Here is a 130,333-nt window from a genome sequence, read left to right as displayed (position 1 = left end):
CTTTACTGTCAATTTGGTGATCTTACATGAACCCTCTCAGAATTTCTTCTTATAAGTGAATTGTTGATTTAGTAATTACACGACAATTTTACTAAGGTGCCATTTTTCGGTTTGCCCTAAAAGGAAAATCTATCACACAAAACCCTTTACTCTAAAAGGAGGCTTGCAATCCAATATGACTCAACAAACGTATATCAAGGCTCAGTTTCCCGGGGCATTGAGTGAGGGGCTAGAGGAAAGAGGAGGTACAAAACCTAGTTCCTGCCCCAAGTAACCCAAAGTCTAGAAGGGAATAAAGGCAACATTACAGCCCGACATGGTAAATGTTTTAATAGAGAGGTCACTTACAACAACACGTAATGCTTTCATTTCTCTCATCATTTCTCTCTAGATGAAATTTTGTGTCCTCAAATCCCCCACTTGGCAGATTGAGAAGGAACTCCTTGGCTGTGTTGTTGCTTCTCAAAGTTCATGTATAAGTTCAAGGTCAGATTCCTCAGATACTCCAGATTAATCAGGAAAGGTGCCAGGGCCTTCATTCATCCTGCCCTGGTCATCCCAGCAGGCTGCTTGACTGAAGTCTGGGGCTTGCCTAAGACTCACAGGCTCTTAAAATTTGGACAGTAAGCTCAGCATCCAGTCCCATCTCTTAGGCATTCAAGGCACCCATCAGAAATCCTGTCTTAGGGCGCCTGGGTGGCTCAGTGGGTTAAGCCGCTGCCTTCGGCTCAGGTCATGATCTCAGGGTCCTGGGATCGAGTCCCGCATTGGGCTCTCTGCTCGGCAGGGAGCCTGCTTCCCTCTATCTCTCTCTCTCTCTGCCTGCCTCTCCGTCTACCTGTGATCTCTCTCTGTCAAATAAATAAATAAAATCTTAAAAAAAAAAAAAAAAAAAAAGCATCTTTAAAAAAAAAAAAAAAAGAAAGAAATCCTGTCTTAGGGGCACCTGGGTGGTTCAGAGGGTTAAGCTTCTGTCTTCAGCTTGAGTCATCATCCCAGGGTCCTGGAATTGAGCCCTGCAATTGGGGCTCTCTGCTCAGCAAGGAGCCTGCTTCTCCCTCTCTTCTTGCCTGCCTCTCTGCCTACTTGTGATCTCTGTCAAATAGATAAATAAAATCTTTTAAAAAAAGAAAGAAAGAACAAACGAACATCCTGTCTTACCTCTAGAGGCCTCTGTATGAAAGAGCTTTCCCAGTCTCAGAGAAAGGTCTCCAAACTTCTCCCCACTTCATTTTCACCCCACCGAAGACCTCAGGGAAAGTCTCTCGAGGATACCTCTGGCCCCAGCCTGCCTTTAGAAACACAAATGAATCATGGCTTTCCTGTAACATAGATGATCCCATGGAACAGTGTGCTTTCAAATTTCGTATGTTGAGCTAACCTCCATATGGCTGTATTTGGAGATAGGTCCTATAAGGAAGTAATTAACATTAACAAGGTTATGATGGTAGGCTCCTGATCTGATGAAATTAGTATCCTTATGAGAAGAGCTCCCCTTCTCTAGCTCTGTCTCTTTCTATTGCTCGCACCCCTCTCAGAGTGAGAGGGTGGCTGTCTACAAACCAGAAAGAGAGTTCTCACCAGAAATCAAATAGACCAACACCTTACTTTTGGACCCTTAGCCTCCAGAACTAAGAACTAATGCTTGAGATAAGAACCAACAGAGGAGAAAAAACAAACAAACAAACAAACAAAACCAACAGAGAAAAGGAGAGGGCGGAGCCTGTTCCAGACAAAAAGGCAAACTCTGTGCTGAAGCATTAGAGAACCTGGTAACAGTTTCCTTCATGGGGAAACAGAAAGGGAATTTTTCAGAACCCCTGGCTCTCTGAAGTTCTATGCGTGGGAGTTAGGTAAGAAAGGTCGACTTATAACAAACTACGCTGAGGAGTTGAATTTCGTCCCGGAACAGGCAAAGAACCTTCTACTCAATCTGTAGAAATGGTTACTAACTACAGTTAAACAATCGTCACTTTTGGTGAGTTAACAAACTCATTAGCTTCATTCGCAACCTGTTTATGTCTTCACACAACTTTCCCTTCATACTTAGGGAATAAAAGTCTTTGAAATGTTTTTCTCTATTCTAAGTGGCCCTACTTTTCAATGATTTCAATTTCATCTGCGTGAGTCCGACCTGTTCATTAATGTCATCCAAATGCCTAAAACCATAAGATAGCTCTCTCTATCTGGTTGTTTCAGCTGTGCTGTGTGTCTGAGGAGATTGCTAAGCCTAGTGACTCTGGAACAATTACTCTGAGCTTCCATTTTTAGCTTCTACAAAATAAAAGGTATAGGAACCTATTCCAGAAATCCTGTAAGAAAGCATATTGGCTTTATATTATGGAATGGAATATTTATATTCCATTTATATTGCAAATCGTCAGTGCAATAAGAATACTGAATAACTGGGTGTAGTTTTAGTCACTGAGTTGTTATGCCCTCTTTTGCTGCAGCATGTGCTTGTCCATCATAAGTAGATTAGACTAAATTCAAATGAGAAATGCATTTTTATAGTTTAGAAGAATCATCATAGGCAGTTAAAATTATAAATGTGACTTGAGGATAAATTAAAATTGCTTTCATTTTTCCTATGTAAATTATAATATGAAATGAGTTTGTTGAAAATCTGTTTAAAATATGAGCCTCAGTTTGAGTATAGTGAGAACTGAATCCTTCTATAAAGTTAACTTTATATCATCATGAGACATTGTAAAGCATAAAGAGTTATTCTGAAATGTCTTTATTTTAATACCCTATTTCCCAAACTGCCGAAGCAGTTGGAAGTCACTCCTAGTAGGATAATGTACAAAAATGGAAAAGAAACATATTGTATTCCCTTGTTATTTCTTAGTTTGAAGGGTAAGAGCAACAATAATAAAGGGTCAAAATGGGAAGTGATTTTAGGTTGAAGTGCAAAACTTCAGCAACCCAAGTAAGTTCTAAAATTTTCAGAAGGGGTGCCTGGGCGGCTCAGTGGGTTAAGCTTCTGCCTTTGGCTCAGGTCATGATCTCAGAGTCCTGGGATAGAGCCCCACATCGGGCTCTCCGCTCAGCGGGAAGCCTGCTTCTCCTCCTTTCTCTCTGCCTGCCTCTCTGCCTGCTTGTGATCTCTGTCTGTCAAATAAATAAATAAAATTTTAAAAAATTCTTAAAAAAATAAAATAATAAAATAAAATTTTCAGAAGAAAGCAAACCTAAGTTTACTAAGAAGAGTTGTCTGTACTTAGGAGGAACCTCTGGCCATAGATGGGGTAATGACCTTAAGAGGCAGGAGCTAACCCCAGACCCACTGAGAAACCTGCTTTGCACAACTCAATGCCAACAGGTGCTGATCTCACACACTTACTTGCCTCTGTGGCTTATGTGGGTGGTGGCATGGCAAGTGTGGGTCTCCCCAAACACGCCTATAAAATACAGCCAGGGCAACTGTATGATGTTTGGAGTAAACCTGCTAATATGGAAAGAGAAATTTGTGAAAAGAACCTTAAACTAAAACCAAGTAAAAGATTCATCTTGAATAATCCTTCTTGAGACATAAAATCAGTTCTGCCATGATATAGTAACTTGAGAATACTGCTTTGAATAAATGGTCATGGTAATATGCAGTACTGGGGCAAATTATTTGTTGGACCAGCAGTGAGGAACACTGTACATGTGTGTGCTCAAATGCCCGGAGAACTTGCAGACTTTATTTTTGGAAATTAGTGCTCCTTAATCTACCCACTTGCTCTTTCAGAAAGACTCCTTCTTCATACTTGGGAACCAAGCAGTAATTTTCCTCCAGGAGTAACCATCTCCGCTTCTGCCACTCAGGTTCCAGGAGAAGATGCTGCTTTTCCTGTATCACCTTTCCAAAGTGTGACTAGAGGTCCTCCGCTAATTTCCCAGAACACCATTGAGAGCAGCCTTGACTTTTTGGTCCTTTGAAAAGACGGCTGGAGACTTGGGGATAAATGGGCAATTGAAGTCGAGAAAAACCTATAATACTGAAGAACAGGTGGAGGAAGAAGGAGGAGGAGGAGGAGGAGGAGGAGGGGGAGGAGAAGACAAAGAAGGAGGAGGAGGAGGAGGAGGAGGAGCAGAAAGAAATAGAAGGAGGAGGAGGATATGGGGGGAGAAGACAAAGAAGGAGGAGGAGGAGGAGGAGGAGGAGGAGGAGGAGGAGGATGGGGAGGAGAAGACAAAGAAGGAGGAGGAGGAGCAGAAAGAAATAGAAGGAGGAGGAGGATATGGGGAGGAGAAGACAAAGAAGGAGGAGGAGGAGGAGGGGGAGGAGGAGGAAGGGGAGGGGAGGAGGAGGAGGGGGAGGGGAGGAGGGGGAGGGGGGAGGAGGAGGGGAGGAGGAGGAGCAGAAAGAAATAGAAGGAGGAGGAGGATATGGGGAGGAGAAGACAAAGAAGGAGGAGGAGGGGGAGGAGGAGGAAGGGGAGGGGAGGAGGAGGAGGGGGAGGGGAGGAGGGGGAGGGGGGGAGGAGGAGGGGAGGAGGAGGAGCAGAAAGAAATAGAAGGAGGAGGAGGATATGGGGGGAGAAGAGGAGAAGAAGAGGAGGAGGAGGAGGAGGAGGAGGAGGGGGAGGGGAGGAGGAGGAGGGGGAGGGGAGGAGGGGGAGGGGGGGAGGAGGAGGGGAGGAGGAGGTGAGGAGGAGGAGGAGGGGAGGAGGAGGAGGAGGGGAGGAGGAGGAAGAGAGGAAGAAGGCAGAGGAGGAGGAGGAGGACGAAGGAAGAGTAGGGGGTGGGAAGCAGAGAGGAGGAGAGCAGAGGTATGGCTTTTTCCTCTACTCTTGGCAACAGTCATACAAAATTCAGACACGTACATTCCTCAAATTCAGAATTATCCAATATAAATAACACCGTGACAATGGTCTAGCCAGTTAGAATGTGCCAGGCTCAGAAAAGCTCCTTTTAGTTTGTCTTTACTACTTAATGTATCAAGAACTATTTTAACAGTTTTATTCCTCTTCCACTAAAATCTTCAGACTCCCTTACAAATATCTTCTACAAACAGATCTTTTTAAGGCAGTAAGCGGTCTCCCAGTGACTTCTCACTGTACCAGAAGGAATGATGATTTCCACACAAAAAACAAACCACCATTGTATGGGTGATAACTTCCACCAGGAAGTGGCCAAAACCCTGACTCAGGGTGAAGTTTTAGTCCCTCTCATTGTGGAATCATCCCGTAATTCTTCACTTCAGTCTTCTTCAGAGTGGAAATCTCCACCCAGTGGGTGAGGTTGTAGTTTCTCCTGAACATTCTCATGTCCCCAGGAGCTCATTGTGTGCCTCTGTCTGTTCAGAGGGCATTGCTCAAGCAGGAAGGTTTACAGGTGTGAGTAGGCTGACTTCCAGATCCCATGTGTCATTCATCTCCACATCATTCTCTGATTCACTGCCCCATGAGCCTTCTTATCTCCCACACGTTTAGGACAGTCTCTCACCACCAGCTTGAGGAAGCAGTGTATCCCCCAGCTGAAATGCTAGCTCAGGAAGAGCCTTTCCCACCAGTTTCCTATGGGCAGTAAATTATTTAATTCAACTATTATTCATTTACATTATTAATTCATTGTATTATCAATTATCTAGTCATTATTTATACTTAAGATTTATTTTTTTTGATTTGTCTTTTCTTTTCAGCCTGCCCAGTTTCCCAAGCCTTTCTGTCATTAGATGAGGTTTTCTACCAATGAGTTATTTAGTGTTTACTAAATTATTTAACTGATGCAACCATAAAAATTGGTTCTTTTCTTGCGCAGTTTTCAAGCGTCATATTTATGTTTGTCTTTCAATGTCATAAGCTACTCACATTCCAAACTGGTAACCTATGCGTACCTATGTAAGTTTATGCCAGATTCTTACTCTTCTAAACAACCCTAAGGCAAGGGTCCTACTCATTACAAAAGCAAAAATGCAAAAACTGAAGGGCTAGTAATATTCCAATAGGCATAAGGGCATGTACCAAGAAACCTATTTCTTTGTCATCTTCAACTTTGTTGTTTTTTTATTATTATTATTATTATTTATTTATTTAAGCAAGTAAGCTCAGCATTGGGCCTCAAATTCCCAACTCCTGAGATCAAGAGTAAAATGATCTTCCGGCTGAGCCAACTAGAACTCCCTCCTCCATTTTTTTACTAACTTCGCAGAGTTCTCAACATGTTCAATAAAATTGGTTATTTCCCCCAGATTCCAAGCTCTGCTCAGACAGTGGTCAGAGGAAGGTCTACTCTTAACTGTAATACTTTACTTTTAAAATGAGAATCTTAGATCTAAATCTCCTTGCCAGGCCCCCAAAGTAATAAACATATTTTTTTATAAATGTCAGAATAAATGATTCTAAACTCAGAGGCATCCATAAGAACTTCTTTATTTCCTCTTCAAGAGAACAGTAAGCAGCAATCAGATATGATCTGGAACAGCTTCTCAACCTTCTAATGATGAGTTATCTGATCTCAACTGCTGTATTGTTCCACAGGTCTAGGCAGAGACGAGATACTGCTGTCTGCCACACTCCTCTCATCCAGGATGGGTAGACAAGAAGAAGCTGGGATGGAACAAGCTGTAGGGATGTGGCCTTGACATCGTTCCTCTTTTATGGTGACCTGCCTTTCTATAATATTTCCAAAATAATTGAGAACAGTTTTGCCCAATCTCAACTTTTCCTTTCTCCCTCGGTACCCTAAGAGTCATGTTTGCTCTCACCGGAGATACTGGGAAGTGATAGGCACACACGAGTTTTTATGACATAATGGAAGACAAAGGAAATCTTATTTTCTGTCATATTCCCTTGTGATAACATATAAATGGTTCCCTGAGAAGAAGGTGGTCTGAGCTTTGCTCTTCTAGGCTTTCCCATGACGGTTTTCCAAATTCATCTATTCACAGAAAGACATACTGTATTATGGCAATTGGCCAGGAGTATGCTAGGTCTTTTTCTCCCAAGTCTGTCCAAAGGCCTCTAGTTCACTTCTCCCCTTAATCCCTCTTTTACTTTTGAACAAAAGGGGGCAATGTTCTTTAGTTCACAAAAATCTTTGTACTTTGCCACTATTGAGACAAAAAAGACTATTTTGGCAATGACATAATATAGTAAAATGAAGAAAATCACTTCAACAATAACAAGAATTCAAGGGGTGCCTGGCGGGCTCAGTCAGAAGAGCATACGACTCTTGATCTCAGGGTCATGAGGTTGAACACTATGTTGGACATAGAGATTATTTAAAAAATAAAGAAAAATAAACCAAAAATACATGTCAGCCTGACCTGGGTACTCTAACCCCAATTTGTTTAGAGAGTCTAAGTAAAGTTTTAAATTGTTTATTAATGTATTTGACATCATTGTCCTGTCATTTTATAATCTCTGGCTTTTCCAACTTGTAAAAATATAAAAATTTTTAAAAGATTTTTTTGTTATCGATTTGCTCCAACCATGTGATTGATCTATACCACCTGAGTAGGTCCTAATTTACCTCCCCCAGCTGGTCAAGCAATGATGTTCCTGGACCCTTTTATTTTTCTCTATTAAGGTGTAGTTTACATAGAATAAAATTCATGGACCTCAAATGGACATTTCAGTAACTTTTGACAAATATATATGTATATATACTGGTGTTAACCATCATTCAAATCAAGATATAGAACTTTTCTTTCACCCAAGTCAATACTCATCCCCACATGGGGGCAATCACTGTTCTGCTTTCAGTCACAGAGTAGTTTTGACTTCCTTGTAATTTCACACAAATGGGATCACACACTGTATTACCATCACACATTGTTATCTATCAATGCACCTCTTTTTATCTGTTGGACGTCACTTCTGCGTTATTCCTCAATTTAGTGTTTTAAAACAAGAACGGGTTATCTCACAGTTTCGGTAGACATAAGTGTGGCTTAGCCATCTCTGGCTCAGGAGCTCTTACAAAAGACTGTATAGTAAGATGTTTAGCTGAGGTTGCATCCATCTCAAGGTTCCACAGGATCTGTGTCTTAATTCACTTCTGCGACTTTTGACAGGCTTTCCTTGATGACAGTAAGCCAGAGATATCAGTTCCTTGCCACATGATCTTCTCCAGGGCAGCCCACAACATGGGTACCTGGCTTCCCTCAAAACCAGCAAGGTATAAGGTGACCAAAGTGGACACCACGGTTGTTTTGTAATCCAGTATCAGAAGTGATATTCTTACACCTCTGCCTCATTTTGTTGGCTAGAAGTCACCAGGGATACTCTTAAGTCAACCAAAGGGTGGCAGATATCTTTGCTTTTGTGTTTGACATCTTTCATTTATCTTACTAGTAATTAGAATAATGACTTGTTTTATTTAAAATATAAAAGCTTTTGGGGCGCCTGGGTGGCTCAGTGGGTTGAAGCCTCTGCCTTTGGCTCGGGTTGTGATCCTGGGGTCCTGGGATCGAGCCCCGCATTGGGCTCTCTGCACAGCAGGGAGCCTGCTTCTTCCTCCCTCTCTGCTTGCCTCTCTGCCTACTTGTGGTCTCTGTCAAATAAATAAAATAAATAAATAAATAAATAAATAAAATATAAAAACTTTCGCACACAGGTCAAAGAATTTTAGTGTTTTCTTCTCTCTTTGCTGGTTTACATTATCAGAATAAAAGAGAGTTGATAAACATTTTGGTTATTTAATTCAGGTTAATCCCACCCACATTTGAAAAAGAAATTTAATCCAATTAAATTAAATAAAGTGGATTTTTAAAAATCTTTATTTAAAAAATTAAATTATATAAAGCAGATTTTTAAAAATCAGGTATCAGTAAAGCAACTGAAGTGGGTCAATTACTACCATTGAGTTTTGGATTTTGCTTATAACTTCCTGGATATTTAGGCAAAGTATCATACTTTTAGTTTTGGAGTTACATAGCTCTCATTGTGCAATAGAAGAAAATATGAAAATTCATCTGTAGTGTTAAATATCATCTTAGCATTGTACTAGCATGTTAAGAGAACCATTAAGTGAACAAAATGAATCTCATTTTCAAATACGCTTTTTCAAAAACTTCAGAGCATTATTTAGATGCTATATTCCAACACTGAACATCCTCGAATGTAAATGGCATTTATATGGAACTCTGTCCTATTTCAAATAGGATGACATTTGAATGTGGGCCACCCTTTTCTCCAGTATCATCCATCAGCACAGGGAACCCTGGATTACATCAGGAGATCTGCTGGGAGGCCATTCACTTCCTCCTTTTTAAGCAGTCAACTTTACAAGTCTTAGACTTCTTTGAACGAAACATGGTAAAAAACCTAAATAACAAATGATAGGATATTGTCATTTTAAATTTCCTATGCAAATGCTAAGACTCAAGAGAAGAACTTTGGCTATATTACAAGAGACTAGAAATCGCCAAAAATATTACAGAAATATTACTGGCCACTTTATTCCTGAAGAATTCAGTTCAGGTGAAGACAAATGAGACGAAGGATCAAAAGTCCCAGATTTAAGACACAGATCTGTGCCTTTGCCCACTAGAGACATGTTCTCAAGCCACTTACCAGATTCAGGTGGGTATGGAGCTAAAAACAAACTAATCCAAGCCCCCTTGCCCTGCCCCTGGCATATAACCCACATATCACAGACATTCGAAATACAGTCTCTTTGGCTTGGAAAAAGTTTGACAATCAAAGTTTTACTGAAGCTAGATTACCATTTCGCTCATTTTCAATTAAAATAGAATCAGTAGGGGCGCCTGGGTGGCTCAGTGAGTTAAAGCTCTGCCTTCAGCTCAGGTCATGATCCCAGGGTCCTGGAATCCAGTCAGGCATCAGTTCTCTGCTCAGCAGGAAGCCAGCTTCCTTTCCCCTCTCTCTCTGCCTGCCTCTCTGCCTACTTGTGTTCTCTGTCTGTCAAATAAATAAATAAAATCTTTAAAAAATTAATTAATTAATTAATTAAAATAGAATCAATAGAAAATTATAACTGAAAGTGATTCTCTGCTGAATCTAGTACAACTCCTGATTTTACTGAGGAAAGATAGATACCCAAAGAAGGAGTTCCGTGACTTACCTGAAAATAAGAAGGTTGAGATAAAACCCCAGAATTTTAAACTCCTATTCCTTTCTTTTCGATAAATTTTACAGAGATAAAAGAACAAGTTAATCAAAATCAAAATGGTTGGAAGTAATACTGCTGTTTTTTTTTTCTTTTCTGCTTAAAACTAAAATGTTTTGGCAGGGTTTAAATTATTATTATTCTTGGAAGAAATGGTATGTTCAACTATAACTGTCAAAAACAAAACTGTATCTGCAAGTTAAACTTTGTTCTGATTTCTAGGAAACTATCCAAATTCTTCTTTTTCCTATAGTTTATTTTCTGAAACCTCATGTGCAAAGAATTATATAGAGCTTTAGAAATATTTTATTATGTAGAAGGCTTTTTAAAATGATCTTTATGTGATTTCTGTATTTGCTATGCAAAAAAGGGATTTAACTGATGTTTATTAAAAACTTTGTAAAAGAAAACATTAAAACATAGTTACAATAATGTAAGATGATTTTTTTTTTTTTTTGCTTCAATTCAGTCATTTGGTATGAGTATAAGATAGATGTTCATTGTAGGCTTGACATAGTAAGGCTTAGATTTATGGTTTTTCTACACAGGTCAGCAAATCTTAATCCTAAAGCTTATGAGCTTTTTTTTTTTTTTTTGCTCTAAATTTCATTCCATTAATTTCCCCTGATTTTATAAATAATAATATTCATTGTAAAAATGGAAACACTGAAATATATAATGAAGAAATATTCCCATCACCCTGAGATTATTGTTCAATATTTTAGTATATTACATACATTCGGATATTTAAATGAATTTGGGATTATACTGAACTGTAGGATTATTCTACTTTTTTGTTAACACTATATTTTATGCCCTTCTTATTTAATTAGCCTTCAAAATAAAATGATTTCATGACATTCTCTTATCATCATTACCATAAAAATATCAGTAGCTACCATTTATTGATAAATTCAGGAGTGAAACACTGAGATAGAACTATATATTGATTTCTTCATTTATTCCTATTTTTTCCTATTTCTTCATTTATCCCCATTTTGTATGTAGGGAATCTGAGGCTTCTGTGACTTTCCAAGTTTACCTAGTTAGTGAGAACAAAACTACAACTTGCATTCATGTCTTCCTGACTACGAGTCGGTACCTATGCTCATTTTATACATTACCCTCAATTGTTGTATACTGCTATCACAATAACACATTATAAATCATTTACTTTCCTGTTATGGAACATTTGATTTAGTTCCAATTATCCACATATTTAATGCCACTGAGACAAACATTCTTGCATGTATATGGGATCTTTGTACCATTATCTTTTTTAAAAAAATATTTTATTTATTTGACAGAGAGAAATCACAACTAGGCAGAAGGGCAGGCAGAGAGAGAGGAGGAAGCAGGCTCCCTGCAGAGCAGAGACCCTGATGCGGGGCTCAATTCCAGGACCCCGGGACCATGACCTGAGCCGAAGGCAGAGGCCCTAACCCACTGAGCCACCCAGGCGCCCCTGTACCATTATCTTACTTCTTTAAGATAAATTCCTTTTATTGGATTTGACTGGTAATTTTTCACTGAAGCTAGTATGTTGACAACCATCCCCTGTCCTCCACCTCCGGCTTACTGAACATCTCATTCCCTATGCGTTCCCCTCATGTTTTTGATTCCTAGAAGTTTTCCAACTGGCCCTCTCTCTATGGAAACACACCTTGAATTGAAAACTCTTGACTCTTCCTGAATATCCTTTTCCTGTTTCATAGGCCCCTCTGAACATCCTGGCCATGATGGTCACCCTATGAACATTACCTGTCACCCTACCTGATACGGCTTCCACACATCAGCAGAGTACAGCCAAACAGCATCTGGACAGAGTCACCAGATGCTCTTATTCTTGGCCTCTCTGCTCCTATTCGTCTCTGGAGATTTGACAATCCCAATTTATTTTTTGAATATACGCCATATAATTTGGATGCATCTTATTGGCTAGCCACATTTATGTAGCAAAATCAGTTAATTTTTATTGATTGTTTACTAACTGTCATGATCCCACAATCATATCTTAAGATTATATCTCTGGTTCACCTCCACGTGGTGAGTAGGAAGGATGGAGTAGAGTACATTCTGAAATCGTTCATTTACTGAAAGTATAGAATTTTACTAAGTGTGTGTTTCAACTCTTTGGTACAATTCTAGCATTTAATGCATCTTATATGAAGAAGAAAACTGAAAATACCATCACATAGACCCAGTCAGTAAGTCCCTATCAATAGTTCTCAACCTTTAGAGGATGGACAAGTGGCCTGGGAAGCTTATTGAAAAGTGAAGGCTGCCATCCTTCCTCCCTGTCGTCCTTATGATTCTGATTCCACGGGAGAGTTTACTTGCACAAACACGACAGGTGATTGGATGCAGATGGTCTGCGAACCACACTCTAAAAAACAGTGCAAATATTTCAGCAAACTTGTTCTAATTTTTGTCAACTGCAATGAAACAATAGTCCTCTCTCCTGCATCCTAATATAACAACAACAACAAAAAGAGGCAGCTAATAGAAACTCTACAGTTCTAAACTCTTAACAATGTCCAGATTTCCTGCTGGGGCATGAGGGTACTGTCACAAAGGAGCTAGAGTGGCACAAAATAGCCCCTGACTTTTCCTTTGCACCGTCACTACCCACAGAGGGCCACCAGTGAGACTCTTCTCCTTAGTCTCATATGTACCTAGAATTTAAAACATACCCAACAGGTTTGAAAGTAAAGAGTATGTCCCAAAGCCATGACACAGCAATACTCCTCTATAAAATAAGATCCGCGTCTTTTTTAATAAAATAAGCTCGCAGTGTTCTACTTAGTATACTAGCTATATGCCAAGCACTAGTTTTCATTTCCTGTCTTGTCAACACTATTTCTTTGGTTTTACATGAGGACTCTATGCTGTGTGTTTAATTTAAAAATGCAGCTGGATGATGCATTTATCTGCTCTATTTTAAAAAAAAGTGAAGCAGAGGTGACTTACGCTGTTCTATAGCTATTGCGATAGTAAGGGACAGGGGAAGGTGAGGACAGAGGACCCACCTGGGAAGGAAAAATAGGATCTCACTTTCTAAGATTTCAGTTTTCAGACTGAAACCCAGACCCGGGTCAGAGAAAATAAAAGAAGGCATATGGACGTTTCCCGAAAGCCCAAAACCCAGAAACAAAGCTGACTGGTTATTTACTAAGCTTTGCCCACCATTCACTGGGTGGGTCTGTTCCTTAAAACAGCAGAACAGGCGTCTCTGTCTTCTGTATTATCTTCAGGCCACATTACCAGCTCACAGTGTGGTAGAGTCACAGTCTCCCAAGGTTCAAAACTACAATTGTCTTTTTCTTTCCACTCTCAACCTCCTCCTGGCCATGCTCTTGAGCACCATGGTGTCCTGTTACAGAGTGATGTCCCACTCTAAGTCAGAGGAAGCTCTGAGATCTGCACTTTTCTTGCTTCTGGTTTCTCAAGATACTTTTTGAGTCAAGGCTTGACTTTCTAAATTTATAAATAATTAACTTGGATTTGGCAAACCCGTAAGAATCATTTCTTGAATTTCTAAGATGTAAGTGTGTCTTAGTTGCTTTTCCTTAGGGACAGGAAGGTAGTTTGCCCTTTAGCAAAATTTATTTTCACTATATTAGAACATGCTGATGATGAGAAGATGGTCACAAAAAAGATTTCAACAAACCTATGGAAAATCTACTGTTCTATATGCTGGGCACACAGTGGTAAAGATGACAAGAACCTTTGAGGACTACGTTTCAGCATGGTGTAGCTAGTTCTGAGAAAGTCAGACAATTGTTGGAGGTAGGAGGTAGGAAGGAATGAGCTAAACTGAACCACAATGTAGACATGGGATCTGCCACTCTCACCACCACAGGGATTCCAAAACCTCATCACCTCACTTTCTAAGTAGTAAATGCGAATGTTTGATGTTCTAGGTATTCAGTGCCCCAGCACTGAAAAAAGAATTCAATGCAGAATCTAAAATATATCACATCTCTAATAGAAAATTTATGTCAAGGGAAAGTTACATAGCTTGCTAGGAATCAAATAACTTAATTTGTAATCTTCCTTTTGTTTTCCCTTTGTGACCTGGGCAATATAATTTGGCTCATCAGAATGCACTGATGGCCAGAGTTCAATGTGCATAGAAATGGGAACACCTTTATCTTCGGTAACTTTTCCATATAATAACACACACACACACACACCCATGCATGTACGAATGCATACACACCTATCTATAACCTCTAAGTGAAAATTTATAGCCATGTGATCTAGACACATAAATGTCATATGGCTAGAGGGAGATGTTTTTTGAACGAAATCTTTTTAAAAAGTTATATTTTTGTAAGAAAGAAATGGATAATGAGTAGAGATACTGCACAAGGAGGCCCAGTTAGGAGCAAGGCACAAGATAAGAGAATGGTGTGTGTGTTGGGGGAGGAGGTGGTTTACAGGAGAACTGGTATTAGAATGTGATATGCATTTCAAATTTATCCTCTAAAATCGCAGGCCCTTAGGCAGGAGTATGCCATGATGCTATTTGTTCTTTGACAGCAGGGAGAAGGATGGAAGAGGGAAGAGATTGGAGGCATAACCACTGTTGGAGCTGAGTGATGCCGAGTTGAGCTGGGATACTGGTGGGAGGAACATATGAAGAGGAATGGAGGACTACAGGTGGGGTCCTCATGCTCACGGACACTTAGCTTGGGAGTAGTGGAAACACAACTTCACTCACTAGAATAATAAAGTTATTTTGCATCATCTGGAATTTTTTTTAACTGTATTGTGTATTTATCACATGCCAGGTATCATGTGATGCATTTTCCAGGTATGGGACCATTCCAGGCATTGGACCATTTCAACGTTGGCTCAAAACTGTATCATATCTTGTCTTGCAGTAGAGTGTGTGGGTGGGGAGAATAGCTAATTCATCATGTACCTTCTCATACCAGCACAGTCTTTATTAGGAAGGCCTTACATGGCTTTACTGGGAAGGCATTAGATGACTGTATGCAATGAACTAACAGTACTTCCCTCATTGAAGTAGCTCCATCCATTTCTTAGGGAAATCTCTCAAGGAGAAAATATCTGGTGACTAGAAATTGTATATGTTTTTCATTTAAGTCTCAAGATTTATCACACTGATTTGTGGTTTATGGATAAGATGGAGCTTCCTGAATACCAAGAAGGAGAGACCTGGAAACACTTATGAGCCATCTAGTTCCCAAAAAGACCATCACAGGTAAAAGGCAATTAGGCTTTTGGGAAAGATGAATGGGAACATCATGGCAAGATGTCAGCTGTAAGGTACAATGAGACTTGAGACCAAAGCTATGATTATCCCAACTAAGGTATTCCCTTTTCTTATGATAATAACAGCAGCTAATGTATATTGAGTGATCCTTCTGTGCCAATTCTTTTAACGAATTAACTCTTTTAACTCTGACAACAAAACTATGAAATGGACTCTTAAAATCCTTGCAAATAAAGGTCATATAGTGGAGGAAACTAGACTCAAAGTTTAAGTGCTTCTCAAATCCCACAGTTAGTAAGGGTGGTGGTGGGATTTGCATCAAGGCACTCTCTGGAGTCTTTGAACTTTCAGGGTTACCCTGAAGAAAGCCAACTGTCTTAAATTCCCCAGGCAAGCAATTGCTTGTCTCTGAGAAAAGCAACCTTTCCAGCTAGGAGAGAAGCCTAGGAAGGGCATGACAGGAAGAATCTTAAGCATATATAACTTTCATAGTGCTTCACAATTAGTGCCCATTTTTCGTAGATGTTCTGCTTTCCATCCAACTGGAACTAAATAGTTTCACAGTATTTCAGATTAGGCAATCCTTTGTAGATACTTCAGAAATCTTTGCAATATTTGTTCTGAACCATTGGATAGACAAGACTCAGTCATCAGGTAATCATTATGAAGAGACATATTCTCAACTGACAGACATTCTAAAGTAAAGAAAAAAAAACAGCTTTCAATTATTCTATTTTCTTAATTGATCATTGTTAGTTTGAATTGGGTTGTACATGTGACGTATTTTAAATCATTTAGTAGGGCACCTGGGTGGCTCAGTCAGTTAAGCATCTGCCTTCAGCTCAGGTCTGGATCCTAGCATCCTGGGATGGAGTCCAGCATCAGGCTCCCTGCTCGGTAGGGGCCTGCTTCTCCCTCTCCCACTCCCCCTGCTTATGTTCCCTCTCCCCCTGGGTCTCTCTCTTTCAAATAAATAAATAAAATCTTTTTTAAAAAATAAAATAAAAAATTAAATCATTTAGTATTATAGGAGAGTGCATTTTAGGTGGACAACTCTATATGAATTTCATGCTTAAAAACTATTTTTTATTCAAATGTCTTATAGTCGCCCTAGGAAAGGAGTTATACTATTATCCCCCATTTTATGATGAAATTTAAAAAAACAAACCAAAACACGGACACAGAGAAACCATGTTACTTAAACAATATCTCATAGCATGACAACCTTTAGAATAGCAAAATTATGTACATGTAGTGATGACAATGGACCAATGATCTCTCCACATCAAACGAAAATTCTGAAAAATATAGAACACAATTCTAAAGAATAGACTCACTGCTCAAAGTAAGACAAATAAAATCTTATGAGGTCATATCGGGCACATGATTAACAAACTTACACTAATATTTTGAAACTACTTGATTTACTTTCTCATAAGTAGCAATACACAACATTGTAGACAGGATTTATTTAAAATAACTTTGAGAAACAGTATTTTTGACTGAACAATAATAAAACTATTAAAATGATAAAATTGACTATGGAATAATTACCTAGTGTTAATCTTTAAAAGTAATTGTTATAAGCCAGACTTGTGAATTTAAGATAGGCACATTATTAACAATTGTTACTATCAAAAATACACTTAAAATGTTCATGTAGTTAGTATACATAGAAAATTCATTGAAATCAGCTGTGAAAACTGGCCTGGAATTTGGTTGGCTGTTCAGTTTAATTTTGTCTTATTGTTTCAAAATATACATAGTTTGGCCCACACTACATTTGTTAAAAACTCTAATTTTAAAATATGAAAACAACAACAACAGCAACTTCTTAAACACATAGATATGACTAGCCATTTCATCTAAAAAGTTATAAAATACTTACTCCTGGAGAGCTTTCACGATCCCAGTACCTCAAAGCTTATTTCAAAAACCATCATTATTTTGCATTTAAAAACTAAATCCTTGCATTGAAGATAGGAACTGTAAACACGCTATTATATACTAATTATCCACATTCTAATTTTAACATGCAACAGGTGTTGCATCTAATAAAAGCATGACTTACTTGTAGTTTCAAGGACAAAGTTAAAGTTCCTTTGTTGAGGAAATAACGAAGCAACGACCAAGATACTTGAAACAGTAACGTCAGCATCACACTGATTTCAAGAAAAACAGAGACTAGTACACTTACATAAAACACAAACAGAATCACTCACTTTAGAAGAAAAGTGGCTTTTAAAAATATGTAGATTCTCCAACCCAAGTAGAAATTTAAAAAATAAAGAGAAAAGAAAGAGAGAGAGTGAGAGGGAGAGAGAGAAAGAAACAGAGAGAGACCAAGGACCAAAACCCTGCAGAAGTAAAAACACATCCTTAAAGCAGTTTTTAAACTTAAACTTTGCTGTCAAGGTAGATTAACAGAGAGAAACGTAGATTCAGCACAGGATTTTATAGAGAGTAAAACAGAAACTAAACTCTACCAAAATGGAGTTGTATTACCAGTCAAGGCCTGGCTGGGACGCTCCCTTTGCATTAGAAAGAAAGGTAATGTTCTAAAAATAAAACATTATCAAGGATGCAATATACACACTTTACAATGTTTAGGAGAATAGCACTTTTCAAGCACTGTACAAACAACTAATTAATGTTAAAGCGAGTTCTCTACAATTTTCTATTAGGTTATCCTTTAAGTAGTGTATGACACACATTTGAACTCATTACATTCGATTGCACAATAAATTGGCTATTGTCATTATACCCAAATGTAAACAATAACACTGACTTCTTTAATTTTTCTATCTGTAGGTCTCCTTGGGTAGAAGACAACTAATTAATAACTATACAAAACTTGGGAGATTTGTATATGTATTTACAGCTTTTTTTCTGTAAATATGCATATGTTTAAAGAGATACCACTGAAATAAAGAGGGGAAAACCTGAAACAGCATATCCAGTTTTTTAAAAAACATGGGCTGTAATGAAAATAGCACGGGTGGGAGGGAGATAAAGCCACTGGCTTTTGCAGACGTATCAGAACACACTCATCTCTTTATGCATGCTTCTGCTAGTGTCCTAAACTTGGGTTCCAAATGATCCAAAAATTCAAGCCCATCCTCTTCTTGTCGTTCACTGCAACAACCTATAGAACCAGCCACCGATCCTTTGCCTTCGTAGTTATACGTAAGGACATAGTCTTGAGCATGTGCATGCTTGTCATCCTGATTACACAGTTGCACCTTCTGCCAAGGGAGAAACACAATATATTTTATTATTATTATTTTAAACACCAAAACTTACTAACATAAAAATAATGGCTTTGATTTACCTTTCATTGTTTAATTTTTAATCAGAGTGTGTCCTCTAATGGATTCCTACATATAAAAAATGCACATGATTGGTCTATATCATAAATCATCTATAAATTCACTCTACAGCATGTCTCTAAAAACTCACATATGTGGCAGCAAGTATACGAGGGTTCAGGTTAGGTGATCATTAGTTTCCCTTTCAAAATCATCTCAAAAGTGAGATGCACCCATTAAACTGAACCCAAATTTAGGTGGGCTCAGATCTTTCCAGATAGGCTTAGGGACCATAAAGCTATAATTGCCTTGTACCACGCTTCTGTTTTCTAAGATAACGATTTGTCACATGGGAAATATTAACACAAAATCATAGAAAAAAATAATTTAAATATCGTACAGATAAGCTGTATATTTTAAAAAAAACACATAAACTGGGATAACAATTCTTTTCTGTTGTTCCTATACCAAATAAATAGGACATTTCATATCTAATAACTAAGTATCATCTAACAGTATTTCTGTAAGAATGAAAAACGAAACAAACTGAGAGGAAAAGTAAATTTCCACTTAATACTGAGCATTACTAAATCAAAATTAGGAAAAACAACTTTACAATTAATAGATTAATAATTAACTGAAAACAAGGGTCAGGCCACTAAATTGAAATAATTTAGAAAGCTGAAAGGAAATTAAAATAAATTTGTAGGACACCGGGGAAACTCACTTCACCAAGACGGGGCTGAGTGTAATTATGCCACTCGGAGTAGGTATATCGGCAGTTGTCCACCTCCACAGGTCCTCCCCGGCAGGAATCCAGGGTGTGATGGTGCCCAGTTCCCCGGCACGAATCCAGGGTCTGGTGTCCGCCTTTCACCATTTCAATGGTCTCCTGCCCTCCATTTTTCACTCCTGATCCCATGGTACCACAAATTCCCTGAGCCGAACTGCCCGCAGTATGCGTTGTGAAACCATTGGTGGAACACTGAAAGGCAAACAATTTGCATACAGAAGCGAACATGCAGATAATGCTCTACATTTTTGTGTTAGAAGGTAAGCTCCCTGAGGGCAAGAACTAAATCTGTCTTGGCAATTCTGAGTACGGCCTCCAGGGCATCTGCAAATTGCAGATGTCAACTGGTCTACACCTTGAGACAAATCAGAAAGCTAACTGTATATTCCTTCTTAAAAACTTCTTAGAATACTGGGGTGCCTGGGTGGCTCAGTGGGTTAAAGCCTCTGCCTTCGGCTCAGGTCATGATCCCAGGGTCCTGGGATAGAGCCCCGCATCAGGCTCTCTGCTCGGCAGGGAGCCTGCTTCTTCCTCTCTCTCTGCCTTCCTCTCTGCCTGCTTGTGATCTCTGTTAAATAAACAAAAAATAAATAAATAAATAACTTCTTAGAATACTGCACAAGCTCATTTCTTCAATCCTTCCAAAATCTCAAAGCTCAAAATCAGGATTCTGGCATCAACATCTCATGTGAATTTACCCTGCTTGGTTTAAATTCACTCCTTCACCTAGAGGGACTAGACTAGACTAGAACAAGAAACAGAAACGGCGATCAGTATTTTTATGGTGTCTAATGTCGTTCCCCTCAACTAAAACAAAAATACAGAAAAAGGAGTTGCCATAAAAATCTTAGTTGCAATAATAAATCCTGTGATCTCAATAAAGGAAAATTAATCAGCAGGGAAAATAAGAACAAAGCAGCTCTGGGCACTAACTTTCTATGCTGTGTTTTTGTGGGAAACTCTTAAGTTTTATTTTTTTCCAATACCTTCCTAGATGTCAACGACTTTTGTTTTCTAAATCTTTCCTGTTCTTATCATCATTATGCTTTCCGTAGAAATTTTACAAGTCCCTCATCTATGTACTAGGCTAGAAATCAAAGTTGGAGCTCTGTACTCGCTTGCTAGCATTGTCATTTCATGTTTGACCTCAGGCTTCTTTCTAACCCATATTAGAACCAGAAAGACTCCATTAAAGTTCTTCCCACACTGATCAAAGCTCGTAGTCATTTTATTGCTGTTGCCAGAAAAAAAAATTAAAATAATTATGCTGATGATCTGTGAATAATTAAATGAAATATTTTTACAACACAAACAGCAGTTTCAATATATAAAAAAGACTGGACCTAAAGTTGAAGTCATGAAACATTTTAAGTAGAAATAATAATGAGATGCTAAAGAATTTTAACTCTTAAGTAATACTATATGCCCACACTGAAAGGCCACGTATCATCAAGAGAATCAACATCATTTATCTAGTCCATAGGACGGATGAAATTTTATATATTGTCAGTTACCTGATTTCAAAAGAACTTTTCTCAGAAAAGATAATTATAGTTGGTTAGGCCAATTTGTCCTTTGTACTTATTTTAAAAAGAACAAACTACTTACTATTTTGTCATCTCCTGGAGCTTCCGTGTTTGACACAATGAGGTTCTGCTGGGCTAAATCATCAGGAAATACTTTGGGCTGCTTAGCTGCCCCAGTACCCCCACAGACTAAGGTAAACAGGATACCTGGAGGATGAGAGAAGTTACTTCAGTTGATCATAAAACAATATGGAGTTATGAATTTAGGATGACTCACACAAAGTCAGCTTTCCAGAAAATATAAATATGGTGGCTTGTGGAGAAAGTCTGCTCTAAGCTGGTATGCCACAAAGACGTGCTCATTGCCATGTTTCTGCACTGAATTTTATGTCTGTGATGCAACAACACGAGAACAGTGCTTTCAATAAATAAATTCAGTATGTTGTGTTAAGTAGAACCAGAACTATATACAAATGAACAGCTACAGGTAGCAGTGCTGATTCTAAGCATGTGTCTTTAAAGTTATCGCAAAGGCTGTTATTCAAGTTGGTAAAGGGACTTACAAAAGAGCAAGGCTATGCCCAACAATATGGCGAGGATGGCCCACTTTCCGAGTCTCACTTCTCCGTGGCCGATCCTCGGGTCTGTGCGAAGCGTGCAGTCCTTTTCAGTAACACAGTCACATAACTTAACAGTTAGTGGAGTAATGAGCGACACACCATGTCTGTCTGTGACTCTGACAGGTACTTGATATGTTCCAAATGGAAGGTCCTCCTGAAAGAAAAGACGAGCGGCCGTATCTGAAAGAAAATAAAACTGAGTGATAGAGAATGTCACTAATTTCTTCTAGCGTTAGGATATTTGCCATATTTCCCGACAAATAGGCCTTCCTGATGGGAAGGCACAAAGGCTACAGGACTGAGAATGTAAATGGACTGATGAGTTCTCATCTACAGCAACGGTAAACATACTGCATATCCAAGTTTCTCTCTGCTGCCTCTTACATAAACGTCCTTTGGCTTTTATAATAATATATTTTTCTGTCCATTAACAAACCCTTCTTATCACAAGTAAGAGGTGTTAAAGCACTCATATCTTTGAAAATTTTTAATATCACCATTCAGTGCAATTTTCTTATATACATGGTTTCTCAGAGAGCAATAATCTGAAATTCTGGATGTTTCCCTTTATTCTGTTCTCATATATTGTGCCAAACAGATATAAAGTTGTGACTCACTGTCAGAGACTGATCCTGACAGCTTGGAACACTGCTGACCTTGTAGTGTCTCACAATCCTATAGGAACCTGGGACCAACTGTACGCTTTATAGTTCTGATGTATTTTTTTGGGGTAGAGAATATCCAGGTCAATATCCAATTCAGTCTTGGGTATAGATCCAAAGATATATATCTATTCTGAATGTGGATGCCACATGCCCATTCTTAAGAAGAAACCTTCTCCATTTAACTGTCCCATTTATTATTAGGGTGTTTGAAGCTCTAAATATAAATTTGGGTGTTTGGGTAAAGGAATCAGTGGATAAGTCCATTTTAGAAGAAAGCATGGTTAACTTGGTGAGTCTATGTGTTAAAAATAAGAAGACTAACAAAACCAAAATTTACAATGTATAACGTGCCATGGTCTGATGCTTTCATTATCTTGTTTACTCCCCCGAAATAATCCCATTTTACGTAGAAGTAAATTAAGGCCCAAAGAGAATAAATAGCATGGTCATACTTACATCACTAATAATCAGTGGAGCCAGCATTTAACCTAGTCTATTTGACTTCAAAGACTCATTGGAATATGTTCCTAACTTGGTGTTTCCCAGACTTTGGGGTTATTTCACAGATGAGTAGAACTTAAAAGCAACAAAATTTTGACCGACATAAGCCTTCCAATGTTTTACTGTACAAAGCAGGAATATTAAACAGAAATACTGGGGTGCCTGGGTGGCTCAGCCCATTAAGTGGCTGCCTTCAGCTCAGGTCATTATCCCAGGGTTCTGGGATTGAGCCCCGCATCAGGCTTTCTGCCTCAGCGGGAGGCCTGCTTCTCCCTCTCCGACTCCCCCTACTTGTGTTCCCTCTCTCATTGGCTGTCTCTCTGTCAATAAATACATAAATAAACATCTTTAAAAAAAATTACTACGTCCTTTCACACGATCTAAAAGGAAATGATGTTATGACATCAAATCAGTAGAATGGAGAAAATCTAAAAGTAAGGTTAGTTCTTCCCGAGAAAGAACAGTTGATAACCTTACACACACACACACACACACACACACACACACACACACAGGAATATTATTAAAAAGACTGAAAATGCTGTCAGTTCACAGAGCAGGATTCAGGGCACAGGGCCTTAACTTGTCACCATAGCTTCTACACATCCTTGTTTTCCTTTTCCCTTCCTGTTCCCCTTCCCTTGGGTTACAACTTTGTGTTCTAATTTGTCATAAAAGAAAATGGAGGAATATTCCTTGGAAGCATGGGTTGGAATTCACATTCAAGGACACTTCAAAGGAAAAGCCCCTCAGGTTATAGCAGATCTCGAGTCGTGAAAGCTGAAGTGCTGGGCGACCAAGACTTCAGGGCCCGTGGGTAGTTCGGTTAGGAGACAAGGAACTCTCTGAGGAGTTAAGAGCTGAGAGAGGGCCTCTTCATTTTTGTCATTCCTGTCACCACAGATCCTCTCATGGCTAAAGTCAGAAGTACAGACTAAGAACTAAACTGGTATTAACGGCATTCACGTACCGTTAATTTTTCTCAGTCTCCACTTTCTTTCTATGTCTGAATCAGCATCGCTGTCCAAACTGAAGTCAAAAGGCGGGCCATTCGCAGGCTCATCGGGATCAACGGCAACGATATCCGCAGATGCCAGGACGGGTTTGCAGATTACTACTGTCCGTTTTGGTATCACGGGGCCATTATCGTTCACATCTTCAAGTATAATTCCCAGTGTTCCAGTACAGGTTCTCCCATCTAGAAAATTGGATACAAAAATATGAATTTTTTAATGTTCTGAGTTTTTATTAGGGAACTTGTACATCGAAAAAAATAGTTTTGTTTTTATTTTTTAAAGATTTTATTTATTTGACAGAAATCACAAGTAGACAGAGAGGCAGGCAGAGAGAGGGGGAAGCAGGTTCCCTGCTGAGCAGAGAGCCTGATGCGGGGCTTGATCCCAGAACCATGGGATCATGACCTGAGCCGAAGGCAGAGGCTTTAACCCACTGAGCCACCCGGGCGCCCCTTGACTGACTTTTTTTTAAAGAAGAAAATATGACTGAGGGCGCTTCTGGTATAGTTACAAGCACAGGGATATTTGAAAAGGTGGGAAAGCACAGTGTGTACAACCATGTTCTAGACAGAATGAGGGGGGAAGGAAGACTGGCTGGAACTGACACCACAGAGAAGAGCTAAGGGTCCCCAAAAGCCAACCTCAGGAGCCCGGAATTTCATATGCATACAGAAAGTGCATAACGTTTTGGAGCAGGGGAGCCAAAAGGGAGAAGATATGCATTTGGAAGATGAGAACAAAACAGTACCTAGAAACATTTGAAGGTAAAAAGACTCCAGAAGTAGAAAATCACTTGTAAACCAAACTAATCCCCATGGCTCTAGCCTAAGGAAAACAACAATCTCTATGTCTAATAAAAATTTACTAAATAACTACTTTGTACAGGGCACCGTACTGGAAAATCTAGGGGATTCAAAGATGAAGGAGATGTGGGTCCAGGCCCCAAATCAGTAACACAGTTGTTTAGCCTGAAGCTGAACACAAATCAGGACATCTGCCTCTAGATCACTTCTTTCTGCTTCATCAGGAGGCCTTGGGACATCAACGATGGACAAGAGGATAAACCCACCTATGCCACCTGCTGTCTGGGGCTGTGTCTTACGTGAAGCTGCCAACCTGGAAAAGCTGGAAGACCAGGCGCAGCCCTGGGGTCATAACCTGGACCAAGGCGACAGGCCCTGTGATACCTGCAGTGTCATCAAGGACAAGGAGACCTGGTTCTGAAAGGCGGGCCCCAGATAAGGCCAGGGGCACCTGGGTGGCTCAGTGGGTTAAAGCCTCTGTCTTCAGCTCAGGTCATGATCTCAGGGTGCTGGGATCAAGCCCCGCATTGGGCTCTCTGCTTAGCGGGGAGCCTGCCCCCCCCCACACACCTACCTCTCTGCCTACTTGTGATCTCTGTCTCTCAAATAAATAAATAAAATCCTAAAAAAAAGAAAAGAGAAGGCAGCAACTACAAGACTGCTATGGGGTAAAGTGGAGAGGAAGAAACCAAAGGGAGAAAGCAAACTGGACACCTCCCATGTAATATAAGCTTGCAAATCGAAATTCCAGAATGCGCAAGAGCGATGCTAAAAGGAAAACCAAAAAAAAACCACTCAACTGAGGATTAATTCACTCTATGCAAGACATCTTTGAAACATGTATATTTAGTATCTTCAAAGACATTTAAAGAAAGGGGGGTAACTGTTTCAAGAGCAATGAAATTATAGCTTAAATTCCAGTAGAACTAAAACAACAACATTCCTTTAATAGGGATTCTAGAAGAGAATAAATAGAATGGCAGGGAAGCACTATTTAAAGAGATAATTGCTGAAAATATCCCAGAATTAAAGAGAAGCAAGGTTTTTTTTTTTTAAATATATTCTGATGGCAGTGCTACATAAATAAAAATAAACTCACACCATAAACACTGTATCAAAACTATAAAATGCAACCCAGTGAGCCAAAAAAGTTGCCTAGACTTATTACCTACAAATGGGCAATAATGAGATTGACAGTAGATAAAATTTGCCTCAGCAACATGAGATGCCAGAAGATAATGGAGTATGACCCCTCACAGTGCTGAGGGAAAGAAGGACCTACCTCAAAACCATACATCAAGTCAAATGATCAAATCAAGCAGGAGAATGACATTGAAATATTTTTCAGAATAAAATCGGTAGGGTTTGTCCCCTAGACAACAACTTTGGAAGAACTAGTAAAGAATGTGCACCAGCAAGAAGAAAAGGGAACCAGGAAAGAAGGAATAAGATACAGGAAATAATGCAACAATCTCTCACTTTGGACAACTTAAAAAAAGAGAACGGAAAGGGAGACAAAGGAAGCAGGGAGATCTGTATTTTATCTACCTGTTATACTTTCCAGAGGGCAGAATAATTTCACCTCTCAAAAATCTCTTCTCTCTCTCTATGTGCTGTGTTCTAGCTCTCTCTGAAAACTAGGACTGAGGAATGTCTTGAACATTTCTTGACATTGGATCCACACACAGAGTTGAAAGCACATGGCTTCCTGGCTGAGCCTGATTGACTGCATTGTCTTTAAAAATTGACCTCTACAATATCTGCTCCTCCACTACTGTGCTAAATGTCTGAACCTCACTTCCATTAAACATTTAGAGTTGTACAATACACTCCATTTTTTGAGGCATTGTGATTTGTATCAGTGTATAATATTTAAACCGAAGATCTTAGACATCTAATTCACAGTGTTTCACAGCTCTGTTTTTCATGTTGACTAAATAAATAATGTTCTAATTCACAATGCTCACCTTCTAATATTAACATGGTTCTATATGAGTAAGTACTAATTCCAAATATGAAGTCATGGAAAGTGAACTACCCTTGGTTTCATGAGTTTTAAGCATGGCACCCTCCTGTTCAATGTTTCAAAAGTTTTGAAAGCACGCTCCTCCCCAAAGCTGGAATAATCCAACAAAGATAAAAACCTAAGGGGCACCAAGGTGGCTCGGTGGGTTAAGCTGCTGACTTCAGCTCATATCATTATCCCAGGGTCTTGGGATTGAGCCCCGCATCGGGCTCTCTGCTCGGCGGAGAGCCTGCTTCTCCCTCTCCCTCTGCCGGCTGCTCTACCTACTTGTGCTCTCTCTCCATCTCTCTAATAAATAAATAACATCTTTTTTTAAAAAAAATCTAAAACTGAGCTATATAGAGGACACACCTGAGTGACACTACCAAGAGAGTTTGATCTGAGAAGACACTGAGAAGAAGAGAGAAATTGAACCCAAAGTTGAAGAAACAGCTGTGTTCAGGACAGCAGAAGGTGGTACCAGAAAGCATATGGACAAGAGAGAAAAGTGTGAAAATATTTATACACAGATGCCTTGCAAGAGGGTTTCAGAAAGAGGAAGCAAGTGCTATAGAGAAGCAGGAGGATGGGAAGTGAGAATGGACGTAACGTCTGTGCTCACGAGACACCATCTTTCATCCGGAAGCAGCTGGTAGGGTCCAAAGGAAAGTAGTCAGCACAGATTTTAGAAAAAGATAAAAACAGAAAAAGCAAAGAAGCAAACAAACAAAAAACCCCTTTGTATGATCTGAGTTCATAAAATAAATGGTAACATTCAGTCCCTACCCTCTTCAATAGAAATGAATGGGAAGGGGCCACATGATGCATTTATTCTATTCCGCAAGGATGATTAGCTCATCTAAGCGCCATACAAATATTTGACCTCTCAATTATTTTATCTCCTCTGCAACAAAGGAGAATGTAGAATAAAATTATATCCCAAATCTCTTAATTCCGGACAATAAATTTATCTGATCTATCAACAAACCATTTGCCAAGCCCTGTTAAAAATGTAAACAGAACAGATTTGATTTTCATATTATTCTTCTTTTCCACCTGCCTTTGACCAAAAAGAATGTCCTGACAAAGGGACAAAGGAACCTGAGGCCTTAAAGGACAGTCTTTAATTAATCAAAGTTAAATTAATAATAACTACAACCTTACTGATTCAATCAATGGATAGGAACCATTTCTCATTCAGTTAGATAGAACCGAAATACCTAAAACATCTTCCAAAATTGCTTCTAAACTCTAATGTTGTAAGCTATAGTGTAATAACATATGTTTGCTGTAGTTAGCATACTTAGTTTATGGAGGCACTGAAGTCAAATGTATGTCATGCACCAAATAGATCTCATACATAACCAATTTGATCATATTCCTCTCCATTTTGTAGGACTCACAGAATATTTTATCTTTCATATGGTTTTATGGATTCACAGTGTTTGTCTTTCTAATTTTATAATATACCATTAATCATGATTATGATTATTTTTAAATAACGTCCTTAGTCAGAATTTAATCCCTAAGTATACTGAGAGTTTCCTGTAAAAAGACAGAACAGTTTTCTAGGAATGCACTATCAGGCAACGAGCATGTTCTCTGTTGCAACGAATTCTCCTGCCAAAGTGAACATTTTAAAAGACACGACTAGATAAACTGAAGCTAATTTTACTAGAGTAACTTTCTCAATTTCAATTGTTTACTTTTAAAAAATTATCTTTTCCAGTATTTCTATTACTAAATTATTTTACAATTACATAAAACTGAGGGTGTTATTAGAAAGCAAACATGAGTTAATAAATTACAGCAAACTTTTCAACTGTTCTATATCTTCTGGGGAGAAATACATTTTGAGAATATATGCAGCTATGTCCACAAGAGCCAGACTGTGGAAGGAGCTGAGATGCCCTTCAACAGACGAATGGATAAAGATATGGTCCATATATATAATGGAATATTATGCAGCCACTAGAAAGGAGGAATACCCAACTTTTGCATCAACATGGATGGGATTGGAGGAGATTATGCTGAGTGAAATAAGTCAAGCAGAGGAAGTCAATTATCATATGGTTTCACTTACTTGTGGAGCATAGAAATAACATGGAGGACATTAGGGGAAGGGAAGGAAAAGTGACTTGGAGAAATCGGAGGGGGAGATGAACTGAGAGACTGTGGACTCTGAGAAACAAACTGGAGATTTTAGAGGGGAGAAAGGTGCGGGGATGGCCGAGCCCAGTGGTGGGTATTAAGGAGGGCATGGATTGCATGGAGCACTGCGTGTGGTGCATAACAGTGAATCCTGGAACACTGCATCAAAAACTAGTGATGTATTTTATGGTAACTAATATAACACAAATAAATAAATATATATATATATACATATATATGTATATATGCAGCTAATTGCAAATCTATGTTTTGGTTTAAAAACTGAGAATGTAAGTAGGGGGAAAGGTAAGTAGCTCTTACCTTTGTCTGATGCAAGAATTGTGATATTATATATGCCACCTCGGACACTTTCCGCCTCTCTGTCCAGGTTTCTGAAAACTGTGATTGATCCTTCGTTTTCATTAATTGTGACCCATCCTTTTGGATCAGTTAATTTCTTATACCTGTTAGTAAAGATGAATTAAAGTAGCAAATTATATCATAGGCAACATTATAATTCTGGCATCAAAACAAGTTATGAATCTTAAAAACATGGTAAATTTGGAGTTCATTAAAGCAGGATACCTTATGCCACTGCTACTTCTTGTTTCGGGGTCATATGCTTTATATCCACGGCTCTTTGTTCCCACTGGCACATTTTCTTTAATTTGAACGGTTTGCACCAAAGGGCTACACTCAGGGCCCTCGTCCTGATTTTTTACATTAACAGTAACTGTCGCCGTGCTCATGATGGATTGTGAACTCGCCTCTTTAGAATACGGAGCTTCATTAACTACCCCAATCTGTAGATTCACCTGTTCTCTTTCTTCATAATTCAGTGGCTGCAAAACACAAATGTGCTAAAAATCAGATCAAGACTTCCTGGTAATATTTGGCCATGCTAACTGGCATACATAACTAGTGTTGAGAACAGTCAGGAAAATATTAAATAGATACCCAGAAACCAGGTGGTGTTTGGAGGAGGGGAATCCAACGATTCAGTATTTGGGTGGAACCCGAAAAGCAAAACAAAAACTGTTCCTCAACTGTGAGTAATACCAGAGGTCCTGATAATGAATTCAAGAAGCATTTAATTAGGGGCGCCTGGGTGGCTCAGTGGGTTCAGCTCAGGTCATGATCCCAGGGTCCTGGGATGGAGTCCTGCATCGGGCTCTCTGCTAGGCAGGGAGCTTGCTTCCCCCTCTCTCTCTCTGCCTACTTGTGATTTTTCTCTTTCAAATAGACAAAATCTTAAAAAAAAAAAAAAAAAGAAGCATTTAATTAAAGTGTTTCAATGTTAACACTTGAGAGATTACTTGAGGAACTCCATACCCTAACCAATGGTTATTTACTACTTCATTCATTTGGGAACACTTTACCCTATTCTTTAGATGAAGAAAATTATTTGTACCTTGTTTGGGGTAGAAAATGTGGGTCAAATTTATAAAAAGTTTTTCAGAGAGGACAGAGAAGAAAATAGAAAGCTCACAGACATTACACTTTCCTTTTTTTAGCTCTTCCATCCCAGTTACTTTTTTAAAGAACTGGTAGTACCAAATTTAATGGAAGGTTTTTATTTTTTTCTTGCCTGATATGTAGCTATAATGAGAATATGTAAAGTCATTTCCTCCAAGACAGAGATTTTGTCAGGTCTTGGACTTCACAGATATAAAATTGCTTCTTAGAATACTACGGATCAGGGCAGGGGTTGGATGAGGAAAGAGATATGGTCCAAAAGACCTTTTTTTTTGCTGTTTTGAAACAGAGAAATTAAACCACAAACTGCGGTTAATTTTCATCATTGTAAGAAAAAGGATTTGTCATTTTTGATTCACGCTTCTTGTGAATATGTACAAAAGAGAAAGTGCATGGACCCAAAATAGAATCATTTTCTAGTTAATGATGCAGCAGAAATAAGACTATGACTATGTCCAAAGCAGGTGGCTTTAGGGGCTAACTGGCTCCTGAATTAGCAGGGAGGTCTTCTGAGATGTTGAAGAATAATAGTATAAGGGGGGGCGCCTGGGTGGCTCAGTGTGTTAAGCCACTGCCTTTGGCTCAGGTCATGATCTCAGGGTCCTGGGATCGAGTCCCACATCGGGCTCTCTGCTCAGCAGGGAGCCTGCTTCCCTTCCTCTCTCTCTGCCTGCCTCTCTGCCTACTTGTGATCTCTCTCTGTCAAATAAATAAATAAAATCTTTAAAAAAAAAAAAGGAGAATAGTAGAAGGATGTTTTGTAAGTATTTGGATCTCTGAATGCTTGAGGATTCCCATTCTCAACAGAGAAGGAAGCTAAGGTTGTAATGTATGCTAGATATAAATGAACAGATCTACAAATTCTGTCCCTATCAGTTTCACCAGGAATAACTCACCATTTGGGAAAATCATTAAGTGGAGGCTCCCTGAACCAGCTACAGAAAGAATGGGCTAGGAAAGTCTGGCACTGTCCCATAGACATCAAAGCTGTGCCAGGTTTTTAATTGTTAAGAGGTGTTGGTTACAAAGTAAATACTATTAAGACACACACACATAATATTATTTTAAATACCAGGACTTTATAAAAGGTGCTCCCAATTTGAATATACTCATCTCATTATAGATACAGAGAACATGGCATTTATATTTACCTATGTATCTATTTTATCCCTATAGTTACCACAATTCTCTTTTCATTAAGCTCTAGTATGCTAATCTATGACATTATAAGCTGCAAATAACTAATTTACTAATTTATTCTTACCTTAACCACACACAGAACTCCTTCATTGGTTTTGGGGTCTGTTACTATTTTAAAATTCCCATTTTCATTGCCCTTTAAAATGGTATAATTCGCTCTCCAATTAGCAGTATTCATTAAGTCCTTATCCTCCACAGTAACACGTAAGATTTCCACATCAACTGTATTTTCTTCCACTGACGTCACATACTAAAACAATAAAAACAACAAAAAAGCGTTAGTTAGTTAGTAACTGTCACAAATAGAGCACTGTGGGAAATAGACTCAGTTCTAATTTCCAAGGACTACGTATACATGATTTTTAAGCCGTAAATCCAAATTACTGTCATGGGATTGGGGATACTGCATTTGAAATCATGGGGCAGGCATGGATGGAGTTAAGCATGTTTAGCAATTAACACTGGGTTGTACATTTTTCTTTTCCTACTATCATGTACTTACAGAAGTACGGGTAAAAGTTGGCAAGTTGTCATTTGCATCTCCAATATTTATGATGCAAGTTGAAGTTGTCTGCAAACCGAAATACTGACCACCCATGTCTTGTACTTTTATTTTCAACTGGTATTTATCAATTAGCTGAAAAGAAAGAATTTAAGCACTAAGAGGAAGCAACGCTGTAAATGAAATCTTACTTTACACTCTGGAATTTTTCTTGCATTAAAAATTTAAGAAATACATTATTAAATTTCATAGTTTTCATGTACTGGCAAAAGAATAGTTTCCTTACACCAGTAATTTTCTATTAATTTATGAAAATAGAGTAGTTTCTCAAATTTAAAGTGCTACTCTATATAGAATGTAGAAAAATTGGTTTTAGTTTACTCACCAGAAAGGGAAGATGTAGCCATAGCACATTTTAAATTGCCAAGCAGTTAATCAAAATCTTTATCTCCTATCCAAAGTACATTCTTAAGTCGAAAAATATACAGTAGTGACTCTTAAACCAGTCTTGAATAATAAAGTAAAATAGCCTTCCATTACAAAGGCAAATTTTAAATATTTACATTTATAAGAAGATCTGGAACTATATATTTTTTTTCCCTCTATGGGAAATGTAATCTGGTTCTTAGGGCTTTACATTCATCGGGGATGGTAGAAGGCTCAGTGCCAGTTTTTTAAAAAAAAAATGTGTTTCTCCTCATAATGATTTCATTTATCTTAAGTATTGGGGCATGAAAGGATTAAAAGCAATTCTAATAATAATGCATTCTGGACAACTTTTAGGAGCCTTGGGTTCTTTTCCTAGCTCTGAAAATAGCAAATGTAATCTCTCTGGCAGTTGGAAAAGTCTTTTTAGCTAGGTTTTCTCTCCTATAAATTTGATACTAATACCTTTCCTATATAACTCACCTCTTTTCATAAGACAAAATAATATGTAAAAAACCATCCTACCCTTCTACCAAGAATGTTTACCCTTCTCTTAATTCCGTCACTTCTTAAGCTTTCTTGTCCTTTATGTCTTACCAAAAATAAAACTAAAATTTCTCTATCTCTATGTTTTTTACACACGATTTTCCTGATGGACTCTTCTCTCATAATCAATCACATATGCAGAGTTAAAAAATACTGGCCATATTTAAAAACTCATACTAGTGTACTTTCAAGGAGAGAATACGTGTTTTGTTGGCAGTGAATTAAGATTTATTCAAAATAATCAACTGGCTGATAAAACAAGAAAGAAATTAAGTTTGGGACCTAAATATTAACTTGCGATATCTTCAGATGGAAGAAAAAATTGTGATGTTTAAAGAGCTTAAGGGGTTGAAAGGAACAGATGAAAGCTAGAATCCTGGCATCAGTAAGCATCTGCAGTGCATTTGTGGGTAAAAACACTCCAAGACTCCTTCATTAGTCCAATGTTCTCAACTGACTTATTAGAAGGAGCTACTTAAGACTTAATAAGAGGATTTGGTCTATAACCTGCTTCTCCTGAGCACACTAATTCCATGAAGAATCTGTGTAATTTCTGGAGCTTTAACAGCAATTTATTCATTCATTTATTCTGCAAATGATACTGTATTCCTCACTGGCCAATACAGTAAAAACAAATGAATTTATAAATAAAATACAATTTTAATAAAATAAAATAAAATAAAACTTCACTTAGAAGTGTCCGTGTAGGGGCTCCTGGGTGCTCAGTTGGTTAAGCAACTGCCTTCGGCTCAGATCATGATCCTGGAGTCCCAGGATCTAGTCCCACATCGGACTCCCTGCTCGGCGGGGAGTCTGCTTTTCCCTCTGACCTCTCCCTCTTATGCTCTCTCTCTCAAATAAATAATATCTTTAAAAAAAAAAAAAGAAATGTCCTTGTAGATGCAGTAAAAATGATTAATTTTACTAAATTTTATTAAATTTCAACCCATAGTCTAGTGAAGATGGGAGATATGCATAAAGCAGTTCTGCTACATCACATAATATGATGTCCTTCTCAAGGGAAGTACTTGTGTGATTATTTATGAACTGAACTAGCTATTGTTCTGGGGAGCTTAATTGCACATCCCATTTTTACATGAAAGACATCTATCATTATTCAGACTAGTGTATTTGGAAGACATTATATCTTAATAAAGTGAATCTGTCACTCAAGGAAAACAACTATTTATTGTCAAATATTAGAGTTTCAAAAAAATGAGACTTCCAGAAAACTTTTGTCAACCACTGTGATATCAATGGAGGTAAGAAGGTGACATTTTTCCTATATTGCTTACTAAAATGTGTCAATCTATGGAAAATCTACATAATTCAGTGAAAAACGCTTTTCCAATTGGTCAACACAGGATGTTAAGAAATTATACATGGATAAATTGTCCAGAATACAAGACAGACCAATGGATTTTAATATAACAAAGTATGAAAGCTCCTTCATAAGGCTTTAGAGTGCACACTGCAAAAAACATATTTATGAAACAAAACTTGTCAAGTTTTGGTGTAGTATCAATTGAGTACCCACAATGATCTAAAATCACTATTTAAATATTCCTCTCTTTTCTAACCTCCTATCATGTAGGATTTTCTTTATATACTTTAGCTAAAACTACATATTACAACAAACTGAATGCAGAAGGAGATATGAGAATCCACCAGTCTTATATTATGTCAGGTATTAAAGAGGCTTGGAAAAATGCATTATAATGTCATTCTCAGTAAATTGTTTACTGTTTTAGAAAATGTAATTGTTTTTTATAAAAATGTTATTTATGATAATATGTAATACACTTATGATTTTTAAATGAGTGAATAAATAAATATTTTAAACTTTTGTCAGCTTTAAATACTAATGAAATAAATATCAATAAATATAACCCATATAAACAAAAAATCTGTGGAATCTTCAATAATACTTAAGAGTGTAAAAGGTCCTGAGTCCAGAAAATTTGAGGAAAAGTTCCACTTTTCGTATTTGACCCTTCCTGTTTTTATTCTGTAAAAATGTTAATATTAGGAAACTTGACTTTGTAAAGTGTACACTTCAAGGGAGAACAAATTAGTGGTTCAAAATTAGCACACTGCAAGGTTAATGACTTCCATCAGCATACTGAATAACTTTTCTAAAATGAGATTCATGGGGCGCCTGGGTGGCTCAGTGGGTTAAGCCTCTGCCTTCAGCTCAGGTCATGATTCCAGGGTCCTGGGATTGAGCCCTGCATCAGACTCTCCGTTCAGCAGGGAGTGTGCTTCCCCCCCCACTCTCTGCCTGCCTCTCTGCCTACTTGTGATATCTCTCTGTGACAAATAAATAAATAAAATATTTTAAAAATAATAAAAATACAATAAAATGAGATTCACAATATGCTTTTCACAAACACATCTATAGGTGCTATACAACATATATACAGGTACAATTCAATGGCGATGTGATAATCAGGCTTTGTCTGTCAATATTTAGGTCACCTCTCTGTCTAGCTGAGATGAGGACGTGGTGATAACGCCTGTAGTTGGATGCATGGAAAAGAGCGTGGGGTATGCTGGCAACTGCTCGATGATGGAGTACTTGAGACGCGTGTGCATCGTGTCAGGTTCATCTTTGTCCGTCGCACATACCTGTCCCACGGTAGAACCTACATATTGAGAAATCCTTTTAATTTCCAAAACTTTTATATTATCAACATCCCCTTTATTTCATTCCTTTCCATCTACCTCAAAAAGCTTTTGGACCATTTACTTATATGGCAGAATAATAGTTTTTATACATTTGCAGACTTCTATATGCAGTATCATTTTAAAAAATATCCCAGCATTCTAACCTTTGGGAATTTGTTGACTACATCTGTATTTACTGCATTTACGGTACAATTTGATAAATGTTGATAACATCCATCCATTGTCTTTGTATTTCTAGACTAAAGAATTCTAACTACTCTTTAGCCTTTTTCCATTTGTAAGTCTGCCCTTAAATTGATCAAATTGTCAAGAATGTGTCCAAAACTCTTGGTTTAGTTAGATCTTTCTGGAAGACTCAAAAACTGCATTCCGACTTCCAGCGGATGGGGTCCATTGACATAAGATTGAGAAAACCTTTGTATTACTCTCAGTGACCTTTATGATAATGCTCAGAGTACTGTCAATCATTTAATCAGTATGGAATATCAGTACATCTCCTTAAGACTAAGACTTCAACTGCTCAAAACCTTTTTCTTTTTAGAGTGTGTTCTCGTAAAATTATTTATTTTATTTCACATAGGAAGTAACTGAGTAATTTGTCTAGTTTTCAGGCACTAGGCTTGGCTTTCCAAGGGTATGATGCATCATTTAATCTTCACAACAATCTCGCATATCAAAAACCCATTTTACAGATAAGGAAACTAAGGTTTGTCAAGACTAGGAAACTTGCCCAGGGTTATAGCACACAGCTAGTGAAAGGCAGAGCAAAATTCCACCCACAGCAACCCTGAGTGGCAAGTTCCTTGTTCTTGTCGGCAGAATATGCTGCCTCCCAATGGCCACAGTGAAATTCAATTTAGGAATTAAAACATTAAGCTGCCATACATTGTTAAGGTAGGTACGCACCAACTCTGCAATTTTCAGAAACTGTAAAAACGTAAGTTGTTTCTGTAAAAATTGGATAGTTATCATTTTCATCCTCAATTCTGATTAACAAGGGCAGGGGAAGCTCTGGAGTATATCCATCTGGAGTTGTGGCAAAGGCAATTAGCTGTGAAGAGTCAAATAAGAAAAAAAGCAAAGTTAAAATATGGTTCCAACTTTCTTTGGCTTTAATTTGGAAACTGTTCAGCACTGCAGTGTGAGTTGCACCATTTGTTATGTTTGAGGATGTCGACATAACCTTAATGTCACAGGAGGTGGTTAATCTCATGGTGTACTACAGGATTTTACATTTATCTAATATAATAACATAGATAATTTTAGAGTTGTCCTGTTGTGGATGAGTGTAACAGCTTTTACTATTATTTTCCCAAAACAGACTTGAAGATTATTTTTTGGGTTGTTTTGTTTTGTTTTATTAAGTTTTTTATTTGAATCCCAATTGTTAACATAGTGTTATATTAGTTTCCAGTGTACTGTAGTGATTCACTACTTCCATACAACAGGGAGCCCCGCCCACGTCAAGCTCCCCACTCAGCGGATAATCCACTTCTCTCTCTCCCTCCCCCCACCAATGCTCTCTGTCTCTCTCTCTCTCAAATAATTATATAAAATAAAACCTTTCATAGAAAAACAGAAAAACAATGCAAGAGGGTTCATTTTCTTCACATCCTCAACAATATTTGTTGTTTCTTGTATTTTGATTCTAGCCATTCTGACAGGTGTAAGGTGATATCTCGTCGTAGTTTTGATTTGCATTTCCCTGGTAATGAGTGACATTATCTTTTCGTGTTTCTGTTGGCCATCTGTATGTCTTCTTTGGAGAAATATCCGTTCATGTCTTTTGCCCATTTTTAAGTGGATTATTTGGTTTTAGGGTATTGAGATTTATAAGTTCTTTATGTATTTCCGATAATAACACTTTATTGGAGGAGTCATTTGCAAATATCTTCTCCCATTCAGTAGGTTGTCTTTTAATTTTATGGCTTTCTTCACTGTGTAGAAGCTATTTACTTTGATGTAGTCCCAATAGTTTATTTTTGCTTTTATTGCCCTTGCCTCAGGAGACATTTAGAAAAAAAGTTGCTATGGCCGGTACCAGAGAAATTATTACCTGTGCTCTCTTCTAGGCTTTTTATGGTTTCAGGTCTTACACTTAATCCATTTCAAGTTTATTTTTGGGTATGGTATAAGAAAGTATTCCAGTTTCATTTTTCTCATTCTTTTGCATATAGCTGACCAGTTTTTCCAACACCGTTTGTTGAAGAGACTGTCTTTTTCCTGATGTATATTCTTTTCTCCTTTGGTGAAGATTAATTGACCATACAATTCTGGGTTTATTTCTGGGTTTTCTATCCTATTCCATTAATATAGGTCTCTATTTTTATGCGAGTACCATTCTGTTTTGATTAGTACAACTTTGTTTATCTTTTTAAAAAAGATTTTATTTATTTATTTATTTATTTATTTGAGAGAGAGGGAGAGGGAGCCCTAGCAGGGGGAGGGGCAGAGGGAAAAGCAGACTCCCTGCTGAGCAGGGAGCTGGATGCAGATGTGAGGCTTATTCCAGGCCCTTGAGATCATGACCTGAGACCAAGGCAGATGCTTAACTGACTGAGCCACCCAGGTGTCCTTTTTTTATTTTTGAAAAAAAAAAAATTTTTTTTTAAGTATCTCTACACCCAATATCAGTTTGAACTTACAACCTTGAGATCAAGAGTCACATTTTTCAGCAAATGAGCCAGCCAAGCACCCTAATTAGTACACCTTTGTAATGTAACTTCATCTGGAAGTTTGTTTTTCAATACTGTTTTGGCTATTTAGGGTCTCTGGTGGTTCTATACAAATTTTGGATTGTTTGTTATAGTTCTGTGAAAAATGCTGCTGGTATTTTGTTCAGGATTGCATTAAATCTATAGATTGTTTCACATAGTAGGGGCATTCTAACAGTTACTTGTTCTTCCAACCCATGAGCCTAGAATATCTTTCCGTTTCTCTACTATTTTGTTTTGTTTGGAAGTTTCCAGAGCATGGATTTTAAATACCATGCTCTGAATTTTCAATAACTTTGAATTCTTAGGACTCCAAACTCCCAGATGCAGTTAACTAGAATATTATCTTATATTCTCCTAATTAGGATTTCATGCATATTGGTAGTTAAAGTTAGATAATTCTCTTCATGAGAATTTTTTACTTTTAAAAAAAAGGTAAGTCAGAAATAGAACAAATGCACAGATGTAAACTGTGCATGGAATGCAATATATTTCTTTTAATTTCATAATGTGAATTTCAATTCCAATTTTTCTCATAACTGCTCTCAGAGAAAGCAAAACATCACAGGCACTTAGAAGGCGTTCTTATAGCAATTCCAAACCTAAATATTCAATCCTAGGGACACCTGGGTAGTTCAACCAGTTAGTGTCAGACTCTTGGTTTTAGCTCGGACCATGATCTCAGTCAGGGTCCTGAGATGAAGCCCTCTAGGGGCTCTGTGCTCAGCACAGAGTCTGCTTGACATTTTTTCTCTCTCCTTCTCTCTCCCCCTCTGCCTCTCTCCCCACTCAGATGTGCTAATATACGAAAGAAAGAAAGAAAGAAAGAAAGGAAATCTTTTTTTAAAAAATTAAACTATCATACTATGACCAATCTAAGAATCTAATGCTCTTTATTCTATAAAACTCTTTTTGCTCCAGGTCTGTGCTATCAGATGTAGCCACAGCACAGACAACAAGCTCAGAGAATAGAAAAAGATAAATGAATTGAGAATGGGAGAGGAAACAGCCAAACGTAACAATGACTAATACAATACATAATCTTCAGACTTTACCTCAAAGGATTCATACTCCTCACGATCTACAGGACGAGTACAATACAGGTTCCCAGTATCTCTCTCCACATAAAACAAATTCATAGGCTCTCGATCCACCCCAGGTCCTCTTATGGAATAGAATATAGTGTAGTTTTGTGCAGTGTCAGATTGAATCTAGAAAGTAGATGTTAAGAGACAAATGTTTATTTTAGTATAACTTTCATCTCTATATATTTATGCAATCACACTGCCATTTTGTTGTAATAAGCAATTACCCCTTTAATTTACTATCATGTATGAATAAAAAAACAGCAATAGAGTAAGGAAGGCTAATGATTAAGAAATTTCAAGAGCAAGGCATGAGGAAAACAATGTAGTAGTGTCTTAGTTTTCCAGAATAACTGAGAAATACTTTAAAGGCTAAATGTTACCTATGTGGACCAAACATTTAAGACTTTAACTGTCTGAGAAAACAAAGTATTCTGAGTATGAAAAACTATGCTTTCATCAATGTTTTTAAGCTTAAATTTTTATTATACATAATATCTGAGTTGCTAGGTTTAAAGTTACTGTCTACAGGGCAAAAACCATGGGAAATGCTTTCTTTAATTAGTTTCTATTATTTGTCAGCATCTTTTTTATTATTGAAGCTGAGCTGAAAGGGGGAGTGGAAATGAGTGAGAATACGAATAACATAATATCCTGGCAAGTGTGATATTCTGGTACTTGAAATTTTTTCCCAAATTGTTTTGATCTTTTTAGTAATATCTTGACTATATGTCAGGATGACACACAATTATTTTCAAATAATGTCTTTCCCAACTTCTATATGCTCTTCTCTCAGCTGTATTAAATTTGTCGGTGGGATATAAAGAAGAGTTCTCTCTCAAATTTCAAGAACTGAGAGAAAAGAAACCCAAGTCAAGGACTGAATAGTCATGGCAATGGCTAGTGGAAGAAGGAAAGATTTGCTGAGGTTGCTACTAAAAGTTAAAAAGAGAGAAAGGATCCAGTATGATTTTAGTAGTGGACTTGGGGATAAACAATAGAAAGGAAGTTTGTGTCTTTTGCCCTTCACGGTGATTTCTTCTATTACAGAAGATGTTTGGGGTTTCTAGGCTATGTCCGAGTGACATGCGTGCTAATATGAAAATTCATTAAGTAACCATGTGTTTGAGAGTGCTAGGTGGGTTTTACAATTTCATATATGGATTTTGCATGACTAAAACTGCAAAAAAAGTATATGCTGGCATAAAGATATGTATTTATACCCATTTATTCAAACATACAATACATATACTCATGCATGTATTTGGACAGAACTGATTTTAATATAACTGCATATTCATTGTCCAAATTTAAAAAAAAAAATGGAAACCATAAAAGTCCACAGTGAAAGGACAATAAACTGTACCTGTTGAAGAAAAAGTGGGAAAGGACCCAAGGAATTCTCCTGCATTGAACAAGGAATAGGAGCCCATCTTCTCTTGGCACGTCTTAGAACTTTTTCTTTAGAATGCCTCTTCTTTAATACCTCAATTTAGAACACAGGAAAAAAATAATAAAGTCAATGATTACTTTACTGACAAACACTGAAATTCTGACCTCCCTCTTATGAGGATTAACTGGAAAGGTTTAAGACCATGGTGGAAAACCAAACTAAATGTCAACACTGCAAAAAGATAACAAAGAAATAGCGGTCCTAACTATTATCACATCAATCTTCTTGAGAAAATAACTTGGTATGAACATGGAAGAAAGAGAGATGGAACTGGAAGCCAAGAAGCAAAATTAAAAAACAAAAACAAAATCAACATTACTGTTGCCATATTGCCATGCAAAACCATGGGAGGCAAGAGATGCAAGGAAGAGAAATTAAGTGAGTGACCCTCTAAATCTAGCATATGCACCTTCCACTCACCAGCAGCTAAGAAGAGCCATGGACCAAGAGAGAGATCTGTGTCAGAATGAGGAGAGAAAAATGGTGACAATTCTCAAGCTACTGCAGGGAATAATGGCCTATGATTGAATAGAAATCATCTGGATCTTTGGTGTCACAGTCCCATAAGTAAGGCATGTGGTCTGAACCTCAACCTAAAATAGTCATCTACTTTTTAAGACTACAAATTGTGCTGTCTAAGATACATATAGACCTCCAGAGGCAGAGTTTCAAAATTTGTTTTAGAAATCTATTCTACAGGAAAGATTAAGAAATCCTTCTTTGTATCCAATCTCAAGTTCCCATGCTGTAGCCGCCCAAGTTCTCTGTTCCTGTCCCATATGAAAAGCAATGACAACCTAGAATAACTGATGAGGTTAGACCTTTTTCCACGATTTGAACACTGTTATGTTGCATGATGGTTTCCATTCTTCATCAAGCTAAACTATCCCACATCCTCTCTGATTTCACATCTTCCCTGGTAATGTTACACCTGCAGAAAACAACTCACTATACATCATCTTTATAGTTTGGTGTACCTTTGTTTGATGCTGTAAAAGAACATGCAGCTTCCTTTCTTCATGGTTCTCAGTGTTGTAAAGTAATATGGTAAAACTTCTCTCCTCAGATGACAAAAGAATGGCATTTGTTGCATAGATGGAACCGTCTTCTAAAATTTGGAAATCAGGATCACTTGAATGAATTAGATTTGCAGATTGAAAGCACTCCTTCAGGTTAACTGTAGGAAATACATATAGCAATCATTTGTAAAGTAAAATGAAACAATATATAGCGCTACCAGCAATCTATGCATTTGTTGGTGTGGGGAGCCAAAAACTTAAAATTACACTGATACTTGTAAATGTCGTATTTTTTGGAAAGTATATATGAAACTACATGGTTAATTAAATTGTGCATAAACACATACGTCACTTCTAATACCTACTTTACTCTTTTTTTAAAAAAGAGACATTTGTCCTAAAATAAAAGCATGTGAGTTCCAGTGTTTGAACAGGTAAACCAATACCAAAAGAAGTTATTCTTTATTAACTGAAATTACCTATAAAGCAACACCTGAGAAAACTTAAACAGAATCTAGAACATTAATCAGCAGTTATTAAATTAAAATATTTCTTAACCTTTTGCATCTATTGTTAGAGTCATTATATTCTGGGTTCTCATTGGTCTGCTCTTTCCTTGCACATTTGAGTTATATGAGAAAAATTAATTGACATGGGGTGTCTGAGTGGCTCAGGTGGTTTAGTGTGCTTTGATTTCAGCTCAGGTCATGATCTCAGGGTTGTAGGATTGAGCCTGGTGTCAGGCCCCATGCTGAGCGGAGTCTGCCTTAGATTCTCTCTCTCCCTCTCCCTCTGCTCCTTTTCCCTACTCTCTCTCCCTCTTTCTTTCTTTCTCTCTCTCAAAAAAAAAAAAATAATAAGTAATAGTTGATAAGAAGCATTTGTGGAATTATATATCAGGAAAATGCCAAAATGTTTTATGATTAAAATCCAAAAACAACTACCTTTAAACTCAAGAAATAGATTCAATACTACTTCTCAATTTCATAGAAGTATGTAATAACATATACCTTCACCCCCATGTAGCAGAAATATTAATAATTATTTATCACTCAAACTAAACCTTTTTATATACTTCATATAATCATGTTTTTCAGTAAAGGACAATATTCTTTTTAATGGAATGACATTACATGTATTACAAATGATAATATATTAGTTATAACTATTAATTCCAATGCAGCTATTCTTTTAAAAATGACACTAATTTTACAAGATCATACCAAATAAGACTTATTTTACATTTTAGCAGTTTCTTACCTCTACCAACAAATTTCTCAGCATCTAGTTGGGAGGGAACATGTAGTATGACTTTTTTGCAGGCGTCACAGGCAAATGTTAAGATCTAAAACATCAAATCAGTAATTATACATTAAAAAAAGATCTTTTTAATGTAGACATAGTTTATATAAATTAGAAATTGGTATAATTATAAATTTGTTTATACAACTAGCAAAATAAAATTTAAAAACATACACTGCAGGGGTGCCTGGGTGGCTCAGTGGGTTAAAGCCTCTGCCTTTGGCTCCAGTCATGATCTCAGAGTCCTGGGATCCAGCCCAGCATCGGGCTCTCTGCTCGGCAGGGGGCCTGCCTCCCTTTCTCTCTCTGCCTGCCTCTCTGCCTACTTATGATCTCTGTCTGTCAAATAAATAAATAAAATCTTAAAAAAAAATACACTGCAGCAGAAATCAGAACAAAATTATCTGATGAGGAAGGATAAAATACAGGCCAAGAGTGAAGGCTCCCTCCTTCACAAAGCATGTAAACTCCAAGAATTCCTTAGCTTTTATTTCCTATTCTGTAAAAAGGAGTTAATAGTAAATTAATTCACTAATGTAATGAGTCTCTGGAGGACTGAATGAGAACCAATGTGAGAGCACTAAAAACTTAGGTAGGCAGCACAGGTATATGACTAGGAAAAACAAAAACAAATTTACAGAGTCAGCAAACAGCTTCAATTAATAGTCAATTGCCTATGAACCATAGTACCAAATCAATAATATATTAAATGAAAACCCAATGCTTTAAAGAGAAGCATCAACTCGTTTCATGGAGCAACTTAGAGATTATTTATCATGATCCACACAAACAAGCACATAACTTTGAAATACGAATTTATGTTGAAGGCGCATCTTCTCATAGGTGACCAGTGAGGTCATTTTACAAAATATTTCACTTAAAATTTTTGAAATGCGTTAGTGATTTGTGGTAACCAATTCCAATATAATATATATTTGAACACAGTGAAATTTAATTCTGTTCTAAAACTGTATAATGCACACTTCTGAAAGATTCACAGTTCTGCAGTTTTGCAAAAGCTTTTGACCAAAAGCAAGATAGCTGACTAGCATTTACACTGTATTTATGAAGTCTATAAACACAAATTTAAAAAATCAAAAATTTGGATTAAAATTTCATTCCTAATACACATGTTTTATTTCTACTACACATTCCAATATACATTTAATTATCCAATTTAAGTTATATACGGAGGATCAGGCAAGGCAGTGATTACATGTCACTTGGAAATTAGGTGTGGACATGGTGAAGAGACTATTGGATTGGATATTAAAAGATGAGAAGAACATTCACTAGCCATATCATCTTAGAACAGGAGTAAAACGAGATGTGTGACAAGTCCAACTCAGGGTGGTTGAAAGCATGCATCTACTTCTTCATCCAACCAACATTTACTGGTTGCATTCTAGGTACAAGGCAGTGCTCAACAGTGAACAAAGCAAAGTCCTTGAACTCATGGGGATTACTTTATAATGAGACAAAAAAAAAAATAAATGCACAAAGATCATATAAAGCCAGGAAATATATGTTTCAAGAAAAATAAAGCAGGGAGAAAAGGTGACAAAGGGAAGACCAGAAGCCTGAATGAAACGAGGAAGCAAACCAGTTCACTAACTGGGAAGTCTTCCAGGTGGAAGAAAAACCAGAACAAAGACCCTGAAAGAGGATTTTACCTGGTGTATTAGAGGAACAAAAAGGGAGTCATGGTAGGAAAGCACAGTGAGGTGAAGTGATACAAGGTGATATTAAAGGGACAGGCATGGGCATATCACATATGGTCTAAAAGGCCATAATAGGAGTGTAGATTTTATTCTGAGTACAAAGAGAAGCAACCATAGGTTTAAAAGCTGTGGAGCAGCATAATGTGGTGAGCATTTACACAGACTCATTCTGGTGGCCACATGAGAACAGACTACAGAGAAGCAAGAGCAGAAGCAAGAAGACCAGTTGGGAGGTTCCAGCAGAAATGTGAAAGGGGGGAGGATGGTGACTTGGACTAAGATGAAAACAGCAGAGAAGTGAAAAATGGCTGGATTAATTCAAGACTTTAGAGAACAGCATCCTGGACATCCATTCATTCATGAATTTAACTAATATTTACTGAATGTGTACTGTGTACCAGACACAGAGCAGTAACAATGATCCTCATGAAACATTCACTTCAAGGATAAGACATAGTCGTAATTTCAATAAAGTAGGATAAATGCTCTGCTGGAGAGGTCTAGAGTGATAGGATAGCAGGGGGAGCTAGCTTCATGGTGTAAGAGCTAGGTGAGGTTACCTCAAGAGCGGCTGTACTGTAGCCACGTCAAGAGGGGCAGAGCTTCTCTGGTCCAGATACAGAAACGGCATATCTGAAGCCCAGAGATGACACAGATCTGAGAACATATTAAAATCCTGATACTCATAGCACAAGAGGGACAAAATTTAAATGGATTCAGGGGTGCCTGGCTGGCTCATTTGGTAAAGCATGCGACTTTTGAACTCGTGTGAGTTCGAGCCCCACTTTGGGTGTAGAGATCACTTAAAAATAAAATCTTAAAAAAGAAATAAAAGAAAATGGATTCAGACAGGCAGGTGTGGGGTAAATTATGAATAGTGTTAACAAAGTATGTGGATCTTTTTTTTCTCTAAAGATAATAAGAAACCAAAGATTTGCTTTAAGCGAATACATGACATAAGCAGCTTCCTATCACAGTAAGGGGGGTCTGAGCAGTGTGGAGAATGGATCAGGAGAATGATTCTCACTTCCAACAATAGCAGCTAGATCATTCGGGGGGAAAAAATGCCAAAACGAAAAATGATGGATTTTTGTTGTTGTTGTTGTTGTTAACCCTCCTAAACCATCTAGCAAAGAATTACTAGGCAGAAATTGGGGATCAAACTCAAACAGGGAGTAGTGATCATGTGCAACTTCTGATCTAAGAAGACTGGACGCTGGTTGTTTGGCCTCAATAAAAGAGAAGGAAATCGAAGCACAGGCCTGCCTAAGATCTAAGAGAAGAGCTGCACACATTAATCTGGGACCCCCAAATGGAAAACCTTTGCTGTAGAGGGAGCCTGAGATAAACCAGTCCTTGAATGGATCTGTCACCTTATTTGCTTGGTCTGGGAACCTCGAGCCACTGATTAGTTTAAAGAAGGCCTGGCATGTGTAATCATTACCACAGATGCTGAAAGACATTTGACCAAATGCAATAACAAACCTTAGATTAAAAAAAAAAAAAAAAGTCCCCCAGGAGTTAATAAGTACTTCTGTAATGTGATTTTTTTATATTATATTTTGTTATAATCACAACATCTATGGGAAAGCATTAGCAGCAGCCCCACTAAACTAAGAAATAACATGGACTTTCCAAGGTCATCATTTATAGTTAACTTTACATTAAAATATATTAGGCAAGAGAGAAATATTAGATGACATATGGACTGGAAAGGAAGAAGTAAAAAAAGAATCTCTATTTGCATTTGATAGGACTAATTGAAAACTCAAACAAATCAACTAGTAAATTACTATAAAACAATAAAGAATTTCAGTAAGGGAGCAGGAACAACTATTAGAATACAGAAATCATTAGTCTTTATACACATAAATACAAGTCAAATAATATAATGAAAGAGAAAGAATCATTTTCAAGAGAAATAAAAAGTTAAAAAGCCAGGAGTAAAAAACAAGAAACATGTGAAGCCTACTTGAGAAAAATCTGAAAACATTTCTGAAGGACAGGAAGGTAGACTCAGACAAGAAAAAAGATGTATCATTATTTTGGATAGAAAAAGAAAATCAACATAAATATATCAATTTCCACTAAGTTAAATTATAAATTTCATGATGTCAATAAAAGTCTTAACAGCATCTTTTCTGGAACTACACAAGCTAATTTAAAAGATCATAAGGCAAAATTAAAAACCTAAGAATATATGGGAAAATTATGAAAAAGAAAAGCTATGAAAGGATATTAGACCTAGCAGGTATTTAAAAAATCCATGAAGTCTCATAATTATACTCATAACTGCAGTATTATATATGAATATGCAGAAAGATATTAGATGCATAAAAACTGAAAAGGAGGGGCGCCTGGGTGGCTCAGTGGGTTAAAGCCTCTGCCTTCGGCTCAGGTCATGATCCCAGGGTCCTGGGATCGAGCCCCACGTCGGGCTCTCTGCTCGGCGGGGAGCCTGCTTCCTCCTCTCTCTCTCTGCCTGCCTCTCTGCCTACTTGTGATCTCCCTCTGTCAAATAAATAAATAAAATCTTAAAAAAAAAAAAAAAACTGAAAAGGAGGGGCACCTGGGTGGCTCAGTGGGTTAAGCTGCTGCCTTCGGCTCAGGTCATGGTCTCAGGGTCCTGGGATCAAGCCTGCCTGGGGCTCTCTGCTCAGCAGGGAGCCTGCTTCCCACCCCCACCCCGCCTGCCTCTCTGCCTACTTGTGATCTCTCTCTGTCAAATAAATAAATAAAATCTTTAAAAAAAAAAAAACTGAAAAGGAAGTAAAACAGTTTCTGTTTGCATTTGTTGTAACTGTATACAGTCCATAAATGTAACTTTGTTACACTCACTAACAATTTATAGGAGTTCCGATTTCACCACATTCTTGCCCATGCTGCCTGTTGTCAAACTTTTGGATGTTTGCCAAAGGAGGAACATGTTGTTGAAGTTTAACTACATCTTTTCTTATTATGAGTGAGGCTGAAATATTTTTATGGGCCATTTTTATAACTTTATGGGACTTTTTCATATCAATGTTCATGTTGGACTATTTGATTTATAAGAGCTCTTTATATACTCATATATTAGCCTTTTAAAAATATGATCCGCGATTTTTTTTTCCAATTGCAATTACCTCTTTGACTTACTTATAATATTTTTGTTTGGTTTGGGTTTTTGCCATGGACAAGTGTGTGTGTGCCTTAATATAATTGATTTATATTGTTTATAATATTTATAATATATTTATATTAATGGTTATAATTTAACATAATTTGTTTTCTCAATATTAATAAACGGCTTTTGAAATCTAAGCCACGTTAACCATAGATACCCCTTCTTGACTCCAAACTTAAATGGGAATTTTCCATGTTTTCTTTTATTAAGTATATGGTATATGTTACACAAACCTTCCATCTGTTTAGATTTCTCTGTGTTCTGCATGAGTTACTGGTTCAACCTTATCTTTTGCTAAATGTCTGCCTAGATCAAGTAGTCTTATACTATATACAAATTATAATACAGTATAATATAACATGCTATATAATACAGTATATTATACATAGTATAGTACTGTACTATAATCCTATAGTATATCAATATAATATAATAACTAGTATAGTATATTAGTATACTATGTATAATATATATTACATATATAATACTCTCTATGTATCCTCAATGATGTGATGTGCCATCCATTATAAAATAGCCTTCCATCTAGTCATGTACAACCTTTATGGAGGGGTGAAGGAGCTAGTAATATCTACCAAAGTAGAGAGTCATTTATACTTGTATCTGGCAATCCTACTTCTGGTAATCTATTCTATTCATTCATACATCTGCCCATACATGAAATCCCATATATACACAAGTTTATTCACTATGACATTCCCTGTAATAGCAAAAAGTAATAGCAGAGGTGACGGATAGAAGCAAAGATATCCATAAGATATTTCTGAATGTAGATTTAATGGGACTTAATGATACTCTCTTAATGAGGGGAGCAGTGAGGAAGGAAAAGCAAGCAGCTTCCAGACATCCTACCTGAGCAACAAGGTGTATAGTAGTGTCAGTCACTGAATTACAGGATATTATGAGAAGAAAAGCAACATTGTTTGAGAAGATAATAACTGCTGTGTCCCACATCATACTAGGTAGATATAAAGACGTATTGTTCAATGAAGACATCCCAACTAACAAAATAAATTTCATTTAAGGAGGCACCTGTAATGATATTTCGTGGACAGGACTTAGAATAGGGAGTCTGATTCTGAGTAGTCAGGGACAGGAAGGTCAAAAGAAAAGAAAGGGGGAGTGAATTTCAATAAAGGCACAAGCTACAAGGTGGAACTGTGCAAGGAATGGTTTCTATTCGGCAGCGGAGATCCCTTATGACCTTAGAGAGTGAGCAGCCTCGTTAGGTGTTTAGGTAGAAACCAGAGTTCAAGTGGTTAAGACCCATGTGAGGTAAGGCTGTATTAGGAAGCAGAGAGAAGCTGATTTGTGGAACGGTGAAGGATTAATTGGGTGCATGGAGAGGAGGAAATGTAAAGGGTGTTCCCCCAGTGAATAGGAATTATTCACTCTTTAATAATACCTTCTACTCAAACGCTCTTTACACATCCATCACACTTGAGGCCTACAAGCATAAGAACCACCGGAGGCTGGCAGGACTTTGCCCTGGTATTCCCACAGACACCAGAACAACTAGAAGGACTCACACCACGCCTTCCAGCCAGAGCAGGATGTGGGGTGTAGCCAGCGCCAGAGCTTTTTTTCTACCCCACTTCTGGCCAATCCAACTCTGAAGCTAAGACAAGTCACCTTTAGTTTGTTCACCTTATCGTCTTTTTTCCAGAAAGGATGTGAGAGCAAACAGAGAAAGTTTTGTAAGCAGAGGCAAAGCAGTCCTATTTATTGCTCATACTTATTGCTGTCCCTGCTTAATTACCCCTTTTCCTTCAAAGAATAATGGCCAGTGCTTTAAAAAGCGGCAACTTTATTAGGGATCTAACCAAAGTCATTTCTTTGTCATCAACTACATACGTTGTGACCGTTACCAATGCCATTCTTGCTTTTCTCAACTGTAAAATATTAATTGTTGTGCCCCTGGCCCTTTCTGTGATACTGATATGCCCTGGGAATTTGTCCATAGAATTCCTAGAGAAAGACATTGGAATGACAGTACTATAATTTCATGACGTAAACATTTAAGGAATTGCCTGTAACCTAAGAGCGGTTGAATAGTGAAATTATCAGAATATTTCATTCCCACCCTCCCCCCTCCCCCCACGCCGGTTCCAGCACTCCCAGAAGGAATCTTCTTGCTGTCTGTTGTCCAGGTTTGTTCCCTTGTCCCTCAGAGAACTTGAGCTCCAACTCAAGGAGAAAGGACACTACCAGGTTGAGAACTTTCTGGCACCTGATCTATTTAATTTTTCTCTTCCTGGGGGACTCAGGAAGTCCATTTGGGGAAACCTCTAATCCCAAACTCTCCCAGGGTCTGTCCATTGGCATCGAATTCCTGTACGTTCTGCCTTTCCCCGCCCCGCCCCCGGCCGTGGGGAACTGTCCCTCCCCAAGTAAGGCCACGCCTTCTCACTCCCAGGTTTGGGGAGTGAACACTTTGCTGCTGTGTTCTTTCTCAGTTTTAGACTGAGAGGGCCTAGGAGAAGGATCCAGATACCTCTGTGCACAAGAGATTCGGAAGAACATTTCCCTTAAAATTAAGGGGGTGGCAACCGCACACGCTGACAAACAAAGGGAACCATACAAAGGGTCACCTAGGGCCCGCCCATCTACCGTTTCCGGGCGTGAGCGTCGAGACCACTCCTCTACGCACACTCACACTCGGACGGAGAGCAACCCCCTGAAGGGCGCGTAGTCCCCTCCCTTTGACCCAAGGGCGAGCACTTTCCGCCGGCTCCGCGCAGGGCTCCCTTCGCGGTGGCCGGAACCCGGCACCGAGGCAGAAGCGGATCGCACCTTCCCGGGGAATGGCAGAGGCTCGGAGGAGCCGCGCTCCCCGCTCGTCCCCAGAGGCCACGGTTTTGGCTGGGCGTTCGCAGCTGGCGTCTGCGTCTCCGTCTGCCTGCGCTGATTACATCTACCGATGACACCCTTCTCCTCCCTTTCGGGAGCGCGGCGCCCAGGTCGCGAACCTCTTCCTGGCAACCTTCCCCCATTCCTCCAACTCCATTCGTTCAACCGGCCGGCGACCCATTACCCTCCACTTTGCCCGCCACCCCTGCCCCCTGAGTTTCCTCTGGAACCCCCATCGGGCAGAGCCCCCCTCCCGGGAGCCGGCAGCCGGGCGGCCACTCACCGAGAGGGTCAGCAGCAGTTGCCAGCACTGGGCTCCGCTCCGGGAGCGTGCTGGGCGGGCGGACGCCATGGGAGCACTCGGGGACAGGTCACCGGAGAAGCGCCCGGAGGTCGGGTGGGAAGGCTCGGCGGGGCCAAAGGCCGCGGCCGGAGTGCAGACTGGGCCGGCCGCGCAGGACGAGTGCGAGGCACAGACGGTGGCGCGCGGGGAGAGGCGCTTTTCCTCTGGCTTTCTCTGGAGCGCTGGCCTCGCACCCAAGGGGCTTTTCCTCCGGCCGAGGGTGGGGCTCCAGGCGCGTCTGAAAGCCACCGATCGGCCCCTCCTTGCTATTTTCTCAAGTCTTCATTTCTTTTAGAGCGCAACAGGTGGGAACTCCCTCTCGTCGCCACCCTTTTACCTGCGCTAGGTGTTTCTCAGCAGCGGACGCCACCTATATGCCCCATCTCGCCACCGCCCCCCCACCCCGGTGTCCGCCTGGAAGATTAGCAGCTGGCCCTGCCCAGCAGAAGCCCTGACTGTACAAAGACTCACTCCCGGGGCGCGGCGGGCCGCGGGAAGGGGGCGCGGGCCTGGGCGCGCTTTCGCGCCGCGGCTCCGCCCCGCGCGCTGCCCTCTCTGCGGGCCGCTCCGAGGTCAGAGTGAGCTAGAGCTGGACGGGTCGCCAGAGGTGGACGGGTCGCCAGGGCTGTCCCAGCTGCGTGAGGCCTACCTGCTGGAAAGGAACTCCAGGAACTCCTTGCTAGAGTAAATTGACTGCAGATCTCCAAGTGCAGTTCCGACAGGGTTTTCATGTGTGGCACCCTTTCTTGCGGGGGAGAGGGGGTCTTGTTTTTGTTTTTAGAAATGCCATGGCCAATACAGCAGTGATGCAGAAAGTTACCATAAATTAAAAACATTAATTAGCTAATTAATGAAGGGGTTCCCGGCTACAAAAAAAAAAAAAAAGTCAAGGATAAGTTACAACAGAAAGCGCATCTATTCAAATCCTTGACGTTAGTTAAATGTGCGCTACCGCCCTTCTTCAAGACCCTGCATTGTCCCAAAGTAAAGCCCTCCACTGACCTTCGTACACCTGTCTCCTAAATTGAAGTCCTGGACATTTCTCTCTTCCTTTCCTACCACCAAAGAAAAGAAAAAGTATGGGACGCAGTTTATGTTTGGTTTGCAACGTACTTGAACTAGATGAATTACCTCCGGCCTTCACTTGGAAGATTAAAATATGAAAGCACTTTGCTTGAGCTCTCCAGAGAACAATGACAGGGCGTTCTGACTCATCCTCCAGCACCTCTTTTCCACTGCTGGCTTAAACCAGGGAAGTCTGACCACAAAGGAGAAATTTGTCTGTTCCATTTCGTTTGGTTTGTCTCCCCTGGGATGTTTGGAGAAACCTGTTTCAAAAGCCAGCCATGTCACTCACCATTTCAGTTCTTAAAAACGTGTACCATCTTATACCATTATACGCAGAACCAAAATTATTATAACATTGACCATATAGTTAAACTCAAAGGTCAAACACTACATGGCTTGCATCCTACATATTAGTCCCATGCTCTGTTTTATTAATGACCCATAATGAGCTGTTAAGTTATTTCCATAGCCAGAAAATTTATCATTGAACATTTGCTCATAAAATAAGCCTGGGTCATCGGCATGAGACTATAGCTGACATGCTTCTGTTTCCATGTTTTTTAACCCCCATGTTTTTCCAGCAATGATTTCATAAACACACCTCATCGTGTACTAATGACATCGTGATCTCTAGCATGAAGCTCTCCAGAGGACAGAGAAACAAACTAGTTTCAGGTTCTAGGAATGTACTCAGGCTATCATCATAGTCCTTGACAATAGGATATTTCCAAACTCTTAGCTACCCTTTAACCCTTATTGCCTTAAGGGTAGCTTACATTTTTCCTCATTCCAGAAATGGGTGGAAGAGCAATCTGAAAAGAATTCATCTTAGATATTATTTTCATCTTTCACACTAAGTATCTAATTGAGGCTATTAAAATGGTGATGGGGGTATTGTGACTTTTTTTCTTTTAAAAAAGAAACGAAATATAAGGGACTTCCTCTAGACAAGTGGCCTAATTTATTTAATATATTTAGATTAGACTAAATGGTCACTGAAATGGATTCCTCTATTATACATTTTTGAAATATCAGGTATAAATTTGAAAAGACAATGAAATGGGTATAGAAGAATTTTTTTGGTAACAATGTCTTGGGAGGGGTGGCGCCTGGGTAGCTGAGTGGGTTAAGGCCTCTGCTTTTTGGCTCAGGTCGTGCTTTCAAGGTCCTGGGATCAAGCCTCAAATTGGGCTTTCTGCTGGGCGGGGAGACTGCTTCCCTCTCTCTCTGCCTGCCTCTCTGCGTTCTTGTGATCTCTGTCTGTCAAATGAATAAATAAATAAATAATCTTTAAAAAATTATATATATAATATAATTATATGTATATAATTATATATATATTTTTAAAAATTATATAGATATATATAATTATATATATATATATATAAAGAATGTCTTTTGGGGGATTCCGGGGTAGCTCAGTTGGTTAAGACTCTGCCTTTGGCTCGTGATCTCAGGGTCCTGGGATGGAGTCCCGGACGAGGCTCCCTGCTCAGAGGGAAGTGTGCTTTTCCCTCTGCCCTACCCCTCACTTAAAGGAAGTCCCACTTAAGTAATGTAATTAAAGTAACACTGGATGCTGTCTATGGTAACTTCTACTTCTAAAATTAAACTACTTTGACTTCATGGGGCTGATTTTTGGAAAAGGTTAGCTGGAAATGGTTGTTTATTTCCACATAGGAAATCAAAATCAGAGTTGTCCTTAAAGAGATGAACAAACAGCCGCCCCAGGTCCAGGAGGGCATAACTATGTTGACTAGTTTCACAGTTTTCGAATTTCAAAAACCAGAAATCAAGCCTGTTAATGGTGACCAAAAAATCCCAGTTACTCACTGAAGTGTACATAGAGACATCTTTTCCCGAACTGTATGATTTCTGCCAGCCTTCCCTCCACTGGAGCCTGGGAAGGAGGGTCAATGTGCACAGGAGACACTCAGGGCAAATCTATCTTGGGATGGGGTAAGGACACAGAATGGAACCCGAACGGAAAGAATACACTTAGGATGTCCTAAGTGCTCCTTAAGTGCTAATTAGTTTGGGTATCCCTCCTGTACTACCATATCCCTATAACCCACCCCCTTCCCCACCCAATCTCATCTCTACCACAGCTCCCTGGTTCTTGTTCTTCCAGTATCCACCTCAGACCCTGATCTAGGGCTGTACCCCAGGGCTAAGTCTCTCAACACCCTTCCCTTCAACATAAACCCCAGACCTGGTCTGACCCAAGTGGATCAAGTACGCAACTCTACAGTGAGAAGCCACAGTCTATGCTAGTGGTGCCCTTTCTAAAAATTTAGACCTTTTTTTCCTTAAAAAGAATCCTTTTATGTAATGGGAGAAAAGTTTTTTTAAATGTTATTGTCCGATAAATAACACTTTTATTTTTTTCATGCTGTCCGTATATCTTTGGTGTTCTCTTTTCAAAATCGGCTCAATAAAGCATAGTGTAATAATCAAACTCAATTTCTATGACATTTCAAAGCATATTTTTGAACTGAATAAGGGATAGAGTGTGAAATAAATTACAAATTAATTCTTACTACAGTACTTTTGACTTAATAAGCCCTTAATAGAAATAAGCCAATGAAAGAATTTTGAGGCAATTGCGTTGAGCATGACCAGAGACCATCTATGACACCTGTTCCGCCTTTAATAGATGCTATTGATATATGGATATCACAAGTGCTATGAACAAATATACAAAAATGTAAAACAACAAATCTTCATTTGTTTGCTTCACAAATTAACTCATTTGACAAGTATTTACTGAGAACCTACTATGTCTCAGGCATTGTTCTCAGCATTGGGAATGCTGTGGTGAACAAGACAGGGAAGTGTGTAGGGAAAAATAAAACAACTGGGTAGGACAAGAAGGACACTCCATTGAGATACACACATCCTGCTGACTCCTTTGTAAAAGAAAAGAGATTAACCTCAAGTTAAGTACAAAATGATGTATAAACAGTACTCTATAAGACTGATATAAACATCCTGTGTTCAATCTCTTCATGGATTCTGAAATGTTACCCACTTCTTAAAAGGACCAAGGGACAAGAAATACACTGTTCTGTGAGATCGCCTAGCCTAGAGCATACTTGCTCTTGGCTTCTCTGCCATCAATGTGTCCTGTTTTCTTCTTCTCTTGCTGGCTGTGCCCATGTGTTCTCCGTGTCTAGCTCCTTCTGCTCTGACTTCTAAAAACTAAAACACAAACACACCTGAATTTTTTTCAGACCTTTGCACTCAGGTCCTTTCTACCATAGGTGTTTTGTACATGCTCTTTCCACAACCTGGAACTTTTTTCCATCTCTCCAGCCTGGTAACCTCCTGTCCACCCTACAAATATTACCTTTGATTTTCTCCTCTCCCAGGTCAAATCTGTCTATGAGGTCAAGCCTTCCTCATTAAACTTGTTCAGAGTACTTGTCACGATTACAACGTTAATTTTTTTGGATAATTATTTGACGAATGTTTGTTTCTCATTGAAGAGTGTAGGGTTTCATGACTTTAGCAACTTGCTTTTTTTGGGCTCAGCCTTGTATCTCCAGCTCTATCCATCATGAATCCCTGCCCATAGACACCAAATAAATATTTGTTGTATGATCAAGTAAATGAGTGAATAAATGAGTAATGCTGGAGCATTCTTTTGATCAGTAATTCTTTGTTTTCCTTTCTCTATTTTTAATATGTATTGGCCTGTTAAAGTGAGGTCTTGGATCAAATTTAGTCGGATGAGAGTTCCTCATCGGAACTCATGCATGATGGACGTGTATGAGCATATTTGTTAAAATGTGAGAACTTCTAGTGTGTTTTTTTTGACACAAAACCAGATAAATATGCTGATGAATTTTAACTTAGAACTCAGAAAGAGACCAGTGCATAAGTGAGAACTTAGTACCTGATAAAATGGGGACAATACACAGCACTGAGAAGAAGAGAAATTATTTAGTGGTGGCATTAGGAAAACTGAATCATTATTGGAGAAAAATAAAACTAAACACCACATACAACACAGCCTCCAGATGGCTTAAAGTTTCCTGTGGTGACAAAGACATAAAGTCCACAGAAGATGATGTAGGAGAATAAGTGACCCAGAGGTAGAGAAAGATATTTGAAATGATGCCCCAAAAGCATATATCAAATAGGAATAATAATAAAATAAGATATAGTTGATTACATTAAAGTCAGGCTCTCTATTCAACAAAGGACACCATGAATAAAGGTAAGACACAGATGACAGATTGCGAAAGACATTAGGTATGATTAACCTAGACAAGGGAATAGTATCTAGAACATGCACAGAACTCCCACATATCAATAGGAACATGACAGAAACCTCAATAGAAAGAAAAATGGGCAGAGCTTGAGCAGGCATTTTACAATAGAGGAATCTCAAAGCCTACAAAGTATATTTTAAAAAATTAGAGAATTGCATGTTAAAACCATAAAACAGGGGCGCCTGGTTGGCTCAGTGGGTTAAAGCCTCTGTCTTTGGCTCAGGTCATGAATCCCAGGATCCTAGGATCGAGCCCTGCATCGGGCTCTCTGCTCCACAGGGAGCCTGCTTCCTCCTCTCTCTCTCTGCCTGCCTCTCTGTCTACTTGTGATCTCTGTCTGTCAAATAAATAAATAAAATCTTTAAAAAATAATAAAATAAAACCATAAAACATCCTTTTACACCAGTTGAACTGGCAAAATCAGAAGCTGATTCCCCCTGGTTAAAGTTACTCCCTAGTTAAACTGAACTCAGCTTCCTAGCTACTGCACACTCTCAGCTGAATGTGACTGAAGATGAACTCATACCCAAGTTCAGGAGTTTCACTTTAAGGTCACAATCACTGTCTTAAGTTGTAGTTAACACTGCTACAGCCTTACCCTGTCTGCCCAGTCCACCCAGCCACCCCTCATTCTCCTTTGCAATTTTTTTTCAAAACCTCCTTTTCTGGGCCACCTGGGTGGTTCTGCCTTCCTGTGGCTCGGGTCAGGATCCCAGAGTCCTGGGATCCAGCCCCATGTCCTTCTGTCAGGATCCCTGCACAGCAGGGAATCGGCTTCCCCTTCTCCCTCCCTTTCCCTCTGCCCCCTCCCCTGCTTGTGCTCTCTCCTTCTCTCTCAAATAAATAAATGAAATATTTAAAAAAAAATTTAAAAAATACGATCTGAGGATAATAAAAAATCTCCTTTTCTCAGCTCAAATCTCTTGTATGTCACCCTTAATTCTCACTTTCCATTCTAACTTAGCTTTCCATTTCACAGAGGAAAAGGAAACAGTCAAGAACTTTGACAAGCCTCCCCACACTTACTACCTGCCTGCATCTGTACCATCCAAGTGGCCTTTTCTTCAGTGCTATGATGAACCACCTTGGTGCGCAGCTAAGGTCAACTTCTCCCTGTGTGCATCCATTCCCATCTCCTCCACCTACTCAAGAGCACTGTGCTACTAGTTCTGCTCCTCGTCTCCTATAGCATCAATTTAATCCATCACTATCCTTGTCAGGACCATCATCAACTAAATCTAAAAAAATAAAAACAAAAACAGCAACAACAACAAAAATACCAGGAAATTCTGCCCAAGTCCTATCTCTCTGTCCTGCTATCATACTCCATTTCTCTGTTCTCATTTATAGAAAAAAAAAAAAATCTAGGAAAAAAAGTTTTATCTTTACTGTCTTCTATTTTATTTCTCAAAATCTTCTGAGCTCTTTCTAATCAGATTTTTCTCACCTACTGCTTCACCAAAAGTGTCTTTACAAAGGTTGGGGGCACTTTCATAATACTGTAATAGTCATTTTTCCGTTTCTCATTATTGTCTTAATTGTAGAGAGTTTGCACACTGTCCTTGAAACACCATCTTCAGTGGGTTTCTCTTTTTCCTTCTGCACTCACTGATTGATTCCCCTTCACCTGCATGACCTCTAATTAATGGAGTGCCCATGACTGGTGATTGGACCTTTGTTCTGGTTCTATCCCTGCTCAATCCCTTGTTGATCTTACCCAGGCTTCTGACTTTAAACACCATCTCCATGCTGATGGTTGGCAAACAGAAAGCTCTATCCCCCATCTTTCCCTTAAACTCCAGGCTTTAGCCGTCCATGTGACATTTTAGCCGAGTTGTCCAGAAGGCCCTGCAAAGTTCATCTTTCCAGTTCTGAGTTCCTGATCTTCCCCATTGACAATGACCACAGTCTCTTCACCTTTTCAGTGAATGACAATTCCATCTTTCCCAATTGCTTCCATCAAAACATCTTGTGGACTTCCTCTTTTTCTCTTATACTCGGAATCCATTCAGTCAATAAATCTTAGGAACGCTACCTTTAAAATATACATGGCGTCTCCCCTTTCCCACCATGTCCATTCTTTTTTTTTTTTTTTTAAGATTTTATTTATTTGACAGAGAGAAACACAGGAAAAGAGGGAACAGAAGCTGAGGGAGTGGGAGAGGGAGAGCAGGCTTCCGCCGAGCAGGGAGCCCGATGCCGGGCTCCATTACAGAACCCTGGGATCATGACCTGAGCCAAAGGCAGACACTTAAAGACTGAGTCACCCAGGCGCCCCTCACCATGTCAATTCTTGTCCAGGCCACTGTTACCTCCCACCTGGGTTATCTGAAAAACCTCCAAAGTGGTCTTTCTGGTTCCAATATGCCTCACTTTGGTCTCTTTTCAATCTAGCAGCCAGACTGTCCTTGGTAATAAATAGGTCAGGTCACGATATTTCTCTATCCAAACTCCTCTAGAAGGATTCCAAAGTTTAAAGACTAAAAACAAAAATCCCTCTGAGGCTTATCATCTCATTTAGATCCAATCCAGAGTTTGTCCAGTGGTCCAGGGGGGCTGACACATCCCACGGTGTGTCTCTTGGACTCCAGCTCTTACTCCCCAATCACATGCTGTGCTGTCAGCCCCAGGGGGGTTGGGGAGTGCGGGGCTCAGCTGTTCCTTGAACACGCTGGGCATACTCCTCCTCAGGCTTTCACTTCTGCACGAACGCTCCTCCCTCTGATGGTTACACTGCGACTCTCTCACCCCCTTCAGCTTTGGATCTTTGTGCCCCTTCTCTTTGGGGCCTCCCCTGTCCACCCTAATTGAAACATCAAACCCCTGATGACTTCCTGTGGTTTTAACTAAGAACCTGGTGGGTTTATTGTGGCTCTTTCCCCCCCGCAGGTCTTTGTCTCCTGCACTAGGAGACCGTGGAAATGGCTTTTGGTCTATCCGATGGTTTTGCTTTTGCTAACGTCCCACCCCATGAAAGTTTAGAACCCAGCAAATGTCTCAAAGGGAAAGCTGGAGGTAAGTGCAGTGCCTCCAGTGTCTTTGTCACACTATGCCTGAGCAATTGCCAGAAGCTCCCATTTCTCTCTCCCAGTGCAGTGGCCTTCTGCTATGGCCAGGCCTGAGTTCTTGGCAGCTAGCTGGTGTCAGTAGCTTCAAATGCTCCATGGGGAAAAAGTGAAGTTATCTTACAGGGGACATACTCCCCTTTCTCTGGTGCTCTCGCCCCTGGAATATCAGCTTCTCTAGCTCTTGTTGATTCTGCAACTTTCTGATATCTCAAAATAGATAAATTTTTGTATTTAATCCAGGTCTCTTGTTGGTCTTGGTGAGAGCTTTGGTCTCCCATAAACACTCCATCCTACCATCTGTCTTTCGTATTTTACTCATTTTGCTTTCTTGATCTATCTCTGCTTATTAGAATGTCATTTTCATGAGGTCTTATATTCTTCTCCACTTTCAGAGGCTACAACTATGCTTGTCACAGTGTGGGCCCTTGCTAAATATTTGTTGAACAAATATATATACATATATATGTATATAATATATACATATATATGTGTATATATGTATATACACACAAACATTTATATATATATGTTATACATGATTATATATATATGATTATACAAAATCAAACTACCTGTAACCCATAGGCTAATTATTAACAAATTATGATGTTGCTTTGAGATAAGCATAGCTAATCCATTGGCTATAAGAAAGCCTGAAATTTACACTAGGGCATCTGAGAAGTCACCCCATATAGAGGCTGTGATCCTTCAAAACAACTGAAAACGAGGCATGAGAGATTTATGTAGTTTCTAGTTGCAGAAAGCATATGAAAAATGTTAATAAACAGTGGTCAGAAACATGAGGCTCAAACCAAAAAAAAAAGAAAAAAAAAAAGTCCCAGGATTCTTAATTATCTTAATTATAAAAATTGATTTGCAACAAAGATGTATTCCATGCAGACAATTCTATGAAACTTGTTCCAGAGAAAGTAATAGCAGGGATTCATGTATTTAACTATGGTTGGGTTTTTCATCTTATCAGTTTTTGGGAAGCCAGCTAGTCAATATTGGATAGATAGAGAGATGGGTAGATAAATAGATAAATAGATAGGGCTATAGATATAGATATATATCCTGATGAAGATCAAAGTGTGATTATCAGGGGCTGAGAGGTAGGGGAGAGATGAAGATGTCAGTCAAAAGGTACAAGCCAGGGGCGCCTGGGAAGCCTCTGCCTTTGGCTCAGGTCATGATTCCAGGGTCCTGGGATCAAGCCCCACATCAGGTTCTCTGCTCAGCAGGGAGCCTGCTTCCCTCTCTCTCTGCCTGCCTCTCTGCCTACTTGTGATCTCTGTCAGTCAAATAAATTTAAAAATCTTAAAAAAAAAAAAAGTACAAGCCATCAGTTATGAAACGAATAAGCTTTGAAGATCTCATGTACAGCCTGGTGACTATAGGTAACAACACTGTACTTTATACTTGCAATTTGCTAAGCAGGTAGACCCCGAAGTGTTCTTACCATACACACAAACCGAACAAGGTAACCATAAGAAATGATGGATTTGCTAATTAACCTGATTCTGATAATCATGTCATAAAATATATGTATAATAAATCATCACATTGTAGGCTTGGTATATATAGTTTTATTTGTCAGTTACAGCTCAATAAAACTGAAGAGCAAAACCAAACACAAATGTTGCCATTCGTCTCACATTTGCCTGCCAGGAACTGTGCCGGTGCTCCGAGCTGCCCCCTGTCAGGCCCAGGAGCCTTCCAGGAAACAGGGTCAAACACCAACCTCTTCAAGTAATTCTAGTCTCTTCTAGCCTTCTCAGCAGGTGTTCTTAATATGCTACAACCATTTTTATAATCTTTTCTTCTTGCCGGATGTCGCATGTTCAGTTTGTTGCTGCTTTCTGAAAATTTGAATTTAACGTTTTCCTTCTATTTCCCAGCAACAACTATCACCACAAAAATTAGGCTACCTCCTCATTCTCTGAGCTCTTCTTTTTTCTCATCTCTTCTTTTTTTCGTAACAAATTTATTGAGCTACGACTCACATCCTTCCTTCTCACATTCATCTTACTTCTCTCGATGGTAATCCTCACATATTGCTGGTTTGCTTGATTTTCACAACAAATCCTAGAGTCTAGAGTAGAGGGGAAAAAAGAGGTGTCAGGGGAAGTACCAAGGCGATCTTTGCTGAGTAGAGGTAAGAGAAGATGTTTTGAATATTCATACAGAAAAAAAAAAAAGGATTTATACCACCAGTTACTTAGATAGAAAGCAATTTAAAATGTGGTCCCTGCCCTAAGTGAACTTCTGGTGTTTAAGGATGGATAACTTAGATGTTAAGGAATAGAGTGGGAAGTGGGGTGAAGAGCATCAGTCATGTTCTTTCTAACTTTGAGAAAGGACATAACTTCCTGGATCTCCCACTTATACTTAAAGTTTAAAATGTCTCAAACCAAAGCCATTGTCTTTCCATAACAAAACTTCTTTGCTTTTTTCTTCCTTGTAGTTAAGGGTATCATGAGCCTCTTCCTTACTCAAGAAAGAAACCAGGGAGTCATCTTAGACATCATCTCTTTCTCACACTCACATCCATCCGTCTCTGGGTTAATTGCTTTATCTGATTCCTTATCTCTCATCTGGACCATCTTCGTGGGTCTTTCAACTCAACAGCCTTCTGATCCATCCTCTGTCACAGTGGTTTTCAAATCGTGTTTTTTGGAACTTCAGTTATTCTCATTGTTGGCTTGTTTTGTTTTGCATTTGTTTTGTTTGTTTTGGGCCCTTTTGGTTTGGGAAAGCTTACTTGCACTTCGTAGAATGCCTCCTTTCCCTTGCTCATAGAGCTTTCCCTAACTTCCCCATGTGAGGAAAAGCACTTCCAAGTCTTTTGTGTTCATACAGGCTTTAACATGTGCCTCTGTTATTTATTACCTGACCCAAGTGCTGTAATTACGTCCTTTATAAATCTGTCTCCTCCGGGAGTGCATTAATTTTCTATTCTTTAAATGCCCAGATAATTGCAGAATCCTGGGTTTGATATATGTTTGGACAAAGAGAGATGATAGTGTTGGTAACAAAGATAAGGGCCTCAGCAAAGTGCTCATTTGACAAGGCATTAAATAATTCGCTTTTGAAGATACTGAGTTTGTTATTTCTGTGAGCCTTGAAGCTAGAAATAAGTAATAAAGAATATGGATGTGGAATTCAAGAGACATCCAATCTGGAAATGCAGACTTGATTGTTATCAATATGCACATAACTAGGGCAACTCCAAATGGAAACAATTCACCTACTTAACCCATAAATTCCAGTGTGGAGAGGATTACTCTGAGGTAAGAAAGTCTGTGTTTTGTCACCCTCCTTCACATGGAGATTTACCAGCTGAGGATTGACATTTACGTTGTAGAAGGTCATGAATAACTAACCTAGAGTCACAGGACCCATAATTTTCTTTTAAGACTAAGAAGTCCTAAATATTTTTTTTCCATTGTATTATGGATACAGAGGGCCGTTAGAAAAGGAATGTTCATTTGGTCAGACTTGGATTTAAATCCTGGCTCTTTGGAAACCTAGCAGTCTGAGCTTGTTTGAGTCAGCTAACCATTCTCCACCTAAGTTTTCTTATTAGTAAATAGGAATACTAATGCCTAAATCGGAATTGTGTTGTTAATATTTTTAATGAGATAATATTCAGGAATAGAGAGTTCTGGAATGCTTGCACATAGTAGGCACTCAATAAATTTCTTTAAAAAAGATTTATTGAGTTCCCCTTATGTGCTGTGCACTGTTCTGGTGGAGCTTACACTCAAAAGCAGGGAGAAGACAGAAAACAATAAACAATGAACACAGGGAAGTCAGTTATATTGTATGCCAAAAGGTATCATAACTCTTTCTTTGTTGAAATAGGGCAAGTAGCTCCAAACCTTAATGCCTACAGGGGTCAGGAAAGAAATCAAAATAAGGCACGTTGTTGAAAAAAGCTGCCCTTTTAAATTATTCTGAAATTGTTTTGAAAAAGCAAAAGTACAGAAAACTTTTTTCTTTTCACTTCCTAAGTTTACCTTCAGAAAATAGTAATACAGTGGCTTCGACAGCACGCGTGCTAAAATTGGAACGATACAGAGATTAGCATGGCCCTGAGCCATGCTGACACACAAATTCATGAAGCATTCCGTATTGAGAAAGAAAGAATGAGAGGGAGGGAGGGAGGAAAAGATGGAGGAAAGGAAAGGAAAGGAAAAGGAGGAAGAAAAGAAGGAAAGAAAGAAGGAAGAAAAGAAAGGAAGAGAAGAAGAGAGAGAAAGAAAGAATAGTACAAGTGTCCTAATAAATGATAACTGAAGCCTTCCCATCTGAGACATGAACAGGGCAAGTTCAGAGTGTGCTGGCTTTAGCAGATCGGTAGCCTTTGGGAAGATAGATTCAGTGTAACCAGAACAGCTAAGTTTTCAAAAGAAATCACAAGTTTACATTTTGGGTAAAATGTCTTAATCTGAATATAGCAATATAGTCATAATTTTTTTTCCAAAACATTTGTTAGCTACACTTTGGCCTACAGATGTAATTTATGAGAGATTCTATTTCTCCGTAATTTTTCCTGGCCATATGTACTTAAAAATTATTTAATTTTAATGAAAGAAATATAGTAGTAAACAGATGTTTACTTTTTCATTGCTTTAAATCTAGTCATTAGATAAGAATGTTTTCATTTGTTCAAATAAAATTTAACTGTCTTTTCTTCTGTGAATGACCTGTTTATATTCTTTGCCCATTTTACTTAGTAATTTATTATTTTCATATCAATTTATGAGATTCATTAGTATATTACTAAAAGTAAATATATTGTCTCTCACACACGCTTATTTTTGTTCCTGATTTTCTTATTTGTTTTTTGACTTAATTTTAGATATCTATTTCTCTGGAGAAATTTTTAGATTCAATGGATTCCAATCTGTAACTTCTGCCCTTCATGGTACTTCTTAAAAAAATGTTTTAAAAAACAGTAAAAAAATAAATCAATTTAATTTAATAAATGTATTTTATTATTTATTATTTTATTCTATTATTTATTATTTATTATTTTATTATAAATTAATTTGTTTTTTAAGCATCCATACAAGTCTAAGATTTTTTTTTTTAAAGATTTTATTTATTTATTTGACAGAGAGAGATCACAAGTAGGCAGAGAGGCAGGCAGAGAGAGTGAGAGGGAAGCAGGCTCCCGGCTGAGCAGAGAGCCCGATGTGGGACTCGATCCCAGGACCCTGAGATCATGACCGGATCGAAGGCAGTGGCTTAACCCACTGAGCCACCCAGGCGCCGCCAAGTCTAAGATTTTACATTAGTGAAAAATAAACTTTTACATTGTCTAAGCCACTTTATTTCTGTTATCAAATGCTCTAAGGCAAGTCCTAGCCAATTCACTGAGATAATTTTTAAAATGCATTTTTCTATAGCCACTAATGTAAAAAAGCGGAATTCCAACTGTGTCTATTAGCTTATGGACTCACCATTTGTCATATACCAAAACCATAACACTGTCTTGTCACATGCTGAAACCTCTGTAATTTCCTGGGTTTGTCAAACACACCGTTACTCATTTTCAAGTCTCTTTGAGTTGGCATAAGAAGAGTTTCAGATTATGATAGAAATTCATTGGATAAATAGAAAAATAAATTCTATTTACCTATATATTAATTAATCGAAAAATGAGACTATGCCTCAGGCTGTTAGAATGGAACAAAATATTGAATCTTTTTAGACTTAAGGGAACATAGCAACTTGATCACACAGTTCAGAAGAGCAGAGGATGAAGTGGAAGAAGTGGTATGCAACATTTAAAAATGTGTGTGGGGCACCTGGGTGGCTCAGTGGATTAAGCGTCTGCCTTAGCTCGGGTCATGACCTAAGGGTCCTGGGATCGAGCCCCATGTCAGGCTCCTTGTTCAATGGGGAATCTGCTTCTTCCTCTGCCCATTCCCCCCCCTCATGCTCTCTCTCTCCCCCTCTCTCTTGCTTACTCGCTCTTCTCTCTCTCTCAAATAAATAAATAAAATCTTTTAAAAAACCCCAAATAAAAATGTGTGCCATGGGGTACCTGGGCGGCTTAGTCTGTTAAGTGTCCGACTTCTGTTTCAGCTCAGGTCATGATCCCCTGGTAGAGAGACTGAGTCCTGCTCAGGCTCTTTATTCAGCTTGGAGTCTGCTTGAGATTCTCTCTCCCCCTCTTCCTTTGCTCCCCCCTGCCACTTGTGAGCATTCTCTCTCTCAAAAAAAAATAAAATAAAAAGAAAAGAAAAGAAGGAAAGAAAACACGGGAATGTCTTCAAGTCTATCCATTTTTAAAATCTTACCCAAAAGAAAACAAGTTCCCAAGTTTATTGAATCATGACTTAGGTATATCAATTCTTTCCATTCAATCTCTGTTCTCTCCCTATATCAGATAAGATCCAGCTACATTTAATGGAAAATCTAAAATTTCATTGCTTAAACACACACAGATTTATCACTCACATGAACAAGTCTAGAGGTAGGAAATCCAGAGCAGGTTTGGAGGCAGCTGCACAAAGATACCAGGGATCCAGCCTCCATCCTTATGCTCCTCCATTCTCAAGAAATGGCTGATGGCTTCCAATCTGAAACTCACAATAGGATTGCTTGAGCATAAGGCATCACATCCTGTGTTCTAGGCATCATGAAATACAACTGGAGGAAGCAGGGGTACTTGGAAGACTCAGTCAGTAGTCCATGTGACTCTTGATCTTGGGGTTGTGAGTTCAAGCCCAACATTTGGTGTACAACTTACTCGAAAAAAAAAAAAATCTTCTAGCCAAATCACATCCTTTAAGACCTACTCAGAAATCTTATACACAGCATTTCACTTACTTCTCACTGGCCAGAATTTAGGGCATGTCATACTTGGATCAGGGGTGGGGTGGGAAATAGTGGTCTCTCAGTGAGGCACATAGCCAGCCTGACTGAAATCAGAGCTCCATCTCTAATGAACTAACTTAGAAGATAGTAGGTAGACAACCAGCAGTCTCTGCCATCACCCTTACAAAATACCAAGGGACATGTGCTTGTAAGCATCAACAGTGTTCTTGGGTGCCTGGGTGGCTCAGTGGGATAAAGCCTCTGCCTTCAGCTCAGCTCATGATCCCAGGGTCCTGGGATCAAGGCCCGCATTGGGCTCTCTGCTCAGCAGGGAGCTTCCTTCCCCCTCTCTCTGCCTGCTTCTCTGTCTATTTGTGATCTCTCTCTCTGTCAAATAAATAATAAATAAATAAAATCTTAAAAAAAAAGCATCAACACTGTTCTTAATGTTTAATTTCAAATATATTTAATCTAAAAACATCAATATCAAATCAGTATTTAATATTAATAGTTTTATTTGACATATTTAACAAATATATTCTATTTTTCTATGGTACCATATGTACTGAATATTAATAATGCACTATGCCAAAATCAAAACAACTTTGAAAATTTGTCTTAATTTTCTTCTACCCAGTCTGAAACAGGAAGAAATAATCATGACAGACTTTGCTGACTTATATAACACCACTGGTTCTGACAGGTTCTCAGCCACACCTATATAATAGTCAAAGTCAGCTACACCCAGAAAAATAAAACGTTAGAAATGTATGTGGGGATAAATTGGTTCAGTCAGAAAAGAATACAGCAAGAGACCTATATGCCAAAACAAAATCAGGAAACTATGAGTGTGTTTTGCTTAGACTATCAGGATTATTCAGGTTGATTTTTAAACATGATTTGGTAAATACATTGGATAGGATTGATCAAAAATAATTACTCTCAAAATGTGATTTTTTTAAAATTATGGGTTAGCAGAATAAATTTACTAAGCAAAACGACAATGAACATGTCATCTATCTAAATTTGGTTACCGTATGTGTCATTGTATACTCTCCAGTGCAAGGCACTCTTAGGTATAAAATTCATAGAGCTGGTGATCCAGGTGCAGAAGAACAGAGTGGGAGGGTCTGCTTTGTGGGGGCAAGAGGCAAGCTGGCTTGAGTTTAAGCTACAACGTGAACTGGCACAATTTCCCCACCAGATCTCGGCCACAGACTTGCTGCTGAGGCTACTTGTGTCACCTACTCTAACTGGCTCATTGTGTTGTTCATGTATTAGTTTTTGCAGGTTCCTCAAGGGATCAACTACCCATGCTAATTCCTGTGCGTGAAGATCTCCTGGGGATCTTGACGAAATGCAGATTCTGATCCAATAGGTCCGGGGGTGGGGCCTGAATCCAATTTCCTCACAAGCTTCCAGGTAGTATGAATGACACAGAGTACTAGCAAAGAGCTAGTACTGGTATTTAGTAATAAATCAGCAATGCCTGGGCCTCACCCTCCCAGTTTCCTATCTAATGGATCTGGGGCAGGAACCCCAAAATTAGCATTTCTAATTAGCTCCTTTGTGATGTTGATACTGCTGGTCCAGGAATCACATTTCAAGAACAACTGATAATAGACTTTCAGCATAGATCTCAGACAGGTGAAAAATATGGAGGGCATAGATAGTAACATATCTATCTTGTAGAATACCTATGATGGATGAAGTGTCTTTTGTGAATTTGGATTTCAAATTTTAAATAGATAAACTGTATGAATGTTATCCATCTTTAATTCCTCAATTTTTTGTGTACATTAGGAAAGGCAAGGGAATTCATTTCCACTTTGGATTATAAAGTTCCTTTTAGCTTTTCTTGAACTATATACCTAGCAGAAAACAAGGCTACATGCATTTTTAGCATGAATTCTAGGTAAAACCTCAGCTATCTCAAAGGAAGACTTGAAGCCTCTATTTGACATTAATAATTCCATATTGCAGCATTTAAAGGTCCCTAAACATGGACAGATAAGAACACTCCAAAATTCCAGGTATTAATTATCGCACACTGACAAGTAAATTTTAAAAACGTTGTCTTGAGGTCCTGGAATCAAGGCCTATTGTGGGGCTCTGCACTCCTAGCGAAGTCTGCTTGAGGACTCTCTCTTTCCCTCTGCCCCTCTCCTGCTCATGTGTGTTCTTGTTCTCTCGCACTCTCTCTCAAATAAATAACTTAATCTTAAAAAAAAAAAAAAAACCACACCAAAAACCGGCCAAATACAGAGGAAGTCCACACTCATTTCTAATTTTGTTCTTTTCTCCACAGTTTGGAAATATAAAACTTCTAACTATAGATTGGCTTTATCAAGTGGTATTTTATTCTTATCAAAAAACTTACTTTAAATAGTGTTGGGGAAAAAAAAAAACAACAGGCCCAAAATGTCATTTGCCCCCAGGACAGCAGTCCTGGACTTAATTTCAGTTTCAGACTCTCCCAGAAGTGTGATCTTTCAAAAGTCAATCTGAAATTTCCTGGTTAGCATTAGTGAGATAATCTGTATGATACCACCTGACCCAAAACAATCCTTTCTTTTCTTTTGCTGATAACTTTCTCCCCTCACCCTCTTCCTTCTGCCTACAAAAACCTTCCATTTTGCACAACTCCTCAGAGAGCCTGTAAACTTTAGTAAACTAGAGTGGTTGCTGGTACATTTCTGAGTCCCTGAGTAAAGTCAATTACATCTTCAAATCTACTCAGTTAAATTTTTGTTCTTCGACACTGAAGACTTTAAAATAATTCAATCAATCTTTACAAAATGTGTGTTATGAATGTACTTAACATATTTGTTTCTGATGCTTCTTACATAGTCTATTCCTATATTGGAAAGTGGTTATCTTATTGTTAGTGATAAGGATAAGTGATAAAGATTTGAGATAAAGTGTGATTTTTATTATTTTCTTTTATGCAACATTATCCTTTCAAAGAGTTGTTTTAAAAATTTGCTCACTTAATTTTCCTGAACCCTACAAAATATGCAAGGGTCTATCCATCCTTAGGAATGCCTTCCCCAGCTCTCTTTTTCACCTATGTAAGCAGAAGGACAGATGCAGTGCTCCTTCAGATTTATTAGGAAAGCAGATAAGAGACCAGAGACATGCAGAGATATACATAGTTTGTTTTGCTTCATTACCCTAATCTAATTGAGAATTTTCAACTGGTACAGGGTTTTTAAAGCTAAGACACCACAAAATGGAGTTAGCTTTCCTTTTCTATGATAATAAAAATATTCAACTCTAAAACATCTATTGTGAATAATTTCCAAGTAACAGCCTATTACATTTTCTTTTTTTTTTTTTTAAGATTTTATTTATTTATTTGACAGAGAGATAGAGAGTACAAGCAGGCAGAGTAGCAGACAGAAGGAAAGGGAGAAGCAGTCTCCCCGCTGAGCAGGGAGTCTGGTGCAGCTTTCAATCCCAGGACCCTGGGATCATGACCTGAGGGAAGGCAGCCGCTCAACTGACTGAGCCACTGAGGTTCTCCCCAATTTCTAAAGGTAAACATAAGTATGTATATCAAATTTTATAAAATGTTTTTCATAACTCAGGAGAATTGAAAGCTCAGTAAACTTAGAGAGGTATTTAACAAAGCTAATTTATAATAATTATATCAAATTTCATCTATCTTGGTATTCCTATAGAATTTTTTAACTTGGAATACTTTTGAGATCTGAATCAAGATAAAAATGTAATTGTATATTTTCCCTAACTATAGATTTAATTACAGAAGAACAATTCATAATGATTTCCTATTGATAACTTATATGAAATAATCCATAAAGATAATAAAATGTTTTATTAACCAACTCAATTGGTAAACAGGCCAGTGGAGTTTTATAAATTTTATCAGTCATACAAATAACATTTAGTTTTGAGTGTAAACAGAGATTAGGGTTTCCTAAAGAAAGACAAATCATACTTCCTTTGTGAGATAAACTTTAATAATATGTGAAAATATTTAAGCTAGCCAAAACTGCTTAATACAAATTCATTTTCCGTACTTTCTAACAATTCTGGTAATACTTTAGGGTGTCTTATTTTGATAACTTTTGGCTTTTAATTATACTTTATGTTATAAACATAAAGTTTCTCTTTCCTATTTAAGTAAATATAAGAAATGAAAACATAAACAAACACATATAAATTAATGTTTGGCTAATAGTTTTTAATTGCTCAGAAAATGTTCTGCACCTACATTCAACAATATAACATGGCGTGATTCATTTCCAAATTTTTAATGTTATACTTAAAAATTTCTGAACTGGTACCATTGTCAGAGTATTGTATACCTCAGACAACATAAATTGCATTACCCTCCAAAATAATTTTACCCACAGTTGCTATAAAAATCGTACATTATGGACATCCTATAAAATAAAATATTTATTTATTAGAACTACTTTTATATTCTGCTCTAATACCCAATTTCACATCAAGAAATAGCTTTAATCAGAAGCTGTAATTGAGAATAAGAATAATTACAGAATTTTTTAAAAATCAAATAATCTTTTCAATAGTTAACTAGTTAGTAGATTAAAGAAAATGAAACAGTTTTTTGGTCTGAATGAGAAATTTCCATGGAATATATGCTGCTATTGTCTGCAAATTTAGAGAGTTTGGCACAAAAGACTATTAAAATATTATTTAAATATATAACTGCTTTCTAAATTAAAATGTTACACATTCAAAATAATTTATTAACTCATGTGTTCATTCATTTATCCATCATTCAACAAATGTTTGGTTGAGTGTTGCTTTCATAGATTTCCATGTTTTAACATTTACATGCTAGAAATTCAGTATTTCTGATTTTCCATTTTCTTAAAATAATTACCAAGGTAGGCAGAGTGTTAAATTCCAATATGGATCCTCATTCCATTTTTACCATATTTAAAAGGCTAAGCACCGTGTCTCAGGCTTGCAAATCTAATGCCTGCCAGGCTGGTTTTACAAATGCTTGAAGATGACGAGCCTCTGCCAAACTAGACAGTGCATGCTCTTGTCAAGGTATTTATATTTTAAAAAGGTAATAATACATCCCGGTGGGCAAACAAAACCTATTTGTGAGTCTAAGTCACACCATGGGCATCAAGGTTGCAATTCTTTCTTGGAAATTCTCCCATCTGATCCTTATAAAACCTCTGGCTCACATTATTATGGGCTTGTTCTGGTCCATGCCTTTCCAACAAACCTAGAAGCTGTAGGAACCTGAATATGGATTCGTATGGGCAGAGATCCAAGGACCAAGCGCTGAAGACTCCTGAAAGTGACAGTGCTGAGAACATCTCCGCAGTGTGAAAAGTGTAGTGAGAAATGAGTACTTATTTCCCAAACTGAAGACTGAACCAAAGAATACGAAAGTCCTTCAATACACAGCCACTCAGGTGTGGCAATTCTCTGGCACCAAAGACAGAGTTTCTAAGAGGATTTCTAAGAACAATCTCTCCAGAATTTTGAAGGAAAATATTTAATTTTCATCTCAAATTAAAATGCATTTTTTATTAGCCTCGACAATACCCAGCTCTCCCACCGCACACTTCCGTAGCATAGAGAGTAACACAAGTTTTCAAATAGAAGATGCAAGAACCACATTGGTAGAGTCCTGAAAAGGGCGATATATACATGCATAGAAAAGAAAATTAACACATGAAACTTTTCTTTCTAGAGAATATGGAAGTCACGCGAGACAGGGAGCCTTGTATTTATAGCATCTTTATCTATACCTGACTCAAAGTTTACTTCCAATAAACAAAATATTAGCAGATGCTGCTATCAATTTACATTCAACAAACTCCTACATATGCATTTGTAGATGTTTCTCTGTTAAAACACACATTTATTTCTTGACACATGTCTTTGCTAGCGTCCTAAATTTGGGTTCCAGGTGATCTAGAAACTCAAGCCCTTCTTCTTCCTGCCGATCACTGCAGCAGCCTACAGAGCCCGCCATAGACCCTTTCCCTTCGTAGTTATACGAACGCACGTAGTCTTCAGAATGTTTATGCTCCTCGTCTTGTCCACACAGGTACACCTTCTGTATCAAAAAAGAGCACATTTTATTATTTTTTTAAAGACACCTAAACATATTAGCATAAAAATAATGTCTTTGATTTACCTTTTACTGTTTAATTTTTAATCAGAGTGTGTCCTCTAATGGATTCCTACATATAAAAAATGCACATGATTGGTCTGTATTATATTCATTCTGAAAATATAGCAGATATATAAATGCTCCTAGCGAACACATTTATGAAAATTAAAGATACATGCATATCACAAAACTAACTTATGATTTCCCATTTGAACATCTGTATAGTTCCAACATCTCTTTGTAGGTCTTCACATATTTGGGGAACCCATATAGGCTATGATTCTTCCATTTATGTACAATTTTGGAATATATTCAACTGGATAAATATTAACCAGTATCGGTTAATCTGAACCTAAAACAAGGAACTAAAACCCAAAGTAAAAGCTTGACAGCCTGTCTGGTTGATGTTGATAGCCAGGCCTTTATGACCACACAGAGGATTCAGTATACTAAAAAATGTTTATAATTTACGATCCATGTATCACTCTATACAAATCTTTCACTCCAAATGATTTTCCTGGTAATTTAGGGAAGAAGCTCCTGGTCCTCTTATACTTCCTAAATACGTATATATATGCCCCTCCTAGATAGTTGAGCAGTTTTGTAAACCTTATTTTAAAAATTAGACTTGAAAGGATCATTTTTCTGTTTGGGCTTGGGCCTTAAATCCATATATATGATAATTAAAGAACTTAAAAGGTGATGAGTTCCAGGTGCCTGAGGAGGAAAACTTTTGGGAAATCTTGATTTAAAATTGTTTTTAGGGGCTTCTGGGTGTATCAGTGGGTTAAACGGTTGCCTTCCACCCAGGTCATGATCCCAGGGTCCTGGGATCGAGCCCCATGCTGGGCTCCTTGCTCAGCTGGGAGCCTGCTTCACCCTCTCCTCCCCACTTGTGCTCTCTCTTACTATCTCTGTCTGTCTTTCTCTTTCTTTCTCAAATAAATAAATAAAATCTTAAAAAAAAAAAGTAAAATCGTTTTTAACTTTCATGGAATATGAACTCAAAGACATTGGCACTCACCTCACCAAGCCGAGGTTGGGTGAAGCTGTGCCAGTCGGTATATGTGTATCTTCCAGCCTCCATTACTCCCTGTCCTGCTCCCTTGACAGATTCCAAGGTCTGATGTCCACCGCCTTTGCTGGAATCCAAAGTGTAGCCACCTTTTACCATCTCAAAGCTTTGCTGTGTTTTGACTCCTTGGCCACCAAGAGTGCCAACAGACATGCTTGTGTCACAAATATTGGATGTCTGTGTGGGGAGTCTAATATTTGCTTCCTAAAAGTAAAATTAGAGTTAAAAAATGAGTGAGTCAAATTGAAACTAACAATTTCTTTTCATTTTTCTTTCCCATCAAAATTGATTATGTTGAAGTCCAAACCTTCAATGCCTTAGAATGTGATCTTCTTTAAAAAGAGGTCATCACATATGTATTTAGTTAAATTTAGATGAGGCCACACTCAGGTTGGGTAAGGTGAAATTTGAACACAGACATGCACAAAGGGAGAAGAATACCATTGAAGATTTGGTTTTAAGTCAAGGAACCACGAGTTTATGATTCTTTGGAGTCCTATCGATAGGTCCCCCAATGATAGGTCCATGATCAAAGGAGCGAGACTGATACAAAGTGAAGGTCAAGCAAAGCTTTATTTCGCACCAAGCATCAAGAATCAAACTGACTGTTCAGGGCTGCCTCTTACAGGGAGGGCGACCCCTCCCTGCCTTACAGACTAACTCTTATAGAGCAAAGGCCATGTGGTTGAGCCTGGTCACACACAGGTGGCCAATGAGATTGCAACACACAGAGAAAGCTGCACAGTCATGCTAGGTCACTCATGGGTGGTCAATTGAATTACAATTCACCCCATAGTAGCTATTTGAACTAGCCTATCACCTTGGTCAGAATTGGCATCCAAAAGGTGGGGCCCACACTCCTTGGTAGCTGGGGAGACAGTATGCACACCCCACTGATTGGATGTCTCCACCTGGCCTGACTCATTCCTGCATTCGGGCTCTGTTATCTCCACCTGACCTGACCTGCTCTTGTATTTGGGCTCTGTTATCAGGGACTGGTTGACCATATTCTACTGGCTTCTGGGACTTGCTTTAAGTAAGTTCCCCGGGTGGCGGTGGTGGTGGGGGGGTGTTAGTTTAAGTTTTACTACATAAACAACAAAATCACTGTTTAACTGGATGGAATCGCTCTGGCTAAATAGGCCCTTACACTATGAAAGTAATACAATAGAATTATAAAGTTAAACGAGTTAATCCAGGAATGCCTGGTGGCTCAGTTGGTTAAACACCTGCCTTTGGCTCAGGTCATGATCTCAGGGCTCTGAGATTGAGGCTCATGTGCTCCTGGTTCAGCAGAGAGTCTGTTTCTCCCTCTCCTGCCCCTCCTCACTGCTCATGCTCTCTCTCTTTCATCTCTCTCTCAAAAAAATAAATAAAATTGTTTAAAAAAATGAATTAATGCATGCAAAGCACATGGAGTTCTGCCTGACATAGTAAGTGCTCAATAAACATTAGTTGTCATTATTATTACTATCATTATGTAATACTCAGCTGTTATCATTGGATCACCATACAATTCATACCAAAGTGAAATTTAATTTACCATCACTTCTTCTCCAGGTCCTTCAGTGTTTGACACAATTAAATTTTGTTGGGCTACATCTGGAAAACACTTCTTTACTGTTCTCTTAGCAGTAACACAGAAACAAGCAAACAGAACACCTAAAAAATAAAAAAGGATTTAAGTAAAATAGTATTTATTTTCTTGCTGGTGCATATCTTTTTTTTTTTTAATTTCTTTTCAGTGTAACAGAATTCATTCTTTTTGCACCACACCCAGTGCTCCATGCAATAAAAGCCCTCCTTAATACCCACCATCTGGCTCCGCCAACCTCCCACCCCCCGCCCCTTCAAAACCCTCAGGTTGTTTTTCAGAGTCCGTAGTCTCTCATGGTCCTTTAAATCATGATTTTTTAAAAGTTTCTTCACAGAACTTTACAGAATTTGTTCCATAAATTAAGATCCCTTTGGGTTATGAAATTTAAAACAGAGTATATAGACCATCTCTGTCTGACTAAGACTATTATTAGGCTAAATGAGAAAGAAATCAGTTAAAAGTAAGAAGGATGAACTGAGCATAGTTTGTTAACAGGTCTCTTCCCAACTCCAGAACTAACTTAAATGTTTCTCTTCTTTCCTCCATACTGAAATAGTAACTCCCTTTGATTGAAATTTAAGCTAGTATTACTGATAATTCAAATCCATACAGAACACACTCAAAGGGCATTAGGCATAAATACAAACATGAAAGGCAGTTACTTAAAATCTGTGGCCACTTTTGAAATTGTAATCACTGTGTTAAGGGGCATGTCCAATCTAACCTGCAACTCAAGTCAATGAATTAGGACACAGTAAAGACTACGTGGAAAGCCTATAAATGCAAATAGGTTCTGTAGTCCAATAAATGACTAAAAAAGGAAGGAAGGCTAGAGGGAGGGTGAGTGGGAAGGAGAGATGAGAGAATGATTTCCATCACTTTTGCATCTTGAAAAAAAGTTTGCAGAATGCAAAATCTCAACATTCTTTGCATGCATTACTTTTCCTCAGTGGCTCACCGTGACCATTTTCCACTAACGAGAGTCTTTTTTTTTCTTTTTATAATTCCAATTTTCTTTCTTTTTCAGGTTTATTTGTTTATTTTTAAGTAATTCTACACCCAACGTGGGGCTCTAACTCACAATCCTGAGATCAAGTGTTATGTGTACCTTTGACTGAGCCGGCAGGCACCCCTCACTGGAGTCTTCTTCAGATGTATGTTAAATACCTTTATTAATAACAGCGAGCATAAACATCTAAGCAACTTGTGGAAGCACTCTTCACTAATTCTTCCTGTGCATAAACTTGGCTGGTTAAAAGACTATGTTTTGTATGGGAGGGAATCTTAACCAACCTCTTTATTTTACTTGTGGAAAAACGAGCTTGAAAGAAAGGAAATGATCTATCCTGGGTCTCATACCTTGTTCTTGGAAGAACTAAGGGTACAGCTCTGAAAATTAGTTTAAATTTAACCTGCTCTTACTGATATGTTTCTTTTGTATCAAAACCCCCAGTCATATAGTACACACAAGATTTTTAAAAGGACACATTTACCAAAGGCTATAAAAGGTCGTTAAATAAAGAACCACCATATATATTTTTAAATATTAGATAAGCCTTCAACTAACACATTCTAGATAATTATACTTACATAACAGCAATGCAGAACCCAACACCATGGCAAGAATAGCCCATCTTCCAAGTATTACATTTGGCTTAACATCTCTCACATTTTTTATATTCATTTTACAGTCTGATGGCGTTGTACAGTCACATACTCTCACTGTTAACATGTGTTTTGCATTTAAGCCATGCCTATCTTTTATTATGAGAGGCACAGTATAATAGTTATAATCAAGAATTTGCCGCTGACGGAGAATGGCAGTTTTACCTAGAGCAAAAAAGGAATATATGTTGAAACTTTTCAGTTGCAATATTAATCTTACTTGATATGCTTGGGGTAGGCTGGGGGAAAAAAGGTGCAGAATTTAGCTTAAGGAAAAACTCCAGTGGTTCTTTTTTTTTTTTTTTTTTTTTTTTTTTGAGAGGGAGAGACAGAGAGAGGAGGGGCAGAGAGAGAGGGAGAGAGAATCCTAAGCTGACTCCATGTCCAGCACACATGATCTGAACTGAAATCAAAAGCCCCACCTACACTTAACCTACTGAGTCACCCAGGTGACTCACCCCACTTTTTATTTCTTCGTTTCTTTTTTTTTTTTTTTAAGGTTTTATTTATTTATTTGACAGAATGAGACACAGCGAGAGAGGGAACACAGCAGAGGGAGTGGGAGAGGGAGAAGCCGGCTTCCCACTGAGCAGGGAGCTGGATGCAGGACTGGATCTCAGGACCCTGGGACCATGACCTGAGCTGAAGGCAGATGATTAACCCACTGAGCCACCCAGGCGCCGCCCCCCAGCTCCTGCTTTTTATTTCTTAAAAATGATTCTGATTTCTTGAAAAACCAGAAAAATGAATTATTATTGCTCTATATTTATATTAGACTAATCTATACTTAACATTACTCAAATACTATATTAAAACGGATTGATGTGTTCTCTTAAAAGATATTTGGAACTAGAGACTAAATATATTATCTATTGCTTTATAAACATACTTTTGCTCTTTTCTCTGGGCTGCCAACACCCCATTCAGACTGAGAAAGACCCAGAAACTTTGGGGCCACGGGAGCCACAGCCATAGCCACATGGACTAGCACCGGATTCACCCAGGAAGCCAGGGGGACATGGGCAGCAGGCGTCACCACCCTACCAACTTTGACAAATATGACTCAGGTCACTTTAAAAAAGTTAGTGTGAGGCATTACTCCTTAGACGGGAACTGGAGCCTCTGCCCAGCTGTCGACCTTGACAAACTATGGACCTTGGTCAGTGAGCCGACACCGGTAAATGCTGCCAAAAACAAGACTGGAGTTGTTCCTATCACTGATGTGCTGTGCCCCGCCTACTGCAAAGTTTTGGGGGAAGGGAAAGCTCCCCAAACAGCCTGTCATCATGAAGGCCAGATTCTTCAGGGGAAGATCAGAGAATAGACATAGACTCTTAACAGTTCAGATTTGGCATTTCATTTCCATATATTTTTAGCGACAAAAGACCACGTTAATTTCTTCTATTTCTATTGTCTGAGTGTGTGTGTAGTGAGGAAGAGGGCTGGTGTCCTGGTAGCTTGAAGCCATGTGGAAGGAGGTGCAATAAAAGCTAATGAGAAGTTTAAAAAAAAAAAAAAATTAAAAGCAAGGTATTATCCTTTTGGGGGGATCAATAAAATAATTTCCTAAAATAAATGTTTATTTGTCATAATGAACTTAAGGTGAATGTCAAAACCATCAGTCATCTTAAGTTCCTACCAATGAGAAGATTTAGCATAATTACATACCATCTTTTGTTTCTAAATTCCAAAGTTTGTTGGCAGAATTATCCAGAAAGAATTGAAAAGGTGGACCATTCTCAGGTCCATCAGCATCTACAGGTTCCAGCACAGCGTAATCCTTGTCATGCTGACAAATTGTCACTTCCTTATCAATTTGTGGTGGGTGATCATTAAAGTCTTCCAAAAGAACCACTAATGTTCCCGTGCAAGATCTGCCATCTATGAAAAATTAAAAAATAGGATATTTCTTTGCTTAAAAACTTATTTTTGGCATCTCTGTGACACACCGCTGACATCTGCTTTCTAGTGGCTGTCTGAACTTGAATTCACACACTTTGGGATCCCAAATACCACTGCTACAAATACAAAATAGTGACATGTCACTCTTCCTTGAAGCTTGATGGCTCTATCAGATGTTATCTTGAGGTGCTTTTTAAAATGAAAAGGTATGACATGATGAGCAATGTCACTACAGAAGAGCCACCTGAAAATAAAATTGATTCCTTACAGCTTACTTTGTGAAGAGCCATTTGTTCATCTTGCATATACAAAGACTTCACTTTAGGTCATCAGTTACTTCCTTGACTTCCTCTTCTGACTCATTTCCTCACATACTCTTTTCCCAAACTTTGTAAAGCTTCTCATCAAACCCACTGGGTGCACCCTTCCCTGTCTGCTTTGGTACATTCTGTCGCCACTTCTGGGAATACTTTTCTCTTTCTCTTTGCCTGATCATACTTTGTTATCTTCCAAGAATCCGCTCAGATATCTCCTCCTCTTGAAACTTGCCGTGACTTTTCTAGACAGTGGCAGCGATATTCTCCTTTGATTTCTCAGAACACTTTGCTCATCATTGATTCACTGGCTGAACTGTAAACATGATCATCCTCAGAGCTAAGTTGTATTCGTCTTGAGAACCTAATGCTCTGCCTAGCATTTCTTGGCTAACTTATAACTTCATAGTAACACCTTGAACATAATGCAATTACTGTTTTATACTTTCCAAAAAACTTTGTTGAGTAAACCATAAAATAAGTTTGCACCTTTCCCCTAATTCAATAAATATGCTTTTGACCATAGGAGCTATTACTCATCTCCAGATGGCCACTGTTATTGGCTTAAAGCATTTCACCTTGTCTCAATATTTTTAATGAAAATATTACTGATGATTTGTGTTTAAGAGATAATGAAGTTCAAAAAACATGTCTAGATTTTCCCATTTGTGATAAGATAATAAACTACAATAAATCGTAAGCTCTCAAAATTGAAATAAACAGAAAAATTGATCGTTTCTCGTTTTTTGCTTCTAAATTTGAAGCATTAGATAAATTCAGCATTTATCATAAAGACCACTATAAATCATATGCAAATATAATCCATTTTTACTTTGAAATAACACTTAAGCCATATCTTATAGTATATTTCAGTGATTATTTGCTTATTTAACTTATTAAAAATTATTTTTAAATTAATTACTTCATAAAAGGCCACTGTTGCATATATATTTTCCAAAATTATTCTATCTAAACAAATTTTATAATATCTAAAAATAAAAGAGAGCTACAGCTCTTCTTTCTTTTTTCTTTTTTTAACAGCTCTTCTAATAAGAAATCTGCAATAGAATATAAACATTTGATACTGCCAGAAATTTGTAGATAAATTTGAATACAAGTGACAACTTTAAAATCAGCAAACTAAAGATGATGTGTTAATTAGCACAATTAATCTAGTTAGAGGAACATAATATAAATGAGAAGCAGTGAAATACCTTTTTATAGAAAAGGTACATTACTTGGATAATTAACTATCATTCCCAGGGAAAGGAGACTTAAGAGGTATTAAGAGAAGAACTGAACACAGACGAGTGGAAACAATCACAGAAGATGTCACTGTCATTCATCTGAAGCAGTTAAGTGACCTGAATTTCAAACAGGACGGGCAGTGCTATACTAGGCAGAGCGTACATGAAACAGTGCTTTCTAGAGTGATAGCACGGAAATCAATCTGCTTGGCAAAGAAGACTGACACAAGAAGCAGAAGTAAATAAATTGGATTCAAAGAAAGCTAAAAGAATGTCTAGGTTATCATCCTGAAATATTTATGAGCACCAAAACTAAACTTTCATCTGGAAATATAAGTAATTATTAAGATATTTGGCCCTTTGGAAGTATATATTCATTTTGTTTATGAAAATAAAAATGTTGATGTCACCATGTGGGTCTTTACTTCTTTGTGAGCACACGCAGATTATCCATGAGCCTGGGACATAGACTCTTACAGTTCAGATTTGGCATTTCATCTCCTTATATTTTTAGCGACAAAAGACCACATTAATTTCTTCTATTTCTATTGTCTGTATTTTCCTTCTCTTCAAATAATATTTCATTTTCCTATCACTAAGCTTCTCATTTCTGTGAAATGAGGGGCAGCTCTTAACTGATTTCTACTTATAATATCCATACAATCTTTTATGGGGAAAGTTCTTATACTAAGAACCTCTTATGAGAATACAGTAATCCTTTCATTTATATCATGTGAGAATTTGACTTATCTTCTGAATTCTAATTTCTATAGTAACTTGCCTAGTACTTGGAACTTACTAGACTATTAACATTTGTGAAATAAATGAGTAAACGGAAGTCCTTCTTTGACATCATAATCGTGCTCTTGAACCACTCTGCTTTCACTTCTCCTTCTATAGGAGCAGCAAATCATCCAGGGTTTTAGAGTGGTGGCAACATTATTTCTCAGCTAATGTTTTCTGCATTCTTTAGTGGGTTTTTTTTTTCCTACCTGTATTGAAAGAACTTTTAACGTAGTTCTGTAGTTTTAATGTAGTCTCTGTGAGAGGTATCAAGAGGAAGAGAGGTTCGTATGCAAGTGGTTAAGCGATGATATTTACAAGGACACTTACATTTAGTTTTTTTTTAGATATTGAAACATAAGTATTTTTGGCACATGGAAATAGTACTATTCAAGTGTTGGTGCATTTTTGTGAGGCATATGTTAACCTACTAGCACATGTATACAAACATACTAGTAAATATAGGGAGGTTGCTGTGTGTGGGTCTCAGCCTGCACATAACCAATCTTGTGGCTAGACTGGCCTTTGTGGTTCTTATATGACTGCAAGGTGTCCCAACTATCAGGAAACTCTGGGGGAAAAAAAGCTTTACTGTACTTACAAGTCCTGGAAATTACATGGCACTTCTGGGGCCACACAGAGAGGATGTGGGGGTCAGGGAGAAAAAAAGCAAGCCTGGGATACCCCTTTTATTGGGGTCAAGAGTGGGGGTTGAGGGTTTCTGGAGTCCCGTCTTCAGTGGTGAATTTAAAGCCTAAGAGTAGAAATTTAAAGAGCTTGGAAGTGAAAAAACAAGCTGCCCCAGGGGTCAGTTACTGAAATCAAGATCTCTAAAACAAAGGAGCCTGGGCTGGTAGGGCTACTGGGATGTGGTCTGAATCACTGTCTTGTCTGCTTGGTAATGTTTATTCCAGATAGGGATCTTTGAAGCAGATGCCTTAGCAATCAAAGCTTAAGTAAGGCAGGTACTTGCATTGCAAAACAAACAAAACTGTTGGGGTATGATACATTGCAATGGTCCACATTCAAAAGTTGTCTACTGTGAGAAGTGTACATTCAGAAGGATTTGGAAATTACTACTTTATGACATTTGAAGGACATTTCTTCACTAGATAAGTTCTAGAATTAACTAACCTTGGAGAAGGATTGTAAACCAGAGCAAAAGATGTAGTCATTATTTGACCATTTCTTAGGATATAGGATATGTCCATTAAGAAAGGCTCAAACAGACCTACCTTGAACCCAATTGTTTTAGAAGGACTAAACCCTTTCAGGAAGCTCAAGCCATAACTATCTAAGTATGTACTCCTGAAAACAATGGAGATCCTAGAGGATGCCACCATGTCTTTGGCCATTCGTCCTCTCCTAGTTTTCATTACTGATGCACTGGAGCTGACATTGGGTGGTCTCCAACAAATTGAGCAATCTATGCAAATCTGTTTTGCATTAAGTTTTGATATGAAAGTAAACAAAGTTCACCCCAAGACTTCCTTAAAAATATGTCCTCTATTTCTACAAAATTGCACTTACCTGTATCCATTGCAACCACAGAAACGTTGTATTGGTCGTTTTTTACAAATTTTGATTCTCTGTCTAGTACTTTTATAGTTCTCAAGTCACCAGTGTGTTCATTAATTTCAAACCAGTTATCTTCATCTCCTATCTTCTTATACCTAATTTTAAAAAATCAAATGTAAATGCTCAAGCCAAAGGCTGGACATAATCTCAAAACATATCATTTTGAAGAATACCTTACCTTAAGCCTTCACCACTGCGTGTATCAGGATCCAACGCTTTGTATCCCTGCAATTCTTGTCCAACTTGGAGGCCATCTTTACTCTGAATAACTTTCACTGGCGGTTGGCATTCAGGACCCTCATCGCTGTCTTTAATTTTAACAGTGACAGTTGTAGTGCACATAGTAGGAGTTTTTGAATTTGCTGCTTTAGTGAATTGTGCTTCATTAAGGACACCAACTTGCAAAACAACCTGGCGATTCACTTCATAGTTCAATGGCTGTTTAATAAACATACTTTAATCAGTCAATCTGTAATACTTCATACAGAAGACTTATAATTAGGATTCCAAATTTTAGCACAAAAAAGAATATCACTTTTGTGTGTAAAAGTTACCAAAAGCAGGTGCTAATATACTTTAAGACTAATGGTTGACTACCTATAATGAGAAATGCTATCAAATGCAAAATTATTGATGATTTAACCAATTTCTCTTCTCACCTTTCTTCGGGAAGATCCTGACTTTATTTTTTTCATTACAAGTTTAAATATTAATAGAAATACAAAATAAGTGACTAAACCCAAATTTATCTAGTGGGAGAATAGTGATAACTGAGACAACAGAAGTATATAAAGCGTATAAGAAGTATATAAGATAATTAGACCACTGGGACATGAGATTTGGCTATAATGGAGCAGTTACTCTGAGTGTATCTGTAAAAATTATAGTGATACTATCTAGCAGCATCTTTTGGAAACACATTATTTTTAGGGCTTTTTAAAAAAAATTATCATATTTGAGTTTATGTAGCTCCTAATCAAAGTGTTCAGTCCTGAGCTGAATAAGAAGAAAGAATGTTGAAACAATGGTTAAACAATTAGAGACTAAAATCCATCAAAATAACATAAAAAGGAAAGCAAGAGAAAGAAATCTAGACCCCCGCAAAATGATAAACAAACAAACAAACAAACAAAAAACTCCAGGAAAAAAAAAGAAAAAGAGAGTGAGAAAAAGAATAAGCAACATAATAATGAAGGGGCATTTTCTAAAAATTGTAAGAGGAAAGTACAACTTGTGTCTGTAGCTTTTAAGAAAATCCACTCTCCCTAAGATATTCATCAGGGAAAATATGTTAGAGGTTAGGAAAGGCAATGCATAGAAAGACTCAGAAAGGAACCAATTGTGTCTTTAGTCATCCCACCCTGAATATGCCTGATTTCATCTGATTTCAGAAGCTAAGCAGGGTCAGCCCTGGTTAGAACCTGGAAGGGAGAAAGGAGCCAGATTTAGTTTATCATTCTGGGTGGTACTAATTGCAACTGTATTTTTAAAATCCCAATGTGCTGGCTACTTCAAATATAGGAGGATTAATGACAATGGTTGCTAAATAGTTAATAAATAGTCTGTTATACAGCATAGAGAAGTAAAAGTATAATCTGAGCATGAAAGCAATTGAAAAGACAAGAGGTTTGATGTCCAGGAGTGATTCTTCCATTTCTCTCTTTATTGTGTTCCATAAAATTAAAGATCAAGTGGCTGCCTAAGACTCCTTCTAAGAACAATATTTGATTACTAATACAATATTTCTTTGCCTGGGTTTTCTCCATCTATAGAACAATGTGTTTTTTGCCTGCAATGCCCATCTTCTAAGAAAAAAATGAGGGTAAAATAATAATAATAATAAAAATTTAAGTAAACAAATGTAAATCATTTCAGCATTACGTTGCAATTCTCTAGTCATATGTTTACAGAAATTACTATGGAGATATATATAGTATATAGGATATAGATATGTAGAAATCAATGCCCAAATGTACATTAGTATTTTTTAAAGTATTGCTTGATTGTTTTGTTGTTGTTTACCTTGACAACACACAAGACTGCTTCATTTGTATTGGGGTCTGTGCTAATTTTGAAGTTTCCATTTTCATTTCCCTGTAGGATCTTGTAGACAGCCTTTGAGTGAGGAGTGTTTGGCAAGTCCTGGTCATGTACCGCCATTCGTAAAATCTCAACGTCAATTCTGTTTTCTTCTACTTCTGTAAAATACTAAAACAATTGCCTCTTGTTATGATAAATTGATAGCTTTAACAGCATGATTTTCTACTTTAAAATTTACATTTAAAGAAAAAGAAAATAAAGTGATATAGGAACGTGTGAACATAAATTGGAAAGGACTTAAAAAATTCATGCATAGATTATTTCTTTCCTTACTAAACTGCTTTTTCAAATCTTACCCATTCTTCAAATTCATCTCTTAACTTCTAAATTTCTCTGAAATCACTCAAGCCCTCAGATTTTATCTATTCTGAATTTTATCTATTCTGAATTGCCCTGTTTATATCAACATAGTAAGCCTTTAATATTTATAGATAATTATAACCTACACTGATTTCTTATTATTACGGGATGACTTGTTATTATGCCAATTATTGTTTTTAATTCAATTTAATTTCCCTAGCAAACATTTTAAGGAAAAAGTTTTTCCTTTTTTGAGGAATTAAATCACATTTTTTCCTCTTCCCTCCAAAAAAGAAACACAGTTACAGAAGCATATTATATTAAAAGATTTTAAAAAAGTAGTAAACCATAATCTTCTAGAAATGTAAAATAAATTCATAGAAGGATGAAAAATCATTAGAGTACAATAGATCTTGATTCTAATCCAGGTTTTTCCTCTTACATGGTCAATATGTATGAGATCGTAAGCAAGTTACTTAACTGACTTCATTTTCTCTAAACTATGGGATAAACATATCTTTACAAGGTGTAGGGATTCATATAAAATATTGTATGAATGTGCCTGTCACTGGAGGTTTTCTTTTCTTTAACTTGTACACTGGTACAGATTAATGAAAAAATTATTATTTATTAAAAGTTCAGGAAAGAAGAGCCATTTCCTGGAAGTATCTTCCTATATATATTTCTTGTACTGTGTACTTCCTAAGGGAAAGTTCCCTCATACATGATGCTGGGAGAATCTGCATATAGATAATGGGAGGTCCACACTGTATGTAGTGCTGTCCCAGCAAAGCAGAGGATATAAAGCTAGTCTCTTTTTCATCTTAGGAAGTTGAAGTACAAAGGATACCAGAGAGAGAGGACCTCTTTTCCTGCACTCTATAAAATAAACTTAAACCCAAGGCATCCAACAATAGAACTTGGCATCCAAGAGACTGGTGAATACATGAATAACATCAAGGACTAAGCAGCCCTTTGATAGCCAAGAGAGTAGTTTTTTCCTAGCATTTAGAAAAAACTGGTTCTTCAATTATTTTTTCAGAAATCATATTTTTTTCATGTTATCTGTAAGTGGTCACTCTTAAAACCAAAATATGGAATCTCACAGAACTACCAAATTCCTTGTGTTTTTTTTAAAAAGTGAAAGAACCTAGGTAAATGAATCCAAAGAGATACTCACAGAAGTTTCTGTAAAATATGGTGGATTGTCATTTTCATCCTCAAGTGAAATAGTAATTGTTCCTGTATTAAATAAACCAAAAGGTTGGCCCCCCATGTCTCGCACTTCCATTATTAACTTGTATGTATCACAATGCTGGAAAAAAGAAAAAAAATGAAAGAAAAAGGTACACTGATGAACTCATCTATTTCCTATAGCTAGTGATTCTCATTGCCATTGAATAGGCTCTCATTATTTTATGTTCTTTTTTGATGATTTTAAAATATATAAATATAAATAAGAATAAGAGATTGGCTAGTCAGTGCAATAGAAACCAGATATGTCTACCATAAAATTTCAAAATTTAAAGCTATTTTGCATCCACACATCACATCAGGTCAATGATCTTCATGAGAACTTGCCCAATACCTTGTGCTTTCCCCAAATCTCCTTAGACACAAAGGAGGTATCCAGAGAAGCCCAAACACAGGCTGTAGGGAAACAATCTGGGGAGGTGGCCAGACTCCTCTGGGAGTTCATTATGAGTATAAATATAGTTTAGTGATTCTAAAATTAATTAATCAGTTCATTACTTCTCTATCCAGTAAAGGTGTAGTTGTGGTGATGACACCTGTATCCGGATGTATGGAGAAATGCTTTGGATGATCTGGGATTTGCTGTAAGATTTTGTATTTCAGACGAGTATGGAGAGTGTCTGGTTCATCAAGGTCTATGGCAGTCACTTGACCCACTGAAGTTCCTGTTCAGAAAAATCCCATATTGTCAACAACTTAAAAGAGTCATAAAACTGAATTACAAACAAGTTATGGTTGTAGCGTATTCTCCCCAAAATGACAAGTGTATTGATTTTACAAACAAGTGGAGTGTCTTAAATGCTCTTCCAAACCCCAGGCTACCCTTAATTATGTGGGTATTCTGGATAACAGGGTTAATATTCCCCATGTCTAAAAACACTCACCCCACCCTTGGTTAGCGTGGTCCTCCAATTCTTCCCTCCAACCCACCACCCCAGCTCACAGGTCATGTTTGGATGGGATCTTCTTTGCATGTCTCACATCTTTTATGGGACAACTTGATAATGTTATGAGAGGAATAGCACAGCTTTGAATATGATAACAAAGAATTTATACCTTGATATTTCAATAAATCTGCTGAATTGTTAATATATGCAAATAATAATTAATATATGTAAGACAAACATTGTATAGCAACCTGTGTATCATTTGGACAAGATTTACAGCCCAGAAGAGTACAAGCAATGTTACTTTAGCAAATCAAGAATTATGAAAGAACAATGTTAAACATGCATGCAGAGGCAATGACAAGAGAATTCAGGAGGCATTTCTTGTAACTTTTTTATTTTCAAAATAAAATGGATACTTCGTGCCTAGGTCACAATCTTGGCTGTCTATAACATTAAGCTGGTTTGCCATTTTTGAAATTTGTTTGGAAAATATGCCAAGTAAATGTATGTATATATTGTTATAAGTCAGACAAACATTTCCATGAGATGATTTATTTCTGGGTCTTTGAAAATGTTTTGAAACTTTGTAAAGATTCCAATTATTTATTGCTTTATGAATGCGTCTGTGATGCCTATGTACATGGTCAAAACAGAAAATGGGAATAGCATTTGTCTGTAACACACATATATGCATCGTGGATTAATCTAACAAAGTTGGTAACTTCCCATATTAGCTGCCTTGTACTTACACATAGCAAAAATGAGCACAAAAAGGTTTGCCTTTGAAGAATTTATGATCTTCAAAGATTACAAGGTTTTATATAGAATATCTTTGACACTCCAGCATTGTTAAATGCTTTTGCATAATTGTGTTACAACATTACTGGGGATTTTAATCAAAGCAAAAATCTAGTTTTTTCCTGAGAGGTGAACTTACCAGTTCTACAATTTTCAGGCACACTGAAGATAGTCACTTTGTTTTCAAAATAGGGAGCATTATCATTATCGTCTTCAACTTTGAACAGCAAGGGGAGTGGGTACTCCGGGGCATAACCGTCTGCTGTTGTGGCATAGGCGTAGAGCTGAAGGGGAAACAAGCACCGTCAGCTTGTTTGCAAATGACACATTATGCACAAAATTAAGTTTAGAAGTTGGGAAAAGACATAAGGTTTAAAAAGCCATCCATGAAAGAATATGTAACTAAGAACTTGGGCGATGGAAGATACACTAGCACAGACAATGCTGCCATATGGCTTCAAACCTTGTGCAGCGTTCATGTGGTTCTCCCGCCAAGGACTGTGCATTCCAGCTAAATGGAATTACTCTGTTCTCTGAATTAACCGCATACCCTTCCGCTTGTTAGATTGTATATAAATTTCCCCCAGTTATGCTAATAAAAAGTATTTTATTAGAGATTTAAAAAATAGGATTCCATTTATTTATGGATTTGCCTACATGTATAAATAGATATCAATGATCTTCAGAGATTCAATTATCAATTCTTTTCTCTGGTTACCTGCATGTTCTCATTTTTCTATCATAAACATATTTCTTGTGTAAAAAAAAGTGCCAATAAAATCGTATATAGGTTCCAAAGCCATCTCAAAATGGTATATGCTGGTTCCAAAGGCCAGGACTTAATGTCCTTTTCTTTCAAAGACCATCAGTTTATTTCTATACTCTTCTTATGTGGTTTATGCATTATAAGTGTTCAATAAATAGTGTTTGAGTTAAACAGATTTTCTTTACTGACAGCACCAAATAAACATGCCCAAGGTGGATTCTGTATTAATTATTCACAGGTCAATTATTCACCGGTCAGTTATTCTCCAGTCAATCTTCCTGATTTTCCTACTGTAACCATCTTCCAAAATGAACCACGGTTAAAATTCCAGGTATCTCCCTCCTCCTTGTCTTTCATTAGCCTTATCTGTCAGTTGCCAAGTTCTAGAGATGCTGGCATTTCTGTGTCTCTTCCGCTCGTTATCTCTCTTTTATTCCTAATGCCATCATTCTCATGAGACTCCAAATGTATTCTACATGTTATCCTACCAACTTTCCTGCAATTTTCCTAACTGACCTTGTCCAATATCTGCAGCACTCCAGAGTCAGAGTCATTTCCACAAAGCACAATTGTAATCCTGATATTACCTAACTAGATTCTTCAGTGATCTCTGTTTCATCTACCAAAGTAACCACAGAATCCCCGCTCCTGTTAAAAGGCAACATTACATCTTCACAGTTTATCTGGAAGGAAGAAGCTTCCGCTCCAGTCTCTGGGATGGATGGTATTGAAATGACCATGTTCTTTCTGTTCCCTTATTTGTGTTTCCCCAAACAACCCCCAGGTGGACTTTGTCAGTTATAAAACTCATACTTTGATTTCCACCAGTCTGATCACTAGATCTTATTCCCAATAAATTCTGAATGCAGAGTGGAAATACAGCAGTGTTCCAGCTCACCATCCCCACCAGCAGCACTGTGGTTTTCTTCACCACCGTCCTGTCCGGATGTCACACTATTCGGCCTTCCTATCCATCTCTTTCTTTCCCCTCAGATTTTGTTTAAGCTGCTGCCATTTGAGATTTTTAGCTACAGAAAACTACAAAATTATCTTATGTCTCTATAAGATGACAATTGTCCTTAGGGATGAAGCCTATGACATACCAAAGCACCCAACACAGTGCCTGAGTAGGTAATTCTTCAATAAATAGATTTTTCCACTCAATTCCATCCATCTTTCCTTTTCAGAAAGACAAACTTCCCTTTAGATTGGCCCTTTGTGGGGCACCTGGGTGGCTCAGGGGGTTAAAGCCTCTGCCTTCAGCTCAGGTCGTGATTCCGGGGTCCTGGGCTCGAGCCCCGCATTGGGCTCTCTGCTCCGCAGGGAGTCTGCTTCCCTTCCTCTCTCTCTCTGCCTGCCTCTCTGCCTACTTGTGATCTCTCTCTGTCAAATAAATAAATAAAATCTTAGAAAAAAAATTGGCCCTTTGCAAAAATGTATCATAAACATTCTTCACAGAATCACTTGTAATGAATTCTTCTACTTCATCACATTGGCATTAAAATATCTCCCTCTCTAACTTAAGTCCATCCTGCTGAAATTACACAACTTCTTACTAGTGCTTCTCTTTATCAGAAATGAAGATCATCTAGTTCCCACCATACAATCACTTGTAGTTTGACATAATAGTGTTTCCTGATGTTTAACAACAAGTTAATATCATTATCTCACCTTCCATAGATTCATTCTCCCTAGGAGAATCTATTTATGTCCCTGTAATAAAGAAACTAATTTAAATACTTTCTTATTTAGTCATTGAGGTAAACTCAATAATAGTACTGGTTTTACAGTAGTGTTCACATTCTTTTATACTGAAAGCAATAATCATACACTTGAATATTGCGATAAGAAGTATATAGAACATTATACTTTAAAATTAGTCATATTTTTAGCTGAGTTAGAAGAGTATTATTTAAACTTCTTGTGCATTTTTAGGATATTGTTTCTCCCTTGAATTCTTCTGTAGCTTGAAGAATCTCATTTCATTTAGCCCTTTTCCACTACAATTTGCTGAGTTGTCTTTTCTTTTCTTTTCCCTTTTTCCTTTTCTTTTCCTTTCTTTTTCTTTTTTTCTTTCTTTCTTTCTTTCTTTGGGAAGATGGAAACAGTTGCCAACAGGAGTGGGAGCCCGAGTTTGACCTTGTGAAGAAAGACAGCTAGTGTAGACAGGGCAAAGGTAGGAGGAGAGCAGTGGCACCAAAGCTGAGTGGGTACAGAATGTGATTAGCAACATACATTTAAAGACAATGGGTACGCCTGTGTGGCTGAAAAAGAAATGTATGTTGCAAGATAACAAGGCTCTGGGAAAGGGACTAACCTGAAAAATTTTCCCTGTGTATTTACAAAGATACAGATTCTCCTCAACACTCAAAGAGAAACATGTTTGTAACTGCTTTCTTTCATAGAATAGCCTGGAATTATTGAAGAAAATCCTCTACTTATACAAGAATTCTTTGAAAAGATTTGATAAAATGGACTTATACACATCCCTGAAAGATTAGATGTATTTAATGGTTTAAGACAAACTCTTGAAACTGCAATAATGATGTGATTCATCCAGAAAAATACTTACAAGCCAAGATCAAACAATCTAACATGGGGCAAGAGGGAGAGTAGGAGCACAATGAGAATGTGTATTGAATTAGACCCGTGGCAACCTGTGCCAATAATTAATGAAATCAAATTATTTCAGGTAACAATAATTGAGTAATATATAACATTTATATAGGTTAGATAAATGCAAAAAATTGGGAAATCCCATCAAAATCCTGTTTTTGAGGACAAAATCCTAGAGCATTTGTATTATTTTTAATTTTTTTTTAAAGAGCTGTATGGTTTTCATACTGATTTTACCAATATTTAATTTGTGTATTTAATGTTTGCAACAGCTCTGAGGTAGATAAGACAACTATTAGTAGCCTGTAAGGCAGAGAAGGAAACAGATTCTTGAAGATTGTGAGTCGTCCAAGCCTAAAAGAAAAAGTGGCAGATAGTGAAGATCTACTAATTTCCAGAGTAATAAGCTTTCCAATGTAAAGCTAGTAAGTGAAATCAATTTGATACAAAAACAAAGATGTATTATTTTAATTTGCACCTCTATGTTGACAGAGAAGGCTACCATTCTACATTGCCTCAAGTGATTTCATGTTTCATCATGTTTATATCTGGCTGTTATACTTCCCTTTACAAATCTTACTAATTTGAAAGAGGTATTTCTTAATATCAGTTCAATCTTAACTATGATTTAATGGGAACTAGAGAAACATGGGTAATTCTGAAATAAAAATTATCCAGAAGCCCAACATTAAGAATAAATTCCAAACCGTTTTATTTCTTTTGTCCTTTAAAAGATGTTAAAAAAATAGGAAAGTAACTTTTAAAAAAAAGTAATCTCTACATCCAACATTGGGCTTGAACTCACAATCCTAAGATCAAGAGTCACATGCTCTACCAACTTGAGCCAGCCTGGCACACCAATGTAACTTATTTTTTTTTTTTTTTAAAGATTTACTTACTATGTATTTTAGAGATAGACAGCACAGGGGTGAAGGACAGAAGGAGAGGGAGAGAGAATCTTAAGCCAATTTTGTGCAGAGCACAGAGCCCCAGGTGGGCACGGTCTCATGATCCTGAGATCACCACCCTGAGTCAGTCGCTTAACTGACTGTGCCAGCCAGGAACCACCACACTCCCCCCCCCTTTTTTTTTTTAAAGATTTTATTTATTTATTTGACAGAGAGAGATCACAAGTAGGCAGAGGGGCAGGCAGAGAGAGAGAGACAGAGACAGAGGAAGCAGGCTCCCCACTGAGCAGAGAGCCCAATGTGGGACTCGATCCCAGGACCCTGAGATCATGACCTGAGCTGAAGGCAGAGGCTTAACCCACTGAGCCAGCCAGGTGCCTGGAACCACCCCCTTTTTATAAATAAAACTATTCTCTCTTTCTGTTCTCTGGCAACAATCCAGTGAGAAGCAGCTGAAGAATTCAAAAATTCAAAAACAGGGTGTTATCAGCAGAATAGGAAGTGAAATAAATGTACATTGCAGCATACAGAGCAGGCAGCTTATTATTTCTCCTTAGGAGTGACTACTAGTGTTGGATCTTTTCTCCTTATAATGGATCTATAAAAGGGGCAGAGGGACTGGGTGGCTCAGCTGATTAAGCATCCACCTTCAGCTCAGGTCATGATCCCAGGGGCCTGGGATTGAGTCCTGCATCAGGCTCTTTGCTCAGAAGGGAGTCTGCTGCTCCCTCTACCTGCCGCTCCCCCTGCTTGTGCTCTCCCCACCTTTCTTTCTGACAAATAAATAAAATCTTTAAAAAGGGGGAGGTCAGAGAATTTACATATTCACATGCACACATACCTAGATCTATATATTTTTCAACTTTATATGGTTTCTTGATAGATCAAAATGCTTGCAATGATGCTTAGCATACCTCTTCTATTAGAATCTATGTAAACTATTTTTTTTTTCCTTTTAAGATTTATTTGACAAAGAGAGAGAGGGTGCACAAGCAGGGGGAGTGGGAGGGGGGAGTGGGAGAGGGAGAAGTGGGCTCCCCATTGAGCAGGGAGCCTGATGTGGGGCTTGATCCCAAGAGCTTGGGATCATGATCCAAGCTGAAGACAGAAGCCCAACCAACTGAGCCACCCAAGTGCCCCTGTAAGCTATTTCTATTTCTCAAATTAATAATTTGATATTATTATGAATAAAGTATGTTTATTCAGAGAATTTAGGTGGGAGCATAAAATTATAAGGACAATATGTCATTCTAATCCAAACATTTAATTTAATTATGAAATCCCTAAAGTGGGACATTTATGTTCTAAAAATTTCACCACCTTATCCAGTGCTTTGACATCCTTAGGACAGGGTCTCCACCCGCCCCCCCATCCCTAGTCATTCACTTCTTTCATGGCTGCCTTTGTGTGGCTACCAGTTCCTGCTTATCTTTTCTTTTTCTTTTTCTTTTTCTCTTTTAATATTTTTATTTATTTATTTGACAGAGAGAGAGAGGGAACAGAAGCAGATGGAGTGGGAGAGGGAGAAGTAGACTTCCGGCTGAGCAGGGAGCCTGATGTGGGGCTCGATCCCAGGACACTGGGATCATGACCCGAGCTGAAGGCAGGCGCTTAACAACTAAGCCACCCAGTTGCCCCCCTGCTTATCTTTTGGATATCTGCTAAGATGTTAATTTCTGGAGTACCCAAGTATGAGATAACTTTCCTTTCTATGGACTCATTTAACAGAGTCCTTCAATTACGCTCACTTCTAATTCAAGAATCCAAGCACTTAAATAATTTAACTCACCATCTCCCTAAAACTCACTGTGAATTTCTTCTATATGTCAGGTTAGACCTCAGAACACTGAGGAGATATGTGAAGTTTGAAACAGAAAAAAGAAAGGATTTAATTTTCTGAAGAGCTGAATTTTACTTTGGGTCAATTTAGATAAAATAAGAGAAATTGGTAACTTATTCTGGATTACTAAAGAAATAAAATAATATCCAAGGCTCTCATGGCTGAAGGACAGTCAGAGAGAAAAAAAGAAAAGAAGCACAATATTATTCAAGAGGTAAAAGCAGTGAACCTCAGTTTTATGATATGTTTAGAATTATGTTGGGTGACTTCAAATTTTCGGTTGCTGGGGCCCATCCCAGAACAATTAAATCAGAATTTCTGGGAAATGACCTAAGCATCAGTATTTTTTAAAAAGTTCTCATGTGATTTATAATGTACAGTCAGGTGGAGAATAATTGAACCTATTATAGGGAACTACAAACTCAAGAAAATTCACCACTGTTGTCCCAGGGTTCTACAAATCAAAGCCTGTCCTTTAAAATCTGTCATTTTATTTTATAGAGCTTTTCTCCCCTTATGATATCCATTATCTTTCTTCACCAATTGTGCTAATAGAAATGTTAAGTTTACATCATACTATAATGATATTTAAAATACTAAATCAAATGATTAATTTTTCTAATATGTAAATAAGCTATATTAAAATTACAGAAACTGGGGGTGCCTGGGTGGCTCAGTGGGTTAAGTCTCTGACTTCGGCTCAGGTCATGATCTCAGGGTCCTGGGATCGAGCCCCGCATCTGGCTTTCTGCTCAGCGGTGAGCCTCTCTGCCTACTTGTGATCTCTCTCTCACTCTCTGTCAAATAAATAAGATTAAAAAAAAAAAAAAACTACGCTTTAAAATTACAGAAACTGTAACTGAAAAAATAATTCTTAATAATCCAATAATCTTACTGGAAACTGTTCATACTGCTCACGATCTATGCTTCGCGTACAAAAGATGTCCCCTGTGTCCTTATCTATGTAGAACAAATTGAAGGGCTCTTTGTCCACTCCTGGTCCACTTATGGAGTAAAAGATGGTGTAGTTCTGTGCAGCATCAGACTGGACCTGTAACATAAGTGACAATCTAGTAAAATAACAAATATGCTATGGTAATACCTTCAACCTGATCTGTTGTGATGCTTTAACTATTATCACTTGCTCTCTTTTCTATTCACCTATTCTTTCCTTCCCCTGTTTCTTTATGCATCATCCCATATTTTTCAAGCTCTTATTCATACTCAGCAACGTGCAAAGCCACAAACTGGATCATCTATATGATCCTAAATTTTTTTGAATTCTCTGCATATTTATGGAAAATCTTGGAGTTGAACATACCTTCACAATTTCTAGTCACTTAATCCTTATTCCTATGTAAAATATAGTAACAATTTTAGTGGTTTTGAGTTATTTGAAGTGGAAACTTTTCTGATTTAAAAAATTAAAAATAACACAACCTCCCACCCACCATTAAGACCTAATTTCAAAGCTGGCCTATTATTACACTCCAGGTAGCTGGCAGTGACATCTTTTTGGTAAACAAAAATACCGGTCTTCTTTTGTGAGGGTAAGTGTGAATTAAGGGGACAATTGAATTATGCAAAATCTATAGGCATGTCCTCTGAGCAAAGAAGAGTGAAGTCTGGTGGACTATTCAGGAGAATCTGGATATATATTTAAAAGCATCAGAAACTCAAAATATGAAACTTGTTTGTAAATGCGGAATAGGATTTCTGGAGGAAAGTGACAAAATACACTTTTTTTTTTTTTTTTTTTTTTTTTAAGTTCTGGTGAATGGGTGATCCTTATTGTACAAACAGGTAAAAGCCCTGAAAGTTTTAAAAGTAAACAAGCTATACTATATAAAGTCAAATGAGGTAAAATGTACCTGCTGAACATGTTGTGGAAATGGACCTAATGAGTTCTCCATCAGCGAACAGGGAATAGGGGCCCATCGTCTCTTGCTGCGTTTGAGAACTGTGTCTCTGGTGTGCCTCTTCTTGGGAACCTGCATGTGATGAGAGATGAAGAAATAGAGCCCAGCCTCTCATCAGGAATTGTGATTTTCACATGTACACCAATGTGAAGAAAATAAGTATGGGTTGCACATAATAATATCACAGGTAATACCCAAACTCTTTCTGTTTTTTATTAAGATACACACACACACACACACACACACACAACCAGTTTCATTCTGTTTAACCAGTTAATCAACCAGAGATTTGTAGGGCGTTGCTGAAAGATGCCATCTCCAGAAGTATTAACCTCCTAAACAGAGATTATCCGTTAACAAATATCTAAAAACTGATTTTATTCCACTTGGTGTGGTACAACCAATATTTGCCAAAATACTGGCTACAGCGTTTATAGAACTATGCAAAGACAGAGGTCAGTGTTTGTTCAAGTATATTTTATTTTATGTGATGTGGAAACTATAATATGAAAATATGAAACAATGTTTTATAACATTCCTTCTAAATTTGCAATATGTGTTATGTATGTTAAAATGCAAGCACATTCTAAATTTGGTAAAGAATTCTTATAATCAAAAGGAATATAGCTGGGAAGTCTCTCACAAATTAAATTACTTATTCCTAAATTATTCCACAAGACTTACTTCAGGGTGCAGACTTTGCTTAAAGTGAGATTTCTGTGAATTTCAGCAATCTCTCCCTTCCCAACTCTTGATCACTACCACTCCTGGCAAGAACATGAATGAGCCTAGAGCCTGGGCATTCCAACCAGTCCTGTGGACTGGCTACATGTCATTCTCTGAAGAGAGGGACCCCATGGCATTTTCTATTATGGTGGGAGTAAGCTGTGGACAACCTCTTTAAAGTGACTGAAACCCACAGTCACTTGGGAGAAAGCCACTCAGGGTGGAGTGCCACACCTCAAACCTGACTCAGTTTTCACTGAGTTTTAGACCCACCCCTGCTTGTTCCTTAGGTTGGTTGTGCTAATTGCCACACCTCAAAGCACTATCGGAAACCTTTGATATTCTGACCTTGCTCCCTGGCTGCAGAGCTGTTCATTTTTGCACCACTTTGTAGACAGCTCTACCAGTCCTTGAAACAGTCTAGTCTTTGCACAGGTTAGTTAGAAGGGGAATAAACACACAAGTAAGCATTCAGGAACCTTGATTTTGGCAGGGAAGGAAGTCTATGAAATGAAGGCCTTTTGTAAGCAGAGTGTATACCTTCTTTCCTTTCACATCCAGTACAATTTCTATCTTTTTCTGTTCCTGGCTCTGGCCATCTGAAGGAAAAATGGAAAAGCTCTTCCTTTCAGAAGACAAAATGAGGTCACGTGTTGTGTAAATGGAGCCATCTTCTAGAATCCTGAAGTCAGGGTTGCTGGACAGGATTAGAGTGGTGGATGGGAAACATTCCTTCAGATTCACTGCAGGGAAGACATTGGCAGCAATTTGTAAAATAAAACAGGAATAGAACAAGTTTTACAGGAATGACAACTGACAGTCCGTGAGAAGCAGAAAGAGGGAGGTGACGCTTGGAGGTTGTTGAGTACCTATTATTATAAAATTGAGGGGCCATGTAAATTAAATAATTAAATAAATGGAGTCATAGTTTCCATTATTTTCACCATAAATTAATTTGTGAAGAGATATAAAATATTTTGTTACTGTCCCTGGATTTATTGTTTCCACTCTAACTCCTGCTTATGGGTTTGTACATATACATACAAATTTATCATTTTATATGTAGTGTTACTGGTATGGTCTCAGATTTGAAACAGGTCTTCAGCCATCTTTGATAACTAAAGCTGTCTTGCAAAAAAGAAAGAAAACCAGTCTATACTTCAGTAATACTTGGTATATAATAAGGTTGTTATCAAAATGTTTCCTTTACAGATTCATGTTTAACATATTTAGCATATTTGCTATATGTCTATAGAGTATAGGTTGTATCTCTTTTACATACTTTTAGAAGATTTAAGGCAATGGATTAATTTAGAATTTCAAAGCACAGGCCAAAATGATGTCTGCCTTGGAAAAGATACCACTTTCGTATTCAAGGTGTAAACTTAAGGCCAATGAAAATCCTCATGAAAGGAATTTGACCCTTGGACTCGGAGGAACCAACCTATGCTTGAAGAATGGCTGTGATAGTGAAATTTTATTTGACTTTCACAAGCTATTCTGTGTAACAAATCACACAAATTCTTGTGGGGGGACTTGTTCATTATAGTCAACCTCAAGCACAAATATTATTGGGGGGCATTTAAATTTTAACACAACTGTTTTATATCTAATCAATTAAAGAGCATTGGCTTTGGAATTTTGGCAACAGATTAGTTGATATGAATTAAAATATGCCTCTGGTTTTCATGCCCTCATTCATCTGAACTAAACTCATTTAGCCCTTTGATGTTTGCTAATTTTTCTGGCAAGAAAAGTATACAACTAACGTGGTACTTTAATTGTTTCTAACCACTACCAAAACACAAGTAGTCCATCTTTCATTTTATGTTGGATTTTAATGCCAAGTAGCTATTACAGGGCTTTATCCCAAACTTTACAAGAGCAGCCTGAAGCTAAATGTAGCAGTTAAAACTATGAAATTCTTAATGCTGTTTCTCACCTTTGCCTACAAGTGTTTCAGCCTGAAGATGAGAAGGAACTTGAAGAGAAATTTTCTGACAAGCATCACAAGATAATATTAAAACCTCAAAAAAAGAAAAAAAGAAAAAAATCAGGAATTATATTTGATCACAGACTTCCACATTACAGTTGTCTTATTGATTAAAAAAAATGTCAATTTCAGAAACAAATTTATCTTCTAGTCCTTCCATATTTTTCATATTCATTTTATTTTAAAGATTTATCTATTTCATTCCAGGGAGAGAGAAGGTGGGGATGGGGAGGGACGGAGGAGAAGGAGAGACAGTCTCAAGCAGACTCCAAATCTGATGCCCAATGCCATGAGCCTGAGATCAGGACCCCATCCCAAACCAAAAGAGCAATGCTCAACAGATTGCCCCACTCAGGCGCTCCCATGTTCATTTTATTTTATTTTTTAAAATATTATATTTATTTATTTAACAGAGAGAGAGAGATCACAAGTAGACAGAGAGAAATGCAGAGAGAGGGGGGGAAACGGGCTTCCTGCCGAGCAGAGAGCCTGATGCGGGGCTTGATCCCAGGACCCTGAGACCATGACCTGAGCCAAAGGCAGGGTCTTAACTCACTGAGCCACCCAGGTGCTCCTCCCATATTCATTTTAAAAGGGAAAGGCAAAGGAAGTGGCTTTAGGGGTACCACAGTCATTTAGTATTAATGAGAAATTAAAATAAACAGAAGTTCTTAGAACCCAAATCGTATCGTATTATTTTCTAAAAATGGGTTACAAACAATTGATTTTACATAGAGATTGTCATCTCTAAGTCCATTCATAAATGCCACACTGATTTCTTAGCATGAAGAAAGTACTTAACTCTGGAATTTAATGATCACACATTTGTACACAAATCTTCATTTCCATACCCCCACACAATTTGAGGTTATAGTTGATTAAGGCTAGAAACCATGACGATTTTTTTTTAACCTCATAAAGAACAACACCCACAAAACTTTCCTCATCTCATATTGCTCCTGGAACTGGTTGGCATAACCTGGAAAGTCTAAATGGTCTTGAATCAAAGAACTTGTCTAAAAAAATTATAATTCAAGATATAGAAAGTAGCCTTCAACAGAGTTAAAATCAGTAACTAAATTCAAGGCATAGCTATTGTTTTAGAAAGCTAGGTAGTTAGGGGCACCTGGGTGGCTCAGTGGTTAAGCTGCTGCCTTTGGCTCAGGTCATGATCTCGGGGTCCTGGGATTGAGCCCCGCGTCGGGCTCTCTGCTCAGCAGGGAGTCTGCTTCCTCCTCTCTCTCTCTGCCTGCCTCTCTGCCTACTTGTGATCTCTGTCTGTCAAATAAATAAATAAAATCTTAAAAAAAAAAAAAAAAAAGAAAAAGAAAGCTAGGTAGTTAAAGGAAAGAAGATAGACTATCTGAGGGAAAAAACTTTATTGGTTTAAAAGTGTTGACAGGTTTAAAACACAATTTGCTTCTTTTTTTTTTTTTGGCATTTTGTACCTATTTGCTTCCTTTCTGTTTATCAAAATGAATGATTTTTTATTACTTAAATATAACATAGCATAGATCTAGATTTCCCAGAAACAGGTCAATTTTATGATTAATTTTTCAGAGAAAATATTTGTAGTTTTATGGGATGTATTATTTGGGAGAAAGAAAGAGGAATGCATTATTGTCCATACTCAGAGTGTGTAGTTCATTTCCAACTCAATTCAATTGCATTGGCTGTATTTTGTCAGTCTATTTAAATAGTTTGTAATTTACAAAAGCTCTGTTACGCAGAAAACACCAAAAACTGGAATTTGACAAATCAATTGGTAATCACTTTAATTAATTAATTAATTATATTTACTTACTTATTTTAAGTCTCCCTGTTATATGTTTTCACAACATCCCCATATTTCCCTTCCTGGAATGTCACATAAATCTAATCATACAGTCATACAATGCTCTTTCTGTTTTGAGGCCTCTGTTCCATCGGCTTGTAAGCTCCAAAAGGGGAAAACCACACCTGTCTTGTTCTCTGTTAGAAACCCAGTATTCAGCACATGGTAGGTATTTAACAAATGGTTGCAGAATGAATTTGATGGAATTACATTCAGTTTAATTTAAATAACCACTTTTTAAAAACATAAGACATGCTTATTTATTTGACATTTTAATATAGCTTTTCGTAAGGCCAAAGAAAAAACTAAATTATATCCCAAGAACTTTCTTATCATAAAGAATTCTATTAGTAATGATCTAAATATATGATGTGGAAAGAGCACTTTGTAATTGACAAAATATGTATACATATGCACAAGTCTCTGTGTATATATATATATATATATATATGTGTGTGTGTATAGATACATATATTTAACCTATATACACACACACACATTATTCTCATAGTATATAGTCACATTCCCAACTCCGATACAGATCTTTCCTTTCTGCCCTAAGACCCCCACTTCTTTGCTTCTGGCTCTGTAGGCAGAGCCAATGGAAGTTTCCAGAAGTACTATTCCCATCTTCAAGTTAAATTAACAGCTTAATGATTTGAGGGAGCTGGAGTCAGGCACCCTTTTAGCTATAATGGGGGTTAAGGATGGATGGGCAAGGGATGAACCAAAGGAGACTGGACACAGCAGAGACGAGAAGCAAAAGTAATCTGGATGAATCCCACAGAAATCTTTCACCGCATTTTACCTAATACTTAATTTAAGGTGATCTCTGAGGTTGTTGTCTGCCTCCCACTCCCCAGGGAGTTACAGAATGAGAATTTGACCATCAACCCTGCATCACATATTTATGTGGAGAAAATGTTTACCCCCATACAGTGAAATTTTTGAATTCTTAAAATAGACTTTGAAGCGAAAGGATTTTGCCCAAATGGAGTGGGGAAAAAAAAGGAAATTCACAGCTCAGAAATGCCATATGGAGATATGGGACCAGTACCCTTCTTCCTTATCCCCACCAAAGAAAAGCAGCACCTGAGTACACATGTGCAAAGCTCTAAAAAACCCAAGTGGAAGCCAACTTAATAGAATTTTTTCAATGATGGTCACATAATTGAATTTCTTTTTTATTATTTTTTCAGGTTAAACCCCTTGCTCAGACTAGGAGTTCTGCTCGTCTCTTAGCTCCTGGTGGGTACAATGAAAGTTCTGGATAACTGCACCTTCACCCAGACTCCCTTTCCTCTTTTTGCAGCTGAGTGGAACTAAGCATGTAAAATATCGACAGCTTATTTAATGACTCCTAGCAAAAGCAAACCTCAGAACCTCTGGGCCATATGCCCGAGGAATGAATTCATTCCACGACTCCTTGGGAAAACACCACCGCAAGACTGAATCGGGGAATCCCTTGAAAAACTCTAACATCCAGGCAGTGGGCACGTTAGGAGTAAACAAAACACCAGCCATCTCAGGTCACGGGTCTCTCAAGTCTCCCTTGAGTTTTCCTCAGCTTTGTTTTTGTTTTCCCAGTCTATCTTCTTGGACTTCCACTGCCACCCCTACTCCCTTTCAAGCCCAAACTGGAGGGAGGAAGCACGTAGTGACACGCTTGAATTCCCTAATCCTTTGGTTGTTACTCACCAGGAGACAGAAAAGGAGCTGCTTACAGAAGATGCTCCCTGGGGCAGCAGAGGCTGCAGCCATCAGAAGTGGTCCCAATGGTCAGGACTGGTGGCTGGATAGCAGGGCAGCTTGGGATGCCACCCTGGGCTTAAGCAGATTCCCAATGGCTGGCACGTGTGCGGGGCACGCTGCGGCCACCTTGGCGCAGCTGAGCTGGGTTTGGAGGAGAGTCAGGAGGCAAAGCGATAAAGGACAGAAGGAGCAGCAGGAGAATTGCTTTCCTCCTATTTCCAGGCCAGTCCTCCTCCTTCCAATTCAATTACCTCTGAATGTGAAGAGGTTTTCCTACAAGTGGGGAGGGTGGGGTATGAAACACCCCACAACCCAGTCACTAGCTCCTCCTTACAGCTTTCAAAATTTCTCCTGCCACTTGACACATAGGCAGAAGCAAGAGGGAACACCCTCCATCCTCAGCCCTCCTCCTTTCCCCCCCAGGTTGATGCTCCCCAGTTATTACCCACTCCCACGTCCTCCACTCCTTCTTGGCCTTATTAACCTGTCTTGCCCCTGGGTGCAAAGAGAAATGGTGCACCAGCTCCGTACAAGGAAGTGATACCGCCTCAGCTGCAGTTTTGGCAAATCCGGGGCCATAGGCCTGTGCAATCAGAGCCATCAGATGTTATCTGCCCATCGAGGCGTTTAGGTGTTGTCTGCCACAGGTGTTCCGCAGCGGCTCTATGGGAGGGAGAGCTGGTGCTGTGGTCACGGCGGCAACCTCGCTGTGTCTACACCCCGGCATCGGCTGTCCCCCAGGGTCTGGTCTTCTAGGTGCACAGTGTGTAGAGAGCTCATAAGAGAATAAAGAAACAGCTGGGATATCATTTTTTATGGCATTCTTTTTGCTACTTGTGACGCAATGAATTTTTTTTTCATTTTTCATTTTTTTCAGTGTCCTTATTTGAGAACTACGATCTGAGACCAGCTCTCTTTCAAATCATGCCATTCATCCTAATTACTGGTACCTCACATGTGGGCTTTCCTAGCCTAAAAGTACCATATTCCAAGCAGTTCAGTTTCTTAAACACTAATGATGCTTGCAAGGAGGTCTAAAGCATCATGTTTCCTGCCACGACTCAGCGAGTCCAGTATCAATGGCACCCGTCAGCAATGATGGACATTAGAAAAAGAGGGTAAATATTTTCAAATGGTAATTGTTTCATTTGGCCTACAGAGAAGGAACTAAAATTCCTATTTCCTGAGCCACTGCTAAAAATCAGGAACCATGGTAGGCATTTCAGTGATTCCTCCCAAACAGCCCAGCAAGGGCTCCTTGGAGATGATGAAACCACTAGAAAGGATGTGATCATCTTTTGCCACAGACGATGGAGAAGTCCACATTAGAACCAGGCCTGACTGTCACTAAAATGCTACTTTTTCACTGCCCTCTTATTTCTTTTTTCTTTTTTTTTTTTTTTTACTGCCCTCTTATTTCAATGATAAATACAGACGCGTATGTTGAAAAGGAGCAGAAGGTGATAAGGCGTGGGATGTCTGAGGGGCTCAGTCAGGTAAGCATCTGCTTGAGGCTCAGGTCGTGATCTCAGGGTCCTATGATTTGAGTCTTGTGTCCCTCTCCCTCTGCCTGCCGCTCCCCCTGCTTGTGGGCACGCTCTCTCTCTGACAAATAAATAAAATCTTTAAAAGGGAAAGAAAGTGATCAGGTGTGTAAGCATTCAGCCTTGCTGAATAAGCCAGATTGGGCTTATTAATACTTATTATATTTATTAATACTTATTAATACTTAAAATGTATTCAGAAGCCGTTATAACCTAATGCCTCTTTATAGCAGTCCATCGTTTGGAAAACTGTGAGCATCTGGCCTCTTTTGTGAGAGTCATTCTATGGTCAAGTAAAATGGTTGTTAAACCATTTACGTTACACATCCTTTTACATGAAATTACTCTTCCTGCTCTTGCTACTGACATTTTGACCTCGTGTTTAACTGAAAAGTAAAGGCACAGCGCAATATCTGTGCTGCTGAGAAAGGAAGGGTGAAAGATTTTCTTTTGGTTATTCAACAGTGGGAGCAATGCCTTTCCTGCATATAAATGCGGACATAGGAATATAACTGCTTCTTTGCACGTAGAGGCTGGGAAGATTTGCAAAATAAAAGACCAGGGAACTAGAACTCAAGATATCTGATAGTGTTTTATTGCCGAAGGTATAGCTACCAATAAATACATCCTGTGTCTGCACTGGAATTTGTTCAGAAAATAAAGTCACTTTAATTGGATATCTTCATATTTGATGCTTTGGGAGAAAAGAAAAGAATGGAAATATAGAAATAGGAATAATTATCTGACCATACATGTACAGATCCAAGTATAATTCTGTCTGTGTATGCTTCTGCCTGGTCAGGTGTATATTTACATAAAGGTATATCTAAATATAGTTATAATATTATAGGTTATTCGGAAAAAGTTCTTTTTTTTTTTTTCGTGTATGTTAGTTGTATTTTGTTCTAATCTATGTCTAAATTACCAGCATAGCTGAGTGACTGATGGTGAAGTACAGTGGTTAGCATCTTGGATTCTTCAGATTAAGGGCTTAGACTCTGAACCTAGATTACCTGGCCTTCAACTCCTGGCTTTACTCCTCACTACCAATATGCCATTAGGCAAGTTACTTAACCCCTCTGCACCTCAGACTCTTCATCTATAAAATGGGATAACAATAGCTGCTAATTTATAGGTTAGTATGAGGATAAATGTCATAATACATAGAAAGCATTTTGAACAGTATCTGGCTCATAGCAAGTGTTAATGTTTTATACCATATAATTGCCTAACTGTGCAATAAAACGTCAAAGCAACTACGCTTCCAGGAAAACAAACACAAAATTATTGTAAATCCAAGGTCTCTTGTGTAAAAGCTACCTAAAGATGCATTCATTGAACAAATATTTAAGGGTGCATATATAGGACTCTCACCTCTGCTAGAAGATAAACACCATATACAGAAAAAAGGAAGACAGACATCTTACAAAAATTTTTAAAAAGTACAACTTTCTGAAGGAAAGTACAAATATAGTTTTCTTTCTAGTTCAAAATATAGGGTAAAAGAAGACTGTAGCAAATATTAAATAACTTAGCCATTTAGAGAGAAATTAAAACTAGACAATGATTATATTCTAAATGCAGAATCTTGTAGAAGAAAAAAAATTTTTAATATGTCAGTATCACATAACCTGATTTCCACCACTGATTTATGATCATACAGAGAAAGATTTAAATCTAAAAACCCATGTGGCCTTTATAGTTCTTTAGTTTTTAGCTTAAGACATGTTGAGAAAATATGCCTTCTTATGAATTTTCAAGAAAGTGTCTTCAGGAAATAGTGACAAATTTCTTTCTTTTTTTACTTTTTTTTTTTTTTTAAGATTTTATTTATTTATTTGACACACAGAGAGAGAGAGTACAGCAGGGGGAAAAGCAGGCTCACAGAGCGGGGAGCCTGATGCAGGGCTTGATCCCAGGACCCTGTGAACATGACCTGAGCCAAAGGCAGACACTCAATGACTGAGCCACTCAGGTGCCCCATGTTTTGTTTTGTTGTTTAATCTTAATTTAATTTTATTTTTTTCAGTGTTCCAAGATTCATTGTTTAGTGACAAATTTCTTCAGAAATATTTATGCACAGCCAACTTGTAGACAGTGTTATCTTTGAATAAATTCAAGGCCTCAAAATGGCCATGTACTGATAGAATTATTCTCTCTGTCACGTGACCCAATTTATTTTAAAAGACTCTGGACTGGTAGGAATCTATGTACATTGATGAACCCATAATAAGACACTTTCTGTTAAATATGTATGACCCAAGATAACAAACTACAGGGATAAATGAGGGCGTATGATCTTAATATGGGAGGGTAGAAGTGTATGAACAAAGGAATAAAAGTGCTTTTTTTTTTGCTATAAAAGACACATTGGATCCCATAAATTCAATGTACCACAGTGGAAAGCCCCTTCAATTCCATTGGAATCAAAGGTCCTTTATCTGGGCAAAAGGTTATTGAAAATTAGAAGTAATTCATAAGTACTGATAATTATTAGGAATGATTTCTTGAGGTTGCTTGCATATAGGATGGATTAATTTTACCTTAAAAAATGACCACTTCCCTTGGGCACCTGGGTGGCTCAGCGGGTTAAGCCGCTGCCTTCGGCTCAGGTCATGATCTCAGGGTCCTGGGATCGAGTCCCATATCGGGCTCTCTGCTCAGCAGGGAGCCTGCTTCCCTCTCTCTCTCTCTCTCTCTCTCTCTGCCTGCCTCTCTCTCTGTCAAATAAATAAATAAAATCTTAAAAAAAAAAAAATGACCACTTCCCATTATAAAAAACTGTTGGCAAACCTATGAAAAGAAAAATCAGCATAACATCTCTGTATGATTTAGAACTCTATTCAGCACTCATGCCTAATTCAAACTGGCTTAAGAGAAACAAAAGAAAACATAGTAGTTGGGGATAAAAGGATTTGTTAAGTCATGTGATTGGAAAGTCCAGGGATATCTTGAATTCAGGCATAGCTTGAGCCAAGTTGTCAAATGATCTTACCACGCTGTTGATTTTCTCCATCTCCTGGCTCTTTGTTCCTGTTGGTTTCATTGTTGTTCAGTTTCCTCAGTGTGGAGGCAAAGATAGCCACCAGAAGCTCTAAGATTATATTCTACCGTCTTGGTAATCCATAGTTGAAAAAGCATATCTTGATTCCAGTAGCTTGGACAACACATAATTCCACTAGCCAAATTTTGTCCATAAATTCAAAGTCAAGGGCCAGACTGGATCACATAGGCAAAAAGTGGCAGAGAGTGCATTGCCCAAAACAACCACAGGCTATCAACAGAAAAAGGAAGATTAATAGTTTGGCAGGCAAATATCCTCCAAACTGATCATTTCTTTATTTGTCATTTTAGTCATACCAGTTATGCACCAAATCATTCATTAACAGTGTCTATACTCTAAGCACTACCTATGGTGCTGATGACAGAAAGCTGAAGAAAACATGATCTCTGCCCTCATGGACCTAAAAATCTATTAGTATTTTGAAAACTAGTTAAAGTACTTCATACGATATAGTTAGTATTAAAATCCTGGTCAAATGCACATAATGAATATTTTAGACCTTTATTCACTTCTTGAAATTTCCTCCAATTTTTATTTTCTCTGCTGGTCTTCAAAATTAAATGTTTGGAAAAATGTGGTTTTTTTTCTATGATACATGGAATCTTACTGTCAATTATTTACCTTACATATTAAAAATAATGTGGAGTGCCCAGGTGGCTCAATCGTTGGGTGTCTGCCTTTGGCTCAGGTCATGATTCCAGGTCTGACTCCCTGCTCAGTGGGGAGCCTGCCTCTTCCTCTCCCACTCTCTCTGTTTGTGCTCCCTCTCTTGCTATGTTTCTCACTGTCAAATAAATAAATAAGTAAATAAAATAATGTTATTAAATGTTTATTTTTATGGATAAGAATAGATGTTCATGACCTAAACTTTGTTAAGATGGAAAATTAGGGGGAAAACTTCAACCATATTCTAAATGTAATCTTCCAGTATGTATCTTCTAGTCTAGTTTCTGTGTATAGAATTTTAAACATTGTTATACTGTGCTACCAATTTAATTCTGTAGCATACATTTCCCCTTAATAATTTTTATAGAACAAACATTTGTCCCATACCGTGGCAAGTCCTATATAGACATGTATTAAACAGTATTAAATTCCTTTAAATAAGTGCACTACAATTGATTTAATCAGTCCTTAAAATTGAGTACTTCCAGTTTTTCAAAATTTTTTATTATTATAAAAACCGTACTGGGGAAGGAGCAAGATGATGGAGGAATAGGAGATCTAAATTTTGTCTGGTCCCAGGAATTCAGCTTGATAGTTATCAAACCATTCTGAACACCTACAGACTCAACAGGAGATCGAAGAGAAGAAAAGCAGCAATTCTAGGAACAGAAAAGTGACCAGTCTCTGGAAGCGATTCCTAGATCCTGAGATTCCTCTCCTATCATTAATGTCATTCAGTCTAAACTCATCAAGTATCATCAAGCAATAAAGTAGTTCCTGTTTTGTCCTTAAAAACAAACAAATGCTATCCTGAAAGCAAAAGCCTTTTCTGGATTTAGGATCATTTCTTGAGATAAAGTCCTTCATATAGACATTCTAGGTGAAAAGATATGAAATTTAATAGCTCTTGGTATATAAAACCAACTTATAACCCCAAAACAGTGTTCTGATGTACATTCTCACTGAAAATGAACAGAAACAGCAAGGATCCTAGCCAGAATCGAATATTAACAGTTCATTAAAAATCCCATATTCAGGGCGCCTGGGTGGCTCAGTGGGTTAAGCCGCTGCCTTCGGCTCAGGTCATGATCTCAGGGTCCTGGGATAGAGTCCCACATCTGGCTTTCTGCTCAGCAGGGAGCCTGCTTCCTCCTCTCTCTCTCTCTGCCTACTTGTGATCTCTCTCTCTGTCGAATAAATAAATAAAATCTTTAAAAAAAAAATAAAAATCCCATATTCATAAGTAAGACTTTATCATTTGAATCTGAATTATTTGTCTGATCATGATGTTGAGCCCTTTTCACAACTGCTAAGTCACTGCATTTTTTCATAATATTTGAATATGTTGGCATATATCGGCAATTATAAGGAAATTGGCACAGTTGAAGTAAACCAAACAAGTTAATAATTAAAACTGTCTTCAATGGTATTGTTTCTTTGAAATAAGAAGATTGTTACATTTTTAGTTTTTAGCCTTTTATATATTTGTGATTGAATTTCATGGCAGTACAAAAATATTTTTTCCTTGGGGCACCTGAGTGCCTCAGTTGGTTGGGTGACTGCTTTTGGCTCAGGTCATGATCCTGGAGTCCCATGGGATCGAGCCCTGCATCAGGCTCCCTTCTCAGCGGGGAGTCTGCTTCTCCCTCTGCCCCTTCCCCATCTTAGTCTCTCTCTTTCTCTCTCTCATCCTCTCCCTTTCAGATAAATAAATAAATAAAATCTTTAAAATAATAACACTTATTAAAATTTTTTTTGCCTTTTAAGTCTTTGAAATGCTAATATTCCCTAGGAAACTATTACTATTTTTTGATGTAACAACCACAAAACCCACGGAGAGCTTTATCAGTTGATTTGTAGGCTAGACTGCAATGTAAATGTAGTCATTTCTACAGGAAATGTGACACCTACTCCAAGGAACCATTCCTAATTTACTTGTTATTAAACTGAAAAGAAAACCTATTCCCCATGGTTCTTGCAGCTTGATTTCCATACAACAAAAATGAATGCCATTGATCAGATCCTGTATCCTGTTTCATGAAACGTCCCTGAGAATTTGTTCTTACCTAAGGTTAATTGAACAGACTGTCATCTCAGTGGTTCTCTGCTGCTTCGTGAGTCTAAGGAGAAGATGAGGAATTGGATTGCTGGTCTTCCTGGGTTGCTATGAAACACTGCTATTTCCTGCATTCCAAAGATAATTAGAAAGATGAGAATGGGAAACAGAGTACTCTGCGTGATCAGACAAAACACCTTTATTATGTGGATAGCGAAACATTTTGTAAATCATGCTGCCCTTTGGGAAAAGTTTTCCTATGTGATTTTGAACTAGAATGTTTTGGAGAGTTTCTGCCTTTACTTTGAAGATGTGTGTGCATGTGTGCGCTGTGTTTCTCGAAAACAGGATAGAGGGCTCAGGTACAGTGAGAAAGCTTGGTGTTAACCTTAACGGAGCCAAGCCTGTTAGACTGAGCTTCTTGCTATTTTACCACTATTCTGAAAGGAGAGCACAATTATGGCATGTTTTGCTGAAGCCTTGGTGGTATTATTTTACACCAAATAATTTGATTTCTGGAGAATGTTGCTGCATCACTCTGTCCTATGGACTATTCTGGTCTGGTGAGGCAGGTGGATATTCATCTTAGTGGACAGTGGGGTAGAAAGATTCATACCATGAACAATGAAGACAGAATACTGGGGCAGCCCAGGAAGTGGAATCCGTGAATAACTTCTGATGATTTTCTTTTCTTTTTTTTTTTTTTTTCTTCTTCTGCCTGGGATTAAGAGGAATAGTCATGCTTTGAATTGTTTTAATTTTTTTCTGATGTTGTAACATTTTATATATATATATATATATATATATATATATACACATATATATACATATACACACACACATATGAATTTAAATATTTAAACTATATATATAGATTAGTTTATGATATAGTCACAGAGGAGAAGCAGGCTGCAACTTACACTGGCTCATGGGTAGCCCGGCAAATGCCCTGTTCACCTATTGTACTAGAAAATAGATACTAGAAAATGAAGATATCTTGATGGCATAGTTGAGTTGTAATATTTTAAAATGGTATGTAAAGCATTCTACAAGTCTAGTCTTCTTTAAATGAAATAATTGTATACATACCAATATTTTGAAACAAAACCACAATACTTAGGATTTTAAAATTCTTTGGCACAAATTTAAAGACTGTAGTTGTGAAATATATATATATCTATATGTATATAGATATATATATATAAAATACCCAAGTTTATAATTTTAAAATTATATACTTGACAAAACTATTAAAAATGAATTAGATTTTTAAAAAATGAATTAAAGGTGGAAAGACCAGCAAAGAAAAAGAGACAAGACATGAGAAAACATAGAAGAGGAGAGAGTGATTGACTCAACTAGCTGTACTGATGCCTATTACGTACCACACGCTAGATCAGGATTTGCTCAAAGAAAAGTGCTAAATGACACGGCTACAATAAACTATCTGATGGGGCACAAAGGAATCATAATTAACCAACCTAGAGCAGAAGGAGCAGTGTTAAATTCCGTAAACCTCTTAGTGAATTTCAGTTAAAAGAAATGGCAAATATTGGGAAAATCTTTAATATTATTAGTTGTGTCATAAAACAAAGAGACAAAATATAGAATGGAAAGAAATCTTTGCTTAAACATCTACATTTCTATTTTTATTAATAAAGTATATTTTTGTCTTACAGATTTAGTGTAGAATATATAAATAGTTACATATGGAGAAAGAGATAGTAGTAGCCCATGACTATTTTTAGACTAAACTGCATTAAAAATACACCTCTATACTTTAGATTTATGCTAACTGTGGTTTTCTTGGTATAAGTGGATTAAGAGTGAGTAACATTAAACAAAAGAAACTACACCCTTTAAAGCACACTCCCTCTAAGAATTAGCCTCAATTAGCCACTGGGCTCAAATTATTATTGCATTATAAATGCTTCTGCAATCAACTGGTAACAGATGAGTCCCCTGCCATTGAATAATTAGTCTAGAAAATGCAGAGTTTAAGAACTCCCAGATTCCATTCACAGAGTTCGGATTCAGACCCAATATTTTAGCAGGTTCTCAGATAGTATGAGTGTAGAATAAATTCATTATTTATTAAGTATCTTTTCTGTGGCTCAGAGGGAAGAACAATTATGCCCTAAAAATGCTTACAATGTTGCTAAGCAGACAAAATGTGTATGTATCAAAGAGAAAATGGAACAACAAACATATAAACACATGCTAAGTATTGGTATAGAATTGAAGTGTTCCCAGCATTCAGAGGAAGGACTTTCGGTGCAGAATAGGATAACCAGAAAGCCAAACCATCAGTGCATACTAGTTAGTCAAATTTGTTAGTAAGGTGACCTAGTAAGGTGACCAGTGAGGAACACAAGCATAGCATAAGACAAGGGTCCTGAGTTCAGACAAACTGAAAAAGTACATTAAAACAAGGAGAGGCCAATTAATGATGTCTTGCTAACTATAAATGAAACTGAGGTTCAGAGGGGAGATGAGTCTATCCCATAAGTGGAGACATGAAAGGTAGATAGGGATTCCATAAGTAGAAAGAAGACGAAGAACACCTGAAAGGAGAGAGGTGCAGGAGAACTGACCAAAATGCATTAGAAGGAAAAGCCTGGATGGATCAGTTGGTTAAACATCTGCCTTTGGCTCAGGTCATGATCCCAGGGTCCTGGGATCGAGTCCCATGTTGGACTTTCTGCTCTGTGGAAAGCCTGCTTCTCCCTTTCCCTCTGCCTGCCATTCTTCCTGCTTAGCGCGCTCTCTCTCTCTCTCTCTCTCAATCTGTTAAATAAATAAATAAAATCTTAAAAAAGAGGAAGAAGTAGGAAGAGCTGGTCCAAGTATGACCAACATCCCAACTTTATCAACCAATAGTCAACATGACTTTTCTATCCTCACTGGTGCTTTCTTAGGTTTTCAGCAGACAGGCCTGACCTCTACTCACAGTGTAATAAGAGAAACAGAAAGATATTACAACAGGGCATGATGACATACAGCTATGAACAAATGCCATGAGTCCAGAGAAGAAAGTCATTCAGCGTGGCAGATAAGAAGGCAAGGTTACTAGATCTTGTGTGTTGCAAGGAAGGAAGTAGTTTTAAGTGGCTCTTAAAAGAATGGGAGTTAACCAGAAAGAAGAGTCCAGGGGAAAGACAGTCTCCCAAGAACTGTGTAATCAAAACTGAAGAAGCATGAAAGAGCAATGCTTTTGCAGGAAATGATCAGAAACTCCTAGTCAGAGACAAAATTTCAAGTTGTATCATGCAGCGAATGGTTAAAGAAAAGAGGAATTTTCATCCTACAGAAGAGGACAGTGGTGATAGTATATAATATTTGTTTTCAACAATCACAGAGGAAATTTTACACTTGGTTTTTCTGTTCCTATTTTTATGCTTAAAACAGTTTCAGATTTACAGAAAATTGCAAAGACACTACAGAGAGTTGCCATATACTTTGCATGTAGTTTCCCATGTTATTAATAGCTTATTAATAATTACTAATATCATTAGCTATTAATATCATTAGTATGGTACATTTGTTATTATTCATGAACCAAGATTGATACATTGTTATTTTTTAAGATCTATTTCTTTTAGAGAGGGGAGAGAGAGTGAAAGTTGGGAGAGGAGCAGAGGGAGAGAATCTTCAAGCAGACTCCCACTGAGTGTGGTGACCAACGCTGGGCTCAATCTCACAACCTGAGCTGAAACCAAGAGTCGGACGCTCAATGGACTGAACCATCCAGGCACCCAACTGTTATTACAAACTAAAGTTTATACTTCATTCAGATTTCCTTAGTTTTTACCTAATGTACCTATTCTGTTCCACTGTCTTATATAGGGTAACACATTACATCTAAGTTCCTCTTGACTGTAATAGCCTCTCAAGCTATCTTTGTTTTTGATGACTTGGACCGCTTCAGGGAGAGCTGGTACTGCGTGCCCTGTTCAGATTTGTCTGATATTTTTCTCATGGTTAGACTGGACTTTTCATTACATCCTATCAAGGGCACATACTATCAACATGACTTACCTGATAATAAATTTGACACATGCTAAGAAGTAGAAAGTATTCTAAAGGAAGTAATTAAAAAGCGAGTTTTAAATACATTATTTCCAAGGACTCAGGTTCAGAGAGAATGAAGTTATTTACCTGAGTTCATATGGCCAGTAAGTAGCCAGACCAAGACTCAGACCCAATTGTTCTAATTTTAAATTACGTGTTTCTTCTTCTACTTCATTGGGTTATAACGTATATTGAATGAACAAATGCCAGTAAAGTTCCTGCCAGGGGCATGCTGAAGCTGCATGTCCAAGTTCTCTAGAGCCAACAGCGCATATGTCTTCTAGCGTCTGCACAAGAGACATCAAGTTGGTAGCTTGAAATCAGCTATGGTGGCAATCTTTACACCACAGCAATCATCACTCATTCTAATCAGAGGCATTTTCTTTTTAATTAATTTTTTTTCTGGAAAGTTCATTGTTAAGCAGCCAACAAGAAAAGCATTGATTGTCTGTTCTGTATGTTCTGTTTTTGGAGCTGAACAATCTCATTTTATTTCCAATTGTAAATATAAAAAATTTGAATTTTTTAAATTAAAAAAATTTTTTCAGTGGGTTAAGCCTCTGCCTTTGGCTCAGGTCCTGATCCCAGGGTCTCTGGGCTCTCATCGGGCTCTCTGCTCAGCAGGAAGCCTGCTTCCCCCTCTCTGTCTCTGCCTGCCTTTCTGCTACTTGTGATCTCTGTCAAATAAATAAATACAATCTTTTTAAAATTTTTAAAAAGAAAGAAAGAAAAAGAAAGAGCAAGAAAATACATCAAAACATTTCATTTTCTCAGAAGAATTAAAACAAAATAAAAATATTGAGCCTGAGTAAAAAAATCTAACAGCAGAGGGTTTAAAGAAACATCCATAGGTCAAAAGAGAAGAAGATAATGAAGAGGAAAGAAGGAAGGAAGAGAGGAAGGGAGGAACGGAGGAAGGGAGAAAGGAAGGAAACCTCACTTGTTATTGTCTCAAAATATGTTATTTTCTTATTATTGTTGACAATGGTTTTGTTTTATTCATTTATGTTTGTTTTCTTCGTTTGCTAAATGTGGAAATCCTCCTGGGTCTGGAGCAACAACTTGATATTTACTGAACACCAGTTGCAAAGTTGCAACTGAGCACCAGTTGCAAAGTGATCTTTCTAGGTGAAATCTATATTTCTAGAACCCCATGCTGATTTGAGAAGTACACATGAACACAGCAGATAATGTAAATTAAAATGCTGTACGTAATATTTAAACTATGAAAATATAGGAGTCCTTCCACCCCTACTCCACCCACTTGGACTTGGTAGCTGCAATCTGATCCCTGGTTGAAAGACACCTGTCTAACAAAGCAGCTTTGTAGACAGTCTCATTGGGCAGAGCCGCTTGGAAAGACTGGTCAGCAGAATGGAACTCCTTTCCCACCCCCAATTAGTGGTATTATCTCTAAAATGAGGATGAGCATAAGGTGTTCTGGTGAGGAAGATTTGAAAATTGAAAGAAAATGTGCTTGATTATATGCATCCTAGACCCTGTGTTGTCAGACTCTAAGAACGTCAATTAAGATTCTCCAATTTGTTTGGATAGAACATGATGATTCAGAACTGGGAAGGAAAGAAGGCTCTGATTGTAGAGCAAGAAATGCTCCCCAAAGAAAAATATCACTTAGAAAAGTGTTTTTGGTGTTTAGAGTGATTATATATACACAAATATTTTACCACTATTTAGTTTGTTGTTTTTCTACATTGTGTGCATGTGTGAATGTGTCTGTATAAAATAAATATCGCAAATTGGTTCTTGAATGCTCTGAAAGACATTGATGGATAGCTAAACCAGATACACTTACATAAACACATACACACACAGAAAAAAGTAGACTATTTCGAAAGGAAATTTTTTTCAATGAGAGGCTGCAGTTAAGATGAGTTTGAGAAAATTCTGTCTTAAAGCAAAAAAACGACCAGTCTAGCTTGTTTTGCATTTTTTTATTGGACGTCTCCAGTGTTTCTCAAACTTGGCTAGTTATCAGAAGCAGTTAGTGTGCTTATTAAGGTGCAGATTTCCTTGGTCCACCTCAGACTTATGGCATCTGGTTCTTGAGGGAGTGGCCTAGGAATCTGTATTTTTAACAAGTGCCCCAGGTGATCTGGATGAGTAGCCAGGATGAGAAACACAGCCCAGATCAGGGATTTCCAACTTTGGCTACACACTGCGATCAGTTAGAGAGTTAAATATATATACTGATGTCTGGGCACCACCTCAGACCAATGAAATCAGAACCTCTGGGATTGGAGCTCATTCACATTCATTAAAAAAGAAACAAAACACACAAATAAAACGGCACAAAATTTCCTGGTGATTTTAATGTGCTACCAAGGGTGAGAATCACTAGCCTTACCTTAAGAGGAAGCTGACAGAACACTACTCTAAAACAGGAATCAATGAAATCCTAATGAGAAAACACCTGTTGTCCAATCTGCGGATACTACAGATATTTGGAGGAAAAGTAGCAAATTCAGGGCATTTCTAGAGGTTCTGATGACTACAGAGGTGAACCTCTTCCTCTTGTCATTTTATGTACATATTTTTGGACAGACAGAGGATTGGCAGGAAGTGAGGAAATAAAGTGGAAGATTTCCCAGCATAATCTGATAATAAAAAAATAATACAAGAAGATCTCTAAGGACATCTCATCTACTCCCCTCAGCAATTTAAACTTGAGCCTATCCTATTTATACAGATGTCTATATGCTGTTTAACAACATCTTTTCATTTTCATTATCCAATCTTACAGCAAAAGTATACTCTTTTAATTTTAATAAACTCCGATAAATGTCTAAATAAATGAAAGCATGCAATCAAGTCCCCAAGGAAGTTGCTCCCATCTTCACAATTTGCAAATCCAGCAAATGACAGCAAACTGGGCAGTTAGGACATGGCTATGATTAATGTTATTGGAGAAAACCTTATCTTTTTAAAAAAAGATTGTTTTATTTTCAGTTCAGTGTAACTGTGAAAACCATTGTCACTTATGCAACAAAATATAGAATTAATTATCAAGGACCACTTACAAAGCTGGCATATTTACCTATAAATAGATTTTTTAACATACTTCACATTTACCAAATTAGAAGGATTTATTTTGCTTTCACGTACTTTGTTGTATACTCTACATATACAGGCCTTGCGAAACAAGCTGTTGGGTTTTTTTAGATCCTTTATTTTTTAGGGAAGTTTTAGGTTCACAGCAATCCTGAGAAAAAAGTACAGAGATTTTTCATACACCCCCTGCCTCCTGCATTATCAATATCTCACATAAGAGTGTTAAGTTCATTGCAAGTGAGGACGCAGAGACATATCATGATCACCGGAAGTCCATAGTTTACACTACAGTTGACTCCTGGTGGTGTACATTGTACGGATGTGGGCAAAGGTACAAGGACATACATCTATCATTACCGTATCATACGGAGTAGGTTCACCTCCCTAAAAATCCTCTGTGCTCTGTCTAATCATCCCTTTTCCCTCCTAACTCCTGACAACCACAGATCTCTTTCTTGCCTCCATAGTTTTGCGTATTGCAGAGTATCATTATAACTGGAATTATACTGTACACAGGCTCCTCAAATTGGCTTCTTTTACTTAGTAGTATAAATTCACATTTCTTTCATGTCTTTTCATGGCTTGATTGCTCATTTATTTTCAGTGCTAAATAATATTCCATTGTTTGGATGTACTATGGTTTATCTATTCACCTACTGAAGGACAGCTTGGTCACTTCCAAGTTTTGGCAATTATTAATTATAACTATAGATAAAATTAAATATAATTAACAAAGCTGATGGAAACAGCTGTGTACAGGTGTTTGTGTGGACCTAAGTTTTCAGTTCCCTTGATGGATTGATTATATGATGGGCGTAGTTAGTTTTGTAAGAAACTGTCAATCTGTCTTCAACATGACTGAACCATTTTGCATTTTCACAAGTAATGAATGGGAGTTCCTATTGTTCCACATTCTCAGGAGCATTTGGTGGTGTCAGTGTTCTGGATTTTGATCATTCTAGTAGGTGTGTAGTGATATCTCATTGTTATTTTAGTTTGCATCTCCCCAGTGGCATCTGATGTGAAGCAACTTTTCATGTGCTTATTTCCCATCTATGGATCTTCTTTGGTGAGGTTTCTTAAGTTCTTTGGCCCATTTTTTAATTGGTTTCTTTGTTTTCTTACTGTTGAATTTTCAGTATTTTTTGGATTACTTGTATAATTTTGTACTTGTTGAATTTTAAGTATATTTTGGATGGATTAAGCATATTTTGGATTACAGACCTTTGTCAGATATATCTTTTGCAAATATTTTCTCCCCCAGGGCGTAATGTTTGTACATGTATATGTGCACATGTGTGTTTACGTGTGTGCCTATGATATATTGTCAGTAGGTGAGGGTATGCATTTCTGCATATTTGTTTCATTTAATATGATATTGTAATTCCAAGTTTATACTTGTATTCATTTGTTAGAGTTATCGTAACAAAATACCACAAATGGGTGACTTATGCACCAGATATTTATTATCTCAGAGTTCACAAGATGTTAGCAAGGTTGGTTCCTTCTGATAGAAGGACCTGTTCCAGTCCTTTCTTCTTTATTTGTAGATTGCTGTCTTTCCCTTACCTTTTCTTACATGTCTTCATACATTGTCTTCCTCTACATGTGTCTCTGTGTCCAAATTTTGCCTTTTTTAGAAATTGTAGTCGTATTGGATTAGTGTTCACTTTCATGACCTCATCTTAACTAATAACATCTGTTTCCAAATAAGGTCACATTCTGAGGTACTGGGGGGTTAGGACTCTAACATATTAATTTTGGGGTCACACAACTCCGTCCATAATAATGTTGAAGTCATTTGTTCAAGATTCTTGATCTGATGGAGAACGATGAAACCAAACCAAACCAGTTTTGATCCATGTATTTTCACATACTGTTAGTTACATATAACTCCTATTTAAGTCCATGTATCTAATTGGACATCACTTTGTAGGCAAACCTTTCCTAGTTCTGTTATCCCCATCCAAATTGGTGTTAGCTACTCTTCTTTTTATTTTTTTTTTAATTTTTATGTATTTATTTGACAGACAAATCACAAGGAGGCAGAGAGGCAGGCAGAGAGAGAAGGGCAAGCAGCTCCCCGCTGAGCAGAGTCCGATGTGGGGCTCGATCCCAGGATCCTGAGATCATGACCCGAGCCGAAGGCAGAGGCCCAACCCACTGAGCCACCCACGCGCCCCTTAGCTACTCTTCTGATATGAGGCTTCTACACGTTAGTAGGTCCTCCAGTGGACTTGTACGTTTTCCTTCCTGGATGATGAACTCTTTATGTTCAGGGACGGTGTATTCCCAGTGGCTGGAATTATGCCTCCCACATAGAGCGAAGCAATTCCTATTTGTTGAATGGAAAAAGAAGAAGATTAAGTATTGAGAAATAACTTTGTCTACAGAGGACCACACATTTCAGAAGTCGTTCTTGTCTTGACTTGGCTGCTTCCTGTCCCTCTGTCTGGAGTCCCTCCCCACCACCTAACATGTGGCTCCTTATTCTCATCTACTATGAATCTGTTTAAATCATCTCAGAGTTTGTCCTGGGTACCCAGTGTAAAGTAGGTACCCTGGTCCCCATTATTTTCTCTGCCAACTCCGTCTTTGTTTTCTTGTTAGCAGTTACTACAACGTAACATTGCATTTTGCTTACTTTTTTTGTTTTTTGTCTCTTTGCCTATCTTCCTCATTAGAGTGTGTCCTTCCTTAGGACAGGGTGTCATCAGTCTTGTTCATCATTGTCTCCCCAGAACCCAGCCCAGCCCCCTTTTGCTGCTGCTGTAGATTCATTGGGGAAAAAAAAAAATATTTTTTTCTTTAGGAAAAATTGGAGATTTTTGTATTCTGAGCTTAAAATTATTTTCCAAGAATCTGTTACAGAGGTTTTCTTTGTGTTAGTTTGTTTTGTTTTCCAAGCAGAAGAAGAAAGGGATAGATAGAGAGAAAAAAAAAAAAAGCAGAATAGGAAGAAGAGGAAACATTGTCAATCTCTTGGAATAATGCTCCCACTCAAACAGACCTGGGTTTAAATGTTGGTTTGACCTCTTACATTTGCATATTTTGAGTAAGTAAAAAAACAAAAAACCAACAAAACAAGAAAAAAGCCACAACTTCTTTGCAAATCAGTTACTTAATCTGTGAAATTTCATATTTAGTTTTAAATTTTTAAATATGAAAATGCTTTTTTTAAAAGTAGGTACATGTTTTGTGAACTTAAAGTTTTTTAAATTGAATTTCCATTGACCTCACACAAGATAGGCAATTTGTTAGGTTATGATATCTTTGGGTCACAGCTTTTATTTATTTTTCCTTAAACTTATTTTATTTTCTGTTAATTTTTACATTTTGCACACTCTTTCAGGATTTTTTTTCCTGGTCCTGAAATGCAAATATTTTGCAAATATATCTCTAGTTGTGGGTCTTTTTGAATTTATTTTACTTGGAAAAAATGCAACTCCATCCATCTTTATCCATTGTAACTTGTGGCTGTGCTCTTTTTTCCTTTTTAAATTTAATATTTTATTTATAACAATAGGTTATGTAAGTCTCAAATACATTGTTCAAAAAATATCACAGTTTGTTGCCTTATTCCTTCCAAATCCCAATTCTCACTGTTAAAAGCAAGTAAATTCAATTTTTTTAAGCTATTTGTTCTGTTATTTGCCATCACTTTGCTAACTACCGTGTTTGTACAAAAACTCTTGTTTTTCAAATTTAGACCATTGACTTTCTACAACGGAAAATATGTGTTTATCTCTCTTACATCCCCCACCCATAATTCTCAACCTCTCACCCAACTTCCTTCATAAATTTAGATTAAATCAATGTCAAGTTTCAACCTTATTATGACTGTTGATTAGGTTAGACATAACCTAGAATTTGCTCAGTTCTATTTATATTTTGCAGGAATTCTTCAAAAAATTTCTGTCTTCTTGCTCCAATATGGCAAGTTCTAGGCCTTCAACACAGCTGATTTCCTGAAACCGTTCATCAATATCGTAACAGAAATTTCCTTTGTCGGTTTTGTCTCTTTCGTATGTTTTTTTTTTTTTCCTCCCATAATTTTTGATGCCCCAGTAGCAATGAGCACATCCAGTCCTCAGACCTTGGTTTCTAAATCTCCAGTTAAGAGGTACCTGGTGGGTTCAGTCAGTTAAACATCTGGCTCTTGATTTCTGGTCATAATCTTGAGCTCCTGGGATAGAGCCCCATGTTGGGCTCTGTACACAGCTGGGAGTCGCTAGAGGATTCTCTTTCTCCCTCTGTCCCTTCCCTCCCCTGCTTCCTCCTCTTCTCTCTATCTCTTTCTAAAATAAGTAAGTAAATCTTAAATAAATAAATCTGCAATTAAAAAATCCAGAAATCCTTTAAAACAGACTGATTGCAGGTTTGAGGCAGGAAAAATAGCAGATGAACCTACACATCTAGGAAATGCTCAAAAAAGAAAGGGATGGTGGCAGGCCAGAAGGACACAGAAGCAAACCTAAAAGACTTCCCAATAGCTAAAGTTAGAAAAACTTGAGCAACCAAATAATTACATATTACTGGACTATAACCCAAATGATAAAATAAACATTACAAGCTCATGCTGATGCAAACAACTAGCTAAATAAATAAATAGAGGTAAATATACAACTCTTACATATGAACTCTAATTAACAGAGGTAGAGGAAAAGGAGATAGAAAATTATTTCTACAGTACTACAGTAGAAATTGCCATTATATGGCCCGGATAAATGGACTATATCATCTTCCCCACCAAGTTAGTTCACACCCCTGTACTGTCTTAGTAAGTAATGCATAAACCAAATTTATCCTTCACTCTTCTCTTTCCTCCTATTCTCTGACCTTACTGTCACTGTTTTATTTAAGATCTCTCTTCTTTAGTTTGCACAACTGCAAGATATTCCAATAGTCCAACTGAAATGAAGACTATAAATCAGGTTTGAAGCTTATTAGTCAGGGCCAACAGAAAGCCAAGGGTTAAAGGTTAAGAGAGTAGAGACAGTGATGAACTACAGTATCTGAGCTGGAAATATCATCATTATTATAATCACCATTCGAGTCATAACAGCTACTGTTTATTGACTGGTTTCTATGTATCAGACACTGTTAAGTAGTTTACATGCATTATCTCAAATCGTGCTCATAGCAACTCCAGAAAGCTAGTACTGTTATTATGATGTTTTACAGACAAGAAAACTGAGGCCTAGAGAGTTTAAGTAACTTCCCCAAGGTCAAAGAACTAGCCCTTGGTGGGGAAGAATTTGAACCTACTTGAAACTAGCAGGGCACTGTGAATGGGATAAATTGTAGAGATCAAAGATTAAGAATTGGAAAACACATAAAATAATAGTAACAAAATGAGAGGATCGAATTATAGGAGATTGGTTATGACCGGAGAATAGAATGGTTGAGTTTACTGTTTTACCCCTCAAGTAGTTCTGGATGACAAGCTTCAAGTTTCATTATGGAAGTAATGAATCCCCATGGTGCCCATATGCGCATAATATGGAGCGTAATCTTGAACAATGAAAATGCAAGCTGAGGGGTAAATAATTCTCCCTTTCATCCTTTAGCCAGAAAGTTTTGGGAGACATTTCCTAAGGGTCCTTGTGCATCAGTCACCTCTGCTGGTGACAGACTCAGTATTGTACTTGTGTATTGGCTTTTCCTTCTCTCATGTTTCTCTCTCCTGCCCCTCTGCTTCTTCTTGAAATTGTTTCCTAAATAAACAAGCTGCACTTAAGTCTCTACCTTGCCTTAGGCTCTGCTCTGGGAAAAAACCCAGGCCAAAACAATAGGAAGTGGCCTTAAAAGACAAACCTTCAAGCAAGACTTATGGCTTTCAGGACCATAAAGAAGTTTAGGTCTTGTGTTAGCCAGAGTTCTCCAAGAATGAGAATCAATAGAACCAATATATATCCAATGAATACGTGTGTGTGTGTGTGTGTGTGTGTGTGTGTGTGTGTGTTTGAGAAAGAGAGAGAGAGAGAGAGAGAGAGAGAGAGAAGAGAGCAAGACAGAGTTATTTATTTTAAGGAATTGGCTCATGCAGTTGGAGGTTTAGGGGTAACAAGTTTGAAATCCAAACAACAGGCCACAGGCTGGAAACTCAAGTAAGAGTTGATATCTTGAATCCAAATTCTGCAGATCAGTGGTCTAGAAACTCAGACAGATTTTATGTCGCAGTCTTGAGGAGAATTCTTCTATATCAGGAAAACTCTGTGTTTGCTCTTAAGGCCTTCACTTGATTGTACAAGGCCCACCCAATTATGGAGGATAATATGTTTTACTTAAAGTCTATTAACTAATCACACCCTTTTAAAATTTATTTATTTATTTATTTATTTTTAAAAAGATTTTATTTATTTATTTAACAGATAGAGATCACATGTAGGCAGAGAGGCAGGCAGAGAGAGAGAGAGAGAGAGGAGGAAGCAGCCTCCCTGCTGAACAGAGAGCCCCATGTGGGGCTCGATCCCAGACCCTGGGATCATGACCCGAGCCAAAGGCAGAGGCTTTAACCCACTGAGCCACCCAGGCGCCCCAACTAATCACATCTAAAAAAAGAATACCTTCATAGCAACATCTAGACTGGCATTTGACCAAACAACTGACACCACAGTCTACCAAGTTGACACATAAGATTAAGCATCACAAACATCAACATAGCCTTATGGGGATATAAAATCTCTGCTCTGGAGAAAAAAACAGCTTACACACCAAAGGAATTGAATGTGCTAGTCCATTTGGACCCACATGAACTATGACATCACACATGAAAGTTAGTGTTGAACTACAGAAAGCAGGATATAAAACTGGATAAGGAAGAACTTTTTGATATGAGAGCATTCTTCTTTGACCAAAGAGTTAATGCCCAGCGAGCACCCTTGAAGCCGATCCTAATATGTTGCTGAGAATGTTCCTTGAAATTTGGACATGGAAATGGTGTATAGTAAATGAAGTGGAGATGTTGAAATTTGGTGGCCGTAAGGTTTGTGAGTGGGAATGTTTTAATGAATTTATTACATGAGATGGTAGAGCTCATCATCTGGTTATGCTTCTTGAGAGGGACTAGAAGGTATTACTTAAATTAAGGAATTGAGGACTCCCCTGAGGCAGGGATACTGGCACTTTGAGGAAATTAATAGTGATCATCCTCTGTAGGGCTGGAGTTCATAGTAAACAATGATGCCACCACTTCCTACCGGTGATGGGGATAATGAGATTCCAGAATGGCAGAGGCCAGATGCAAGTTTGACATAGTTATTATAATGAGCAGCAAGGCTGGAGTGGCAATTAAGGTCCTGGACCCAGTAATATCTGTGGTGATGGATAACACTCTATGGTGTTCTAAGAGTAGAGATATATGACCACCCATCAGGGTACTGCTTTGTCAAAAGGTGAAGAGAAAAAGGCTGATAGCCATCGTAGCAGAAGATTTATGGTTCTTTGTCCAGTTTCCTGGTGTAAGTGAGCTTACTGATGCAGAATCCATTGACTGAAGGTAAACTGGCTCTCCCTGAGGAAGGGCCCTGTAATGCAACTGTTTTTCCCTCATGTTCTGGATATTATAAAAATATACCAAAACATAAGATCTTGGTCTCACTTGTGAGAGCATGAAAAAATTCATTAGATAATAGATATTATATATTTGGCATTGGGTGCAAGAAGGCCCAGAAGGCACAAATAAATTATATTACCAGACAGCCCAGATTCCTTCGGCACTTACTTCTTTTGTCTTCATGTCTCTTCCTCAACTAACACATGTAACCTCACAGCGGCAATTATGATTGAACGGTGAAGCATGGAAAAACAAAACAGAAACTAAACCTTTCCTGGCTTTCCAATGGGTCAACACAGGATGTTAAAGTTAACGGTAAGTGGACCGCTGCCATCTTATCCCCCCACTCAGGGGTCGTCCTGACGGTGAAGGGAAATTCTCCGCATAAGTAAAGCCAGGAGCAGTATATTTGTTTTCTCATGTTGTATGAAGGGAAAAATAGCCTGAATTATAGCGATTCATAACTCATGGGCAGTGATAAATGGACAGGCTGACTGGTCAAAGTCCTCAAAGAAATAAGAGTAAAAGATTGGGGGACCCCTGGGTGGCTCAGTTGGTTGGACGACTGCCTTTGGCTCAGGTCATGATCCCGGAGTCCCAGGATCGAGTCCCGCATCGGGATCCCAGCTCCACGGGGAGTCTGCTTCTCCCTCGGACTTTCTCCTTGCTCATGTTCTCTCTCACTGTCTCTCTCTCAAATAAATAAATAAAATCTTAAAAAAAAAAAAGAACTACTTAAAAAAAAAAAAGAGTAAAAGATTGGGGAAATTCAGGATGAAGGACAGAAGGGATGGTGACACTTGTGGTAAACGTAGTGATTCTTGGACTCACCTGTTTATGTTAGCTCCATCTTATCTTCTGAACTGTCGCAATCTATTTGTGATAAATGCCCAGCCTTCCAGCTTTCTTCCTCTTTCTTTATTGCCTATAAGATTTCTCCATGGGCGGGGGAGGGGAAGGTGCCTGGGTGGTTTCGTCAGTTAATCAGCTCAGGTCATGATCTCAGGGTCCTGGGATCTGCTGCCACCGGGTCCCTGTTCAGAGAGGAGTCTCCCTCTGCCTCTGCCTCTGCCCTTCCCCTGCGTGTGCACACGCGTGCTCTCTCTCTCTCAAATAAAGAGATAAAATCTTTAAAAAAAAAAAAAAAAAAGCTTTCTCCTTTGGGGAGCCAGTGTTGTTTATGCAAACTTGGAAAGTTGAAGAGGACATACATTTCTATGGGATTGTGCTGTGCTCTGGAATCAGTTTCCTGCTCTAAGAAACACCCATTGGATCCTCTCTGACCTTTGCTACAGAACACAGTATTTCCCAAACACAAAAGTTTCCAAAGCCTGTAAATATTTGTGCAGGTAGTTGATGTCTTTAAAATATTTGATATTCACAAGCTATGACTCTTAACTTATTGTCTTATATTTCATAGTAAATGCAATTTTCTTCATATAGATTATGCATATATCTTATTGAGGTCATTCCTAACTATAAATGATATGGCACAATATGATATTGTTGCTGCTAGTAAGGTTTTTTCCCCAAAAGTCTACTTGTGTATGTTTACTTGGGTTGTGTCCTGAGTAAGGACCCCTAGGGAGGGGTGAGCAAGAAATGAAATCTGGCCATAGCCCTCTTTCCTTAGCTGCGTGCTCTGGCACAAGGCTGTGTGTGCAAGAAGAAAGAGGTTCTTTTTCTATTTCATGAAAAGTTACCTCCTAGTCTCCATGTCCTGTGTGTGTGTGTGTGTGTGTGTGTGTGTAAGAGAGAGAGACAGAGAGACGAGGAGGTTTAATATGGTCATCTTTATATTTAAAATGTGTTGATTTTTGCGGATTTCTTTACTTTTCATCCACTTCAATACACATATTTTACATTATTTTAAAGTATTTTTTTCCCACTGAAACCTAGCACACTTGCTTTGAACAAAGACTGACTGGGACAGAAATATTAGTTGGTGTTGCTTAGTTTCTGGGCATCTGCACTTTGACTTGTCAAGACCTTGTGTGTATAGTTAATAATACCTTAAGGGTTAAACTCAAAAACATATAAAGAAGGCAAACAGAATTTATAAGAATGACTCAGGTGAGAGTTGACTAACTCAACCTATATTCTGTAATCGGAACTATAGTCAGCTTACCATACATGTTTCTGTAAAATAAATTATAAGGATGTGTTTCACAAAGATTCCTGGAAGCACCAGTAAACAACCCTCTATTAGTTGTTTACTAATTCCAAGCGCAGTAATGTGTTGATTAAAATGTTATATGCAGGGATGTCTGGGTGGTCCAGTCGGTTAAAAACGTCTGTCTTTAGCTCAGGTCATGATCCCGGGGTCCTGGAATCAAGTCCCAGCCTGGATGTGGCCTGCTCTTTGCCCTGTGAGGAGCCTGCTTCTTCCTCTGCCTGCTGTTCCCCTGCTTGTGCTCTTTCTCTCTCTCCCTCTCTCTGACAAATAAATTTTTAAAAAATCTTTTTAAAAAATGTTATGTGCAAACAGCAACCATTTTTCTCTACTCTCTTTTAACCCCTTCCAATTTTCTGTCTTTTTCTATGATATCACACTCGTCATCCTCAGCTCGAGTAATACTAAGATAAAGCATTTCTCTTTCATTTCTGAATTAATTGGAAAAGTCATGCATACCGTGAGGTATTTTCTACTCTACAAAGACATGCTTTAAAAGGTGCTGGCTCTCGACCACCTCCTGCCCCAGAGAGCCGCAGAATCCGAGCTGTGAGCCAAAGGCTCTGTCTCTGGCACTCCCAGAGGTGCTGCCTTCGCTCTCTGCTATTACCACCGGCTCTCAGCGCCCAGCCAGGCCCTCCTGTTTACACCTAGTGCTTAGGTCTCCACTCGCAGGTCATCAACTCGCAGGTTGAACTTTTGACTTGGCTGCTCAGGGGCAGAACCCAGCTCTCATCTTTCCATCTCTGAAGTCAATCAAAGCGCTACCGCCTCCCGGGTTAAGAGGGCTCTGCTCTAGATCAGGTGGCGTTTTTTTACATCCTGGCTCTGTTGGTGACTAGCTGGGTGACCTTGGACAGGTGAATCAGCCTGACTCTGCCTCAGGTTTCTTGTCTGCATAGAAGGCACAGTGGTCCCTTCCTGAAAGGTACCTGTGGGGGGCAATAGGGATTATGGGTCGGGGACATAATTATCGCATGGCGTATCCATGCAATATATAATAATATCCACTCAATATACAATAATATTTACTAAATTGTATCCACCCAATATATAATAATATTAGTATCCACTCAATATATAATAATAGTATCCACTCAATATATAATAATATTTACTAAATTGGGCAGGGAGAAGGTAGCCCTGCCCTCTCTCGAGTCAGGGGCACCACCTGGCAACTGTGTTTCTATACCACTCTCAGTTTGACCACGGCCTGTCACTGTCTTGCCTGCAATTCTCCACGTGGAGATCCCTGACCGCTCTTCCTGTGCCTTTGAACATCAGCCAGCCACAGTTTCCTTTATCACCCCAGCCTTTATGGACCACAACACAGGCCCACGGAAATGCATACGCATACTGGGCATCACACGGAACCTTACAGAGATGAGCGAGTGGGTGGTAGAAACTAGGAAGCGAAAACAATAAAACAAAACAAAACATCATAATACTAAAAACACCTCCTCCTAAAACCCCCGCTGTAGCCTACCCAATCACGTGATAGGAATTTCTTAGTAGTCTCCGATGCCATGCCAGGGTTCTGGCCCATGCCGTGTCATTTGAATACCCTCTCTTTTCTCGGTGCTTCCTCTCCCAGTCTCTGCTCTGCCTTCTCTCTGCTTCTAAATGTGTCTTTATTTCTAATGTAGGGTACCTTACCCATTTCTTTATTTCCTCATCTCCTTCCTGTCTTTGCTTCAAGTCCTTAGGTTTTATCACCCGCGATATCACGGTATTTCCCTAAACAAGGGCATTTTTCTCTTCAAGCAAAGCTCTGGTACCAGATACTCAGGTAACCTCATCACCACATTGTCAAACACCCGTAGGGACCCTGCTCAGGCACTCAGACAGGTAGGAGCTTGTCAGTTCTGCTGGGAGATCTTTACTGATGTTAAGACAATGTGCTTCTCTCCCTGGATTAAAAAATAATAATAATGACGGTAATATTATTAGGGATAGCTGCCAAATGGTCAAAGGACCTTTGAGTATCTTCGAAAACAATTCTTTATTATTGATGCACATGTCGATATGCGGGATTCAGCTTCATTCACAAAACCCCCCTTTCTTGTTGTCACAGTTCTCTCATGCTCCTTTAGGTTGGTTATGCCGCCTCCTGATGTATTCATTTCTGTTTATATGGAGAAGCCAATGGTTCCTGAAGGCTAGTGAAAAGAAAACCCTCTTTTCCTTTAAACCCAAGACTCAAAACCTTCCTCAAGTTTTACAATATTTATATAGCTTTAACATTTTCCTCGGGCTATTTTAAATGTTTTATATCCAGTGGTTTATTTACTCCTCACAGTAATCCTATGATCTAGATGCGATTACTATCCCCCTTTTAAAGGATAAGGCCACCTAAGGCATTAAGTCACTCTCTAAAAGCACATGGGGAAGACATGACAGGGATGCAGTTTGAATCTGGGTAGCCTGACCTTAGCCACTACACTAAATTTCTTCTCAAAGAAATAGAGGAGCTGTTGATGAGAAATATATTTCAAAAGTATACTATTAGAGTGAAACCATCCCCTTGGAAAGCGACTCGCTGTAAGTTCATCTCAGTTCTCCTCCTAGAAAGACTGAGAGAAATAGGGTCTAGTCTGAAGGGTGTATGGGGTGGAGAGTGGATTGAGGGGAGGAATTGATAAAAAAGAAAGTGAAATGGGAGAAAATACAATTCTATAATTTTGCTTCTATCCATGCCTTGCTACGTCCCCGGACCCAGCTATGGGAAGCATTCTAACAACTACCTTTACCACACCCGGCTTCACTTTCCAGTCCTTGCGCTCATCCCCGAGGATCTGGATAAGTGTTCTCAGAGTGGCATCTGGATTGCAAGCATTGGGAGACAAACACCCAAGTGCTTGGCAAACCTGAAATTCCTGATCTCATTCCAGTCTAGATGAATCTTTCCTGGGCTGGGGGAGGGAAGGGACCAAGGAAAACGCATGTTTAGCGAGAACCACAGGTAACATCTGTGCATTCTAAAGTTTGCATACTGCTGCTGGACAACGTTTCTGCATATGCGTATTTTTGGTGTTGGCCTGCAGTCCTGAAATAACCACAAAGCTATTCTCTTTCCCTAGATTCTGCGGTCCTGTGGACCAGACACCAACATCAATAATGAGCTTGTTTATCTGACAGCTCCATTTTCCCCTTTGATGTGGCCAACTGATTACGAAATGCAAAAATGTCTTTTCCTGTAAAAGAGAGCCAAAGTTAAACCACAAAAAGGTTGGTGTAACTAACCTAACACTAGTAGGTCTATAGGCAGACAACTTAACCAAATTAAAAATTCCATTAATCTGCTCTTACAATAGCTTTTGTTAGTATTTCTAGGTGCTCTAAAGTATCTCCCTTCACTCATTGGAGAAATGTTGGTGACAGCTTCTTACTGTACATTCTTGAAATCAAGTATTTTGTTTTTGAAGTACAGTTTGTGGTTTAAAATATATTTTCAAACGCCAAGCTATGAAAACTATTCCTAAGCATAAGTATCTGTTGCTAAGTTAATATGATTCTACCACTTATAGTACCAGCACATTTTAGATCCAAATTATATATGAGCCAAAATACTGATGCCCCAAATCTGTAAATTAATGGGGATTAAGAAAAAGAGGTAAAGGGAGTAGTCAAATCATTGTCCCGTGTTGAACTTTGTATCTTTAAATTAAATGATAATTTATGTAATAGAATATAG

General features: G+C 38.1%; 2 protein-coding genes and 1 pseudogene across 6 annotated transcripts; 1 reads left to right on the top strand and 2 right to left on the bottom strand.

Annotated features, from left to right (window-relative positions):
• Positions 1 to 16,506: 16,506 nt before the first annotated feature.
• DSC2 (desmocollin 2) lies at positions 16,507 to 51,849 on the bottom strand. 4 transcript variants are annotated; one of them, XM_032310754.1, is made up of 17 exons: positions 51,145 to 51,849; positions 43,068 to 43,152; positions 41,766 to 41,965; positions 40,702 to 40,812; positions 39,306 to 39,461; positions 36,443 to 36,587; positions 35,327 to 35,493; positions 31,877 to 32,011; positions 31,439 to 31,624; positions 29,284 to 29,540; positions 29,020 to 29,162; positions 23,694 to 23,921; positions 21,501 to 21,737; positions 21,020 to 21,144; positions 19,346 to 19,603; positions 18,642 to 18,687; positions 18,463 to 18,555 (listed from the first exon to the last, which is right to left on the bottom strand). In XM_032310754.1, exons 1-16 carry the CDS (start codon positions 51,211 to 51,213, stop codon positions 18,652 to 18,654), a joined length of 2,538 nt encoding a protein of 845 aa, XP_032166645.1. In that variant the 5' UTR covers positions 51,214 to 51,849; the 3' UTR covers positions 18,463 to 18,555; positions 18,642 to 18,651. The 4 variants fall into 4 exon arrangements, with proteins under 4 accessions (XP_032166642.1, XP_032166641.1, XP_032166645.1 ...); XM_032310753.1 differs by having other exon boundaries at positions 40,702 to 40,821; positions 51,145 to 51,848; XM_032310751.1 differs by lacking the exon at positions 18,642 to 18,687 and having other exon boundaries at positions 16,507 to 18,555.
• Positions 51,850 to 63,656: 11,807 nt separating this feature from the next.
• On the top strand, positions 63,657 to 63,756 carry LOC116572546 (annotated as a pseudogene).
• Positions 63,757 to 71,969: 8,213 nt separating this feature from the next.
• Positions 71,970 to 110,485, bottom strand: DSC1 (desmocollin 1). 2 transcript variants are annotated; one of them, XM_032309189.1, is made up of 18 exons: positions 110,385 to 110,485; positions 109,779 to 109,944; positions 102,385 to 103,213; positions 98,802 to 98,886; positions 97,400 to 97,602; positions 96,086 to 96,205; positions 95,110 to 95,265; positions 88,224 to 88,368; positions 86,895 to 87,061; positions 86,323 to 86,457; positions 84,765 to 84,950; positions 82,921 to 83,180; positions 82,695 to 82,837; positions 78,587 to 78,799; positions 76,844 to 77,083; positions 75,200 to 75,318; positions 73,606 to 73,860; positions 71,970 to 72,524 (listed from the first exon to the last, which is right to left on the bottom strand). In XM_032309189.1, the coding sequence occupies exons 3-18, from the start codon at positions 102,445 to 102,447 to the stop codon at positions 72,327 to 72,329; spliced, it is 2,688 nt and encodes an 895-aa protein (XP_032165080.1). In that variant the 5' UTR covers positions 102,448 to 103,213; positions 109,779 to 109,944; positions 110,385 to 110,485; the 3' UTR covers positions 71,970 to 72,326. The 2 variants fall into 2 exon arrangements, with proteins under 2 accessions (XP_032165080.1, XP_032165081.1); XM_032309190.1 differs by lacking the exons at positions 109,779 to 109,944; positions 110,385 to 110,485 and adding an exon at positions 72,606 to 72,651 and having other exon boundaries at positions 72,436 to 72,524.
• Positions 110,486 to 130,333: the final 19,848 nt, after the last annotated feature.

The sequence above is a fragment of the Mustela erminea genome, chromosome 13 (genome assembly GCF_009829155.1).
Source record: "Mustela erminea isolate mMusErm1 chromosome 13, mMusErm1.Pri, whole genome shotgun sequence".
Taxonomy (NCBI): Eukaryota; Metazoa; Chordata; class Mammalia; order Carnivora; family Mustelidae; genus Mustela; species Mustela erminea.
The sequence above is the reverse complement of the archived record's forward strand: the minus strand, read 5'-3'. Positions and strand labels throughout refer to the sequence as shown.

What these genes read in the sequence shown, in the direction of transcription:
- DSC1 (XM_032309189.1), bottom strand. Translation starts at nt 102,447, where the DNA reads ATGGCTGCAGCCTCTGCTGCCCCAGGGAGCATCTTCTGTAAGCAGCTC. An exon ending in TGAAACACTTGTAGGCAAAG is followed by an intron (nt 97,603 to 98,801) that starts GTGAGAAACAGC and finishes TCTTCCCTGCAG; the next exon opens with TGAATCTGAAGGAATGTTTC. An exon ending in GCCTGAAAATTGTAGAACTG is followed by an intron (nt 87,062 to 88,223) that starts GTAAGTTCACCT and finishes TTTTCTGAACAG; the next exon opens with GAACTTCAGTGGGTCAAGTG.
- DSC2 (XM_032310750.1), bottom strand. Translation starts at nt 51,213, where the DNA reads ATGGCGTCCGCCCGCCCAGCACGCTCCCGGAGCGGAGCCCAGTGCTGG. An exon ending in AATTCTTGCATCAGACAAAG is followed by an intron (nt 23,922 to 29,019) that starts GTAAGAGCTACT and finishes CCAATTTTCTAG; the next exon opens with ATGGGAGAACCTGTACTGGA. An exon ending in GAGACTGAGAAAAATTAACG is followed by an intron (nt 21,738 to 23,693) that starts GTACGTGAATGC and finishes ATTTTCTTTCAG; the next exon opens with ATACGGCCGCTCGTCTTTTC.